We start from the raw sequence: 143,554 nt of genomic DNA, 5'->3' as shown, positions 1-143,554 counted from the left end.
TTATAGATACGTTGGAGACGTATCAGTCGTCGTCGCCTCCGTTCATTCGTTGCCGGGATGCCGCCGCGCCGTCGCGGCTCGTCCGGCTTCTGTGGCGTCCGAGCGCGTCCGAACGGTAGGTTCTACGCCGAGATGCGCGCGGTGGCTTCCGGCTCACCCTCGGCACGTACAACACCCCGGAGCTGGCGGCGCGCGCTTACGATGCGGCCGCATGGCGATTTCGGCGGCCACGGTGCGACATGAACTTCCCGGACGTCGAATCGCTAGGGGAGGCGGAGTTCCTCGCGCCGACGCCGTGCCTCGTCGATGACAAGGACCGTCGCCGCCACCGCCAGGTGCAGCGCCGGATCGCCATCGCCGAGCATGACGAGGAGTTGATGCGCCAGTGGAGGGCGCAGTTCCCTAACGACGTCGACAACACCGCCGCGTTCTTCGCTGACCTCCGGGCACAACGCAGGTCCAACAGGCACCACCGTCGGGTCGTCGCCGTGTTCAAGCTCGACAACCCGAATACAACTTGGGCCGACAACGACCCTCGGTGGGGCGACATTTGGACCGAGACAACCTCCGACGACGAGTAGATCGACTAGACTAGTTGTTTATCTATCTTAATTGTATTTTCAATAAAGTCGTTGTGGCAGACGCTGATGATGAGAAAAGTTTCCCGCCAGATTACATGGAATTAAAGTACAGAGCTCAACTGAAAATTAATTAAGATACATGGCCAGATTCGACTGTTCGAGTCATTCAGTCATACTCGTGCCTAGCCCTATAGTACTCGCCACTGTAGTCGTCGTAGTCGCCGTCATCATCGTCGCTGGCATCGGGGTCGCGGTAGTCAAACCTCGGCGGGAGAGCACGCGTGGGCTGGGACTGAGGGTAGCGCAGGCGGGGGCCACGGTGGGCCATGACGCCCTGGAGAGTCCGGCCGGCCTCGTTGAAGTTCGAAGGAGGCGGGCCGCCCTCCTCATGCCTGGCAAGCGCCCTCTCACGCCGATTGATGAAGAAGCTTTCCCAAGTCGGGCTGTAGTTGGGATGCCACTGGGGATTCCTCCGCTGCTCTGGCGTGAGCTCGAAGTAGTAGTGGTTCGTGATGGCCATCTCGCGCGCCACACCTAGAGGGACAGGAGGGACCGGTACGGCTCCGACGCTCAGCAACCAGCCGGTAGGGATGCGGTAGCCCGGCGGGCAGGGGTAGTTCGACGCGCAAAGCGCCTCCGCCTCCCGGAGGGTTAGAGATACGATGGAAGCCATGTGACCTGGTGATGAGGTTTGCAGATATGAGTCTAGATGTGATATGTAAATGGAGGCCAAGCCAACATATATATAGTGAAAAAATGGCGGGAGGACGGAGGCGGGAAGCAGTGGAAAGCGCGGGAAGAAAAATAGGCGGGAACGCAGTGGAAAGCGCGGGAAGAAAAATAGTCGGGAACGCAGTGGCGCCCAAAACTGTCGGTGGGATAAGGACGTGTGGGTAACCTTTAGTCCCGGCTGGTGGGTACAACCGGGACTAAAGATCCTTTTTTGTGTCATCTAACAAAACTGTCGGTGGGATAAGGACGTGTGGCTAACCTTTAGTCCCGGTTGGTGGGTACAACCGGGACTAAAGATGTCGACAGGATAAGAACGCATGGGTGGACGCACTGCTTGATGAGATAAAGCATGTAGCGCACGACGCCCTGTCGAAGGAACAAGACAAAGTAGAAGAGGTGTCGTGCCTATAAAAGGAGCATCGATACGCCTTGCCAAGCAGATCAACAAGCCAAGCAGAGTTTCATTCCCATGGATGAAGGGAAGGGTTGGGAAATCTCCCGTGGCGCAGCTTCTCGAAGATGTCGTTGGTGCACACGCCCTACGGCATCTTCAGAAACTGCGCCTTGGAATTTTTTCCTGCAAGCCCCTGAACGACTACATCTCCTCTAACAGTGTTGGGGAAAGGGTTGGGAAATCTCCCGTGGCGCAGTTTCTCGAAGATGTCGTTGGTGCACACGCCCTACGGCATCTTCAGAAACTGCGCCTTGGATTTATTTCCTGCAAGCCCCTAAACGACTACATCTCATCTAACAGTGTTGGGGAAAGGGTTGGGAAATCTCCCGTGGCGCATCTCCACTTTTAATATCTTACATACAAATAAATGATTCACAAAAATAAATGGGAAATTGATTGCCATGTTGAGATACTCATTTGTGCCATGAACATTCTTCAATTAACTTGATGATGGAGCATCTTCATCATTTAATCTTCTTCGGCCGTAACCATGGAGCATCTTCATCATTTAACTTGATGCTTGGATCAATGTTCACTCTGAAGGGTGGAATTTCATCAAACTGATTATAATCTTCTGACATGTCTATCTTGTCCTCCACTCCCACGATGTTTCTTTTTCCAGAAAGAACTATGTGGCGCTTTGGCTCATCGTTTGATGTATTTGTTTCCTTATGTTTCTTTTTTCTTGGTTTGGTAGACATATCCTTCACATAGAAAACCTGGGCCACATCCTTGGCTAGGACGAATGGTTCGTCTCTATACCCAAGATTGTTGAGATCAACTGTTGTCATTCCATACAACTTGTCTACCTGAACCCCGCCTCCTGTTTTGTTGACCCATTTGCACCTAAACAAAGGGACCTTAAAAGAAGGTCCATAGTCAAGTTCCCATATATCCTCTATGTAACCATAATATGTGTCATTTGGGCCTTCATTCATTATTGCATCAAATCGGACACCACTGTTTTGGTTGGTGCTCTTTTATCTTGGGCGATCATGTAAAATGTATTCCCATTTATCTCGTACCCTTGGAAAGTCACTACAGTCGAAGATGGTGTCTGGGCCAGCAAGTACAACTGATCTTCAATATCTTTGTTATTCAGGAGATGTTTTTGCCACCAACGTCCGAAAGTCGACATGTGTTCATGTCTAATCCAATCGTTCGACTGCCCCAGATTTTGGGAGCGTAGAAAGTTCTTGTGGTCACCGATATACGGAGCCACCAAGGTGGAACTTTGTAGAACTGTGTAGTGTGCTTGAGTCAAGGAAATCCCGTCCCTACATATCATTGATTTCCTTCCTAGCGTGCCTTTTCCACTTAGTCTCCCTTCATGCCGCGATTCAGGAACACCAATCGGCTTAAGGTCAGGAATAAAGTCAACACAGAATTCAATTACCTCCTATGTTCCATAGCCCTTGGAGATGCTTCCTTCTGGCCTAGCACGGTTATGAACATATTTCTTTAAGACTCCCATGAACCTCTCGAAGGGGAACATATTGTGTAGAAACACAGGACCGAGAATGGAAATCTCATCGACCAGGTGAACGAGGAGATGTGTCATAATATTGAAGAAGGATGGTGGGAACACCAGCTCAAAACTAACGAGACATTGGACCACATCATTCTGCAACCTCGGTAGAATTTCTGGATTTGTTACCTTCTGAGAAATTGCATTGAGGAATGCACATAGCTTCACAATGGGCAGTCGAACATTTTCCGGTAGAAGCCCCCTCAATGCAATCGGAAGCAACTGTGTCATTATCACGTGACAGTCATGAGACTTCAGGTTCTGGAATGTTTTCTTCTCCATATTTATTATTCCCTTTATATTGGAGGAGAAGCCAGACGGGACCTTGATACTGCTCAGACATTCAAAAAATATTTCCTTCTCTGCTTTTGTAAGAGCGTAGCTGGAGTAATGACGTCCTTTAACTCTCTCATGCAGTTTTTGGGGTCTTTCCTACGTTGCTGGTCCTCCTGTGCTTCTGGTGTATCTTTTGTCTTCCCGTACACGCCCAGAAAGCCTAGCAGGTTCACGCAAAGATTCTTCGTCACGTGCATCACATCGATTGAAGAGCGGACCTCTAAGACTTCCCAATAGGGTAGATCCCAAAATATAGATTTCTTCTTCCACATGGGCGCGTGTCCGGCATCGTCATTCGGAACAGACCGTCCGCCAGGACCCTTTCCAAATATTACATCTAGATCCTTGACCATACCAAATATATCAACACCATCACGATGGGGAGGCTTCCTCCGGTGATCAGCCTCACCGTTGTAATGCTTGCCTTTCTTTCTTACGGGATGGGTAAGCCTAAGAAATCGACGATGCCCCAGGTACACGACCTTCTTACATTTTTGCAAATAATCACCTTCGAGCTCATGTAAACAGTGCGTGCATGCATTGTATCCCTTGTTTGACTGTCCTGAAATGTTACCAAGAGCAGGCCAGTCATTGATGGTTACGAAAAGCAGTGCTCTTAGGTCAAATTTCTCCTGCTTGTGCTCGTCCCACACACGTACACTTGCTAGGGACCACACCTGTAGAAGTTCTTCAACTAATGGCTTCAGGTACACATCAATGTCGTTCCCGGGTTGCTTCGGGCCTTGTATGAGCACTGGCATCATAATGAACTTCCGCTTCATGCACAACCAAGGAGGAAGGTTATATATACAAAGAGTCACAGGCCAGGTGCTATGGCTGCAGCTCTGCTCTCCAAAAGGATTCATGCCATCTGTACTTAGACCAAACCGTAAGTTCCTTGCATCCTGTGCAAAGTTTGGGAACTCTCTATCGATTTTTCTCCATTGGGAGCCATCAGCAGGGTGCCTCAACATCACGTCTTTCTTACGGTCTTCTTTGTGCCATCGCAACAACCTAGCATGCTCTTTATTTCTGAACAAGCGTTTCAGCCGTGGTATTATAGGAGCATACCACATAACCTTCGCAGGAACCCTATTTCTGGGGCGCTCGCCCTCAACATCACCAGGGTCATCTCGTCTGATCTTATACCGCAATGCAGTGCACACCGGACATGCATCCAAATTCTCGTACTCACCGCGGTAGAGGATGCAGTCATTAATGCATGCATGTATCTTTTGCACATCTAATCCTAGAGGGCAGGCAATCTTCTTCGCTTCGTACGTACTGGCGGGCAATTCGTTACCCCTTGGAAGCTTCCTCTTAATTATTGTCAGCAACTTTCCAAATCCTGAGTCAGTGACACCGTTCTCTGCCTTCCATTGCAACAATTCCAGTGTGCTGCCTAGCTTTTTATGGCCATCTTCGCAAGTTGGGTATAACAATTTGTTGTGATCTTCTATCATCTTGTCGAAGGCCAACCTTTCCTTTTCAGTTTCACATTCTCTCCTTGCATCAGCAATGGCCCGGCCAAGATCATCATCAGCAGGCTCATCTGGTGCCTCTTGATCTTCTACTTCATTGTCTTCATTGCCTTCTGCAGTATCATCGTATTCAGGGAAATTGGGATAACCGTCATCATCCTCTTCCTCTTCTTCATTGTCTTCCATCATAACCCCTCTTTCTCCGTGCTTGGTCCAACAATAGTAACTGGGCATGAAACCGGATTGCAGAAGGTGGCTGTGAATGAGACTCGAGTGAGCGTAATTTACGGTATTCTTGCAGTCCACACATGGACAATACATGAAGCCACCATGTTTGTTTGCCTCCGCCACGGCCATAAAATTATCCAGGCCCGAAGTGAACTCGTCAAACCGTCGGTCAATGTACATCCATTGCCGATTCATCTGCATGATATAATTAAGCTGATCAAAACCATTACAGAACATCACGATGTATATATACACATGCATTTTATCAATTGCAGATGAAAAGGATAAAGTTGTTAACCTCGATGAAGAAGAAAAAAGCAAGTTAAGTGTGGCTTGATTTGTGTAAACTCAAGTGGCAAATCCTCTTAAGCATTTCATCGAACACCTCTTGTGCATGTGAAGAAGAGAGGAGAGCAATACACCCCTCTTGTGAAGAAAGTGAAAAAATGGCCAAGTGTGGCTCACACTTGGGCAGGGGCAAGGTTATATAGCCAGAGGCGGGGCCTTTGGACCCGGTTTGTATTACAAACCGGGACTAAAGGTTTGCCACGCCTGACACGGCCTGCCGCGCCCTACCGTGGACCCTTTAGTCCCGGTTTGTAATACAAACCGGGTCCAAAGGCCACTACAGGATAGGCGCCAGCTTGTGGGGTCGCCCTGGGCAAAATCGAACCGGGACCAATGCCCCCCATTGGTCCCGGTTTGGTTCAGCACTGGGACTAAAGCTTGGGACCAAAGGCCTCTTCTCCACTAGTGTAGGCACGGAGGTTTATGGATGTTCTTACTCGAAAGTACCAACAGGGCTGTAATCACCGGCTGGATTTTCTAGTTTGGGTGACTGAGAGTACCTGGGAGTGTTCTTTCTTGGCAGTGAACACACGAAACCTACGATGCCAACACTAGTTAGGTTTCCTCATTATCCAATGTTTTAACTATGTATTAGTTTGTGGAAACCATGTTCCAAACTATGTCTTAGTTTGTGTAAACCATGTTCCCAATTATGTATTAGTTTGTGGAATGTTCCTTCTCTCTATTGAAATAAAAATACAAAAAAAACAAAAATAGTATTTTAATGTTAAAAAAGTTTGGGGGCGGCCTTTGGGGGACGCGGCTGGGGAGTGACGCTCCCCAAACGCGGCACGAACAAAACACGCCCCCCCCCCCCCCCCCCAAAACACTCGATCCGGCACCGTTTGGGAGAAGATTTGGAGGACGCGGCTAGACATGCTCTAAACTTGCCGCCTTTTTGTTTGTAGATCATGGTGGACAACGGAGATGAGTTTTTTTCTACAAGAACATCATTGATACGTCCTCGAACGAGGAGTCTGGCCACGAACAATGAAGCACTTTGTGGACATGCTTGAGCGAACAAGGTCAGAAGATTTTCCATTAGACTATGACCGATCTATTATACAGTGACATAACGCGAATGTGCAGCAGTCAAGAAGTAGTAGTGCAAGCGGGGAAACAATTCCCTAGCCCGGAGAATAGAAAATCCAATCACTTAGCATGTTCTTCGATTATGATCCGGAGACGGCATGACTAGTAGCAAAAATGACTAGACATCTTGGTACAACTGCTATATTCACAAGAAAGGAAGACTTTCCCATGGCTGAATTAGCATACAGATACGAGTACGGGAAGCCTCTAATCAACTTGATATTCAGAATCACATCAGATTCTCCCAGATCTTTCATATCAAAGATATTTGAAAAGAAATACTTGACTTCATTTATTACTTTCATGTTCATACCAAATATTAGAATATCATCCACATACAAACATAGTATAACCCCTTCACCCCCACCTTGTCAGCCTCATTAACAGCAAATCCTACAGAAGTTAACGTTCTGTCAAACTTCTCATGCCATTGTTTAGGTTCTTGTTTCAGGCCATATAAAGATTTTAACAACTTGCACACCTTTCTTTCTTCACCTTTTACTACAAATTCATCAGGTTGATCCATATAGATTTCCCTTTCCAAGTCTCCATTAAGAAAAGATGTCCTTACGTCTATTTGATGAACGATGAGACTATAGGATGCAGCCATAGACAGTAGTACTCGAATTGTGGTAAGTCTAGTGACAGGTGAATAGGTGTCGAAGTAATCTTCACATTTTCTTTCTGTGTAGCCTTTCGCTACAAGTCGTGCCTTGTACTTCTCAAAAGTACCATCAGACCTTAGCTTCTTCTTGAACACCTATTTGCAGCACACATGCTTGCATCCATGGGGTCGTTCTGATAGCTCCCAAGTTCCTTTAAAAATAATTGAGTCCATCACATTATGGACAGTTTCTTTCCAGTCATCTGCATCTGGAGATGCATATGCCTCTTCAATGAACATGGGAGTATCATCCACAAGGTACACAATGAAATCAACACCAAAGAATTTTGCAATCCTCTGTCTCTTGCTCTGTATAGGAGCTTCATTGTCATCCTTCTCAATAACATTCTCATGTGATTGTTCAAAACACTCATTGGATGTACTAGATTCAGAAATTATCTCAGTAGAAATTCTAGCGATGCTATGCATATCTTTCATAGGAAACATATTCTAAAAAATGTTACATCACGAGATTACATAATAGTATCAACATGCATATCAGGTACCTCAGATTGAACTACTAAAAATCTATAGCCTACACTCCGCGGAGCATAACCTAGAAAGATACAATCCACTGTCTATGGTCCGATTGCACTTCTTAGTAATTGAAATATTGACTTTCGCCAAACATCCCCATGTGCACAAATAGGAAAGTGATGGTTTTCTCCCAACCCACTCCTCGTAAGGTGTTTTATGTTTATTCTTGTCAGGAACTTTATTCAGGACATGCCATGAAGTCAACAAAGCCCCCCTCCCCCCACCATGCCTTCGACAAACCAGCAGTGGCTAACATGGAATTCACCAAGTCAGTAAGTGTGCGGTTTTTCCTCTCGGCAACCCCATTTGATTGGAGGGAGTAGGGAGGCGTCCTCTCATGAATAATTCCATGTTCCTCACAGAATTTATCAAAGATTTTCGGAAAATATTCACCACCACGAGCCGACCTAAGACGCTTGATCTTTCTCTCTAGTTGATTTTCAAATTTGACCTTATAAATTTTAAAGTAGTCTAAAGCTTCATCTTTAGTTCACAACAAATAAATATAGTAAAATATAGTCGCATAATCAATCAATATCATGAAAGATCTCTTTCCACCTTTTGTCAACACACCATTCATCTCGCATAGATCAAAATGTATGAGTTCTAGAGGTGCCAAGTTTCTCTCCTTGGCCGCCTTGTGAAGCTTCCGAGGTTTCTTTGATTGCACACAACTATGGAACTTAGATCCTTTGGTAATGGTGAAATTCGGAATTAAACTCAAACTGGATAGCCGAGACATTAAACTAAAATTAATGTGAATCGAGAATGCCAAACACTGGTATCATCACTAACATTGCCAAAAATATGTTCACAGACTTATTACTGAAATGAAAGCGAAAAGTGGAACAAGCCTCCGCACTCATAGACTTTACCAATAAATTGTCCAAACTTGAAAACAACTACTTTATTTGACTCTAAGACAACCTTAAACCCATCTCTGCATTGAAGGGAGCCGCTAACGAGATTTTTGTTCATAGTAGGGACATGCTACACGTTCCTCAGCTGCACGATCTTCCCCGAAGTGAATTTCAGATCTACCTGTCAACACCACGAACAGAAGCATGCATGTGACCCATTCCCCATCAAGACGAAAGAATCTCGGGTGACCTGGTAAGAAGTGAACATGGATATGTCAACACACACATGAACATTATCACCAATATGAATCTACCAGCATGGAGATTGAAATACCGAAAGAACAGTAGAGAGATTACCGTACCCATCAGCATTGCTAGCGGTCACAATGTTAACATGCTTCGCCTTTTTCTTGCGGTCTGCCCGCTCTGGACAGTCCTTAGAAAAGTGGTCAGTCTCTCCACAGGTAAAGCAGTTCAGATCTGCTTTGTTTATCATCTTCTTCTTCTTGAAGGTTGTAGTCTTCATAGGCTTATTGAAGGAGGGCTTTGATACGTCCAAAACGTATCTACTTTCCCGAACACTTTTGCTATTGTTTTGCCTCTAATTTGTGTATTTTGGATGCAACTAACACGGACTAACGCTGTTTTCAGCAGAACTGTTCTGGTGTCTCATTTTTGTGCGAAATCCAACTTTCAGGAAAATCCTCGGAATTTATGCGAAAGGTCTTATTTTTCCAGAAGACTCACGGAGCCAGAAGGACAAGCCAGGTGGAGGCCCGAGGGCCCCACACCCTAGGGCGGCGCGGCCCAGGAGGGGGGCGCGCGGCCCTAGCGTGTGGCCCCCTCGGCCGGCCTCCGACGCCCTCCTGTGGACTACTTAAGGGGTTTCGATCTAAAAATCGCGACCAAGAAGTCAAAGTCGCCAGAAACCCTCCAGAACGCCGCCACATTGTGAAACTCCATCTCGGGAGCCAGAAGTCTCCGTTCTGGCACTCCGCCGGGACGGGGAATTGGAGGAGATCATCGCCATCATCACCATCGATGCCTCTTCATCAACCAGCCATGTTTCCCCCATCCATGTGTGAGTAATTCCCCCGCTGTAGGCCGAAGGGGATGGTAGGGATTGGATGAGATTGGTCATGTAATAGCATAAGATTTTTAGGGCATAGTGCCTAGTGTCCGTAATTGGTACTTTGATGATAGTGTTGCAACTTGTTATGCTTAATGCTTGTCACTAGGGCCCGAGTGCCATGATCTCAGATCTGAACATGTTATCGTTTCATCATGATATTCATTGTATTATGATCTTACCTACAAGTTGTATACACATGTCGCTGTCCGGAACTCGAGGCCCCGAAGTGACAGAAATTGGGACAACCGGAGGGGATGGTAGTGATGTGAGGATCACATGTGTTCACGGAGTGTTAATGCTTTGCTCCGGTACTCTATTAAAAGGAGTACCTTAATATCCAGTAGATTCCCTTGAGGCCCGGCTGCCACCGGCTGGTAGGACAAAAGATGTTGTGCAAGTTTCTCATTGCGAGCATGTACGACTATATATGGAACACATGCCTATTGATTACTTTGTACTTGGACACCGTTTTATTATTATCTGCAAATGCCCTGCTATGATTGTTACATGAGTTTCTCTCATCCATGCAACGCCCGTTATCCGTCCCCGTGCCTACAGTATTTTAATCCTGTTGTTTACTATAATCACTACTGCTGTCTCTGTTACTCTTCTGCTGTTATTTCACTACTGCTACTGCTATAAAACTGTTACTACTGATAAACTCTTGCGAGCAAGTCTGTTTCCAGGTGCAGCTGAATTGACAACTCCGCTGTTAAGGCTTTCAAGTATTCTTTGTCTCCCCTTGTGTCGAATCAATAAATTGGGATTTACTTCCCGCGAAGACTGTTGTGATCCCCTATACTTGTGGGTTATCAAGACTGTTTTCTGGCGCCGTTGCCGGGGAGCATAGCTTTATTTGGAAGTTCACTTGGATTGATATTGTTCGCTGCAAATTCTCCATCATGGGTAAAACTCGCGATCCTAAAGTCGCCATATTACCATCCACTACAAGAAAAGGTACAACTCTGAGTACCTCTGCTACTCTTGATTCACCATCTGTGATAAGTCAACTTGTTTCACCACCGCAAGCTTCACTTGCTGGTACTTCTGCTGAATCTGAAAACTCTCATAATATTGATAATGTTTCTGCTGTGCTTGATAATAGTGGTTCATTGGGATCCTTTCTAGATGCTACAATTGCTAGGTCTAGACAAATTGAAAATGCTGAAACTCCTAATGAAAATGCTACTACACCTGTTAATTCACATGAACTTGATTATTCTAGTGACGATCCTGATGAAGATTATGTGGAGCTTAATGATAATTTTATTAATAGATGCAATGCTACTGCTGATGCAAGAAAAATTAAAAAGTTTCTCGCATAATATACTGTTAGACATAAGCTATCTCCTGATCCTGAATTTGCCACATCTCCTATATGCATTAAGGATAAAGATTATGATTTTTCTCTTGATCTATCTCATATAGCTATTGTAGAGAAAGCACCCTTTTGTGGTACTGAAAAAGAAAGTGCTGTAGAACACCTGATTGAACTTTCTTCTATGAGTAGCTTGTTTTTTGATGATGTCAAGATGCGTACTTACTTTGTCGCTAAAATTTTTCCTTTCTTATTAAAGGATGATGCTAAAACTTGGTATAATAATTTGCCTCCTGGTTCTATTAAAAGTCCAACTGATCTGCGTGATGTTTTCTTTCGAAAGTACTTTCCTGCTAGTGCTCAACATATTGCTTTACAGAAAATTTATAGATTTGACCAGGGAGATGAAGAGAAATTGCCTGAGGCTTGGGCAAGATTTTGTTCTCTTATCAGAGCTCGACCTGGACATGATTTAGAAAAGAATGATCTACTTTATATATTTTATAGTGGACTAACCATTGAGTCTAGAGCATATTTGGATAGTTGTGCTGGTTGTGTTTTCAGGAAAAGAACCCCAGACGAAGCTGAAGAATTATTGGCTAAAATAAGCCGGAATCATGATGATTGGACTACACCTGAACCAACTCCAACGCCAATATTTAATAAGAGGGGTTTAATTGAATTGAATGATGAAGATATGAGGGAAGCTAAGAAGTCTCTCAAGGAGAAAGGTATTAAATCCGAAGATGTGAAGAATCTACCTCCCATAGAAGATATATGTGAGATAACTCCCCCTTCATCCATGATTGAGGTAAACTCCCTTCAACGCTTTACTAGGGAAGATATTCCGTATTCAAAACCTCCTGCTCAATGCTTAGATGAGTTTGATAATTATATTGTTAAGCAAGAAAATTTTAATATGAGAGTAGAGAATCATCTAATGGAAAATTGTCAAGCTATTAGCAATTTACATGATATTGTGGAGAGAACCTCCAATGATGTTAAGATGCTTGTTAAACATTTTCAAATGGTTCAAACTCAAATTGATCAACTCACTAAAGTGCAAAATGACTTGTTAAAAAATAATTCTAAAGAGAAACATGCTTATGAAGTAACAACGAGAGGTGGTGTCTCTACCCAGGATCCTCTATATCCTGAAGGGCATCCCAAAAGAATTGAACAAGATTCTCAACGCATTGAACCTAGTGCTCCTTCTAAGAAAAAGAAGAAGAAACATAAAAAGGTTGTAGAATCCTCTGAACCTGTTAATGATCCTAATAGTATTTCTATTTCTGATGCTGAAACTGAAAGTGGTGATGAACATGATAATGGTAATGATAATGACAAGAATGATGCTTCTGATAAAGAAGAAGTTGAAGATGAACCTGAAAAGCATGCTAAAAATAAAAAGTATACTAAAGAAGATTTTATTGCTAAGAAACATGGTAATGAAAGAGAACCTTGGGTGCAAAAGCAAATGCCTTTTCCTGCTAAGAAACTAAAATCAAAGGAAGAAGAACACTATAATAAATTTTGTGATTGGATGAAACCTTTATTCTTGCAAATCCCTTTGACTGATGCTATTAAATTGCCTCCTTATTCAAAGTATATGAAAGATATTATCACTAACAAAAGGAAAATCCCCAATGAGGAAATGTCCACTATGCTTGCTAATTACTCTTTCAATGGCAAAGTGCCAAAGAAGTTGGGCGACCCAGGTATACCTACTATTCCTTGTTCAATTAAGAATAATTATGTTAAAACTGCTCTATGTGACTTGGGAGCCGGTGTTAGTGTTATGCCTTTTTCTCTTTATAAGAGACTTTATTTAGATAAGTTGATACCTACTGATATATCTTTGCAAATGGCTGATAAATCTACTGCTATTCCTGTTGGTATATGTGAGGATGTTCCTGTTCAAGTTACTAATAACTGCTTGATATTAACTGATTTTGTTGTGTTGGAAATGCCTGAAGATGATAATATGTCTATTATTCTTGGGAGACCTTTTCTTAACACCGCAGGGGCTGTTATTGATTGCAATAAAGGCAAGGTTACTTTCAATGTTGATGATAAGGAGCATACCGTCTATTTCCCCAAGAGGATTGATAAAGTATGTGGAGTCAATACTATTTCTAATGTGAGAACTATCAAAATTGGAACTATTGATTGTCCTATATATGAGCCTAAAGAAGGTTATCAAAGTCTTATGATTGGATCCATATCAATACAATTCAAGGTAACATGATTGATTTGAGGTTTATTTTTTCATATGCTATGTAAAATTTATTTGGTGGCAAGACTTGATCAACCTTGTTAACAAATACCTTTTATATGCATAGAGGAGGTAAACAACATCTCTTTCTTCCTCCACTTGCTTTACTTGCTGTAGCACTTTTGATTTGCAAAGTTCCTTAGTTAATTAGAGATTTCAAAAAATTTCCTGGCCAATAATAATAAACTTAATACCCAGAAATGTGCATTTTTCAAAGTTTTCAAAAATTCACAAAAATTATACCGTTGGTCCTATTTTTCGAAAATGCACCCGGGAGCACCTGGGGATGATCAGTGGGGCACCCCAGGGTGGCACCCCACCGGCCGGCGCGGCCAGCAAGGGGGGCGCGCCACCCTGGCGTGTGGGTCCCCCTTTGCCCCACTTTGGCATCTCTTCCTCCCAGACTCTTCTCTCTCCCGAAAAAATCGACACCAGCTTTCTCTCACTCGCATTTTTGCTCAAGAGCTCAGGATTTTTCGATCTCTTTTCTCAGCCCAGATTTCTGTCTGAAATTTGGCACATTTGCTCTCCGGTATGTGACTCCTCCGATTATCCAAGTAGAATTTTCATTGGTTGAGTATATCTTGAATATTTTGCTGCTGTAGGTAACATGTTTAGTGAGCTTGCATGCTTGTTCTAAGTTGTATAAACTAGTTTTGATGCATGATTAGTACTCTAGCAAGTTCCTATAGTAGTTCCCCTTGATTATATGTCACCAAATCAAATTTTATAATGTTTGTTGAAAAATTTCAGAAAATGGAGTGGAATAGATATCAACTAAACCAACAAGAATTGGAGGTGCAACAAGTCATGAGAGTGAACCACGAAGAGGGAGTATACCCCTCTTACTACCCGTGCACAGATTCATGAGAAGTGCGGGAATATTGGAAGATGTTCAGAATCTAATTTCTCGTGCAGGGTTGAATGATTTTGTTGACGGAGAACCATGCCAATATGCAAAATTGACTATGTCTGTTGTGCAGGATTTTAAGTTCAATTGGTCGCAATCTAACCCTATGGTTCAGTACAAGATTTATAATAAAACTGTCAACTTGCCATTCAATGATTTTTGTACAGCAATTAGAGTACCGCAATGGGGATCATGTGAGAAGATAAAGGGATCGCCGCGAGAGCTCTTAAGCCTCTTCGAGATGATTTGTCATGGAAGGAGTTTCTCAGAGGATGGTGGTAAAATCACTAGTATTCAACTCCCAGCTATCCGCTACTTTGCTTATTTCATTACTAAATGCGTTCTTGCTAGAAAGAATGGTAGTAAACTATCTATCCAGGATTTAGCTTTTCTAGCTGCTGCACTGCAAGGTAGTAAGACTTATAATTTGGGGGCATTGATAGCTTATAGACTTGCTACTAACCGTAAGAAGGGCGGAATCTGTGGAGGTCTCATCGCTTCTCGTTTACTAGCTTTGCATGGTGTAGAACCTCACAATCTTGATATTCGACTTTCCGTAGAAAGACTTGACATAGTCTCCATGATTAAACATGAATTTGTTTCTGATTCATCTAACTGGAGTAACCTGTCTTACAAGATAACATTTTACAAGAAGTCTTGGAGAACAACTAAGAAAACTGAAAAACTAGTGAGATTGCCTGCGCCTGTTCTATTTAACCTTGATTCCAGGGAGGATTGGTCAGTCACAGAAGGTGCACTGAATGCACACATAAAGGGAGGAGGCCATCATGCAAGAGATAACACGGGGGAGGCCGAGGAACACCTCGACTCGTCATTCGATGCAGCAAGTTCCTCACATCAAAATTTTGGACATGTGGAGCCTCCACGCTTCTCTTCTGCACAGGGACCTCACTATGACTACGCCATGCGTGACCCACCGGTGCGGAACAGCGACCCTCGCTGGGGTTGAACTCCACTTAGGACAAAAGCCTAAGCTTGGGGGGAGGTATACCGGCATCACTCATTCTTTGCATATTATGGTTGCTGGATACTTGTATATACTTGTTTAGTTTGTTTGAGTGATTTTCTAATGAGAGGGAGATGATATTTGGGGAAGTGCTGCCTGAAAACAGATTCTGGACTGTTACCGAACAAATTCTCAAAAATAGCCAGAACGGTATTTTTTGAAGCCAATTTTTGTGCATGTTCCCCAGGTTGTTATATAACTTTCATTAGTTGAACACTTTTCGATTTGAGCAGTGGAAGAATTTCATAAAAATCTCGTACTGTACTGCTGTCAAGTTTGACGAATTTCTGCTGCTTTGTGTTTATGTGACTCTTCTAGTTTGCCATTTCTTGTTTTTGCTTTGTTTTTTTCCTAAAACCCAAAAAGACAAAAAATATTTCTGTTGTTTCTCTTCACCATTTGTTTGTTTTGGTTTCTTGCATTTATTTTGCTTTATTTGCTATCGTTGGTTTGCTATAAGAAAATCCAAAAAGATTTTACTTTGTTTGCTTGTTTCCTTTTGTTCTTGTTTCCAATTCGAAAACTCCAAAAATATTTGCTGTTCTTCTTTGGTTTGTAAAGTTCATCTTGAGTTCAATAGTCTTCGGTGGCTGGAGCGTGTTTTTCATTTCATATTATCCAAGCTACACAAGTGAAAGGCAATAATGACGATTTACGACAATTGGATTGTGGTGAGAGGCTGGTATGAACTCTATTTGTTTTCATTTTTGTACATATACTCATCCATGTGAGCATGCTTAGTTAGTTCATGTGAGTTATATGTCATTTAAGAAAGTCTAGTAGTTCATGATCTCTCATGTTTAGCTCCAATCTATTAATATGAGTAGCATGTCATGGATGTTTGCTTGCATTGTTTTATTCATAAGTAGGTATGATATTGTGGTATCCTCCTCTGAATAATTCATGTGAATTAACTTGGCACATGCTCACGCATGCATATGACTGAACAAAAGTCAATTAAGCCTCTATGATTTACATTGCTTCAGAGTTCTTGTATCACTTTTATGCCTCCGTTAATTTATTTTGCCGCAAGCATGATTATGTGATTCTTTGCTCTCTTGATTTGTCGCTCCCCAGTCTATTGCTAGCTTTCACTTGTACTGAGCGGGAACGCTGCTCGTGCTTCCAAACACCTGAAAACCAAGTTGTTCCAAAGTTTCCACCATAAATACCTATGCATGGCATTTCAAACCATTCCAAGTAAATTCTCATGCGCTACCTTTAAAACCTTCAAAATGCTTCTCAATTTGTGTTAATGTTTCATAGCTCATGAGGAAGTATGTGGTGTTTAACTTTCAACCTTGTCATTTACTCTTGACGGACTTTCATTATGGACTAGTGGCACATCCGCTTATCCGATAATTTTGCAAAAAGAGCTGGCAATGGGATTCCCAGTCCCAAATTAATTAACCTAAATAGACACTCCTCCATGGTATGTGATTGTTGGACGGCACCCGAAGGATTCGGTTTGCCATGGCTTGTGTAAGCAAAGGTTGGGGGGAGTGTCATCATAATAAAACTAAAATAAAAAGGCACTCCTTCAGGGTATGAGATTGTTGGCAGGCACCCGAGGATTCGGTTAGCCATGGTTTGTGAAAGAAAGGTTGGAAGGAGTGCCACATAAACACAAAAATAATTCATGGGAGCCGCTCTTGGAAGTCCGGTTGGCGAGGTAGTTGGTGTACCCATTACCATTCGTTGACAACAACAAACACCTCTCAAAATAATTTTACTCCTGTTTTAAAAATGAAAAGCTCTAGCGCATGTTAATCCCTGCTTCCCTCTGCGAAGGGTCAATCTTTTACTTTTATGTTGTGTCTCCATCCTTTCTTTGAGCACTATCTTGAGAGCACAACTGTCATTCTTAGTACAATATGCTTGTCTCAAAATATGATTGACTGTGGTATAACTTTGATGCTTTTATCTTTGACAATCACTATTTCTAGTCTTTCTATGAACTTCAGAGGTGCCTGAGCATTTATGTTTTGCTGATCAAATATGGGCAAGCGAGATACCACTCTATCATACTCTCTTATGAACATTGCAATCCTGCTTATATACATGATTCATGATGCTTATTATTAATTGTTGGTACCTTTCCATGATTGACATAGCTATTAGATGATCTTATTTGCATGTATCTTATTATGAACTGCCTAAGTGTTAGCCATAGCATGAGAATATTTACATCATATGAACAAATGTGTTTGTGAAAGTTCTTTTATCGCTCAGTTGTTAACTGAATTGCTTGAGGACAAGCAATAAGCTAGGCTTGGGGGGAGTTGATACGTCCAAAACGTATCTACTTTCCCGAACACTTTTGCTACTGTTTTGCCTCTAATTTGTGTATTTTGGATGCAACTAACACGGACTAACGCTGTTTTCAGCAGAACTGTTCTGGTGTCTCGTTTTTGTGCAGAAATCCAACTTTCAGGAAAATCCTCGGAATTTATGCGAAAGGTCTTATTTTTCCAGAAGACTCACGGAGCAAGAAGGACAAGCCAGGTGGAGGCCCGAGGGCCCCACACCCTAGGGCGGCGCGGCCCAGGAGGGGGGCGCGTGGCCCTAGCGTGTGGCCCCCTCGGCCGGCCTCCGACGCCCTCCTCTGGACTACTTAAGGGGTTTCGATCTAAAAATCGTGACCAAGAAGTCGAAGTCGCCAGAAACCCTCCAGAACGCCGCCACATCGCGAAACTCCATCTCGGGAGCCAGAAGTCTCCGTTCTGGCACTCCGCCGGGACGGGGAATTGGAGGAGATCATCGCCATCATCACCACCGACGCCTCTTCATCAACCAGCCATGTTTCCCCCATCCATGTGTGAGTAATTCCCCCGCTGTAGGCCGAAGGGGATGGTAGGGATTGGATGAGATTGGTCATGTAATAGCATAAGATTGTTAGGGCATACTGCCTAGTATCCGTAATTGGTACTTTGATGATATTGTTGCAACTTGTTATGCTTAATGCTTGTCACTAGGGCCCGAGTGCCATGATCTCAGATCTGAACATGTTATCGTTTCATCATGATATTCATTGTTTTATGATCTTACCTGCAAGTTGTATACACATGTCGCTGTCCGGAACCCGAGGCCCCGAAGTGACAGAAATTGGGACAACCGGAGGGGATGGTAGTGATGTGAGGATCACATGTGTTCATGGAGTGTTAATGCTTTGCTCCGGTACTCTATTAAAAGGAGTACCTTAATATCCAGTAGATTCCCTTGAGGCCCGGCTGCCACCGGCTGGTAGGACAAAAGATGTTGTGCAAGTTTCTCATTGCGAGCACGTACGACTATATATGGAACACATGCCTATTGATTACTTTGTACTTGGACACCGTTTTATTATTTTCTGCAAATGCCCTGCTATAATTGTTACATGAGTTTCTCTCATCCATGCAACGCCCGTTATCCGTCCCCGTGCCTACAGTATTTTAATCCTGCTGTTTACTATAATCACTACTGCTGTCTCTGTTACTCTGCTGCTTTTATTTCACTACTGCTACTGCTATAAAACTGTTACTACTGATAAACTCTTGCGAGCAAGTCTGTTTCCAGGTGCAGCTGAATTGACAACTCCGCTGTTAAGGCTTTCAAGTATTCTTTGTCTCCCCTTGTGTCGAATCAATAAATTGGGATTTACTTCCCGCGAAGACTGCTGCGATCCCCTATACTTGTGGGTTATCAGGCTTGTAATTCTCTTTGTTCTTGTTGTCGGTTTTCTTCTGCACCATGTTGGCGCTAGACCGACCCTCTCCTTTTTCAGTAGTATCCTTAGCCCAAGCTTTCTCCTAAAGATCAAGAGACTCTATCAGATTTTCAACTGATATCTCCTTTCTCTTGTGTTTGAGAGTTGTGGCAAAGTTCCTCCATGAAGGGGGCAACTTAGCGATAATGCATCCAGCCACAAACTTGTCAGGTACGGCACACTTAAGGAGTTCAAGCTCATTCGCAATGCACTGTATCTCATGAGCTTGTTCGACTACAAAACGGTTGTTCACCATCCTGATGTCATGGAAGCTCTACATGATGTACAGTTCACTACCTACATCGGTTGCACTGAATTTATCTTGCAGTGCATCCCGGAGCTTGTTATCGTCTGCTATGCGCATATATACATGACACAGACGATCAGCAAGAATACTCAGAACGCATCTGACGAAGAGAGTATTGTCTTCCTTGAAATTTTTCTGATCTTGGTAAGATATAGTTCCTTTAGGTAAGCCATTACTAACTTCGAACACTTTCAAACGAGTAAGACAGAGCGTGGCAATAATCTGCCACCTCTTAAGGTGCACACCGGTAAACTTATACGGCCTCAGTGCATCAGCAAAACTAGCCATTATTAACTCGGGAAATTGCCTATAATTTGGTTTTTGGATTGTTGAATAATTAGGCACAATTTTCATGATTAATTTTAGAATATTGAGCATAACGACAGTAAGTACAAACATGTGAAACTCGAACATACTAGATGAATCAACATGAACAATATCATGGGAAACGGTACAACATCCATCGCTAAACAGATCGACATATGTTGCACGTACCGCTCTGATGGAGGTGGTGGTGGTGGCGGTGTAGCAGTTGTCATTGCAGCAGTGGTGTTGATGACAACGTTGTTGACTCCCTAGTGGGCGATTTGCACAAAAATAACCCAAAAGTTAAAGAAAAGCACATACTGACCCTCCGGCGAAACTGTTTCACCCATCTAACCCTTTTGTGTGGCGCCCCTCCCATCGGAGCCACACATGGGAGTGTGGCGCCCCTCCTGCCGGCGCCACACTCCCAGCCGACGTGGCGCCGTCGACGCTGAGCTGGTGCGCCGATCCGACGTGGCAGCACGTGTGGCGCCCCTCCCATCGGCGCCACACATCCCAACTTATATCAGGTTTTCGGTCGAAAACATCCAGGGGCTCCGGAACGTCTGGGACTTAGCCGTTTTGGCGAGCCTCTACGTGTGGCGCTGATGCGTGTAGTTGACACGTCTGTTGGGAACCCCAAGAGGAAGGTGTGATGCGCACAGCGGCAAGTTTCCCTCAGTAAGAAACCAAGGTTTAATCGAACCAGTAGGAGTCAAGAAGCACGTTGAAGGTTGATGGCGGCGGGATGTAGTGCGGCGCAACACCAGAGATTACGGCGCCAACGTGGAACCTGCACAACACAACCAAAGTACTTTGCCCCAACGAAACAGCGAGGTTGTCAATCTCACTGGCTTGCTGTAACAAAGGATTAGATGTATAGTGTGGATGATGATTGTTTGCAGAAAACAGTAGAACAGTATTGCAGTAGATTGTATTTCAGTAAAGAGAATTGGACCGGGGTCCACAGTTCACTAGAGGTGTCTCTCCCATAAGATAAACAGCATGTTGGGTGAACAAATTACAGTTGGGCAATTGACAAATAAAGAGGGCATGACCATGCACATACATATTATGATGAGTATTGTGAGATTTAATTGGGCATTACGACAAAGTACATAGACCGCTATCCAGCATGCATCTATGCCTAAAAAGTCCACCTTCAGGTTATCATCCGAACCCCCTCCAGTATTAAGTTGCTAACAACAGACAATTGCATTAAGTATTGCGCGTAATGTAATCAGTAACTACATCCTCGAACATAGCACCAATGTTTTATCCCTAGTGGCAACAGCACATCCATAATCTTAGAGATTTCTGTCACTTCCCCAGATTCACGGAGACATGAACCCACTATCGAGCATAAATACTCCCTCTTGGAGTTACAAGCATCTACTTGGCCAGAGCATCTACTAGTAACGGAGAGCATGCAAGATCATAAACAACACATAGATATAAATTGATAATCAACATAACAAGTATTCTCTATTCATCGGATCCCAACAAACACAACATATAGAATTACAGATAGATGATCTTGATCATGTTCGGCAGCTCACAAGACCCGACAATTAAGCACAATGGGGAGAAGACAACCATCTAGCTACTGCTATGGACCCATAGTCCAGGGGTAGACTACTCACACATCACTCCGGAGGCGACCATGGCGGCGTAGAGTCCTCCGGGAGATGATTCCCCTCTCCGGCAGGGTGCCGGAGGCGATCTCCTGAATCCCCCGAGATGGGATTGGCGGCGGCGGCGTCTCTGGAAGGTTTTCCGTATCGTGGCTCTCGGTACTGGGGGTTTCGCGACGGAGGCTTTAAGTAGGCGGAAGGGCAGGTCAGGGGGCCACACGAGGGCCCCACACCATAGGTCGGCGCGGCCAAGGGCCAGGCCGCGCCGCCCTAGGGTGTGGCCACCTCGTGGCCCCACTTCGTCTCCTCTTCGGTCTTCTGGAAGCTTCGTGGCAAAATAGGACCCTGGGCGTTGATTTCGTCCAATTCCGAGAATATTTCGTTACTAGGATTTCTGAAACCAAAAATAGCAGAAAACAGCAACTGGCACTTCGGCATCTTGTTAATAGGTTAGTTCCAGAAAATGCACGAATATGACATAAAGTGTGCATAAAACATGTAGATATTATCAATAATGTGGCATGGAACACAAGAAATTATCGATACGTCGGAGACGTATCAGGCGCCGATGCCACGGGCGCCACAGTAGCATGTGTGGCGCCGATGCCACGGGCACCATACATCCACTTAAGTGTGGCGCCCGCGCCCGCCCCCAGCCCGACCCTCTCTTTCTCTTCTTTCTCTCCTCTCTTCCTCTCCTTCAACCGCAGCCGCCGGCCGCCTCTCCGCTGCCCCCACCAAATCCTCCACGGATGGATAGATCTGGCCGGCCAAATCCATCCCCATACAATCCTCAAGGTATTCCCCTTCGTTCCCCTTCGATTCATCCAAGATTTGCTCCGGTTTAATTCGATTTAGCCGTTTTGCCTAGATTGGAAATGTTGGTTGTGTTTGAACCATAGATTTGTATGCATGTGTTTGAACCATAGATTTGAACCATAGATTTGTTGGAACCATAGATTGTATGCATGTGTTTGAACCATAGATGTTAAATTTTGCTAGATTGTATGCATTGTATCCAAAGATGTTTGAAATGGCTATGTATGTGTTGAAATGGGTATGTAAGTGTTGAATGTGTATGTGTAGGAACCCTAGATATGTATGTATCCTAGATTCGTGGAGGAACCCTAGGCATAAAATTTCATGAATGTGTATGTGAAGGAATAACTCATATGGTGTTCTATCCCTAGATATGAATGTATATGTATGTATTTGATGTACTTGTGATGGCTTATTTGGATATATTCTCATGTATGTGTTGCTCATAATAAACATGTAGGATGGTGTGGCTCCTGGATCAAGAGTATGACAGGGATCACTGGGCTGTTCATATGACGGAGAGGACAACGGATCTTCACCCTTTGAAGATTCGTTACCATGGCACAGTGGACATACCGTATGACGAGAGGTACACGGAGTTCATCCAGCCTACCGGTCTTATGCCGTTCATATCCCTTGTAAGCCGTGGGGGGCCGAACATGAACCCCTCGGCACTGACCGCCCTTGTCGACCGGTGGAGGCCGGAGACTCACACCTTTCACTTGAGGGCCGGCGAGATGGCCCCTACTCTCCAGGATGTTTCCATGATCCTTGGACTACCTATTCAGGGCGAGCCATTGTGTATGAACATAGCTTCTGATGGGTGGCGCCAGTAGATGGAGGCGCTTATTGGCAGGGCTCCTCCGCTGCCAGCACAACCAAAGGAGAGAGCTCCCGCCGGCGCGTCTTTCTCTTGGATCAGGACTAACTTTGGAGTATGCCCGGAAGGGGCCGACGAGGAAACTCTGAGGACGTACACCAAAGTGTACTTATGGTACATGATTTCGAGAACTCTCTTTCCTGACAGTGGGGGGAAGCTGGCCCATTGGTGTTGGCTGAAGGCGCTTACGGTGTTGGAGCACCGGTGGAGTTGGGGAACAGCGGCACTTGCCTACCTCTACCGGCAGGTGATGATTTGTTCTATGTACTATTTTCCTATAGTAGTGTGCTAGACAAAGTACTAACCAAATGACTTATGTGCGCAGTTGGACGAAGCTTGTCGCAGGACTGGGAGCAGGACTGGGAGCGGCGGTATTGGTGGATGCATGCTACTACTTTCCGTATGGAGCTGGGACCGCCTATCAGTTGGGCGTCCCAGGGTACTCAACGAGAGGCCATGGCCTCATCACCATGAGAACCTTGATCGGGAGCCCACTTGGGCATACCTTTGGGACAATGTCTCGGAGATGAGTAGCGATCCAATGGTCATGTACAGGCAGTACACTGCGGAGTTGGACACTCTTACCGCTGAGCAGGTAACCGATCACTCTTTTGCAATCCTAGTTTTCATTGACTGTACTGGCATGTTCTAAATTCTGAAATATTTGTATGCTACAGGTGGAATGGGAGCCATATGGTACCTACTACCGTATTGGCGCGGGGATGCCTGACCTCAACCACAAGTGCACGGAGGAGGCGCGGTTCTGGCGTATGCGCTGCCCACTCATATGCATGTGGCTTGTTGAACACCACCAGCCGCAAAGAGTGATGAGACAGTTTGGGCTATATTAGGAGTGCCCACCAGTGTGGCAAGACACGGACAAGGCGCTTCATAGGTAAACTTCTGGAATCATGCGATGGAAGATTCTTGATAGAAGAGGTACAAACTAACTTCTTGATTATTGCAGGCTTGATAGGCAGCGGCAGAGGAAGATCACAAATTGGCCAGTCCATCATAGCGGCCACATCGCAGCGTTCCAACACTGTTTGGAAGCGGCACGGAATGCTGGCCCTGAGGAGATTGTGCCTCACGACCTGGCCGCTTTCAACAACTACCTCGAGTGGTTCCATGAGAACACGCGTATCGAGTTAGTGAAACATGCGTATGATGACAACATCTTGGACGACCCCATCGAGTTCGATGAGGTTGCGCAAAGCCAGCACGACACCTTTGCTCGCAGAGGGAGATCGACTTCTATTGCTTCGGAGCTGAACTTCGTGGTAATGGATTCTCTCACTAACTAGTACATCATCTAGATTGCCATGTGCTCGCTTCAATTGTGTATGCTATGTTTGTCACAGCGGGAGGAGATCCAAAAAACAGCTCACGAGTGCGAGATTATGTGGGAGCAGAGCGGGACAGATGAAAAGCCTGTCGGACCGTTGCAGCATTTCATTAAGGTATGATCACCAACTTTGAATGTACGCTATTATGTTGTGGTGGCTTTGTAACCATGAGTTCCATGACGCAGAACACTGCACGAAAGATGTGGCGGTTAGCCAGCTTGCTAGGTTGCCACGAAGGCGAAATCGCTACATCTTCCTCTTCAGAAGAGTGGGAGGTATGGACTATTTTGTTGCTGTCAAACATGTTCTTACTAATTGTTGACCACCAAAACCCACCGACAAGTAGCGACGGGCAACACGAAGAGCCGGGAGGCTCCCAGGACTGATGTGGGCCCTGGTCCCTCGGGCGACGGCCCGCAAAGCTCCGGCACGCACGTCCGATGCTGGTGCAAGGGCGTGCCACCTGACCTATACCTGGTCAGGAAGGTGATGGATTGCTTCGACTAGTTTCCTGCATGGCATACATGTAAACATTAAATACGAGCCTCGATCGGCTCTCAGGTTGCCCTGTGAATCGGCTCAAGGAGCCGATCCACCCATGATTCGTATGAGATCTACGATAACATGGTGGTCCTGCTTGATCAATATTAAGTTAAAACAATCTACGACGATCTAGGGTTTTCACCACATAACCGGAACGTCCTACACGTGATTGAGCCTGGCAGACACGAAAGATGATAATAAACCAGTCCTAGACAAGGCCTAAAAACCAACGTGGAGTTGATCCCCGGAACATCTTCTCTAGGACTAGCAAACTATACCTTACGTGCTACTGGATCCTTCAACCCGTTTGCAAGGCCTAACTATGCAGATATCAAACTAATCCTTGAAGAACAAGGAGCAATCGTAACGGATCGAATCTACTAAACAATGACTAAGCAGGGTGCCACCCTTGCACCTAAGATCGGTACAAGGGTGGCTAGATATCCAGGAGTAGCATGACTAATAAAATACATCGAGAAAGTACCGATGCTAACCCTAACATATCCATGATAACGGTGTTGCTCGCCATCAAAAAGGCTTCAGTACGAGCAACACATGAACAACAGATAAACAAGATTCTGCCTAGATCGCAAGATGCGATCTAGGCAAAGATAGCGCTACCGGAAGAAACCCTCGAAACAAGGGGTGGCGATGCGCCTAGATTGGTTTGTTGTGAACGTGTTCGTCCTCTTTCTCAATAACCCTAGATACATATTTATAGTCCGTAGACTTTCTAACGTGGGAATAATCCCAACCGTGTACGAGCTAAACTCTACCTTTTAATCCTAACCGACACGTATCCTACTATATTTACAGATACACGGGAAATTTAGCCCAAACTCTCTATACAAGGCCGATTCATGAATAATTTCTACGTATATTTGCTAAGCCCATCTCAATCACGGCCCACTTCTGATTTGGTTAAAATCTGGTGATAACACATGCCCCCCTGGTTTTGGTAATGATAATTCCAAAACCACTCTGTTTTTTCTTCGTCAGGTCATGTCGTGGCAGAGCAGAACCATCGCAGTATCCTTCATCATGATGCCTTGCCTTCTCAACTTCTCCGCGTGATCTGACAGTTTTTTTTTTTTTGGCACCACTTCCTCGGAAACTGCAGTGGCATTAAATCTCCACTATATCTCCTTTTATTTAACCGCGCCGAACAGTTCGCCTCTTCATCCCCTTGCTCTGTTCTAGCCATCGGCACCCAAAAAACCCCCATCTCCTGTAGCAATGTCTTCCTCTTCCTCCTCCTCCGCCTCGTCAGGTCTCTCTTTTCAGTCCGAAAACTGGGACGATGAAGAGTGGGACTTCACCGTCAAGGTGAATGACGACCTTCCCCTGGCTTCCGTCGGGTCGGACGATGACCTGTCCATGACCGACGGGGAGGCGGACCTCCGGTTCCTTGTCGACGGGGAACTGGAGGGAGAGAGCGAGGATGACCTCTACTCCTGGGCGAGCTTCACCTCCTACGATGAGGAGGAGGAAGAGGATGAAGAGGAGGAAGAGAAGGACGAGGAGGAGGATGACTCCTCCTCCGCCGGGTACCCGCCGGCAAAGCGCTTCCGCGCTTGGTCGGAAGACGACGACGATGATGAAGATGAGGAGGAAGAAGCCCCGGCCGAGGGCTGGGGCAGCAGCGACGAGGAGTTCTCCGGAAGCAGCGCCGACGGCAGCTACGATGCCGACGACGAGGCCAGCGACGGCCCTTAGAATAGGACTAGTAGTAATTCTTGAGCAATCGGCTCTTCTTTTGTTCTTCCCTCCTTGAGCAATCGGCTCTTCATTGTAAAAAACCCCTTTATAACGAAGAAGTGCTTCCAATTAATCTTGCCGACAGTCAAAGTCAGTCAACTCCAAAGAGCCGATGGCATCGCATCAGCCTTTACAATAAAACGCGAGCAAAGCCACATCAGTTGTCTCTTCAAACGGTAACCTGCAACCTCCGTCTGAGAGAATAAACTCAGATCCCCAAATCGCCGCTCGAACAGATCCAACTCCCGGCCACACGAATCTCAGATCTCACCCGCGCCAGACCAACTCCACAGCACATCCAATAGCGGAATCATCCAACGCCAACGCTATGGTCTCCGGCCTAAAGGTAATCCTTAACCGCTCCTCGCCATCCGAGTACATGTTAGGATTAACAGCAAACACCTGAATTAATGTCCTATTTCATTATTAATTTTAGGTTTCAGACATCCTGCTGCCGCATTCCTCTCTCCCAAATTCTCTGTGTCTTGGCCCTCGTTCTTCCGAGAGTCTCGCTCATCTAATTTCATGCGAGGCCAATAGAATTCCCTTCGTAAACCAGAATTTAGATCTGACTTCTTGGGCCGACTGCCTACGAGCCTGGCCTAATCCTCCTGAAGGTTGGGTGGCATGGTACAGTAGAGTATCCAAAACTCACCATGCCACATGGGAAACAATAGGGATAGCCGATGCCTTGTCATTGTCATTGTCTCCCCTTGAGAAACACGAAAACCTTCTGAAAACCATCGGCTACTTCTGGTCTGATGCACTGAATTGCTTCATGTTTGGCCATGGTCCCATGACACCAACTTTGCTGGACGTGGCCATGATCACAGGTCTAGATATTGCATCCCCAAGCCCCTCTGCTTTTATGCTGCCAAAGGTTCCTTTCACCCTCTCCTCCAAAACAGAGTGTACCAGCTGGGGTGCCTATCTTAGGCGTTACATGAAAACCAAAGGGCATGTGACAGAGAAAGAGCACACAGCCTTCCTGAACTTCTGGTTAGAACACTTCATATTCTGTGGCCCATCACTCGCCCCAACCAAGAATTACCTTTCCCTGGCCTATGAACTTGCCAAAGGCACCCAGCTTGGCATCGTCAAACTATTCCTTGGAGAGGTCTATCGATCTCTCCAACTGATGTCTGTCAAACTGTTTTCCCAAAAGACAGTTAAAACAGGAGGCCCCTGGTGGTTTATTCAGCTATGGGCTCAACTGTACTTCCGAAACCAGGTCCCAAACTCCCCACCTCTGGCCACTTGCACCTTCCCAGATGCTAATGGGAAGCAGATCCGATGCACCAGCTACGGCCAAGCTTTATATAGCCTTCCAGGCAGCAAGCTGATCCCTAAGGAAGCATCAGAGTGGTTCAGAATTTTCTTCCAAGGCCTGGACAGTCCCCTGTTCTTTCCTTACACTGAAGCTGAAAATTTTGAGAATCCAGTTTCCTTCAGGTTGGACAGTTTTGCCGATGACCCCAGCACTCGGCACTTGTACTCCATCATGATCCGTCCTTGCTTCCTCCCAGTTGGCATGAGTACCTCCAACAGGATCATCAAACCCGGTTATGAATCTTATCAACCGGTGGTAGTGGCCCGACAGTTTGGTCTTGGGCAAGTGGCTCCACACTTCTTCCTACACCACCTGATAGAAAGCAGAGCTGAGCTGCCTGATATCCTTACTGGCCAGAGGTGTTATTCCTTCTTTGATGCTCTAGCCATTCCAATCCCTCACAACCTTCGTTTCACCACCACTACCGATGGTTTTGAGACTTGGTGGTCAATGTGGAAGACCCACGCCTTCAGGAGAGCTCTAGGACCGTTGCTGAAGCAACTTGATGCTGAATACGACATTCCTGCAGAACAGGTACCACTACTCACAATTTTCTTGCAGTGGCTCACAATGACTATCTGTAAACCGGCTCTATTTCCCTGCAGCAACAAGATGGTCCAGAGCCTGTGCAGGCTGACGGCTCCTCCTTCAAATTCCTTCCACCAGCTCCAGTGGTACTCTTCTGCAAGGGTTCACCATCCCTGAAAAAGGTTATGATGCAAAACCAGCCGATTTCCCCGAAATCGGCTACCAAGAGCAAAGCATCCTCGGTGTCAGTTGCCCCCCGAGCCTCAATCCAGGCGAGGAAAGCAGTGAGAAAAATAGCTGCCAGGAAGACCTTGAAGCGCCAAACCCCCATTCCCGCTCAAGAAAGCTTGCACGTAAGCCGATCTATGCCTTGACTAATTTCATCTGTCCTTCTAGGCTTCTGCAACGTGCTTATATCTTTTTTACAGACCTCCACCGAGGAGAACTCCAGCGAGGAGACACAGTCCAGTCGAAGGGACTCGAGCTCAGGTAATTCTGGGAGAACCACCACACAGAGCCAGACAGACTTGCCGTCGTCGGCTTCTAAGAAAAGGTCAGCTCCCGAACCTGCTGCTTTCCAAGCTCCGATCAGAGCAGGGCTACGCACGAAGAGTCGATGCGTCAAAAGGGCTCGCAAAGAGCCGCAAGCTTCTTCACCATCCCATCACTACTCGGATCGGCTAATTACTCCTCTGGTTCATATTTCATACCATCCCATCACTACTCGGATCGGCTAACCATCTCCCTTGTAGACTGATGAGACCTCCAGCGGGAACGTCGAAGAAATACTGATGCCATCTGCCACGCTGGATCTAGCAACTTCAAAGAGTGCGGCTGACACGGTGGCCAACCTAGCCAAGCCCACGGAAGAGCCGATCATCACGGCATCGGCTGTCCCTCCTGTCTTAGGAGAGGTACACTCTATTCCCTTGGCTCTACCCTTTTTTGCTGCGTACTAACGCTGTTCTTGTCTGTCTGCCAGGGTTATGACATCTCGAGCTTGCTGACGTTCGACCCTGAATCCATCGAACCAGCTACTTCCAGGGCAGGTGAAGAGCCAAGACCTAGCACGACCCATGGTCAACTCCAGCGTCTCCAAGCTTTGCTCTCCTCCCCAGTTGAGACATTGGTTGAAAACTCCGATGAAGTAAAGGGGATTCTTGAAGACATTCAGCCCCATCTCCCGGTGACCCTGCAGGTGAAACTCTGGCCAGCTGTGACCCTGTCGGCCTTCAGGTCAAGGGTGCAGTTGGCTCGTCAGAGAATTGACCTTCGCCACGCCCAGCTACCGTTGAAAGCCGATATTGCAGCCAAGTGTCAACGGCTTAATGAGAAAAAGGCTATCTTGGACGCCAAAACTGACACCTCTGTCAGCAGTGCCGAACTCGAGACCCTGCGTAAGGACCTGGAGGACCTTGAAGAGAGGGTCAGGGTGACCAAGCAGCTCATCCAAGATAAGGAGGCTCTTATTGCCCGCTCTCGAGAGGAAGTAAAAGGCCTCACAGCTGAACTAAAGACTGATCTGGCTGAAATTCGTGCCCTGGACAGTCAGCTGGTGACGGGCAAAGACGAGGATGACAAGGCTGAGATCGCCGAGGTGGATCGTATACGCGCAGACGCCCTTCATGCCCTCAACGTATTCCTTCAGTAGAGCCTTTCCATGTAAACTGATAAATGCTTCATTGAACTTGTACCTCTAGAGCCGATGGCTATGCATCGGCTTTTTATTCTGAAGTCGATGTCTGTGCATCGGCTGTACCTGTATACTGTTGCCTCGCATATTTTCTCAAGTCGATGTCTGTGCATCGGCTGTGATTTGTATGTATTTTTTTTACTGGCCGATTTTTTGTGCATCGGCCCCCGGTTTTTCTCTGTTCATGGGTTATGTGCCCCCCGAGCCGAATCTTTCAAGTAATTGAAGATATCGGCTCTCCAGTCATCCTGCCCGTATGGCTTGATGAACCCGGCATCCAACGCTCCCTTGATTTCTTCTAGGATATCGGCCTTCATCTGACGTGCACGTTGCTGGAACGGCCGAAATCCTCTCTTGAGAGGGAGCCGATGCTCAATGATGCTCCTGTCTAACCCAGGCATCTCTGTGTAATCTCATGCAAAGCAATCTGGGTATTCTTTTAACAGAGCTATCATCTGGCTCCTGAGATGCGGATCTAGCTTTTTGCTGATAAAAGTTGGTCGTGGCTTATCCCCAGGACCAATGTCAACCTCTTCTAGCTCATCAGCCGATGTAAACCCATACCCTAGCTTTCTGTCGCCTGCGAGATCGATGTTAAACACAGGCAAAACGTATGGCGAGGATAGTATGGGACGATTGCTGGAATCGGCCCCCATTCTTATTGCATTGCTCAATGAAGGTTTACCTCTTGTTCGTGCTTTACTGTGACTACGTGACATGCTTGAGATGAGATCACCACTTTTTATTTTTTGGGGCCGATCACAGGGATCGGCCTTGCCACGTATGTCCATTGCCTTTGCTCTTGCTATACTGTCAGGCCGGTGGATAAGACCAGCCTCACCCCGTTTTTTGTCACGTCGATGAACTCGCAGCCGTCCAAACTGATTCCGGAGAGTGGCTCTTGGCCTCCCGCTTCCCAAATGTTCATGCCGGCCGTTGATATTTCGGCTGAATCATCTGCATGGACGACCTCCACTTCATCTCCATCCCACTGGATCAAGCATTGGTGCATCGTGGATGGAATGCAACAGTTAGCGTGGATCCAATCTCTCCCTAGCAGGGCAGCGTAGGTGCTTTTGCTGTCGACGATGAAGAATGACGTAGGGATGGTCTTTCGGCCTACAGTTAACTCCACGTTCAGAACGCCTTGTGTTTCTGATGCTTGGCCGTTGAAGTCGTTCAATGTGACGTTGGTTTTGATCAGGTCTGCGCTAGAGCGTCCCAAGCAGCGTAGCATGGAGTATGGCATTATGTTGACTGCCGCTCCCGTGTAGACCAGCATCTTATTGACAGGCTGCCCGTTGATATAACCTCTTAAGTACAGGGCTTTCAGATGCCTGTAGCTCCTTTCTCGTGGTTTCTCAAAGATCACTGGCCGTGAGCCACAGTCGAGCTGTGCTATAGGTGTCTCTTCTGTTCCTGGAGCGCAAAACTCCGATGGAAGAATGAACACCATGTTCGTGCCAGCCGATGTCTCATCATCGGCTCTCTTTTGTTTGGGGCGCCACTCTTTCTTCTGTGGACGACCTTCCTCGTCCAGAGTTTGCTGAATCTTCGCGGCCAGATCAGGCCGCGCCTTCCTCAACGCGTGTAGATATCGTCTCTCGGCTTCCTCTACGCTACGTTGTCGCTGAACCCTACGTTTTTGAGAATGACTGAGTCCATCAGGGCACCACCTTGGCCAGTGGTATCTATCTTCTTCTTCATCGTCATCTTCTAACTCCTCGAGATCTTCCACCCGAGAGGACTCAGCTTGCTTGTTCCGAGATGGGAGAGACCCTAGACGCTTGAACACTGACACGTCTCTTGTGTCCCTCTTTTTCTGTCTACACTCTGGGCAGTTGCCGATTGTAGGCAATCGGCTCATCCCTGAATCCCAGCAATGCTTGAAGAAAGGGCAATCCCAGTGTCTGTCCAAGTCGTCTTGCTCTCTTGGCTTTTCCTTGACGCGGCGCTCATATCTTTCGTCGTCTCGATCGTACCGACGATATTTCCTGTTATCCACGCTAGACCGACGATCTTTTTCGTCGTCGCTGTCGTATCGCCGACGCTGGTCGTACTGACGCTCATATTTGTTGAGGAGGTGCTCGGAGAGAGGTCGCTGGTATCGCACGTTCCTCACTTGCTCCTCTGTGATGTAGCGCTTGTCACTACGTTGGGGCCGGTCACGTGGAACGGCCTCCTCTTTTTCTTTGCCACGAGAGCGGCTGCTCTCGCCTTTGTCCTTACCAGGGTGGTACACAGGTCCTACCATGTTGATGCTGAACGAGAAACCTGGCTGGCACCTCCCAGGGTAAGTGCACTCTACCATGTTGACGGCAGGGAAGGGGTGCGTGTCAACTTTCATGGCGTACTGGCTGAAAATTAGACGGCCTTGTTCTATCGCCATTTGGATCTGCTGACGCCACACCCTGCAGTCGCTGGTGGTATGGGTGAACGTGTTATGCCACTTGCAGTATGGCCTTCCGTTCATCTCTTGCACCGTAGGGATTTTATGGCCTTCGGGTAACTTCAGCTGCTTCTCTTTGAGTAAGAGGTCGAAAATCTGCTCAGCTTTGCTTACGTCGAAGTCAAACCCTTTTGCAAGACCTTGTGGTTTAACCCATTTGCAGGACACGGGGTTTGCCCCCCGAGTCCATTCAGCCACGGCTACCTCCTGCTCTCCCGCAGAGTCTTCATCTTCCTGCGTCTCCACCAGAACTACCGCGCGCTTGAACTTGTCCTGCTACAACTCTGGGTGGCGCTGTTCATATAACGATAATTTCTGAACCATGTGCGCCAGTGAAGTGTACTCTGCTTGGGAAGCCATATCCTTGATCGGCGATGCGAGACCCACCACTGCCAGATCGACTGCCTCTTTTTCGTTCATGCGAGCCGAATAGCATCGGTTCCTGACGGCCCTGAAGCGCTGAATGTATTCAGATACCGTTTCTCCGCGCTTCTGTCGTACTTGTGCTAGATCGGCAATGCCAGCCTCGGAACTTTCTGAGTGATATTGCATGTGGAACTGTTCTTCCATTTGCTTCCAAGTCTGGATTGAATCAGGTGGCAGCGAGGTGTACCACCCGAAAGCTGATCCTGTGAGAGACTGCGCAAAAAACCTCACACGTAATGGGTCTGATGCTGAGATCATGCCCAACTGCGCCAAATATCGGCTCACATGCTCAACTGAACTAGAGCCTTCCGATCCACTAAACTTGGAGAATTCAGGGAGCCGATATTTGGGTGGTAGTGGGATCAAATCATACTCGTTGGGGTACGGCTTGGAGTAGCTGATTGCCCTCCTCTTCGGCACCATGCCGAACTGGTCCCTCAAGATTGCGCTGATCTGATCCACGGTGCTAGCTGCAGGAGTTGAGCTTTGATGCTTCGTTGGAGTGGCATACTTAGCTAGCCACGCCTGCTTCTCAGGATCTGGTCCAGAAATCCCTCCTGCTGCTCCAGAAACCCCTACTGTTGCAACCTGGTTCGTGCGCGCCCAGTTATTGCAGTCTGGCACATATGTGCACATGTATCCGTGCGGGATCTCCTTAGGCGGTTCATACAAGAACCGGTAATCACTAGGATCGCCACCGATCTTGTAGACGACGTATGCCGGTGAACTCGGCACTTCTGGTGCTGCTAGCGCGAACGGCAGCGATGGTCGGGTCTGGAACTGTTTCTCTCCTTGGTGAGTTCCTAGGGCAGGTCCTGACGGAGAGTACTGATGCTTCATGATTTCCTGGACCACGCGCAGCGCAACACGCTCTAAAGCGTTCACCAGGCTCTCAGAATGGCGGTGTAACGAGTGCGCTACCATGTGATTAACCTCCTGACGTAGAGACCTGGTGCGTTCTTCTGAAGGAGTAGACAGATCCACTCCATCGAGAGCGCCTTCGGCTGAGAACCCTTTCCACCTGATGCCGTGTGAGCTGGTCCTCTGGAAAGAGCCGATGAGGTCGGTTCCGAAGAGAGCTTTGATCTCGTCGTACTTCTTCTTGTACTCCTCAGGCAGCTCCTCGTACGTGACTGGATCTTCCGCCATCTCTGATGCGGATGTTGATGCAGTTGTTGTAGAAGAAGGTCCCACCGGGCGTGCCAGAATGTGTTGACCACCAAAACCCACCGACGAGTAGCGACGGGCAACACGAAGAGCCGGGAGGCTCCCAGGACTGCTGTGGGCCCTGGTCCCTCGGGCGACGGCCCGCAAAGCTCCGGCACGCACGTCCGATGCTGGTGCAAGGGCATGCCACCTGACCTATACCTGGTCAGGAAGGTGATGGATTGCTTCGACTAGTTTCCTGCATGGCATACACGTAAACATTAAATACGAGCCTCGATCGGCTCTCAGGTTGCCCTGTGAATCGGCTCAAGGAGCTGATCCACCCATGATTTGTATGAGATCTACGATAACATGGTGGTCCTGCTTGATCAATATTAAGTTAAAACAATCTACGACGATCTAGGGTTTTCACCACATAACCGGAACGTCCTACACGTGATTGAGCCTGGAAGACACGAAAGATGATAATAAACCAGTCCTAGACAAGGCCTAAAAACCAACGTGGAGTTGATCCCCGGAACATCTTCTCTAGGACTAGCAAACTATACCTTACGTGCTACTGGATCCTTCAACCCGTTTGCAAGGCCTAACTATGCAGATATCAAACTAATCCTTGAAGAACAAGGAGAAATCGTAACGGATCGAATCTACTAAACAATGACTAAGTAGGGTGACACCCTTGCACCTAAGATCGGTACAAGGGTGGCTAGATATCCAGGAGTAGCATGACTAATCAAATACATCGAGAAAGTACCGATGCTAACCCTAACATATCCATGATAACGGTGTTGCTCGCCATCAAAAAGGCTTCAGTACGAGCAACACATGAACAACAGATAAACAAGATTCTGCCTAGATCGCAAGATCTAGGCAGCATAGCGCTTACCCGGAAGAAACCCTCGAAACAAGGGGTGGCGATGCGCCTAGATTGGTTTGTTGTGAACGTGTTCGTCCTCTTTCTCAATAACCCTAGATACATATTTATAGTCCGTAGACTTTCTAACGTGGGAATAATCCCAACCGTGTACGAGCTAAACTCTACCTTTTAATCCTAACCGACACGTATCCTACTATATTTACAGATACACGGGCAATTTAGCCCAAACTCTCTATACAAGGCCGATTCATGAATAATTTCTACGTATATTTGCTAAGCCCATCTCAATCACGGCCCACTTCTGATTTGGTTAAAATCTGGTGATAACACTAATTTCAACTTTTGTAATCTCATGTGTTCATGTTTGTGAAGATTCCTGAGGACGAGCTAATTCTGAGTCAAAGCATACCTCCAAAGCATACCTCCAAGCAAGCCCCACGGTCAGCTTACTAGTTGAAGCCAAGGGGCAAGGCTCCAAACCGGTACACTCCGGAAGATTATGTCAACCGAGGAAAGAAGGTTGTCACTGAGGAGGATGAGGGGCCGCCGCGGAGATCATCTTTGTCGAGGATGAGGAACGACGAGCCGTTCTCTTCAGAGGAGGAGGAGCAGCAGGAGCAGCAGCAACAAGAGCCACGGCAGCGGACGAAGAGGATGGCCGTCCGGAAGCAGCCCGCGAGGACGGCACGTCGAGGACGACACTAGGATGTGCTACGTGTTGTTGTGAACTCTTCATAATTATCGAGTTGTGAACCCTATGTCATTTCGAACAATGTTTGTAATGGTACTTGTTGTTTGAATTTAATTGCTACGATGTAGACTACATCTTCTGAGATTGCTACTTGTTGTGTATGTTCTGAGATTGCTACTTGTTCTGAGATTGCTACTTGTTGTTGTTGTTTGAAAACTGTTGGAGTTTGGTAGGATTTTCCATGTTTTTAACACAAGTCAATGTGTGGCGCTCTTCACACTGGCGCCACACTGCACTGTGTGGCGCCCGTGGCATCGGCGCCACACATGCCAACTTATATCAACGGGGGGGTCGAAAACATCCAGGGGCTCCGGACGATAAGTCCTTAGCCGTTTTGGCGACCCTCTTTGTGTGGCGCCCGTGGCATCGGCGCCACACATGCTAGTGCGGCGCCAGTGGCATCGGCGCCACACATAGAGCCTCGCAAAACGGCTAAGTCCCAGACGAATTGTCTCACAGTATGTTTTGGGCAATTATAAGTGCTGCCACGTCGGATCGGCGCACCAGCTCAGCGTCGAGGGCGCCACGTCGGCTGGGAGTGTGGCGCCGGCAGGAGGGGAGCCACACTGGCATGTGTGGCGCCGATGGGAGGGGCGCTACACAAAAGGGTTAGATTGGTGAAATAGTTTCGCCGGAAGGTCAGTCTGTGCTTTTCTTTAACTTTTGGGTTATTTTTGTGCAAATCGCCTCCCTAGTGAGCTGCCACCAACTTGGGCTCAAGCTCACATGGCTACCTGGGTCTTGAGATTTATAAAAAAAATAAGAAATCTTATATGGATCACTATATATGGGCCCAATATTTCAACAGTCACCGCTTCTAGTTAATGGATTAGATGTGGAGGAGGCGATCTACAAACTTCTAGAACGCTAGGGTAAGTTCTATATGCAGGAGGGGGTTGTGTGAAAAATTCTCAGGCGGCTGCTTCGTGTGAGTGGGACCCACGTCCATTCAATGCAATTTCGATGACAAATCTGATTTCGAAGACTAAATCTAGTCCAATTGACAAGTACTCTACATGGCTAAAATCCTGTAGGGACTAAATCGAGCCACCCGCACATATACAAAGACTAGTAGTGTATTTATCTCTTTGCATACTTGCCCATTCTTGTTATCCTTGATTTGCCACAGACATCTCAGCCAAACGGGCTCCCGGTCCAACCCCTGCTCAATGTGATGCAGCTAGAGATCAGGCAGATGTACCAATATATATACCAATAATGCTGGGTTTACGGACAGTTTGGTTACAGACGATCTGTTACGGACATGCGTTTCTCCAGAGTTGAATACTTGGACCCACCACGATTGTCTGCCCAATCAGTTGATGCCACACCTGCGTCCGTAAGCTGATTCCGTAGACATTTTCTGTAAGTGTAGCATTACCGTATATATACGTTCTCCATACCTGATGTAATTAACTGGACGCGATTTTATCTCCAACAAACCCGATTCGTTCGTGATCCGTTATGATAGCGAACCAAATCTGGAACTATATTCAGCGCGTTTATCATTAGCAATGCAGCATACCTCGTGTCGTTGATGGAAAGCAACAGTTAACAATGGATGATGACGGGTTTTTTCCAAAGAAGGCGAAGACGAAGCGGGCCGAGCAACCGGAGGGCTCCTGCTGCGTCAGCGTCCTCGATGACGACACCCTCGCCGACATCTTCTCCCGGCTCCCGACGTCGGCGTCGGTCATGCGCGTCTCCGCCACGTGCAGATCGTGGCGCCGCGTCATCGCCGCCAGGCCGAGAGTCCTGTCCCGCCACACCCGGGCGCTGTGCGGCGTATTCAACAGCCACCGCTTCAACCGCGCCGCCGGCATCGAGCCGACCCACCTCGCCGACGAGATTCCGGAATCTGGCTTCGACGTCTCGGCCCTCCCTGGCGGCCCGTGGAGAGTCGTGGACTGCCGCGGCGGCCGTCTCCTCCTCCACTGCGAGCGCACTGTCTCCTCCAGCCGGAGGGCCCCGTTCGCCCACTCCCTGGCGGTGTACCACCTGGTAACTCGGAACTTGGCCACGCTCCCGCCACTCCCCAGGGCGCGCTGCTCCTTCATCGGCGCCGGCCTGTTTCTGGACGGCATCTCGGCGACGGCGATGCCGTTGTTCAAGGTTGGGTGCGTGACCAGGGACGTCGTGAGTGATAACAAGTGGTTGCTCAACATCCACGGCCGCTCCGGCGGCTGGGAGACCCTCCACGCCAGCGCTGCCCCCGGGACTAGCACCGACGGCATCGAACGGCTCTGCCTCCGAGCGAGCGAGTGCCTGTTCTCTGCACTCCTGACACGTTGCGGCGACGTCGTCGAGGAGGCGCTCATGTTCGACACCCGCACGGCCACCTTCTCCACGATCTCGCTGCGGAACCACCACCGCTATATGAAGTCCCCCGTGGGCACCAAGTTCATCAACGTCAGCGCCTTCGTCGACGTTGACGGTGGCGGCGACGATAAGGTCTGGCTGGCGTGTCTGCAAGACCTCGAGCTCCGGCTGTACAGCCACCCGAGGCAGCAGGCAAGTTGTTCCGCCGGTGCCGATGCCGTCGGGTGGACGCTGGAGAAGCATGCGCCGCTGCAGGAGCACGTGTGGGTGCTCATCGGGAGGATCTTCCGCAAGGACATCCTGCCGGTGACATTGCCGGTGCAGGCGAGGGACGGCTACGTGATCTTCCATACTACCTTTTCAGGTTGTTCGTTCACGTTCGCGGTGCAGCTGGAGACTATGCGAGTGCAGAGGCTCTACCTTGACAATTGGATTTTGCAAGAGAAGATCTGCTGCATCTTTCCCTATATACGTTTCTGAATCTGCAACGCTACTAGGTATCTTCCTCGGTACATCGTGAGATTTTTTCTACTGAGTTGCTGTTTCACAGCCAGGGCTTGTTCACAGATTCATCTTGCCAACCGTCAAATCATGATTCGTCCAAGTTTGTGCTCATTATAGGAAGGTTCACTTGTGGTGTCAATGGGTCTGAGCTAGCTGCCTAGCTAGTTTGTACATTTTACAATACTTAGGGCATCTCCAGCGGGCGCGACGCATTTCGGACGTCCAAACGGACGCGTCGTGTCCATTTGCATCGGGCCGAATGGTCGAAATCGTTCGGGCGTCCGTTTGCGTTGGAGGTGGCTCCAGCGGCACGACGCATAAATTTTTTTTGTTTCATTCATGAAGCCATAATTTACATGAAAAAAAAACATAAAAAAGCCAGAAAGGCGTGCTAAAAGTACGTGTTGTCTACTGCTCGTCGTCGCTGACGAGGTCAATCAACTACCACGTCGGCCATGGAAGCTCGTACGCCGGCGGTGGAGGAGGTACCGTCGCATGGGCAGGAGGCTGTGGCCAGGGATCCACGCTGGAGCAGCAAGCGGAGCGCGGACGTTGGAACGCGTCGGCGTGGTCGGAGGAGTCGCCGGCCTCCCCTGCGCGAGCGCTGACTCGCGGAGCTGGATTGCGAGCCCGCCCCACATAGCGAGCTCGTTGAGCTCGTCCTGCTCGCTGTTGGCTAGTGCCATGGCAATGGCCTCCTTCTCGGAAATGTCCGGCGGCTGGGTCTCCGGATCCAACGCCGGCCCGCCGGTGTCGTGGTCGTATTGTGCCATGGTCACGTCCTCGTGCTTGTCCTCGTCCGCGTCCTCCAGGTCGTTCTCTTCTTCTTCAGCGGCGATCTCGCGCTCGAAGTAGTCTACGTCGGCGAGGTAGGCAGCGCGGCGGTGCGCGTCGAACTCCCACGTCCCGAATGAAATCCAGTTGTAGGAGTTCAGCGCGTACGCCGGATCCTCCCGTAGATCCGGCGGCAAGATCGCTCGGCGGCGGCGCACCTCGTCCCGCCGCTCTCGGCCCTCGCGCGGCGTGGATGCTGTGGGATTTGGCAATGGTTTGGTCGGGGAAATGGGTGCCGGCAGCATCCCTTTAAGAGGCTCCGACGCCATCTCGCCTTCAATGGCCTGCCAGTGCAACGCCTACTAGCTGCGCACGCTCGCGGAAGCCGAGGCACGCCATTAACGCGGCCCTGCAAAGGCTGCAGCGCGCCGCCCGAAAGTAATACCGCGGAAGACGAAGCAGTTGTGCTGCTGCCAGACGGGCCCGTGCGAGGACCGAGCGGACACTATGCGCGTCCGCGCAGCGTCCGCAGAGACGCAAACCTGGTGCATATTTGGACCAGGTTTGCGTCTCCGCCGACAGCCCGGTCACTTTTCGTCGCCCCGCTTGAGGTGATGCCAGACGCATTTCCGATCACGGCGGACACAAACGGTCGCTCAGCGTCCATTTACATCGCGCGGCTGTAGAGCATCTCCGAAGACGGTCACAAACCAGCCATATCGGTTTGATTTCGTCAGTGCGCGGATGCTGCTTGGACCAAAACTGCGCCCAATGATGGCTCCAAATTTGGGATGGGTTTGGGAGCTGACGGACCATACTTTTATTTATTTAATTTATTTATGTGGTTTTTGTGCGAAATGGTAAAGAAATAGACAATAATGTCAAAAGAAAATGAAAAGAGGCAAAGTTCAGGTGGGCACCGTTGGGAGCAGGGGAGGACGCTCCATGTACAATGATCAGATCGGACCTCATATCTTGTCTGCGGCGGACAAAAAGTGAACAATAAATGGGCTCTTCCCTTGAGATGCTCTTAGGTTGGGCTACATTATGGGAAACTCTCATTTATAACTAGTTGCGCCCGTACCTTATTTTTTGTTGTGACACTTTTAAGTTTCCAAAAAATGCAAAATAAAATTCTAGACATACATTTTGTTGTGTCCTGTGCATCTGTGAAGTTTCATCCAAAAATATGTTAAAATGTGACCTGTGTAAAAAAGAGAAGACGTACGTAAATAGTGTCACGTACTATTTACACATCATTTGTTCTTTTTGTGTAGGCCACATTTTGACATATTTTTGGATGAAATTTCACAGATGCACAAGATACAATAGAATGTATGTCTAGAATTTTAGTTTGCATTTTTTGGAAACTTGAAAATGTCTGAACAAAAATGGGGTGCGGGCGCAACTAGTTGCGGAACTCTACATTGTGTAGGTGATCGTATGGGCAAATAGTTAATACAAACTTTTCAATGATTCTTTTCAAATTTGCTCTTGAATTTTGGCAATTTTATTGCGGTTTGTAGAGCTTAATGATTATGCAGATTGCCTTTTTTAGAGTATGAAATTTTACGTCACCAACTTTTCAAATCCATTTTTTCGTTTATGTCTAGCAACGATGTAGCAGGAAGGATTATCCAATGGGCTACTTAACAGTTTGGCGCACCCATGAGGCCTAAGGCTTGACCCACACGTTTCTCAAAACACCATTGGCCTGGGCTCTGGTGGAATGGCCAATTCGATTGTTCCTACCGAGCCGGATCACCAAGGCGGAAATTGACATATCAATGGTCAAGCTGAGGCGTCGAGGAGACAATGCGTTCCATGGAGAACATGTCATTCACCTCTTGCTCTCTCTCTCTCTCCCTCTCTCTCTCCCCCCCTCTAATCTCTCATCTCTCTCCCTCACCCTCTCTCTCATCCCCTATCTTCTTCTCTCACCTTATCCCTCTCCCCCATCCCCTTCGATATCCCTCCCTCCACCCATTTGCCTCTCCCCTCCATCTCCTCCTCCCTCTCCCTCTCCCTCTCCCCCCTCGATATCCTTCTCCCTCCCTCTCTCTCCGAACTTTGCAGCCCACACTAATGAGCATTGTTCGCCTCCCTTGTCACCATCGTCTCGAGCAAGCAACCCCTTCCATCTCCCTCATATGGAAATGTCATTGTATCCTCGCTCCGCAAAACGGCTTTCTCCCCTTTATGTTCGTCGGCAACAATGCATTCGACATCGCTGGCTCCTAGATCTCACTGATGACAGCTTAATCTTCTTGAACGGTGGTTGAAGTCTTCCACTCCTACAATCTTTACATGAATTCAATGATTGTGTTTTGATCGCAATGGGTTTGGTATAGGGGTTAGGTTTCGCATAAAATAAGGATTTGGATTTGGATTTTCATCCTTATTCAGTTGTATGTATCCTACAGACATCGGCTAGGGGGAGGAGTTGGTCTGAGTCCATCACACTTGGGTTCTAGTTTGGTATTTTTATCCTTAACCAATTTCTTTTTATGCTAAGATTATGATTTCCACGGTGATGATGCATACATTTGAGGAAGTCCAATGATGCTAAAATTGTATTTGTGTTTGGAATATTAGTTGTGTACTATGTTATATTTATTTCCAGATGATGTATGTGAATGATGTTTACGACTTCCATTATTGATGCCGCGGATTTAGGTGCATGTTTGATATCCATGTAGGAGCATTCGACGGTAAAGATTTAGGAACAACATACATATATAGACAAGCAATTGACTTGAACATCCCTTTAGTTCACGTGGTTTAGAGAACGTCCTTCTCGTGAACTCTAAAAAAAGAGGAGGGTGTCGAGCATTTGAGAAGATTAAGTTCCCACCGGTGAGATCTAGAAGCCAATGATATCGAATGCATTGATATCGACATTCATAAAGGAGACAAAACCAGTTTGTGGACTGAAGATACAATTGCCATATCCATATGCGGGAGATGGAAGGGATTTCGGTTTGGATTTTCATCCCAATTTAGTTGTTTGTATGCTATAGCTAGGTCCAACACTGGTTAGGGGTAAGAATTTATCTGTTTCCATCACACTTGGGTTCTGGTTGGGAATTTTCATCCTTATCCACTTGCTTCTATACTAAGATTATGATTTCTACAGTGATGATGCATATATTTGGGAAAGTCCAATGATCCTACAATTGGATTTGTGTTTGGAATTTTAGTCGTATGATGCTAGATTTATTTCATGATGACGTATGTGAATGATGTTTATGACTTGCATTATTGATGTTGGGGATTAGGTGCATGTTCGATGTTCATGTAGGAGAATCTAGATATGATGATATATTTATGCTAAGACTATTTTTTCAAATGATGTTTACGCTAGGTTGGGGGGGGGGGGGGGGGGAGTTGGTCTGATTCTGTCACATCGAGGTTCGATGTTTATGCTAAGATTGTGATTTTTTTCACGGTGATGATGCATACATTTGGGAAAGTCCAGTGATGCTACAATTGGATTTTCGTTTGGTATTTTAGTTGTATGATGCTAGATTTATTTCCGGATAATGTATGTTAGTGATGTTTACGACTTGTAATATTGACGTTACGGATTTAGGTGCATTATTGACGTCAGGGATTTATTTCTAAAGGTGAAGATAAAGAAAGATACATATATCAATAAGCAATTTGATGTCGAACATCCCTTGAATGTACTTTGTCTAGAGAACGTCCTTCACGTGAACTCTAGGCAAAAAAAAAAGGAGGGTGCCAAGCACATGTAGCACTAGGAGAGGGAGAAGCTGACATTCGAAGATCATCCGCTTCACTAACGACATAACCATTGCTGGTGTACTTGCAAATCTGTGACAATGACATGTATCCCTGAGACTCAAGTCGTCGATAACGAGCCTAATTTTCATGCCATTTAGGTTCGAGATATGTGCACGTCGTGTCTCAGTTTTGACATCGTTGATATTTTTCAAAAACTTGGTCAAAGCTTATATCGTTCGACTTTTAAAAAAAATTATGCGTCTTATTTATGTAACGGGGGTAGTAGTGTGAAGTGTAAACAATGTTTCTTCGTACCCAACTAGAAATGAAGCACATCTACTACTCATCTGATAGCCTCAAATGCTCTCTACTTTTCACAGTTCTCGTACATGCTGGTCTCCTTGTCTTTGGAACAAAATTGAAGGTTTGGTAGCTGGCGTGTCCTGTAGACACACTGACAGTACGTGGTAGTACTATAACAGTGTCAGCAAACAACGTGCCAACGAGGCTGAAGAACAGAGGTCGACAATGGCTGTCCACCTCCAGCAAGCACCGGCATGGTTCATCTCGCTGGCCTTCCTCGGCGCCCTCTGCGTCGCGGCGCTCACGTCCCGCCTCCTCGTCCACCTGACGGTGTGCCTGCGCCGGCCCAAGGACCTCCGCCGGAGCTACGGCACGTGGGCCGTCGTCACCGGCCCGACGTCCGGCATCGGCCGGTCCGTCGCCCTGGAGCTCGCACGCCGCGGCCTCAACCTGGTTCTCGTCGACCTCAGCGCCGCCAATCTACAGGAAGTCTCCGACACGATCAGGTCTCGGCACGCCGTGAAGACCGTGTCCGTGGTGTTCGACCTCTCGCTCGTCTCCACTCCACAAGGTATTGTAGTTCACAAGTGCATACGAATTCATGGTCTATGAACATGAACGCATAGCATACTGCATACACACTCGAATCTGTCACTCTCGCGGCGTCATGCAGGCGATGAGGCGATGCGGCGTCTCCGGAAAGCCGTGAAGGGGCTGGACGTGGGGGTTCTGGTGAACAACGCCGGCGTGGCGAAGCCGGGCGCGGTGTTCCTGCACGAGGCCGACGCGGAGGCGTGGGTTCGGATGATCCGGGTGAACCTGTGGGCGGTGACGGAGGTGACCGCCGCGGTGCTGCCGGGGATGGTGGAGCGGGGCCGGGGCGCCGTCGTGAACATGGGGTCGGCGTCGTCGGCCGTCCCTTCCTTCCCCCTCCACACCATGTACTCCGCCACCAAACGGTACGTGTCTGCCATCGACGCGATGGAGTGCACGATTGTGCAAATGAATCACCGATCGCTTAGTTTCCAAGAGCTGCTCATGAAGTAGGCGTGACTTGCAGGTACGTCGCTCAGTTCTCCAGAAGCCTCTACGTGGAGTACAAGAGCAAAGGGATAGATGTGCAATGCCATGTATGTAACGTAACCCTAACCAATTCTCGCTTTGCTGCTCTCTAAATTTTTCTGATTGCCGGCCCTCTGAACTTCAACATGTGCCTCCGAAAAATATTCCTTCTGAAGCTCATTCATGGCACCGCAGTAATGCCGCGCACTGTCGCTCTGCACATGCATATGCGTTGTTGCAAGTGGCGTGCAGTCGAGTTGCAGTGCTATCAGTGGTAGTGGTACTACTGTTGAAGGAGTAACTGCAAACCATTTAATCGGGATGCCGTATTGCCGTGCACTGTATTAGTACAATCCAAGCACATGCATTGCACATCAGTGGTACTGTTGAAGGAGACGCAAATGGCGTGCGGTGGTAACTGAAACCCCATTTCGTTTGATCCTGTTTGCAGGCGCCCTTCTTCGTGGCGACCACAATGCTGTCGGGCTTCTCGGGAATCTGGCGCCCATCGGCGTTCGTGCCCACCACCGACGCCTACGCGCGTAAGGCGGTGCGCTGGATCGGGCAGGGCGGCCCGCTCTGCGTGCCCAACCTCAGGCACCGCCTCCTGCGCTGCCTCCTCGCCGCCGTGCCGGACTCCCTCCACGACTGGGTCTGCCTGCGCGGGAACCTGCGGACAAGGAAGATGCTCCAAAGGGCACCAGTGTGCACCCTGCGTGGATGACATGAATCTAGCTGAGAAGAGATAAAATCGTCTCTGCTACCAAATCCAAGAGTTTACTTTTCCCTTCTACCTTTTCATCAACATGTAAGGCCTAATAGAATGTTCTTTTTTCCCCAAAAAACTTCTGTGCGATTGCTCAAGACAAAATGTCAAATTGGTTCATTTTGGCACAGATTGCTCAAGACAGCTCTGTTGCTTTCCAAAAGATAAATGCATAGCAAAATTCTTAGAAAAGAAAAGTTACCAAACACTACACCTGACTACTCGAATTAGGCTTTCGTCCCGCTTTATAAATAAAGCCACACACCACCAAACCGATACAAGGTAGAGGGGGAGACCTCTTACAAAGCAGATCAAAGATAAAAAACAGAGAATAGAGAGGAGACGTCACACCCTCCAAGGTACAACCGACACTACGAACTAAAGATGCACCCCGCCTCCTTGTGAAACCACCAGACAACGTCGTCTCGTACCCACCAAGTTATTTTCCGGGAAGGGCCGCCTGCCCTCCCGCTCCGGGCCGTGGAGCGCCGATCCTGCCCGCAGACAACAAGTACCAGGCACTAAGACCCCAATGTCACGTGTAAAAGATAGGAAGCCGCCAAGTCCACCCTTCGTCGGGATTGAAACACCGAGAGAAGATCTGAGCATGCCCGCCGATGACAACGAGAACCGCCCACGGGAACCCAAGCTCCACGACGACGCCCCCAAGGTGCCGCCGTCGCCGAGACCAAGAACGGTCAGAGGTTTTCACCCGGAGCTCAAGCACAGGGGAGCGACCACAACGGTGCCCCCAAGAGGACGCCGTCACCGTTGGCGCCAAAGCGCTGGGCTTTCGCCCAAAATCGACTCCCGCCGCACGAAGGACCAATGTGCAGCCCGCTGTCATCAAACAGAGCCTTCGAGACCAGATCTGGGAGCCGCCACTGCCGAAGCACCACCGACGCCAGGAATCCCCGCTGCCCACTCCACGCCATCCCCATGTCCCAGGAGATAAGCCACCACCACCGCAACGTCACCCGCCGTAGAGCCAATCGTGCAGGGCCGCTGCCCCGGCAACCACACCCAACCCATCAGCCGGCAGCCACCACCATACAGACCAGCGGCAGGGGCAAGGGGCGTGAGAGGTCGAACTGAAGATTGAGCGGACACCGATCTATCACGCGGTGGCTGCCAACCGAAGGCCCACCTGGCCCCGAAATGGTCGCGGCCAACGTACGCATAGAGGCCCGCCAGGCCCAGATCGGGCCCAGATCTCGCCCGCCTGGCCCAGATCTCGCCGGCGCTGCCCACCTGCCGCGCTCCGCCGCTAGCCGTGCCGCCAATGGTTGTCGCCGTCGTCCCCAGCCAGATCCTCGCGCCTCAGCCGCCGCCGTTGTACCGCAGGCCCCCGCTGCCAGAGATGGAGTCGAGTCCGCGCCGCCCGAGCCCAGCCGCCGCCGCCGCCGCAGCAACAGCAGCTGCACGCTGACACCACCACGAGGTCACCACGCCGCCGGAGGACCGACCGCGCCGCCGCAACCCTCGCCAAGTACGGGCCCTCGGCGGCCGTCGAGGTCCGTGTCGTTTCTCCGTGAGAGGGGGAAGGAGGGCCCTGCCGCCGCCAGCACCCAGGCTTTGCCCAGCGACGCCGTCCAGCAGCAGCGAGGAGGGGGAGGAGGAGAGGTAGGGAACGGAGAAGGAGGCAGCTAGGGTTCCCTCCCCGTCGCCCACGGGAGCGACGAGAGAGGGCACGGGGAAAAAGTTCGGCTGTTGTGATTCTCCGTCTTCATAGAAGGTTTTCAGTTTATACAAACTTTTACACCTGACTACTTACTAAATGGAAGGTCTCAGATTTCAGTATAGGAAGGAGTATCACACGAGCACTGCACGGAATTGCGTCTGACAACCGAATCTCATTGCTAACTTTCGTCTATCATACTAACAGATTGTGAAGCACCCTAACAAAATTAGAGATAAAAGATGGTCACAGACTGTACACGATATGCAGCCACTTCTATAGCCAGCATTTCGTCAGAAATGAGGGTCAAGAATTTGACCGCTGCTGCTGCTGAAGGTGCTCTTGAATGGATGAACGGAGGGCACGATTAGGGATGAGATCGCGATTTGGAAGGGCCAGGTTCGTCATTGGAGACCTCAGGTTCCCGTCATCAAGCCAGCTTTTTATGGCTTCCGCTTCGTAGGTGAATCCATCTGATGCCATCTGTGGATCATTCATGATCTCCTGAAATACACCAGTTAAACCATAATCTAGAGAGAAGAACTGTACACATGAAAAAATATACTTCTAGCTCTCTTTTTTAACTCATATCTTTGTGACTTCTATACAGTAGTGTCATCGTTGCCTAACATGATCTACCTCGTTTCAAATAACATTTCTCAGGATTTCAAGGTATTTTAAAATGCTTGCAAAAGTTATTTACCTTGAGTATTGGACAAATGAAGTGAGAGGGGGTGCAACTTTCCCTCGACGCTGATTGGACAAACCGCCATGAGGCCGTAGGGGGCTTTCTTGTCAGGGGCTCAATAACTGTCCAAACTTTGGTTAAGAGGTCAGGGCGTTTGTCCCTAGTCATTTCCACACAGCTAAGACCAAGGAGTGCCAGCTGCTTGGCTTGCGTGTAAGGCCAGTCCCCAGCAGACTTGTCAATGAGCAAGTGCAGGCTATCACTCTCGAATGCTTCTGAAACTCTCCTTGCAATGGCTAAGGCGGGCGTTCCAGTCAAGAGACGCAAGATAATAACACCCAGTGAGTAGACGTCAGAAAGTGGCGTTAGATCTCCGGTGGTGAGGAACTCCGGGTCCATATATGGATGTCTTGCTATTAGGTTCGGTGGACAGGCGCCAGGTTGGAGAAATAGGGCTGACATGCCAAAGTTACAGAGCTTGCTTCTGTAGTTGGCATCAATGAGGATGTTGCAAGGCCGGAGATCGCCGTGGACCAAAGCACTAGGGGTGTATGAATGAAGGAAAAGCAGTGAGCAGCAAACCTCGCCAATAATCTGAGTACGGATCTGCCACGGGAGAGGTGGGAAGCCATTCGAGCAGACAATGTGGTCTTCAAGGTTTCCCCTTGGTAACCATTCATACACAAGAGCTGAAGCCTCGGAGCATATTCCTATTAAGGTGACAATATTTGGATGCCTCCCTTGACGAAGAACAGAAACCTGTGATAATCTTACGTTAGTAACATAATAATCAGCTAAAATACCACTATCATGCTAGGTGCAAGTCAGGCTACCTCTTGTTGAAATAAGCCAGTTCTGCACATCTTGATAGCTACTGTGGTATTGTGTATAATGCCTTTATATACACATCCATATTCAGTGTCCCCAATTTTGCACAGATCCTTGAAATCCTCTGTTGCTTGTTGCAGATCCGCAAAGGAGAACTCCAAAATTATCTGAGCATTCTGATCCTGTAATTCACCCACCTGTCGTACTGCATAGTCCCGTTCATGTTTCAACTGGCTACATTCTGCAATACATCAGTGTACGTTAACACGCTGCACCTGCTGCTAGTTCATGATTTACAACTGTAGGTTATATATATTGCTGCTACCAATATACTATATGTTAATCACTGGCATGATGAAAAGAAGGAAGACAGAAGTTCTCGCAGTAGTTGATCTACCCATTTTTGCCTGCTCTATTTGAAGGTCAGATTTGCATTTTAACACAACAATATCCTCTTCTAGCGCACATATCTTCCTCCTTTGTTCATCCTACGTGTAATCATATAAACATCTTGTAAGCGGTACAAACTACAAATTATAAGGGCTACATATAAACATGGAGAGAATAGAGGGAAGTACGATACAGGCATGATAAGTAAATTATTGGTTGTTTCTCAATTTAGGTTCTCTCCCATTACTTGAAGAAAAACTATGTCCCTTGGTCAATTATTAGGAAAATAAAAAAGGACAATAATAACTTTTATATCCAAAATTGATAATGCAGTTCACGAGAATAATAACTTTTGTATCCGAAATTGATAATGCAGTCCACGAGAATGATAACTTTTGTATCCAAAACTGATAATGCAGTCCACAAGAATAAACTTAATAGTTAATAGCCACTAGCCAGTAAGCAGGCGAATTTTATGTACTCTGTCAGCAAGTATTGCCACATCATCAGTGATAGTGCCAAAACCAGCTCAGGAGTCTACTGTATTTTGCATTGTACATTGTATCTTGTATATAAATATGTGTATTGTATGTTTCATAAAAAAACTCAAAATCATGAATAGTGGCATCTTATTAAATTTCCATATGATGGGCAGGAGAGACGATTAGCTCATGACAGAACACTTAAACCACTTCACATATTTTTTTCATAATGCTCTGCTATTTTAGCCTGGCATGAATTTAAAGAAAGGAATAAAGGGCAGCGACAGTAGTCGTAGTAGATACACATAGGAGTATAGTTGCTTTTGCAACTACTAAACTAACTATGAAATAGGAGTACAATATTCGGGATAATGAGTATGTTTAAGTAATCATACAAGGGACAATAACATCTAAAAAGTAAAAAAAAATACTAAAATTATAAACATGTCACCTACAGCAGGAAAACTGGATAAGATGGCAAAGTCAAAACAAAGACAGCAACCTTCAATGCATGAACATGCTCTAAAAATGATTGAACAGAAGGGTGTGTGCGCAGTTTCCATGGTTTAGAGCTTTTCTGGTAGCAAATGATGTCCCCGTTTTCAAGCTGCAGAAAGAACGAGAAGAAATTAAGGACTTGGAGAATCTGGGAAATAAAGGTATGCGTACCAAAAACAGACCTGGTTGTCTCTAAAGGTACGATCAACATCAATGACCTCACAAAATACAACTGGTTCAAATTTGATTTCCTGCATGTTTCATGTTAAAGTGAGAAACCAGTACACTTAATGTAGAGGCAATACGTTTGAGATTAGGAGCAGCAAGGTTGCTGGTAGATAAGCTGACCTCGTATAGTTCTATTTCCTCGTCTGGACAAAAAACAGCTAGATTTCTTAGTTTGTGGAGAATCTCTGCAGGTTTCGATGTACCTTTCACATACAGCGTTCCAATATATCTGGGTGTTCATTTAGAGAAAAAAAATATAACTGAAAGTTATCTATTGGCAAACAAGAACCAGAAAAGGAGATTTATAAGCAAACTAACCGCAGCTGTTTTTGTTCTGGATCATAGAGCTTTAAGAACACCAATATATCTTCCATGCATAGATTCCGTGGGGTACAAGAATTTAGCACCTACAAGGAGCCAATACTAAGGCAACTTCAATAAATGATACTCCCTCTGCTCCAATGAAAATGTTTTTTTTTAAGTCAAGCTAAGTAAAGTTTGACCAAACTTCTAGAAAAATCTACCAGCAACTATAATATTATATAGATATCATATGAAAAAATATTTTATGATGCATCTAACGATATTGAATTTGTATTGTACGTGTTAATGATTTTTCTAAACTTGGTCAAAGTTTGCATAGTTTGACATTTAGAAAAATATATAAGCCTTATTCATTGGAACAGAGGTAGTATAGAGAAAAACATTATATGTAACAAAAATGGGCCTCTTATAAACAGTTAAGTCCACAGAAGAAATGGTAGAGATAGCAAAAGCAAAGATTGTTCAAGTTAAGGCTTCAGATTTAACCTCCAAAAACAGCTTCACATCACCAGAAACTTTTGACGTTAAGCTTCCCACCTACATGAGTGATTGTCTATACTTCAGATTGTGTGAAGAAAAAAGACTGTCTAAATTGCTTGGTCTTGTGTCTACAGATGGAAACGATATCAAAAGACAACATTGTTCATTCCGGAAAAACAAAACATGAATATCCATCAAATAAATCCTATGACAACCAGTTCTACACAGAACTGGTAACACTGGTTATAATCCATTCATCTAAGGTGTTATCTGACCATTAAGTTGTTCCTGGCTTTATGGAGAGAAGCTTAGTCCCTCTGGGTATTTTTTTGCACCACCCAAGCTCTCATACAACTAGTTTGCATGTACAATGAAATGGCTGACTTAAAACAAAAATATATTAACATAATATTCATACTTTGTAATGGCAAGAATAAAATAAAGCATAGACACTGACACGGCATGACATTGACCAAATATTATGTCAGCGTAAGAATTCTGAGCCGTAATTAAGAAAAAAAAAACAGATGTCCATTAAATATAACAAGTGGGATAGATAAAATTACCAGGAATGTGTGTATTTTATTTTATATCACGTAGAAAGTAATGACATCCAACATAAATATCAATCTAAATAAAGTTAACAGGAATGTGTATCTATTTTAGAAGTTGTACTTTATAGCAATCTTATTTCTATCACCAGGTGGTTTACTCCAAAATGAATATTGACGTTGTTCGCCACATTCAGGGTATTTTATGTAAGATCTCTTACCGTGTGGTTCTGTGCGCACTAAAGCTCATGCATTGTGATTTCAGCACCAGTGGTAACGTGTTTAGTTTACTCCAAATGACATTTGTTATATATAGTAGGCCAACACCGGCATGTAGGGATCATTTACAATGTCAGTCCGCCATCAGGAGACCATATGTAATGTTTGCAAATACCTGAAGGACGAATATGCTCGGGGCCTCTCCTTCGACCAACCTTAATTCAATCACAATATCATAACCATTCAAGTCTAACATGGAAGATCATAAAATTTACCATCCCCAACATTTTAGTAATACTATGATATTAATCCTTTGTACGAATAAATAGGTAGTACCTTGCAGTCTAGGGGAAAACTTGGCCTTGTAAATAAGTGAGATGAAATTGGAGATGGAGCAAACCCATGGATGATACAAGTTTGATGTACGAAGGAATAGAGCAAATCAAAATCTTGAAGGAGAATATGAATTTTTTTTAGCATTTACATAATCAACTACGTCGGCCAGCTGCATTTTGGCATTGACAAGCATATCCACAAACACACCTAGCTGTTGGCCATATATGTTGGCTGTTAGGCGGTGTTGCAATACCTAGATGCATGATAGGAGAATGCACTTATTACTTAAAAGAACACATAAACTGTTTGTGTTCATATGCTTTGAGTTAATCTCACACAAGTCTGATTTTTTTGCATGGGGTCATTTGCATCCTAGGTTGAAGTTCCTTCGGTGGATGACGTGGAAACTAGTTACCATCTTTTTTTTGGTTGCTTTTCGATTGGTCGATTGTGCAGTAAAACAGGGATTTCGTTCCTCACAATCACATTTGAGGTGTTTTACTATTCTAAGTGGTTCAGTGTACACCAGACTTTACATATGGTGCACGAGGTCACAAGAAGATTAGTACATTAGTACAGGATTTCCAAATGATTAGGAATTTCTGATAACTTTATTTAGGTTGGTCTTTTTTCGTCGTGTAAAAAAATATTCTTGATAATTTTGTTTGGGGACTTGATGTGGTCTGCCACTACCATAATTTTGTTTGCTGATTTTAGTAGTGATGGTCTTAGTGGGGGTCTTGCCCTTTTTTGGCATGATCAAGTTTGTGTTGAAATCCAAGATATAAATGAGAGATATATCTAAAAACTCGCTCTAATCTACCTTGGCTTTTAGTTGGTGATTTTAATGAAGCCCTCTGGCAAGAAGAACATATGTCTGTTAATCCTACAGCAGTTAACCAAATGGAGGCTTTTAGAGAGGTACTTTTTGATTGTAACCTGTCTGATCTTGGATTTGCAGGCGTGCCTTATACAGATAATAATAAAAGGAGTGGAAAGGCCAACATGCGTGTACGGCTAGACCCGGCAGTGGCATGCTAGGCGTGGCGTGACCAGTATGCGGAGACAACGGTATAACACCTCACATCCCCGGTGTCGGATCACTGCCCGATCTCGGTGGAGCTACAGCAAGAGTCTCGGGTGCCACGGCGAGTGCCGAGAAGGCAATACGAGATTATGTGGGAGCATGAGTCGGAACTGGGAGAGAAGATTGCTACAGCATGGGGAGAGGCAGGCCAGAAAAATAATTTGGCGGATATTATGTCAAGTCTAGACCAAGTTATGTCAATGCTGCAAGGTTGGAGTAAAAGCAAGTTTGGAAATGTCCTTCGTGAGCTTGATAAAGCACGCAAGAATTTGGAACACCTCCGCCTAAATAATGCAGAGCAATGAGAACTGCGTCAAGCAACAGATCATATGCAAGAGCTACTGTATAAAGAAGAAATGCTCTGGCTGCAGCGTTCACGCATCAATTGGCTCAAAGAAGGGGACCGGAATACAAGATTTTTTCACCAAAAGGCAGTTTGGCGGGCTCAAAAAACAAAATAAAAAAGCTCAAGGATAGTGAATGAGTGTGGAAGGATGTTCCTTCGGACATGGAGAGAATGGCGTCCTCGTACTTCCAGGAGCTATTCACTCGCGACCCATCCCTCCAGGCTGAGCAGCTATTGGCCTTGACACAACAAAATGTTACGGTGGCCATGAATGATGAGTTATGCAAAGATTTTACTGACGATGAGATTAGTGATGCCCTGTTTCAGATCGGACCCCTCAAAGCACCAGGTGTGGATGGCTTCTCTGCTAGATTCTATCAGCGTAATTGGTGCACCATTAAGGAGGAGGTAATCAACGCAGTAAAGGTTTTCTTTGTTACAGGACATATGCCAGACAGGGTTAATGATACAGCTGTTGTACTTATACCAAAGACTTATCAGCCTGGTGAGGTTGTCTCTATTAATCAGAGCGCATTCGCACCAGGGAGACTAATCACTGATAATGCCTTGGTGGCCTTTGAATGCCTCCATTTCATTGAACAGAACACAAGTCAGGACAAAATCTTCTGTGCTTATAAATTGGACCTATCTAAAGCCTATGACAGTGTGGATTGGGAAAATCTAAAGAAAGTGATGCAAAGGTTGGGTTTCTCTCATCGATGGGTGGACTGGATAATGTCATGTGTCACATCGGTGAAATACCAAGTAAAATTTAATGGTACCCTCCTGGATTCATTTTCGCCTACTCGGGGCCTCCGACAAGGTGATCCTCTCTCTCCCTTTCTGTTTCTCTTTGTTTTTTTTTTCGAGAATTGTTGCTGATGGGTTGTCTACCTTTCTGCAAATGGAAGTCAGTTTGAACAATATTGATCCGGTCAAGATATGCCGCTGTGCCCCTGGGATTTCTCACTTGCTCTTCGCAGATGACCGCTTGTTATTTTTCAAAGCACAAGCGGAGCAAGCGGCCAGGATTAAAGATATTCTTGACATCTATGCTTCGATCATGATATACGTAAACTCAGACATCCATTTCAAATGCATATCCCATTTTTGCGCAGCAGGATTATGAAAACCCACGAGAAGCAAGTGGACGAATTGTATGTGCCAATTGCCATTTAGCTAGCAAGCCCGTGGATCGAGTACAGGACAACTCATAAACTCTGGGAAATGCTCCATTATGTTTGGTAATTCCTGCCCCATCCCAATACGCTAGGAGATTAAGGGGGTGCTACAAGTTTCACAAGAAACGTTTGAAACTAAATACCTTGGCCTGCCAACTCCCGAGGGACGAATGTCTAGTGGAAAATTTCAGAGCTTACAGGCGAAATTGGCGAAATGCCTAGTGGAATGGGATGATTCTCACAAATCCCAAGCTGCCAAAGTACTTATTAAGGCGGTGGCCCGGTCCATACCGGTTTATGTTATGAGTGTGTTTAAATTACCCTTTGGCCTGTGTGATGAACTAACCAAAATGATCCGAAGATTCTGGTGGGGCGCCGAGAACGGTAAGCGGAGAACACACTGGGTTGCATGGGACATAATGCTCAGAACAAAGGACTATGGGGGAGTGGGCTTTCGTGATATGCGATTATTCAACCAGGCTCTTCTCGCTCGCCAGGCCTGGAGGTTGATTCAGTATCCCAATACCCTCTGCTCCCAACTGCTAAAGGCTAAGTATTACCCAAATGGATCGCTACTAGATACAGTCTTTACTGGGAATGGATCGTCAACTTGGCACGCCATTGAATATGGCCTGGAGCTTCTTAAGAAGGGTGCTATATGGCGTGTGGGAAATGGTGCAAACATCAGAGCATGGCGGGATCCTTGGATACCAAGAGAATCGGGCCATCTGCCGCGTTCACCTCAAGGCCGATGTAGATACAGATGGGTGTCAGATTTTCTACTCCCTGATGGTTCATGGAATATACCTAGGCAGCAGATGCACTTCATGCAGGAAAATGTCGATGAAATAATCAAGATCCGACCATCGAAACATAATGAAAACGACTTTATTGCTTGGCACCCAGAGAAGCAAGGCCTCTTTACTGTCCGTAGCACCTACCGCATGGCCCTACACGACAGTATGCAGCGGCAAGACCGGGGCGCCACCAGCATGAGGTCAGATGGAGCCCGACCAAGCTGGAATATCATTTGGAAATGTCAGGTTCCAGCCAAGATGAAGATCCTTGCCTGGAAGATCTGCAGGAATGCTATCTCTACTCAAGTTAATGTGGCAAAGCGTGGGATCGCTACCACCAAACTATGCCCGATCTGCGGGTTGGAAGATGAGGATTCTTTCCATGTCTTTACCCGGTGCCCTCATGCCCAGAGTCTATGGCAAGCGATGGCGGAGGTGTGGCCGTTACCGCTGGATAATCTGCTGATAAACACTGGCACTGAATGGCTTTTGCATCTGCTGGTATCCATTGCTGATGAGCAGCGAGCGCCAGTGCTGATGACCCTGTGGCGGATGAGATGACAATAAACCATGCCCGTCTATCGAGGGATCGCGCCGCTTCCTGGTAAGCTATATGAACTCTTTGCTAATGATTAAGCAGTTCCCTCATGCAGATATTGTAAAAGGGAAGATGGTGATTGACCATACCCAAGGGTTTAAGCCTCGGAGGAAGAAAGGAGACGTGGGGTACAAGTGCACAAGAAGAAATGGTGACCACCAGACCCAGGAGAAGCCAAGCTCAATGTCAATGGGGCTTTCACGCCAGAGGGGGCAGGGACTGGCATGGTACTGCAAGACCATCATGGCCAAGTTATCTTCAGTGCCTGCCAGGCCCTCACAACTTGCCGCGATGCAACAGAGGCAGAGCTGAAGGCAATTGAGGAAGAGCTTCGCCTAGCTATCCACTGGACAAGACTGAACTTCATACTCGAGACGGACTGCGCCGAAGCTAGCGAACTAATCAAGAAAACTACCCCAAATACGTCTGTCTACGCCTTTGAGATTAGTGCTATCCGTGAGTTACTCCGGGAAAGAGACATTAAGATAGCTAAAGTTAGTCGTGAGGTTAACGTGGTGAGCCACGAACTAGCTAAGCTAAGTCGAGTTACTAGTAGAACTGAATTTTGGCTCAGTGATGTCCCTCAGGAAGTCACTGAAGCTGTTGCTTTCGATTGGAATTTGATTCCAAGTTAATGAAAGTTCTTTCCCCCGCAAAAAAAAAAAAAAACACTGGACGACACTGGTACCAACCAAGCTGAATAGACTTGGACAGGCTACTAATACCCCCTGCTTTCTTTTGCTGCTGAATAGTATCTTACTCTGGCCAAGAACCAATCACAACATGCGTATTCTAAAAGCCTTCAGTAAATAAGATGATCACGGACTCATGGTGTCTACTTACAGATTTTTTGTTTTCTAGAGCAGACAATGGCCTGCTAGGGCGACATGTTCCATTTTGCCGTCGAAAACACAACCAGATACGCTGAAATTGAACAGCTATGCCAAATACGTCCACAAGATTCGCCTGTGAAGAAATTTAAGAAAAAAGTATTCAGTGTTCATTATGAGCCTTGAGAATGGATTAGCTAAAGCAATAAAAGGGTCCATATAGTTTTGTATGTTCACAAAACATATATCGCACGACAACATAACATTAGAAATATATCATGAAATCTTACACGGTATGAAGGTATAATCTCAAGAAAAATAAGCAAATCATCTAGAGTGGTTGTGTTTTGAAGTTCAGAACTAGAACCTTATTCAATGGACAGAAATATGGCAATAGATAGATTTCATAGTGAAGAGCTAAAGGCTAAACAGTAAGAAGAAGCAAAAGAATGGATATCAATGCAAAGATTATAGGAACATGGGAAAATATATTGTATGCCAGTAAGTATGCAAAATGTTGGATCTGGCACATGATTTTGCATGGCAATGAAAACATGTCACAGCTCACTAGTGGTAAATGCTACCTCAAATAGATACAGTAAAAAGAGAGCCAAGAATCCTTGATAGATGGTGCAGCATGGTGGCAATATATGCAACCATAATTCCCTATTATCCATTAAACACAATAATCCTAAATATAAGTAAATATGTTTCTCAGAAAGCTGCCGATTAGCATTTCAAGTCTGCCACCATCTACGGTAAAGTTGAGATTCAGGAAACTTGTTTGCAAGTTGCACTACATCACAGCAATGAGTATAAAGATGGAGAAACCAAAGGATCAAAATAAAACAGATTATAGAAGGCCAGGAAAACGAATATTGGTGGTACATATTTCAGAAAGAATTCAAGAAGTAAAAAAATGCCTTCTTTGTTTCAACTTTTAAGTAAATATCAACATGGGTCATTTGTTTCAGAACTCGTCCTCCATACTTCCGTTTCAGGTTTCATAAATCCTGTTCTACTGGATCCCATAACAGAACCATGACATCAATGCAAACAATACTGTATGTCTATGTTGCATGTATCATCACCAAATGGCATGCCCTTTTACCATCTTTTTGTCAAGGTTCGCAAACACTACATTTTTGATTTTTCAAATGGCCGACTTGGCAACTTGCATTGACAAATAAAATTTCACATGATCATGGACTTGCATTGCGAAGAGAGGAAGAAAAATGGGCCGTTGAGTGGGCAGTCTGGAAAGCTTGCAGATGTGGCCCATTGAGAGGACTGGGTTGAGTTGAGTGCGTGAGTCGCATCGTTGGCTATATGTGGCCGCTGACGTGTGGAGGGTTTTAAACCTCGATCTGCTGCTGTAACAATGTTTCTATCCCTTTTGCTTAATGGAATAGCGGGCAGAGCTCCTATGTGTTCTCAAGAAAAAGGAAGAAAAATGCAGCTTTTCACGCAAAAGTACAACACAAAACAAGAACCAGAGCTGTTGGAACACGAAAATAAAGTGGTAACACTGTTGGATATGTCTAGTTTAGCTTAAATTGCATCTTCTCACCATAATATATTTATACGATAATGCAAAAAAGGAACTTTATGTGCGCCTTAAATCAGATATTGTCACCCTTGATGCCTAACCTGCTTAGATTTGGGGCCTCGTTCTCATAGCCCAAAAAATGCTAAGGCCCTGGCCTGAAGGGCTTAACTCCTTGTTCGGCACGGGATTACCGATTTGGAGACTAAAAAACTAGCAAGTAAGTCTTGTAAAACCTAAAAATACCAAAGCTAGGAACCCAAATTGGATTTTAAGGGCTCTGAATAACAAGGATTTTCCAGGTTGAAGAACTCAGGGTGACGATACCTGGAAACGGCTTACGGGCAGGGTATCCAGGACGTTGAAAGACCGAACTTTGTTGAAATCGACGAGATCAAAATAATGGCCATCGTTCCCGACATACGAGCGCAAATCTCCCTCTGTCGCCACCTGGAGGAAACGCAAGGATTAAAATCCACGGTATCACATGATTCCTTTCGTGTTAAATCAAGCAGAAAATTAAATAGGAACTCCAGAAAAGCAGAGGATCCAAGACCTTGATGACGATAGACCGAGTCGGCATCCCAGCGATGGGCGACGGCAGGAGGGAGACGGGGAATAGTGAGGGGAGGGACCGAATTTCGCTCACTGCGGATTCTCGGACGGCTCGGTTTCTGGAAGATCCTGGAAGTCGAAGTTGGGCGAGGGTTTCGGAGGGTTTGTCAAAGGCGGCCGAAGGCGACAGTCCACCATCAGTTTCTATGTGAGGTGCCAGATAGGATACGGATTTCGATTCCCTCAAATTTGGAGTACAGACCGTCTGTATTTTATTTTATCAGAAGAAAGTTGCTGCATCGAAAAGATATAGAAGGTTTCTTTACTATGCTATTTTCAACAAAGATCTAACACCAATATACCGAAGCCATATACAGCTGCAAACTTGACAATTGGGGAGATCATGGGACCCATCTTGTGCCCTAGACTCACAATAACGCCCGAACGGTCTCAACCATCAGGGAAAACACACGTTCAGTCGAACGGACCCTTAGCGCATCCCATGCACACACTTCATAGGCCACCACCTCCATCGTACCTTCGACTTATCTTCATAGAAGATATCCATCATGCAACGTCTGTTGACGAGACCCCGTTGCGCCACATCGTTGAGACATGTCATCTTCAACACGGAAGAAGCCATGCCACTCCACATCTAGACCCCTCTAGCCAACATCTCCTCCAAAACGACACCTCCGGGAGGGAAAGAGGCACCACATGGGTGTCGCCATCGTTCGATCCGAGAGACCTAGATCTAGGGTTTCTCCCATAGCACATGACCCTTCCTACGAGGTGTCCCAACGCCCCCCACGTCTTTAAGTCCTCTCTCTGGTGAGCTCCAAGACAGTGCATCCAAGGAGATAGACACCGCCACACGCCATCATTGTCTAGTCTGGCAAGCAAAACCTGAGGTTTCCCCCGGAGTTCGACGGAACCGCCACCATGATGATGCCCTCGAAGAAGGTTAGCGACATCCGTAGACATCAATGCATCATCCACAACGGCATATCCGAGCATTGGATTTCTCCAAGACGGTAGTTCCGTGACCTAGGAGATCTTGAGGTACATGATCGTCGGAGGGGGCCCACCACTACAGAAGGAATGACCTCGCCATAACTAGAGGCACCATTGGTGGCCGCGACGTGATCCTAGCATGCCTACTAGGATCCACCGCACATGCGCTGATGTGTCGACTCTAGGTCTGCGCCAGCATGAGCTAATACTCCTCCCACCCCACCACACACACATTAAGCAACATACAAAATATATCGGATGATGACAAAAGGGAGTAAATATCCCCCCCCCCCCCCCGCACCCCACCACACACACATTAAGCAACATACAAAATAAATCTAAAAGCTACCTTGTCATCGCTAACAATACAGGAGTAGATGTCAGTTGCAATAGTAGTAAAAGATAGTAAGATAACTACTGTATAAGAAAATATATACTTTTACAACCAATAAAACTACTAACAAACTGAAGCAATAGTAGAAGAAAAATGCTTCTTGTTGACGGTTCACTTGACATCTCTCGAAAAACATGTTCGCACAAAAAAAATTAAGCATATGTATGAAAAAACTGATAAATTCAAATATGCAAATGCTATGAGACATAATGTCATCACACTCCAAATCTGCGCCAGCATGAGCTAATACTCCTCCCAAATGTGGTCGTCCATGACACACTGCGAAGTGAGTACACAGTATAGAGAATTGACTTAAGTACGCAGACGTGAGATTTTGGGGACCATAATATGTCCCTTCTTACGGTCAATCTACATCCACCAACCTAATGTATGTGGATGCCGACTATTCCCTATTCATCGCAAAGAACATCATATGAGATGGGTGTGGAGGTGCATTTGGAGGTGATCTGACATCCCTCCAATATTCTTTGACAACACCCTCATTTATTCTCGGTTTTTTTGTTCTATCTCCATATGACAAGAGATTAACTTGTCAATAACTATGTGTTGTAGACTTAGGGTTTCGTAAGACGTAGAGGATAAGTAGATCTCGAAGGTTCAGCCGAACAAAGGTGCTCAATTCAATATTACGATGGTTAGGGTTACAATGATTCGATCTTTCTTCATCCCTTTGGCTTCCCCTTTATATAGGAGGCGAAGCCGAGGCTTTTCCATGTCGTATAAGTTACAAACTGCCGAGCCGCATTGAGATTTCCCTATATTGATACAAGTTTCATATTACAACTCTATTTTCCTAACCCGAAAGCCTTCAACCTTCTGAGCCTCCAAAGTTTCGAGTCCATGTGCTTCATGTTTCCCCGTAGACCTAGGGTACTTATTCGGCATGCCTGGTAAACATACCTATGTCACCATATGTGACTCTCTCTTCACAAGTCATCATGATAGGGCATTTATAGTGAATTTTAAGTTAGCGTTGTCCATTAGCCGAAGGGGCCATAGATAGGGCCCACAGGCCATGAGGGCGCACATCGACTTGGCCAACACGCAGGGAGCCGCAAGAGGCTTGTGCTCCTCATCCAGAGTATCCAAGTGTGGTGCTCTTTCTCTTCTATAAAAAATATTGATCCTAATTTGTAAAATACTACACACAAGGGTATTGTGACTTCCGAAATTAAATAGAAATTTGAATGGAATTCATAAATAATTGGTAAATAATAATAGAATATTATAGTGTGATATATACTTGAAAATTAGTAGAGAAGTTTACATCGCACCAGACATGTGTTAGGGTGCATCACGAGACTTTCTAGATTATGTGATATCTTTCCCAAGTTAGTCGTAATAGAGTTGCAAATAGATGGGCGTTGATGTTTGGTTTTATAATTAGTATAATAACATAACATGTGGGAATTTTATCGAAAAATGTCTTTGGCTCTTAGTGCTCGTGCTGTTTAAAAAATAATAGAAAATCATACATATTTATTTTTAAAAATATATAAAAATAAATCTGAACATAGTAAATGACGTAACCTACAAGCCTGTAAAAATTTAATATGATTTTTTTATATTTTAGGCTACATAAAAAAGAAAAATCTGTTGAGATTTAGAGATTTAAAATATACATATCCAGATCCACAGTTTATCATTTTTGTGTAGGCTAAAATATTGAAATTTTGCACGTTTATGAAATAATTCATTGGATACAGCATGATTTTCTATTGGGAGTTGCTTAGAACTCAATTAAAGAACATGAGTGGCTTGGACTATGGACGACTGGATTCAGCAACCCGTGGGCTGGAGCCGTTTTGTCCCCTGCCGGTCTATCAAGCCCATGCACTTCAGCCCGATAGATGTCCGTGAACCCTAAACCCACCAATCGGTCCATCGTGACCGTTCATCACCGATCTGACGGCTCCATAACGAAACCTGCATTATATAAATTCCCAGTCCGACTGGTGTGCCACGCCTCCACAGAACCCTAGCCCGTGAGCAGCCGCAGCGCCCACCCCACTTCCCCCATCTCCTCCTCCCCACAGCTGCACCGGCGGCGGCTACAGGATGGCGGAACCGGCGGCTTCCACCGCCTTGACGGTGAAGGACGTCAGCCCCCACGACTTCGTCAAGGCCTACTCCGCCCACCTCAAGCGCTCCGGCAAGGTACCTCGTTTCCCTCGGATCCTGCACCGAAGATCCAGTTCTAGGGTAGATCATGGAGTAGCCCCTTATCCTTCGTGGCCTCGTGCGTACAGCAGATGACACTTAGTATGTGCGCCCCCTTCAAATTCAGTCCATGAATACAGTATAAGAAGTAGCGACGACGATTTATGGCTTGATTTACCAATGTTGTGTTGTTTTCTGTTATGTTGGGTTGAAGTACGCAGTATAGCCCCTAAATTAAAAGTAGCGTCCTAAGAGGACCGTATTGTCTTGATCTGGCTGAGTTCATTTCACCTGCAGCTTTGTCACTTTTGCATCACTCTTCGTTTCTTACGTAGACGGACTATTTGGATTTGTACATCATGCTCGAAGATTAGTAGTGCTAGGCCGGCAATTGTGGGTTGCCCCAAATCACGTTCTGTGATGTGAATCTGAAGTTCTCCTGATTATATAAATAAATTTCGAGCATCAGCCGAAACATTTGTAATTTTAGAACCCTGAACAGTTAAATGCTATTTGGTAGTTTGTATTGAATATCAGTTTCCCTTGTTACGCTATGCCAGCATTGATCAATTACAATACTAATTCTTACATGATTGGTCTTCTGCGATAGATATGCTCTTCCTTGAGACGTTGGTATAGCTCTGAATCTAGTTTTTTGCATGTCAAGTTTTAGCTGTCATAGCTCTGAATCTGTTTTTTTTCCTTTGCATACATTTGTAGGTTAGTTCAGTTGCTAGGTTTCTTCAGGACGTATGTTCCAACTTTTGTTGCAAGAAACCACTACCATATTAACTGACATTTGCAAGCTACACACTTGTTCTTTCATGAATTTGTTGTGTGTGTTGACTAACTACCTTTATTGCACCTTCGTGCTTGTGTTTAAAATTAGTTTTCTCTTATTGTTTAGATGGAGCTCCCTGAGTGGGTTGACATCGTGAAGACTGCGAGGTTCAAGGAACTACCTCCTTATGACCCTGACTGGTACTACATCAGGGCTGGTGAGTAATCTTAACTTTATCAGTTTGGTTGCTCTATTCCTTTAATTCTTTACTACATCTCTTATTTGTTTGGTGCTTCATTCCTATTCTGCAGCCTCAATTGCAAGGAAGATCTACCTCAGGCAGGGTATCGGGGTTGGTGGCTTCCAGAAAATCTATGGTGGAAGGCAGAGGAATGGCTCACGCCCTCCTCACTTCTGCAAGAGCAGTGGTGCCCTCTCCCGCAACATCCTGCAGCAGCTCAAAAACATGGGCATCATCGACCTTGACCCCAAGGGGTGAGTCTCTCAAGTCATCTGTGTGCTTACTTTGCTTCCTAGTGTAGTTTGTGCTTACTGTAAGGCATTCTGATTATGTTTTCTGTTGTCATTGCAGTGGAAGGCTCATCACCTCGCAGGGAAGGCGTGATCTGGACCAAGTGGCTGGACGGGTTGTTGCTGTTGTTGCGGAGTAGTTTCATCTCTACAATTCCCCTGCCTGTCATGTTTGCTGGTTGAGTTGGCCAGAGTTTGTTTGCAGTTTTGAATTAGGACTTGGCCTGGCATGTTTATGAGATCTTAAAGTTGTATGCATCTAGTTATGGTATTACTATATTTCCTGAACGTCTAATGTGCAACCATTACTGTTCTAAATCAAGTGACTCTTATGATTATAGCTGTTTCTCTTGCGTTTAAGTATTTTGTGTTGATGCAGCAGAACGCAGCAGCCTATTAGATTCTGCCAAGTGGTTCTTGTGGTTAAAGGCTTATAGCTGATGTCCATATGGTGCATAGTTTTGAATATTAGTATATTTTTGTTTGCTTCTAGCAGCAAAGCGATCTGATTTGTACATTTTGCTTTTAGCAGATTATTTTTCTTATGGCGATTTGCTTTGTGCTGTAACCGAATCCTTCCAGCTAGTTAGATTTGGCTGTGCTTGATTTTGATGAAAGAAAATTTGCAGAAGTGGATATACGCAATGCAGTACCCGTTGTGTTAATTTGTACCCCTCTTTAATCCCTTTGGTTGTTCCTTTAGAGTGTCTCCCGAGATGTACCTTTCCAATTTTGGATGCATATTAGGTTTGGTCGAAGTCAAACTTTTATTAAGTTGGTCTAACTATATATGAAATTAGATTAACTTTTATAATATCAAAATTATATATATGAAAAGATATTTCATGATGATTTTAATAACAATGAGATAATGATGTAGATGTTGCTATAATTTTCTATAAATTTAATGAAACTTTACAAAGTTTGACTTTTAGCAAACATAATATATCCAAATTTGGGAGAGGGAGTAGAGCTGTGCGTATAAACCTGCTCCCTCCCTTGGAGGGAAAATAAATTCACAGGTTATACTGGAAAATTGGCTGACGAGAACGTAATCAAATTCTATACAAACTTGTCCAGGTAAGTGGTGCAAGACATATATCCTGTTTTATGGAATTTTAGTAATTTTTTGGCACTTGGGGGAGAAAAAGAAATTGCCTCCAACCGATTCTTACAGCCATTTTGGTGCCAATTTTTTGGACGTGCCTTCGGCTGCGCCACCGCCAAGCTCTGCCACCAGCCGGCGTTTTCCCACCAAATTGGGCACAAGCGAGCTGCCCTTATCGCTGCCATGGGATGCCGCCGCCTAAAGAGCTGCATCGACGTTCGGCTACGACAGTCCGACCGCTATGCCGTGGAAAATTTGTGCGACAACCTACGGTTATGGCTCGACACCTTCGACCGCCGAAGTTGGGCGAGCGTGAGTATGACGGTGCTGTGTGGGGGTATGGCTGAATCTGAGTTGAACTTTTTCGACTTGCAGAGTCGATAGAAGGTGAAGTTCCTCGCTCTCGAAGTGCATATAGTAACCCACCAAGAGGAGTGGGAACACCAACGCACAATACTGCACCTTCACGCCCACGAGTTCGACGAGGTAGCCATGGCTAGGTTTCGCCAGATGCATCCGAAGCTCGTCCAGGTCTGGATCGAGTTCTATGTTGCGTGGGATGCACATGCGAAGAAGAAGAAGAAGACATCAACAACATAGGCTAGACCCTCAAAGGTCATGGTGGAGTCGTCGAACTCCGATGTGTCAATTGGGTTGAGCTCTTCTCCTCCGGTGACAATAAAGACTGGGAGTAGTGTGCCGTATATAGTTAGTAGTATGTGGGAGTCAAGTTATATGTAGTTAGTCCATCCAAATTAATTTGAAAGTATCAAACTATGCAACATTGTATGTGTCGAATTTAATTTGATGCCTATCATCTTAAAACTTTCCGGTGCCTATTATACATAATTTAGCTACTGGAACTGTGTTGGTGCCCTAAAGCTCAAAATCAGGTGCCTAAAACTATCTTCGAGTGTCAATTATGTACCATTTATTAGTGATGCTCTTGTTTTTAACCGGCATTAGCAAGATAAATCAACTAGAGTGGGCAAAGAAGAATTACCATATCAAAGATTGGTAACCAACCAAACAGAAACCTAGATTTTGGCCAGGACAATTTATTTTGGTATGGCCGATCTACTAGTAATCATCAACACTAGTACAAATAATCTGAAAAATAATAAAAATTACAAAAAGGGTTTTGGACCATCTAGCGACGTCTACATATACTAACTTGAGACGAAGGCGCGTCGCTGTCCTCGCCCCTCTATCAACAGGACGGGCAAAAGTTGTCACAAAGAGACGCGATGTTGCCGTGCTAAGTGAAAGTGCATGGAGCCCCCATGTGTGGTTTTGGTAATTAATGACAATCCCTATGGACTAATGTTTGCATTGAGTTATATTTGTAGGAGTTGTCCATAGGCAATTCTTGAACCATATGTTGGCTTCAAGGTTGCAATAAGAAGAAATTGATGAAGGATATCAAGTGTCAAGTATGTCTTGAAGATGAAGATGAAGTGAGCCCTCAAGCTACTTCAAGACATCAACATGATGAAGAATGAAGAAATGAAGTGCAAGTTCAAGATGAGCCATCTCGAAGAGATCCTTTGCTTGAGTCTTGCCATCCATATGGTGATCATGGATATGTGAAGATGCGCCGAAGAAGAAGCTCTCCCATGGTGGATTATGGGGGAGCAATCCACATGGTGGTCATGGTTATGTGAAGATGCGCCGAAGAAGAAGCTCTCCCATGGTGGATTATGGGGGAGCAATCCACAAGACTTCGTCAAGCAAGCACAAGCAAGAAAGGCGTTCCATCTTGTTGAGGTCAAGATCGTCGTCATCGAGCTCAAGTGGAATGCGCAAGTATAAGGTTTGCTCTTGATAGGGTTTGTTTCTCACCGGTCTCATGGTGTAGTTGGAGACCGGTTTATAGTTTAGTTGCCGTACTATCAAGAGGGCTCTCGAGTGAGTAACTTGATCGTATCGTTCGGAGAGAGCTCAAACCTTTGCATCCTTGCATCATCTTTCTTGGTTGTTATTTGGACCTTATCCATGTGATGTTTTAGAGCTTGTGCTTATTCTCATGACAAGCTCTAGTTCATCGAAAACGGATTTCGCATAGATCACTTGTTGCGTTTTCGAGTTTGGTTCATCATCTTTCTTGGTTTTATTTGGATCTTATCCATGTGATGTTTTAGAGCTTGTGCTTATTCTCATGACAAGCTCTAGTTCATTGAGAATGGTTTTTCCATGGGCAACTTGTTGCATTTTCAAGATTGGAGGTTTTACCGGTATGTCTTTTTGAGATAGGTCAAACCTTTCTTCATTTGTTTCTATCCTCCTTTGCTGGACTATGATGTTTCTATGCATATTGTTGTAGAGCTCGTTGTTGTGATTTCAACGAGCCCAAGATCATCGAAATCGGAGTCCGGATGCAAAAGTTATGCCCGTTTTAGTTTTGGTGTTTCTGCAGTTTTCTTAGGCCGGATATTTTGGAAATATCCGGGCCGGATTATCCGGGCCGGATATTTCGGAAATATCCGGCCCCCCCGAAATCGTCTAAGGACCGGAAGAAAAGCAGCTCTGGATAGGGGCCGGATTTTTGGCCGGATTTTGTCCAGGTTTTGTCCCGGAGGCCGGATTATCCGGCCCCCGGATAATCCGGCCCCAACTTGGGCCGGAATATCCGGCCCTGTTTTTGCCCAAACGGCTCGATTTTCTTGGGGGTATAAATACCCCCCTTCTTCCTCCTTGGGCTGTGCTTCTCTCACTCTCTCTCCCCTCCATTGTTGAACTAGAGAAGCTTGCTCCATCTCTCAATCCCTCCATGATTCTTGCCCCCATTTGAGGGAAAAGAGAGAGGAGATCTAGATCTACATTTCTACCAATCAAATCCATCTCTTTGTGAGTGGAACTCTCTAGATCTTGATCTTGGTGTTCTTTGTGAATTCCTTTGTTCTTCCTCTCTTATTCCCCCAATAGCTTTTGTAGCTTTGTTGGAATTTGAGAGAGAAGGACTTGAGCATCTTTGTGGTGTTCTTGCCATTGCATTTGGTGCATCGGTTTGAGTTCTCCACGGTGATTCGTGGTGGTGAAAGCAAGAAGGTTGTTACTCTTGGGTTCTTGGAACCCTAGACGGACTCTAGGCCTTTGTGGCGGTTTGTTGGGAGCCTCCAATTAAGTTGTGGATGTGTGCCCCAATCTTTGTGTAAGGCCCGGTTTCCGCCTCGAAGGAAATCCCTTAGTGGAACCGTGACCTAGGCCTTTGTGGCGAGGGTCACCGGAGATTTAGGTGAGGCGCCTTCGTGGCGTTCGGTGTGTGGTGTGAGTACCGCATCTTGGGGTGAGGCCTTTGTGGCGTTGGTGTGCATCGAGCAACCACACCTCAAGGTGAGCCTCTTGTGGCGTTCGGGAGCACTAAGCAACCGCACCTCTCCACCGGAGATTAGCACTCGCAAGAGTGTGAACTCCGGGATAAATCATCGTCTCCCGCGTGCCTCGGTTATCTCTATACCCGAGCTCTTTACTTATGCACTTTACCTTGTGATAGCCATCGTGCTTGAAGTTATATATATCTTGCTATCACATACTTGCTTGTATTGCTTAGCATAAGTTGTTGGTGCACATAGGTGAACTCTTGCTTAGAATAAGTTGTTGGTGCACATAGGTGAACCATAGTATATAGGCTTTGGGCTTGACAAAGTAAACGCTAGTTTTATTCCGCATTTGTTAAGCCCATCTCGTAAAAGTTTTAAATCGCCTATTCACCCCCCTCTAGGCGACATCCGTGTCCTTTCAATTGGTATCGAGCAAGGTCTCTCATTCTTAGGCTTCACCGCCTTGAGAGTAAAGATGTCGGTTAGGGGATTAGATCACAATAACTTGTTTATATTTGATGGCACAAATTATGATCTATGGAAAATTTATGTGCTTAATATTTTGCGGGGTATTTCCCGAACATGGAGCGATTTCTTGACATGGGTTTTTCTTCTCCTAAGGATCCCCAAAATTTATCTTATGAGGAGAAGAAAAACTCTTGTCTCGATGCTCTTGCTTCTCATGTGTTTTCCATTGTTGTGAGCAATGTAGTTACTTCTTCAATCATGCCTTTTGGGAGCGCTCATGAATTATGGACAAAGCTTCGAGATAAATATGATGTGTCCAATATCATTGAGGATGATTGTATTGCTTCCACTTCCGGCCGTGATGAGTTCTCATCTTCATCCACTTCACCAAAGTGTTTCAAGACACAAGGTAATGATATGGTGAGTGGTGATGGAAATTGCAATGTTGGTATTGAGCTTACTATTGATGATCCTTCATCTATATCTCATTGCAATGGTTCATCTTTGGACTTAAACACATCTAGCACTAGAAATGATTTACATGCTTGTGTTGATAGTCCTTGCATATCATGTGTAAGTTGCTTGAAAAAATCTAATGATGATATGCTTGCATTGTCTTGTGGCCATGATAAAAATGATTCTATTTCCTCTAGTTGTTGTGTGTCTAACAATGTAGAGGAAACCAAAGATTCTATTGGTCAAGACAAGATCTTGAAAGGAGCCTCAAGTAACTCCTCATCTTTATTTCACGGTCCTCATATATGCCTTATGGCCAAGGGTTCCACGGTACCTCCTACCATGGAACCTAATATGTCTCGTGGTGATAAGAATGAGGATGAATATGAAGAAGAGGATTGGGTTGTCTCTCTACGCGATAAAGGTGAGAGTGTATTCAAGGTTCTTTACAAAGATAAAATTGCTAGCTCTCACTTCTTTGAAATCTTGACTACCGCTATTGAGAGCCAAAAACTTATTTGGATGCATGAGAACACCATTGATAAAAAGGGTGCTCTTGAACGAGAGTATGCCGATGATGTAGCATCTTTAAAGAATGATCTTGAAGAAGAACAAGAGACCGTAGCCTCTCTTGAGGAGCAACTTCAAACCCTTGAGGTGTCTCAAAATGAAATATTTGCTAAACTCACTAAAGAAAGAGACCATGCTAAAGCTAAATTAAAATTGCTTAAAAATGAAAAGTTCAAAGTTGGTGTTGGCCATGATAAACTTGTTAAGGATCTAGATGATCTAGACAAGGCCCACAAGGCCTTGGAGAGCGAACACTCTATCCTCACCAAGTCATATGAGCAACTACAAGCTTCATATTTAAAAGAGCATGCTATGTTACCTTCTCTTCTTAATATGTCTTGTGATGATGCTTGTGCTACTAACTCTACTTCTTGTGAAGCATCTATCTTGAAGGAGAATGTTGAGCTAAGGGCTCAACTTGAATTGCTAACTAGCAATTATGGGAAATTGGAAGAAAATCATGGAAAGCTTTCTAGCTCCCATGAGGATCTTCTAGCCTCCCATGATAGGCTAAAGTTAGCTCATGAGACTATCATATCGAAGGCAACACCTTGTGAGCCTCATGTGGATACTAGCACTACTACCCAAAATGCTATATTGCCATGTGCTAGTCCTAGTAATTCATCCACTCATAGTATTGCTAAATCTTGTGATGAATTATCTTCCTTGCCTTGTTGCTCTAACAATGAAGGTTCTACTTCCTCTAGTACTTGTGTTGTTACTAACCATGTAGAGGAAATCAAAGAGCTCAAGGCCCAAGTCACTTCTTTGAAGACCGACTTGGTAAAGAGTCATGAAGGGAAATGCAAACTTGACACGATGTTAAGTGTGCAACAATCCCCCAATGACAAGAGTGGACTTGGATTCAAATCCAACAACAAGAACAAGTCCAAGAACAACAACAACAAGAAGGGCCAAGTACAAGTCAAAGACCCGGCCAAGATTGTTTGCTTCAAGTGCAAAATTGAAGGGCACCATGTTAGATCTTGCCCTTTGAAGAAGAAGCAAAAAGGGAAGCGGCCTCAAGCTCAAACTCATATTCAACCTCAAGTTGAAGAAATTCCACTTCCCAAGAAGAATCAAGCCAATGCTCCCATTGTGGAGAAATCTAGTGAGAAGAAGGAGAAGAAAAGAACTTGCTACATATGCCGTGAGAAGGGCCACATCTCCTCTTTTTGCACTATTGGTACCTCATCCAACTCTATCTCCATTGATGATGTTTATTCTCTTTGTAAGGATGAGGGTGGCAATGTGTTTGCCAAATATGTTGGTGCTCAAAGTGGTGTCAAGAAAAGAACCATTTGGGTTGCCAAGCCTATTGTGACTAACCTCTTAGGACCCAACTTAGTTGGGGACCAACAATCCAAAACTTGATCAATAGGTGCTTTTTGGAGGGCATTGGAGACTTGGCTACATCATGAAGAATTAAGGGATCTTCATCATTTATATTATATCAAGCCAAGTCTTTTGATTATCTTGCTACAATCATATATCCAATGTTCCTCCTTGCGGTAACATGTTCTCAACTCATTTATATTGAAAGTTACTCGCCCCTTTGCATGTGTTAGTTTTGTTCCTAACATGTGTTTGTATATGTTGTGCTTCCTAATAGTTTTGCTTGAGAAATCAAGTCTATGAATGTTGGGTTGCACACCATGTATTTGTGTTTGTGTTGGAGCCTCTTTGCATCTTGGTGTATCTTATATGGCTCTTATGAGCGATTAATGGACAATCCCATTTTGGGGGAGTGATATTCCTTTGGGAATTTCATGATCCTAAACAATGTGTGTACATGAGGAATGTCACTTAGAATTGATATTGCAAGATTATCTAGTCGCTATGTGGTATGTCATCTTCATGAGAAATTCAAATTCTAATGTCCATTAATATCTCTACTTGGATCTTTTTGCCTCTTGTGAAAATAAATTCCTTATCACATTATGGGGAGTAATAAGCTTTGTGCATATTACAAGCCTAGAAAATGTGAACATTTGAGGTTGTGTCACATAGAATTGATACCGTAAATTATCTCTCTCCTATGTGGCATGTTTGCTCAAACAAGCTCCAATTTGCTTAAATGGCTTCATTGCTAATATCTTTGTGGATCTTATTTGTGAAAGTTTTTCTTGGCATGGTTTTTCACAACGTGTCCCTCAATACATTTTTGGAAAACCATGTGCTTCAAGTCATACTATTAATTGCTTTGCATGTTGGTATGAATACTATTAATTGCTTCGCATGTTGGTATGAATACTATTAATTGCCTTGCATGTTGGTATGACTAAATGAAGCTATCAAGAAACTATCTTTGCATGATGGTTAACTCTTATCTTTTACCATATGCTTTGTTCATTGTAAATATGATCTTATGTATACTTACAAACTACCACCGGGAAATATTTCCTAATACCTCTTATCCTAGGACAATTGGCAATCTATTATTGGGTAGAAATTTATTGATCATATTTACATTGGCTCTTGTGTTTAAATTGTCTTATTTATTGCCATGAATGTGTTGTGCTTTGACTCCCATGTGTCTTCCTTGCATCTTATGGATCTAATTTGTCTATTCAAACTTTCTTAGCATTTTAGTAGATATAGGTAGCGTGATGATCCTAGTTTTGTGCATTTAGTATTCATATGCAAAATCCTAGATAATGCACTAATCTTGGGGGAGCTCTCCTATATTTGTTAGAATGCTTAACATCTCTTGATCATTATCAAAATTTGGTTTTGGGAGACATAAATTTTCTTTTTGGTACTTTGTGCCATCATAAAAAGTATCGAGGGTTTGGTTTATTTGTTGGAACCTTGCTCTCTTGGGAGTTGGTTATCTCATTCCTTTGTGCTTAGGTTTAATTAGCTTCTTATAATGAGATAAGTCTTTGGAGTCAATCTTGTGTTGATTTGATTCTTTGATATAATTTGGACAACCATTGTCTCTTGGTTTATTTGGTGTTTTGTCCAAATTGTATCTTCCTTTGGTTCTTGAAAGTATTGTGCATGCATATTTAATATATGTATATCTTATGGCATGTGTCACTTTCTTTGATCCAATATATAGGGTAAACTCCATCAAATCCTAATTTGACTAAGATGTGCATGAAATTCAATTTCATATCTATATGCACATAGAATTGTGGAGTTTGTCCTATATGTTGTAGTGTGTCTAACTACTTCGGACCCAATTAGTTTGGGGACCATTTTGTACTTACCTTTGTGTTAGGTACAATGGATATGCATTGAATGCTTGTCTCACTCTTGGAAAGAAGTGGTGACTCAATGGTAACGTGAGGCAAGCTAGGATGATTAACGAACACATATCTACTACATCCACACCAATGCTATCTTGGTAACAAGTATCTTCTCATGCATACTTTTCTTGTATCCAACCTTATGGTTGCATCTTGGCATGAATCTCTTGATTTGCAAATGTTGTGCTTCTTGCAAAAGTCTTAATGAAACCTCTTTATTGTGAATGTGAGTAATTTGAGATGAGTGCATTTGTTGGGAAGTATTTTAAATCATGCTCATGATTCATCCATCCCAACTATGCCTATCTAGCAATTTTGTTGCATATCAATTCCTCAAGGCTCTCACATGTGCAATATAGATGAAAGTGCAAATTTAGTTACTTCTTTTGGTATCCCCGTTTGTGATACTTGTTGCCTTTCTCAAATGCATCCCAACTATCTTCTATCCCTTGTTGATATTTGTGATGTATTTTAGTTGTTTGTGGTTGAAGTTCATGAATGTACAATAAGATAAAATTGAGCCTTTGGCCATGCTATTAAGCAAAAATTCTTATTGGTATATTGCATGACTTCGTCTTGAATATCATACTATTTTTCTTGCGTATCTATTTTGTGTGTGCATGTTTCTTTGTGGATAAATATCTTTGTGATATTGCCCACTTAGAGAAACTTATACACATAAGAGATGATACATATCCTTTTGATATCTTTTTTATTTATTGCATGTTGATTGGTCATGCCAAGCAATATAATTCATTGAAGACTATGATGATGCTTTTTGCTCATCCTTGTAATAGTCTTATAATATGCTTTATCATGCCTTTCACATATCCTCTTGGTTGAGCCTTTTTTATTATGGTGCCTCTTACTTGTTGCTCAACTATTTGTTTGTTGCAAGTGTTAAGCTTATTGTTCTATCTATGATCTATTGCAAATGTTTGTGTTTTAAATGGTAATAAGGAAGTGAGGATTCCATGTTATGCATATTGTATTCAAATACAACATTTTAATTTATGCATGTACCTTGGGGAGCTTCCTCATTTGATTTAGAGCACTATCTTGTGGCGATCATTAGAGTTTGATTCACTTGGTATCTTTTTTTTTGAATGATATTATGGGAGTGATGATTCCATGTTTGTGCACTTTATACTCTAATGGAAATTGTCTAGTTTTGTGCACAAACCTTGGGGAGCTTCCTCATATTATTTAGAGCAATCTTCTTGATCTTATCATAATATCTATCTTTCTTTTTGATATCTTCTTTGTGGTTCATTTGGTTGCTTGCTTCATTTGTTGAAGCGTCTTGACTTTGTTATCTTTTTGCAATTGTTGATCCTATCTATGGTGTGATTCCTTCCGAATATTCGTAATTGGATATGTGCATTTGATTCCACTCAAATTATGAGAAATGCACACGCTATGGAGGAACTCTCACTATATTGGCCTTCTAAATTTTTCACCCATTTCGGCAATTGGTGCCAATGGGGGAGAAGTTTGGAGGGTTTAAGGGAATTTGGTTATGTCTTTGCTTTGTGCTTAAGCATGTGCTTTTATTGCATTGCATCTTGTTGCTTTGCATAGTTGAATATTTAGAGGAAACTCCACTAGGCTTTGAATGCCAATATATGCAATGAAAGTCAAGATCATTCACACATGCATATATTATGGGGGAGTTTGCTCTATATATTCAACTTATTTGTTACTTCAATTCCTTATATAAACCCTCTCAAAGAGATTGTCATCAATTACCAAAATGGGGGAGATTGAAAGTGCATGGAGCCCCCATGTGTGGTTTTGGTAATTAATGACAATCCCTATGGACTAATGTTTGCATTGAGTTATATTTGTAGGAGTTGTCCATAGGCAATTCTTGAACCATATGTTGGCTTCAAGGTTGCAATAAGAAGAAATTGATGAAGGATATCAAGTGTCAAGTATGTCTTGAAGATGAAGATGAAGTGAGCCCTCAAGCTACTTCAAGACATCAACATGATGAAGAATGAAGAAATGAAGTGCAAGTTCAAGATGAGCCATCTCGAAGAGATCCTTTGCTTGAGTCTTGCCATCCATATGGTGATCATGGATATGTGAAGATGCGCCGAAGAAGAAGCTCTCCCATGGTGGATTATGGGGGAGCAATCCACATGGTGGTCATGGTTATGTGAAGATGCGCCGAAGAAGAAGCTCTCCCATGGTGGATTATGGGGGAGCAATCCACAAGACTTCGTCAAGCAAGCACAAGCAAGAAAGGCGTTCCATCTTGTTGAGGTCAAGATCGTCGTCATCGAGCTCAAGTGGAATGCGCAAGTATAAGGTTTGCTCTTGATAGGGTTTGTTTCTCACCGGTCTCATGGTGTAGTTGGAGACCGGTTTATAGTTTAGTTGCCGTACTATCAAGAGGGCTCTCGAGTGAGTAACTTGATCGTATCGTTCGGAGAGAGCTCAAACCTTTGCATCCTTGCATCATCTTTCTTGGTTGTTATTTGGACCTTATCCATGTGATGTTTTAGAGCTTGTGCTTATTCTCATGACAAGCTCTAGTTCATCGAAAACGGAGTTTCGCATAGATCACTTGTTGCGTTTTCGAGTTTGGTTCATCATCTTTCTTGGTTTTATTTGGATCTTATCCATGTGATGTTTTAGAGCTTGTGCTTATTCTCATGACAAGCTCTAGTTCATTGAGAATGGTTTTTCCATGGGCAACTTGTTGCATTTTCAAGATTGGAGGTTTTACCGGTATGTCTTTTTGAGATAGGTCAAACCTTTCTTCATTTGTTTCTATCCTCCTTTGCTGGACTATGATGTTTCTATGCATATTGTTGTAGAGCTCGTTGTTGTGATTTCAACGAGCCCAAGATCATCGAAATCGGAGTCCGGATGCAAAAGTTATGCCCGTTTTAGTTTTGGTGTTAGCGGTTTTCTTAGGCCGGATATTTTGGAAATATCCGGGCCGGATTATCCGGGCCGGATATTTCGGAAATATCCGGCCCCCCCGAAATCGTCTAAGGACCGGAAGAAAAGCAGCTCTGGATAGGGGCCGGATTTTTGGCCGGATTTTGTCCAGGTTTTGTCCACGAGGCCGGATTATCCGGCCCCGGATAATCCGGCCCCAACTTGGGCCGGAATATCCGCCCTGTTTTGCCCAAACGGCTCGATTTTCTTGGGGGTATAAATACCCCCTTCTTCCTCCTTGGGCTGTGCTTCTCTCACTCTCTCTCCCCTCCATTGTTGAACTAGAGAAGCTTGCTCCATCTCTCAATCCCTCCATGATTCTTGCCCCCATTTGAGGGAAAAGAGAGAGGAGATCTAGATCTACATTTCTACCAATCAAATCCATCTCTTTGTGAGTGGAACTCTCTAGATCTTGATCTTGGTGTTCTTTGTGAATTCCTTTGTTCTTCCTCTCTTATTCCCCCAATAGCTTTTGTAGCTTTGTTGGAATTTGAGAGAGAAGGACTTGAGCATCTTTGTGGTGTTCTTGCCATTGCATTTGGTGCATCGGTTTGAGTTCTCCACGGTGATTCGTGGTGGTGAAAGCAAGAAGGTTGTTACTCTTGGGTTCTTGGAACCCTAGACGGACTCTAGGCCTTTGTGGCGGTTTGTTGGGAGCCTCCAATTAAGTTGTGGATGTGTGCCCCAATCTTTGTGTAAGGCCCGGTTTCCGCCTCGAAGGAAATCCCTTAGTGGAACCGTGACCTAGGCCTTTGTGGCGAGGGTCACCGGAGATTTAGGTGAGGCGCCTTCGTGGCGTTCGGTGTGTGGTGTGAGTACCGCATCTTGGGGTGAGGCCTTTGTGGCGTTGGTGTGCATCGAGCAACCACACCTCAAGGTGAGCCTCTTGTGGCGTTCGGGAGCACTAAGCAACCGCACCTCTCCACCGGAGATTAGCACTCGCAAGAGTGTGAACTCCGGGATAAATCATCGTCTCCCGCGTGCCTCGGTTATCTCTATACCCGAGCTCTTTACTTATGCACTTTACCTTGTGATAGCCATCGTGCTTGAAGTTATATATATCTTGCTATCACATACTTGCTTGTATTGCTTAGCATAAGTTGTTGGTGCACATAGGTGAACTCTTGCTTAGAATAAGTTGTTGGTGCACATAGGTGAACCATAGTATATAGGCTTTGGGCTTGACAAAGTAAACGCTAGTTTTATTCCGCATTTGTTAAGCCCATCTCGTAAAAGTTTTAAATCGCCTATTCACCCCCCCCCCTCTAGGCGACATCCGTGTCCTTTCACTAAGGCCCAAAGAATCAACCCACCACAACAGCAACCACCAGTGCCAATAATAACAACCATAGATCGAAAGAGACTAACCTAAAACTACACCAATAAAAAAACCAATTGAATCCTACAAGATCGGTTCAGATTCCAAACACTACTCCACAACACCACAACAGTAACTACTCAAAGAAAACCTTTAACTTACCTAGGTTGTTCACCATTTTCCACGACTAGCTTGATCATGGGAAACTGGAAATCTGGGATAACCTAACAGCAACTCCAATAGTACAGCTAGTTGTTTGCTACCACCTCCATACTAAGGTTTAAAGCTTAAAAAAATTCAAATGAGGTAAAGTTTGACTAAATTTTTAGAAAAATCTATAAATAAATATAATATTTTGTAGATATATGAAAATATATTTTATTATCTATTTAATGATATTGTTTTTTTACTTTTCATGTTAATAATTGTTGATAAAAACTTGGTTAAATTTGACATAGTTTGACTTTCTGAAAAAATTATAAGCCTTAAGCTTTGGGATGGAGGTAGTATAAGTAAGATTTCATGTTATTTATTGCCAACATGTAGCCAACAAGTACAATAATTAGCTATAAGAATGTACTTTCAAATAGATGACCCACCTTAGGCTGGCCATAGTGGTAGTATCATATAGTAGTATCATGCATATGATACTTTTGCATGATACTAGATCCATAATGCATAGTATCATAGATTAGTATCATAATTTTGCTATATTAATTGATTTGTAGAATCCCAATATAAATTTGTGTACAAGATTTATTTGATACTAACTTTTCTCGTGATGTGCGCTATGATACAGTATCTACCTATGATACTCTAATCTTCTCTCTCATCCATAATTACCTGCCACATCAGCATTTTTGGTGGGGCTAGGATGCATGATACTAGCTATGATACTAGCACTATGGCCAGCCTTATCTGCATACAAATTACCTAGAAGCACGTACAACTAGCTCTTGCATGATAGCCTACTTACATTCTCTCTCTTCTTCTCTCCTATAAGTGAACATAAATATATTATTTTAATCTTTATAGCCGGATAAATAGAACTTATTATACTTGTTGTAAAAGAGATGACTAGATTCATTCGTCGACATGCCGCTACCGCGATGATGAATATACGGGTTGATTCACACGCGCACAGTACGACCCACACGGTGGAGCTGCGGTGTCGCGCCTCCGTCGGCAATACGTGTCCTTCTGGAGCCCTGGAGCGAGACGTGTCAGCGACCCTAACTTCTTCTCCTTGTTATTTTTCAGATGGTCAGGTCGGCTGATGGCCCTCTTTCTTCTTCTCGCACTTCGCAGTGATCACATGAAGGCATACTTCTTCCTCCGCAGTCTAATCGTTGGCTGATAACATGAAGATATGCTTCTTTTCCTCCGAGCCCCGTCGTCTGATATGCTAAGGTAATCCCTCGTCTGGCGAAACTATCATCCCCGTTCCTACTTCGCACACATATGTGTAGTTTTTATTTTGATCATCGGTGGCGATGAATTGGTATAAAGATTTCAGTAGATTACGCGAATGAAGATCGCGGTTGTGCGGAAACGAAATGGCGCAAACCTCAGGGCCAGGGCAGGGGCCTCTCCAACGAGGAAGACAGCGACCGGGGTATCTTTCGGTCTTCTCTCTCGTCGTCGGCGGAAGATTCAACACCCCACATAAATCTGGGCCGCCGGTGCCGTTCAGCGGTACAACCGACGGCTCCGATGTGGCGAATCTCTTCCCGGGGCCACACGCGGAAGCGTCCGGACTCCGGAGACCCCTCTGCCCGATTCTCTCCGCTATGTCCTCCTCCTCTGCGGTTCCTTGCTTGTCTTGAGTTGACAGTGAGGAAGAAAGGGAAATTAACAAACAAAAGCCGGGGAGTCCGGAGACGTCAAGTATTCAGCTTCCTGCGTCGGCGGGCGGCGGCGGCGGCTCCGGCTAGAGAGGAGGAGACGGCAAGGCCGGCTGGGGCCTAGGGTGGAGGTTCCCGCCCTGATTCTTGGCGTAGGTGGGCAAGGCTTCAGATTTCCAACCTTTTTGGTATCGATTTTGCTGTTTCTTTCCAGGCAAAAGTGGCACTCGTTTCTTCCATGGCTCTATTAGTACCTGCGGAAATCCCGTGCGAATCCATCTTTACCAATTTCGTTTCAGCCAACCTGTTTCGCTGTATATCTTTGTTTCTGTTACCGCACTATGCTTTTGTTATTTTTATTTTATCTCTATCCAGTTTTACCATTTTCTTCCGCTTACCTTTACAACTTAGAACTTATAACCCAGTTCTTTTTGTTAATCTTCAGAGTTGAGACCAAGCAAAAACAAAAAAAAAAAAAACGTTAAGCAAATGGTCCTTTCCAATTCCATCCCTTTCGTTTGTATCATTTCGCATTTTGCAAAATAATAGTAATGTGTGAGATGAATATTTCTGCTTTTCTATGAAATAATTTAGTGCCTTGTCTTCATTTATTTAGTCTGCTGACTCTTCATAATGCATTATTGAGACTGATTAGAGAGTGGGAAAGCTATGTGAGACAACCTTGATTAGTACTATCATGGTGAACCAAGGCAGTTTAACATGTGTCTCGTTTCTATGTTATTTTCGATTGATATTGCTAAATGCCAAGTGAAAATGTATAAACAGGAGCATGGTGCTGTTCGTAGTAACGGATAATTCTTGCCTATCTGAAGTCATGAATGCTGATATTTTGTAAGCCTGATGTTTGCATTCATAAATAAGTATTTTTTTTTTTTGCTACAACGCCGTGGTCTGTCAAACCACGGCACATCCCCGCTCTGCCAGGTTGAAGACGAAGACATCGACCACCTCCTAGTCCGGTGCCCCTTCGCGCAGGCGGTATGGTTCAACTTGCTGCGACCGCTCGGGCTCCACCGCCTAATGCCGGGGAGGGATGATCGCCTCGCGGCGTGGTGGCCAAATGCTGGCAAGAGGGTTCCTGCTATGTGCGATTTTAACTCCTTATGCCTGCTCATCATCCGCTCCCTGTGGCTGGAACGGAACGCGCGCATCTTTGAGGGCATGGCCTGCCTTGCTTCAATCTTGAGCGAGCGCATCCAGAGCGAGTGGCGTGAGTGGACCAACTGTAGAGGTAGGGGTAGAAGCCCGGGAGAGTGATCGCCTATCTGACTGTGTCGTGTGGTGGTGGGTTTGGGGCCTTAAACCCCTCCTTGTATTTCATGGTGCCTTGCACCCCCCTTCTTCTATCTTAATATAAAGACTCGCAGATCTCCCGCGAGTTCTCAAAAAAAAAAGTATTTTTGCTTACTAAAAACATTTATTTCTTAGCGTAGCCAAATAACCTATGAGTCTACGCATACTTAACTTTCGTGGTATTGTGTCCATTATTATTGGTAGACACACATTGCTAACATGTTTGTGGCTGTGCTGATTTATTCTCTGCTGATTGCAGATTATCCTTTGAGAGCTTACTCAACAATCAGCATTCTCAAGGCTAAATGATTGGCCATGTTGCTCTAAACATGCATGGTTAAAAGGATGTAGTTTCTTGTCGCGATGCCTTCAGTGAATGGTTATAATTCAATTGGGTCATCAGTGTCCGGAATGGACTGGTTGAAGGAGCAATTTAATATAATCATGTTCAGTTTTTACAGTGAATCTCCTAATCCATCAGATTTCTGGATACCCATTGCTGCATACTTCTCTGTTGGTATAGTCAGCCTTTTGGTGTTTTTGTACCTTTTATCGATGTGGAGGCGAAAGATCAGTGTAAGCTGGATGAAAGTGATTGCCAGATCAAAAAGTAAGAATTTTGAGAGAAATCAAAAGGCTCCTACTGCGGAACATATATGGTCTGCAGAATCATTGCTTCGTGCAAAAGGACTGAAGTGCTGTGTATGCTTAGAATCTATTTCACCTGCTCAGCCCCTTGGGCCAGTGACAACATCAGAGAATACCGTTCACCGCTGTGATGTTTGCGGCGCTGCTGCACACACCATCTGCTCTTCAAATTCTCAGAGGGACTGCAAATGTGTCTCATTGTTTGGGTCAAAACATGTGGTCCATCAATGGACTGTGCTATGGACAGATATAGCTGACCAGTCCGAAGAAGCTCAATACTGTAGCCATTGTGAGGAGCCATGCAATGGATCTTTCCTTGGAGGTCCTATATACTGCTGCATGTGGTGCCAACGGCTGGTGCATGTTGATTGCCACTCGAGCATGTCTACTGAGGCAGGTGATATTTGCGATCTTGGTCCATTCAGACGCCTTATTCTTTCCCCGTTATTTGTCATGACAAAGAATAAACCTGGTGGAATTCTAAGCTCTATAACTCATGGCGCGAATGAATTTGCATCCACCGTACGTGGACACCTTAGGAACCGAACCAGAAGACAGAAGCGTCATAACAGATTACCTTCTGACTCTACGGCTGGTGAGAGTAATGATGATTCTTCAAGTGATACAACAGCGTATTCTAATCAGAGGGCTATGGATGCCAAAGCAAATGTTGGAAGTGTTCAGAGGTATGCTGATAATGAATTGTACAGCAGTGAGAGTGACTGTAAAGAAGTCGTATCTGAACCAGCAAGACTATATAACGATGATGCAGGAGGAGCCAAACTCACGTATGAGTTGACTGACCTGCCTGCTGATGCCAGACCTCTTCTAGTATTCATCAACAAGAGAAGTGGAGCTCAACGCGGAGATTCTCTCAAACACCGGCTACATTTCCTTTTGAACCCTGTGCAGGTCATGATACATCCACACAATAACTGTGCTTATTATGGCCTAGTCATTGGATTTTATTTACATTTTCATCGACCTGATGTTTTACCTATATCTGTGTTGTTTTTAGTGTGGAGTACAGTAACTGCTCTCATATTGGGCACTTACTATCCTTTGAATCACCCATATGCTTGGTTTTTTGAAGAAACCTATATGCTGTTGAATCACTTTATATCACACAAGTACTCAGTTGGAATTGATACCTTCCATGTTTATCTTATGTTTAGTGTGCCGTGTAAACTATTTACTCTTGCGGTGCTAGTATCCACCTTGTGAATCCAATGCGCGTTAGCATCGACCTGATGTTTTATCTAATGCTTTGTAAAATCATGGTTGGGCTTCACGTAATGTGGCATATCACGCCTGTGATATTCTGTACACACTGAGAGTAAAACTTGGACATCATGATCCTTATGGCTGGCAAACATTGACATAAAGCGGCACATCAATTCCCTCCCTCTTATATGTAGGATCTGGTAGAATTCAGATGCCAGCAAGTAGTAGAAATGCCTCCCTCTGATAAGACCAGGTAAAAGAACTCATATGCCAGCAATGAGACAAAGCTGGGTTCTTCTCTGGTAGCTAGCATCTCACGTCATGTATTGGCAATTAGTTTACCGGCTGTGAATATTTACACTTAACAATTGAGCATGACTCCATTTTGTTTATGTTTGATTCCATATATTGATTACAGACACCTTAGCAAATCTTGTTCAGATGGTTGTCATTTCCTTTGCGGCTAATGTGATGTATTATCATATTCAGGTGTTTGAGTTGAGTTCATCACAAGGGCCAGAGGCAGGATTGTTATTGTTCCGAAAGGTACCACATTTCAGGATCCTTGTGTGTGGAGGTGATGGTACTGTTGGTTGGGTTCTTGACGCAATAGACAGACAGAATTATGAATCACCTCCGCCTGTTGCGATACTTCCAGCTGGCACTGGCAATGATCTTTCAAGAGTTTTGTCATGGGGAGGTGGTCTTGGCTCTGTCGAGAAGCAAGGCGGTCTTTGCACAGTTTTACATGACATAGAGCATGCGGCAGTCACCATTCTAGACAGATGGAAAGTTACAGTAGAAGATAAGCAAGCCAAGAATGTGCTTCCGGTGAAGTATATGAACAATTATCTAGGTAGGTGAGAAGATTTAAGTTTGTCGGGGAAGTTGATCCAAGAAACTTACTTTTCCATGGTGACAGGTATCGGTTGTGATGCAAAGGTTGCACTTGACATTCATAATCTCCGCGAGGAAAATCCTGAAAAGTTCTACAGTCAGGTAGTTCCTCTACTTAATTATAGCAGTCTCATAGAGGAGAACAGCTGAGCATGATTAACATTTCCCCCTCTTGGTGCTTAGACTTATCGGTGTATTACCTAAATAAACTGATCACATCGCTCCTTCAGTTCTATTTGGCAAGGTCATGCATGTGACATTTTTCTTCTTCTTTGTTGTGTTTCAGTTCCTCAACAAGGTGCTATATGCAAGGGAAGGTGCGAAGAGCATGATTGACAGGACATTTGTAGACTTGCCTTGGCAAGTTCGGTTAGAGGTTGATGGAGCCGAGATTGATATACCAGAGGTTCGATAAGAAGAATCTTTGTGACTATTCTATCGTGCACACATGACGCTAGCCTCACTAGCTATCACACAAATGTCTGACTGTTCCAGGATTCAGAAGGTGTTCTCGTTGCGAACATTCCAAGCTATATGGGAGGGGTTGATTTGTGGCAAAATGAGGACGAGGATAATGCCGACAACTTTGATCCACAATCAATCCATGACAAGGTGCTCGAAGTAGTTAGCATCAGCGGAACTTGGCATCTGGGGACACTTCAGGTAAGCAAGAAGTATATGATGACCTTTTTTTTAATCAATAAGCATAGTGCTGGAATGTAAACAATGGACCCGAATTCAGGTTGGACTTTCTCGTGCACGGAGGATCGCCCAGGGCCAAACAATCAAGCTGCAGTTCTCTGCTCCTTTTCCAGTTCAAGTGGATGGGGAACCTTGGGTTCAGCACGCCTGCACGCTGAAAATATCGCACCATGGACAGGTCTGGTTCTTTCTTTCTTACTTACTCTGATGCGGTCTGCAGCTTCTTACTCTGGCTCTTCATGTTGTTCAGGCTTTCATGTTAAAGCGCACAATCGAGGCGTCGCTCGGTCATGCCGCCGCGATCGTGACGGACGTGATTGAGCATGCTGAAACCAGCCAGCTGATCACCGCGTCCCAGAAGAGAGCCCTGATCCAAGAAATGGCACTACGGCTCGCGTAAATCCTTGCCAGTTCGCTAAGTATTGCTTTGGGATGTTCTCCACTTAGCACTGCAAGGAAGACCTTTCTGCTGGCAGAACCTGAACCTGTGACTGAAGAGCAGAAGGACCTTCTCCTCAAGGATGTGATGATGTCAAGAAATGTGGTTGTTGCGCTGGTATATGATGTGTGTTTGTGTGAAGTCGTGGAGTGTAAAAGCTGAACACTCATAAACTCCCTGCCATGTGAATATGTGATTTACAAAATCAAAAGTTCTCCTTAGCGCCTTTGAGATGTTGGTTCTTTGTCTGATATTTGCGCCAGTGACTGTGTTCGCGTTACCGTGACCTGTGGTGTCTAGGGAATTCGGAGAAAACACATCATTTGCCACGGTTCAGGTTTGTTTTATGGAGCCCACTGTACTATGCGGTTGTTAGCCACAGGCCCATAGCATGAGTTCATGGGCTTCAGAGTTACCCATTGTGACCTTCAGCCCACACATCACATGGGAAATGAGAAATCAGCCGCAGGCGCACAGCGTCTGTTTTTAGTCCCACCCCGGCAGCAGAGAGGAAGTGACGAGCTTCGGAAAGCTATAAGAGAGGTGGTGGGTGCGCGGTGAGAAAGCATGATCCTTCAGGCAGCAAAGGGATGTGATGAGCGGTAACGGCTCGCAAATTTCACTGCGAGAGGGGTGTCCGCCCCAACTAAGCCTGTTACGACAATGGGGCACCCCAGTGATTTACCATCTGATCCTGAATTTTTATTTTATCCTTTTTTTTTTGAATTTGGTTTTTCTTTTGATTTTGCTTTCTTGCTTTTGCCTTTTGCTGTTTTTGCGTACTTTCATTTTTTCTCTTAGGCGAACTTTTTTTACTTTTGCATAGTTGACTTCTGAATTGACGTAAATGTCGGGGAATTGCAAAGTTGTGCTCTCAGTGCGTCAGTTGATCTGATGGGCAAATTTAGCTTACGGTGTTGAGATTGATCTGATGGGCAAATTTAGCTTACGGTGTTGAGATGACTGCCGTGTGATACATCAAATTTTAAGTTGGGGTAAGATACGTGCAAAGCTTGCAACTTTCGCTTACTACAATATTTCATTAAAATCAAATCTGTTTAAGCGTGGATTTGATGACCATCTCGTGTGGTTGTCCAAGGTGAAGTTGAGGCATACTCCCTCCCTCTCTTCGGGTTTTATTGTCTCATTCCCGTTGATTTTAGATAGTTTGGGTTGTTTTTGGATAGTTCGGGTTTAAGGCGTACCTCCGTAAGTTCTCTTCCAATTCATGTGGTTTCCGTATTTAGTACGACTCATATTTTTTCATTTCTTTTCTAGCACATGTGGTTCCTCCCCAACTATTGGTCTATGCAATAATTGATGCAAGAGGTAATTAAGTAATGTTAAAATTATGTAGTCAAATGCATGTATTTGTATAAGTTTTCAATTATTATTTTTACATATTTTAATCTATATTGCCAAAAAACCAAGTTAAATGACTAAATAGTCTCTGGCATCACCCATTTCCTAGTGTAAAAGATCAGCCACTGCCTAACAGAACCAAAACACCGACAAAGCCACAGGGCTCACCGAAAAGTGTCTTTGGCTCATGGGCACCAGTGCTCCTGCTGTTTAATTTTTTTCGAAAATCATCCATATTCGTTTCAAAAAAATCTGAAAATAAATCTAGATATAACAAATGACGTAACCTACAAACGTGTAAAATTTTAATATGAAATTCTTTATATTGTAGACTACACAAAAAAGACAAAATCTGTTGAAATTTGGAGATTTGAAATATGCATACCCAGATCCACACGTTTTTTATTTTTGTGTAGCCCAGAATTTTTTGTATTTGAAACTGAAATTTTTCACGTTTATGGGACAGTTCATTATCTACACCATGGATTTTTTTTCTAAATTTTTTGAAACACGTAAATGTGTTTTTTATTTTTTCTAAAGTAGCAGGAGCACTGGTGCCCAGGAGCACCAAATCTCTGTCCCTCACCAGGGCTCACATTCTTATTTCTTCCTTCTCTCTCTTAGCTACAGTAGTTTTGAGAGTCCCATCTTGCTCCCGAGCTCTCATCTGGCTCAACTCCGACGGTGTCGTCGCTTGGAGAAGGAATGAATAGGATGCTCGGTTTGTACAGAGTACCTGTAGGTGCTTTGGCTTGTTGCCAACGTTCAAGCCAGTAGTTTGGAGTGGAGTGTTAGATCTAGATGGCCATATCTAGTGTGTATTTGGGGTTTATCTCCATTGTTCTGTTGCTCTAGAGGTTGGACTTGGGAAAGATGGGGATGGCCAATCTCCTCAATAAGGTCATGGCTTGTTGCCATCTCCTAATGTGGTGTCCATGTGTTGGGATCCTTCTATCGGCCGACCACGGTGGCGAGGGGATGAAGCGGGAAGGTCCATTGGCATGTGCATCTAGAGAGGATGGAGGGGAGTTTTGTAGCTGTATGGTGGAGTTCATACGTAGTAGGCGGGATTTGCTTCTCCAACTTTGGCCAGGTGAGGCAGCCGCTCGACGTCAAGCTTGGGAGTGTATCCTCGGTGGCTCATCTGATGTCGACTTTGATGGCCGAAAGGCGGCCACTCCTGCCCTAGACGCCAGCATCAAGCGAGACTGATCTGATCTTATTCTGTCGGCACATGGTGATGTTCAATCTCCTGGCCTTTGTGCCTTTCCGGAGGCCCTTCGACTCCGACGCGGTGTGCTCCCGCCGCAGCACCCGAGTGACCATGCCCCGAAGGAGCTAGGAGAAGGCTTGTTGTAATCACCTTCATTCCAGTGGCCCAATATGTAATTTGTACTCCATCGGTCCTGAAATGAATGCAGCTCCGAGGTCCTTCGGGACCCTTCTCCTGTTAGAAGCACAACACCAAGCTAAAATCAAACAAATTTACAATATACAGAAACATCCAGTCCTAGGGCTAACGAACTGCCGGTCGTGTAATTGTAGACGATTACTCGTCATTGGGAAACAGGACGATTGAAATTTTTTGACAAAAAAACTCGGTTGAATAGTTGATGGCTATAGACGTCATTCAGAAACATTGCAAAATGATTGCCTCGTACACGTGCGGCCACGGCACCTCCCAGCCTACTGCCAGGCTGCCACCGCACAGACCGGTCGTATTTTGCATTTCCCGCTTTGCCCCTCAAAGCTTCTAGAAGAACACCGCCCCACACGGTGCCACGCAGTGTAATTCGGAGCACAACCACGGGTGTGTACGTAACTTCGCGTACCAGCCATCACGAGCCGTGCTGGCCCTATAATGGGGAAAAGGGCACGAGGCCAATTCGCGATTTGCCCCCAATCCGTGATTCCCCTCACTCTCAGGTCAAGATTCAGCCCCGCCGCTGCCCCGAATCCCCGAATTGGTCGCGGATCCGAGCTGCTCGTACCGCCGGCTTCCTATCGGTACCATTTTCCGCTCCCCCCGTTATCATAATTTGTCTCTAGGGTTAGGGTTTGTGTTCGTGTTATGATGGCTGCGATTTGATTCGGAATTGCCTCGATTCGGAGCGGACGGTCTCGCCAGTTAGGATTATACTCGGTGTTCTAGTTTCTTATGACGTTATTCTAGTCGCCGTTGCAATTGCCTGGTGTTGGACGACTACCGAGGAGGAGAAGGGGAAAGACATGGTGGAAGATGGTCGTATTTTGAACTGGTCCTTATGCCAGTGTATTATATAATTTATACTGGGGAAAAAAAATTCGACGTAGTTTTATTAAACTGTACCTTGTAGACGGGGATCAAAGGTAGAACCTGAGCAGCAGATACAGATACAAAAGGACAAAATATCTGGATCTTCGATTTGTAGCCATGTTTGGACCTCTTTGACTGCCACGTCATGTAGCTGATGTGATTATTAACCAGCGCAAGTGCAACGATTCTGCATTTGAATCATGAAAAATAGCATGTGAAATGTGTGTGAGAATTCAGCGGTGGACCTGTGTAGTACTTGCCCTTTGGTGGATCCACTCCTTAGCAATATTTTTTAATTTTAGCCAAATGTTCACTATATGATGATGTTCACCTATGAGCTATGCAAGTTAAAAATATAGTACCATTCAATATTAGGGAGACAAGTTATCAGTATATCATATTGTCATGATGATGCTATCTTTAAACTCTGTTATGTTTTTCTTTTGGGCAACATTGTCCTATCTTAGATATGCATATGATTTTCTTTTTTCTCTTTTGGCAGGTTAGTATGGTGTTTACGCACGACAAGGATGCTGACTACTTTAACCCTCTTTCCTATGGTAACCTGAGGGGACTAGAGGACTCTAACCAGTCTGCTTCATTTACTGAAATGAATTCAGGAGATGCTTCCTCCGATTCAAATTTTACAGGTAAGCTTAACTTCACTTGTAAGGAAGAAAAGTGCCTAAATTATTATCTGGTTTCTCACTTCTGTCTGTTTTTAAGGTCTTGGAAAGGAGAACATATTTAACAACTCTGACGAATTCAACTTCGGAAATGCTGATCTTAAGGATGGTTCTCCGGTCTATGCTGAGGATTTCAGTTTTTCTTGGCTCTCAGACAGCCATTATCAATATTCCGCACTGGATCATGGCAAGCGATCTGTTTCTGATATCAATACATGCCAAATTGCTTGCAAACGCCCAAGGCAAACAGAGGAAAACACCTGGTTAAATTCCTACGAAGAACATCCCTTCAACATAGCTGCTGAGACATCTGCTTCAGGTTTTATACTTTGCTTACCTATTACTGTAATATATCCCATCAATAATATGAATTGTTCTAGGAGATTCCTATGGGTAATTATGATTGTTGGTTTCCAGCTTTAGCTGATGGATATGTTGAGACTAGGGAGCAGGAACACATCCATGCGCGTAGTGCTACCACAGTTTGTGGTACTAGTTCATCCATTCATTATCCCAAGGGAGGACAGCCCATTGGAGAGGAAAGCTTATATGGACCTGATTGGATTACTTATTTCCCTGATTATTTCGAAGATTGTGGGCCAGCCGTTGGATATAACCATGTTGATGACATTGAAGCGCCTTTACATGAATATGTTCCTAGAAAAGGGGTGATGATTGGACCTGACCACCAGGCTGATGTTCCAGAGTGGAGGCCCCGAGTTCTTATGCATGTTCATGGTGGTTCTAGTTCTTGTTCTGATGTAGTACAAACTTCTGTTTCCACATCGGAATCTGCTCCTTTGGACGAAGATAGTGAAAGTGATAAGTGGATTAAGCATACTGTCATTCCAATGGCGTCCTGTTCAAATCCTGCTGGTCTGGTTGGAGACTGCAAAACAGATTGTGAGTGTAGTGACGAGGGTTCTATACGGTGTGTAAGACAGCATGTTATGGACGCAAGAGAAAGCCTCAGAAGAAGCTTGGGACAGGACCAGTTCCAAGAGTTAGGTCTTTGCGAAATGGGAGAGGATATTGATCAGAGGTGGACATATGAGGAGGAGCAGCTGTTCCAAAGGGTTGTTTTCTCTAATCCGGTTTCCTTGGGAAAGAACTTCTGGGATTACCTTCCACATGCATTACCTAGCAAGACTAGCAAGGAGCTTGTCAGCTACTATTTTAACGTCTTCATGCTACGGAAGAGAGCACTGCAGAACAGGTCAGACATGTTGCATGTGGACAGTGATGATGATGAGTTTGCTCCCGAACCTGTGGAAACTGAGCAGGAAAGCGAAGATTCTGCAGTTGAGTCACCTGTACACGTACATAGCATGTCCAATTTTGAGTACACAGAAGATGTTCATGAAGAATCTGAAGGAGAGCAGTTCCATGAATCTTCCTTCCCCGACAATATGATAGACAATGACCAAACACACCTGGAAACAAATCCAGAGAATATTGTGGTAGATGTAGACATCCGGGATGAGTCATGCACATCATTTGAGAGCCAACATAATGGAGCTCATGATTCTAACAGTATTCTGTGTGCTGACTGCTGAGTTCCACATGATGCTACCAAATGATTCCCTCACCAGCTCTTGGGACCTAGCTGCATGTGTGTAGCTGATGGTGGAAGCAGAACAAATGCCCCTGGAAGACATCATGAAGAAGAATTTGGAATGAAGATTTCTCTAGAGATAAGACAAGTGTATATTGGGTGTGAAATGCATGTCAAGCAAATTGCTAAAAGAATCATGGCACACAGTACAGTGAGTCGCCATGGGATTTGCTTAAGTTCAAATCGGTGATAGTCTTGATGCATGAGTTTTCAATCGTGAGGAGACTATTTGGCTTTAATTGAGACCAGTTCATGGTTGGAATTCCATGTTGAGATCAGTTGTCACCTCGAATGGCCGTCTCTGCAAGTTAGTGACCAATACTACTTCAGGTGATGATGGTATCAGCCGCAAGGAGCTGTACATTATTAATTCAGGCCGGTATTCTGCAATACAGCATCTGAGGGTAGCTGGACCCCCCCTCATTATTTTCAACTTATTGTTGTATGTAACATGTGTTGATTTGTGTAAGTGGAGATACCTTCCGGTTTTTGCCGAGCATCTTATTCTGATACCAGACTCATTGGTTGACGAGTTACCCTTGTTGTAGTGTGAGGCTCTATGTGGCATTTACAGTAGAATGAATAATTCTCATTTGGTTGTACCTCAGTCGAATTATACGCAATAAAATGAGGTAAAATGAGGCTGTAAACGAATATGGTGTTGTGAGATGCAGTATTATAAGATAAAAGTTAATATATTTCGTAGATGAGATAAAGTTAATACTTTAAGTTGGTTTGCCAATTGTAGCAGTATACTTCTTGGAACTTGTATCTCAGAGAATACTCTGCTGTCTGATCATTTTTCTCATGTGCCCATTGCTTGCATATTATTAATGCCAAGATCCATTTTTCTTGTTCATATAGATGGGCTTTTTTTTTTTGACTTGCATATAGATGTGCTAAGAGTCTGTCCAGTCATGGCCCCTAAAACGTGCCAGATCGCGTTTGGGGACCCGTTGGAGTGGTGCCCTGCTTGGGGCGCGTCTCTCCCTAGTCGCTCACCTCCTCCCATTTAGAGGGCCCAAAATAATAGAGATGCACAAAAATAAAAAATAAATATTCAAATTTAATTATATTTTACAAAGTTCGAATAGAAACGGTTAGGATCAACCAAACCTTAGCCTATTGGCCGCCTGACGGTGCGTTCGATGGATCCGCTTAGTCATCGCCTCCCCTTCCCTCGCTCTGCCTCTCCCTCCGGAGTGTGATGAGAGCACGCCGTTTCGCCGCGTCCTTGCGGAGCTACTACCGCTCCTCCCCGAAGAAGATGCGGCCTGCCTCCTCAACCGGTGCCCGCTGGATGGAGAGGTCGACGGCGCGGCACAACCGCTCATCGTTGCCCTCCTCGCGGGCACGAGCGTCGTCCTGCACCGACTCGAAGGACTTGACGATCGCCCGCTGCGCGCCGTTTGCTCCTATGGGTCTAGCCCGTCGTCGGACTAGTCGATGTTGCCCTCGGCCGCCGCTTCCGCAACCTAGGCCGCAAAATCCGTAGCTGCTGCTCCAGCTCCTCCCGCCACTGCCGATGTTGGAGCTCCTGCCTCGGCAGCCGCTCCTGCAACTCCTCCGCACGCCGCCTCTCGTCCATCTCATCACGACACTGGCGCTGCTCCAGCTCCCCCACCCTTTGTGCCTGGAGGCGGAGATGCGACTCTTCCGCCGCCGTGACGTTTGCCGCTCGTGTTTGCCACTCGAGCTCGACAAACTCGTAGCCGACAAACACAGCTATGCGGCCAATTGGGCCGCCTCCTCCCACTCTTCGTTGTCCGCCAGCTCCGGGTCTACGTCGTACTCCGCCGATGGTGGTGGTGTGGTGGAGATGGTGGAGGTGGAGACAGTGGTGGAGGCAGCTGGCCACCGCCGGTGCGGCTCAGCATTGCGTAGGTGGTATGCAGGTGACGAGGCATGGTTGGCGGTAAAGAAAGGGATGATGACGGCCGCGCCGGGCAAAAAAATGCCCTTTGGGACGTGCGACTGAGGCCGGTTATATGTCCGGGGCCCCAAAAAAGGCTTGGGGATGAATGTCCTGTGGTGTGAGGTTTGGCATTGATAGTTTGTTGTAGAAATCATGATCTGACATCTCTCTTCTCATCACATTACTAACTATAAAACTAAAAGAAAAACTTCTTCCTATTCATTCTTTTCTACCCATCATGATGACAGGCTACTGAAATGCATATATTTGCTGAGCCGAATGGAATTCCTGCTATGATAGTGTGCGCAGGTAAGGTGAAAAAAAAAAAAACTTAATCCCTTTGCTGAAGAGTAAGCCCCAAGCTTTTAAAAATGTTAGCCGCGGTTACATTGGCGAGGAAGCAGCAGATCAGGAACGCAGAAAAGGATTCGGCGGGTTACATTCCAAACGCAGAACCGAGAAGATTGCACTCGGCAGATTCGAAAAGCAGAAGGAAGATTGCGGTCGGCGTTTCTTCCCGCCGCACGCGGTTAACATAGCAGAGCCGAACACGCGGTTAGCGATTGCGCGTCCCGTTCATCTGTATATATAGTGCACGGCGGAGCCTCCGGACTCCGGTCATCTTTCAGTAGCGAAGAAAGAACTCAAAGGAGCGAAATTCCGCAGCAGATCAAAACGCGCAGGAGCGATTCCAATCCAACTCCCCGAACCGAAGCAATCTAGATCTCGAAAGCGCCGCGGCCATGGAGCTGACGATCGAGGAGGCGTACCCGTTCAGGGACCGGCGCAAGATGTGGGTTGTCGCGGTCGGCCTTCTGCTCTTCATCGCCTCCGGCTCCTCTGGCCTGGGCATCGCCGCGTTCCACCGCCCTCCGCCGTACCCTCCCGTCCGGCACCTTCCCTGGCAGCTGGCCATGTTCATCCTGTGGGCCGTCTACGTGGGGCTCGCCGCGGTGATCCACTGCTACATCCACATCTTCCTGCCGCTCACGCCGGTGACCGTCGAGAAGTCCTTCCGCCACATCGGCCTCTACTTCAACATGGTTCTCCTTGGCGTCCTGGCGATTCTGAGTCTGACCGTCATCAACCACGTCGGATACACCATAGCCTGCATCTGCATCAACGCCGTCTTCCTGGCTGGGCTCCTTGTCTTCTGGCGGTGGATTGCCCGCAAGTACCGTCAAGTTGACCTGCCGTGATAGTACATATACTCTGTTTAGTTCTTTTTCCCTGTCGCTCTCGCAGCAACTCGATCAGTAGTTACGTAATCTGTTTGGACAATTTTCATGGAAATGGCCAGACGCAAGTCCTACTTCTTCCAGTGATATATGAAATCTCGTCTTTTTTTTTTTGTTCTGTTATGTTTGTTTCTGGTGTATTTTGGACTTGTGAAACCTGTGACCTATGTCGATTTTGTTTCGTTCAACATAGTCGAACATGACAAAATTTAGAAGCCGATCTTTTCTATACTCCCCTCATAGACAACATGATTTTGCATCGCTCTTCTCATCATATTACCAAATAAAAAACCTTCATCCCATTCATGATTACAGCCTACTGAAGCAGAGGTACAATTTCCCAGTGACATGAGACTATGATGCAATAAAAAAAGCTCAAGGTGCTTGCTGAGGAGTAAGATCCAAGCTTGGGTGCTGCTATTTATAAAAAAGGGAGCCTAGCTGCTGCGGATCAGTGGGATGTGATCTTGCTCGCTAACCAATTAACCTTGCCGTCGATCACACTACTGAAATCACTCATAGTGCAGGGGTAGTACTATTAACTATCCTCAACACTGTTAATAATGCAGTGAGCAATTAACTGAAATAACCCAGGAGGTCACTAATTTTGTAAGATACCAACCTGTGGTTGCCAAGCTGCATGGTCAAGGGCTCCCAGATGCAGGGTTCTTTATGTGTCATTCGTAAGCCCCTCTCTCTTGGTTCCCAGCTGCACAAATACAGTCTCAAAGTGTCACAAAGTGAGTAATGTGGTCTCTTGAACATACATCGGCTGCAGATCTGGACCTTTGCAAGGAATAGACTTTGGCCATGCTGCAACATTCATTGGAGTGATACCATTGCTTCAGCTCAAGCGAGGACATATGGTCTTTTGGTGAGCACAGACCTGTCGGAACCACTTACACTAGCAGGACTCTTATTCACACTTCCAAGTCTAGCATGTATAGTTTTCTCATTTCCATTTTTTTCACACTCAAGTTTATGCGGAGTTGGACCAAATGATGTACTCCTTTGTGAAACTTTGAGCTGCCAATTACACTCTTTAGGGGACCTCATTCACTGCTGGAGCATGATACCGTGGTGGCAAGTAAAAGGCACTGGCACACATACAGAAGTAGCACTTAGATGAGATGGTGATAGGGAATCAACTGATATATTTGTACTATTTTTGCTGCATACATCTATCAGGTAGAACTCAAAAGGTCTGAAGAACTAATGTTATTTGGTTTTGTTAGGGTTCCAATCTATGGTAGATGCATCCTAGCACCTAAATTCCAAAATAAGAATATCCCAAAATCCAACAGAGAAATAAAAAGAACTAGCAGTTCATAAAAGCATTTTTTTCGAGCATCACTGCCATAGCTGTGCTATACCACACTTTATCACCCACACATAAGTTTGGCTTGCCTGAGTTTAGCATTATTATCATGTGGTAAGGTGGCCAATCAAGCAATGATATGCAGCTAATGTCCTAGCTCATTCAATCCGAATTGTGCATCTAAGGATGTGAGTGGCTCACTGGACTGATGTACTACTGACTTCAGCTATGTTTAGCCAAGTAAAAGGGGGATTTTAACACTCCCGGTCCAGTGTGACATGGTTTGCAGATACTGTGATTGGGTTCATGCAATGAATGGGACACGGTCACCTTCAGTACTCGTCAGTGTGTTCACACTTTATACCCACGTCCTGTGTTTGTGTGCTCCCTAAAGCTAACCAGTTCAACATAGATGGCCAATAAAGGGACATCCACAACACCATGCTCATGGAGATCATGATTGATTAGCTACTGACTTTAGGCAGGAAGACAGAAACTACTGTGCCCAAGGCTTTGCTAAAACAGTACATAGGGAGAGAGAGCAATGTGGTTAGTGATAAAGGCTTTTGCTTGTCCTGTGTTCTGGTTGGCAGGTGAGCAACTGTAATGTATTTTCTTTAGCACCAATCTCTGCCCTGATGATCTTGTTGTTGGTTGCCTGTTGGTTGTTTCACTGTGCTAATCAATCATTTCACTCCCTGGTTTGTTGCATCAGTCTGTTGAGTAAACTTTTTTGTTCTAGTTGGCTGCTGGATCATATGCTACTGACCCTTGTGTCAGGTGTGTGCCCCAGTCCCTGATAGAGAAATGAAGATGGTTCAACTTCAAGTGCTCATGTTGTTTCTCTGTTGCCTAATGTAACCAACCACCACTATCATGAGTGACAGTGCTTCTGCACTGAGGAGCATGCATCATTCTACTTGTCCAGTGAACTGCCACTACCAGTCCATCAACTAAATTGTAGTTCAGTTAAAAACAGATTGCTTAGCATTCGCTCAAAACAGTTGGACTAGATACAGATGAAGCGGATAAACAAATAGAAAGATTACTGAACTCAAGTGAGCTAGGCGATGCTAAACTAATGATAACTGAAAGCAATTTATTGAATGAACTCAGATTCTTCGTGTGCTTATTTACACTCTGCAAAAAGAAGCCAAAAACGAGCCTACAGAAAAGAATAAAACTATAGAATTGGTTGAAAGTTTGTTGAACCCGAGAAGATAGCAGCTGTTGTTTATTTCCCCAAGATCAACCATAACCTGAAACTCCAAAGAATGAATCGAATCTGAATCTGTACATACCCAGTGAGATCAAAATTTGGTTGGTCCGGCAGTGATTTAATCCTCGGCTCCTGGAGCTGGCAGATTGAGATCAAGAAACCTGGCCGCGATCAAGGACTGCTCCGTGTCGGCAATGACAGCGTCGGCGTGGTTGCGGTCGTAGAGCTCACCGGCGATCGAGTGAGATCGCTTGTGCCCTCCGAGCGCCTGCCCCGAGCCGAACACCTTGAAGCAGATCGGGCACTCGAACTTGATCGCCTTCTTTGCCTTCACGGCAGCCACCGCTCCATAAGCGTCGTCGGCATCCGGCGTCGAGGGCGTGCTGAACGAGGCCGTAGTCTCGACGCTGGGCTCCGGCTGATCGAGCAAGACCTTGGTAGTGCAGCAGTTGCTGTTGATGCGCTTGTGGCTGGCGCGGTGGCCGCCGAGCGCTTGGTAGGACTGGAACGCCCTGCCGCACCCGGGGCACTCATACCGCCCGCGCTTCTCGCCGCCGGTGTAGGCAGAAGAGGCGGCCTTCCTCTTCTTGCCATGCTTTGCGATCTCGGCGTCGGCGTACTGGGCCGAGTTGTCGTCGGAGCCGGCGGAGTCGTGGTAGAAGCCATTCCGAGCCTTCTTCGTGCTGCCCTTTTCCTCTTTGCGCCACAGGCCGCCGGTGTCGCGCGATAGCATGATGAGGCACAGCGCAACGTCCTCCGGCTCCTTGTCGAACACTTCGCGTGGCGGCGGGAGCGCCGGCACGCGCATCGAGCGCCGTCTCCGCCTGGGCGCCGGCCCCGCCATCACTACCGCCGCCTCAGTGCGGATCAGCATGTCCTCCGCCTCCGGCCCCTCCACTCTGACGTCCTCGTCGTCAGAATAACCCCCATTGGCCGGTGCATGGCTGCGCACGTGGCCGAACACCGGTCGGCATGGCGAGAGCTCCTGGTCATATTCGTCATCGTCGACGTCGTCGGCACCTGGGGACCTTGAGAGCCGGCGCGTCTTCTTGGGGTTCTCCCTCAGCCCATACCCGGCGCCACCCGCTCCCACGATAGAGGGACGAGCGGCGCCGCCCTGTATCCAGCGCCGCTCGTCGTCCTCGTCAGAATCGGTGGTTTCTTCGTCTGCCGCCGCCGCCGCCGCCACCTCGGCGAGCGCGTGGGAGCGCATGTGGCCGCCGAGCGATCGGCCGCAGGGGAAGCCCTTCCCGCACACCTTACAGCTGTGCCGTGTGGAGCTAGTAGTGAGCACGACCACATCGTCCATGGCGGATCGATCGACCAAGAAACGAATCAGCGAGCTCCTGATTTGAACATGGGTGAAGGAAGAAGCGATCGATCGATCGATCACGGATCGCCAAGAGTAGTATGTGTATGTATGAATGTCTAGTGTGTGAAGTGGGTGGATGAAGAAGCGGTCAAGCTTAGCTGGGAGAGGGGAAGGGAAGATCCATGGCCCAATGAGCTTGAAGCAAGGGGAGCTAAAGTAGTAAGCAGTAGATGGGAGGAGAGGAGAGGAGAGGAGAGGAGGAGGTTATGCGATGGATGGGTGGTGCGGTTGGGGAGGAGAAATCGGAATGCATGCAATGCAAGCAAGCAAAGTTAGCAAACTGACAGGAGAGAGAAACCAAATCGATCGTCCCTTCCTTAATACTGGGTCACTGACACGCTTGGGACGGGAAACCAGGTACGGCCCGGCCCATTTTCTCCCCTTCCTTAAATTTGGGAAATTCTTCCTCCACAAACGCAAGAAATGAATTTCGGAGTCATTAAGCAGCAAACATAAATTCAAGGCGATTTGCCATCGGACGTAACGTCAATTGTACTTAAGCAATGCACCTACCTTGAATCATTGATGATGTCCCCTTTTAAGGTTCCAAAAGGTGTTGTTAAAAGATACTCCCTCCCTCCGTTTTAATGAATAAAATTTCTAATTTAAAAGGTCAAGCCAAGTAAAATTTAACTAAACTTTGAAAAAACCTATCAAAAAATATGCATACGAAAATATAGTTCATGATGTATCTAATGATACTAATTTTAATGTTAAGGATTTTTTTATTAAAAATTGGCCAAACTTTATATGATTTGAATTTTAAAAAATAATATAAACTTATTCATTGAAACAAAGGTAGTATGATTTCTTTAGAGCTAGATTATTGTGGCAAGAAAGTAAAAGGGTTATAAAGCATCACTTGGTACGTTGGTCCGAGCATGTGCTAGCCAAGAGGCCACCATGGATTAGGAGTAACTAATATATACATATTAAGAACATTAGACTTTTTGTCAATTAATATCATATATATTTATAGTAACAAATAGTAAATGGTAGAGATACATGGGGCAGACTTCAGCGATTACAAAAGAAAATCTAAAAGAAACAAACAATTGTTTAAAGTCTTCAAACTCTTTTTTATTCAATAACATAATTTTGTACTTTTCTGAAGGCAACCGAAAATAGATAGTAAACATCGAATTGTAAATACCAAGGAAGGTGATGAGGACATCCCTACCATACTACTACCTCTGTCATTACCAAATAAAGATGAAGCTGCTGTGAAGCTGAAGTCCAATGAAGTTCGGATTGGACCTATTATAAGGGCTCGTGCGAAGCTACTTAAACAACATGTGAACTTGTTCCTAAACGATACTTTGATTGATGATAATTTTATACTGCCTAAGTCCTGTTACTTGTGTATCATCAGGTATGAAGAGGAGACGAGCATCACACGAGGAGGAGAGGAGCAGCTGAACATGAAGAAGGACGTGAAGGTGGACATGGAGCTGGACATGAAGATACCCCATGGGCGCGCGAGGGAGGAGCGGGAGGCATGCGCGAGAAGGGAAGACAAAGTCCAGGCCGACCCAGCACCCGGTCAGACCGGCCGGCGCGCCCGATCTCTGGCCCGGTCCGATCGGGCGGCACGCCGGACGAACCCCGGCGCCAACCGGGCGGCCCGCTGACGCCAACCGGACGGGGTACTGAGCCGAAGTTCCCGCACCCGGTCACCACCCGGTCCCTAGCCCGGTCCAAACCGGACCGGACGGTCCTGGCCCGGTTGACCGGCCCTAGACCGGCCGTGTCCGAGTCTGTCTCGACCAGATCTATTCTGGGTCGGTTATTTTCGTACTTTTTCGACCTGAGGTCGTCCCGGACGCCTATATAAGTGCCCAGGATGCCCCCAAAGTTGCTTTAGACCACGTTTAAGATAAACCCTAGTTCTTAGTTATTTGCTCTGCAAAACTATTGAATCCCCTACATCATATTGCTTGATATTGGTGTAGATCTGAAAGTCTTGTGTAATCTGCTGTTCCATTGGGAATTAGAAGGTTGGAACTTACCGCTTCGTGGTCGGCGGCTACGTGTGAAAGTGTGTGGAGTTGTGAATATCTTGCAGGGTTGAGAGTTGTTGCATTGGCGACAGGGACCAATCGAGAGATCTCGTTGTGTCATACAAGTTATCATCCACTTCATCATCCGTGATTCTCCGCTGTGTTCATCTCGTGATCATCATCACCACCGTTGCTTACTGAGAAGATCGGGCCACCCCTTATCATCTTGGTATCAGATTTGAGCGTTTCCTCGGTAAGCCATCCACAATCCACCCCATAGTTGAGTTGTGAGTGTTTCCTATCCAGAAAAAAGCTATAAAAAAGTTAAGGTTAGGGTTTTCCATAGCCTTAGATTGCACTAATTTCGAGTTTTAGTTGCTTTTCGTAGTTGTTTTTGCGTATCTTTTTCTTCCATCTAGTATTGTTAGGGTTTGAGTCTCCACTATCATCTAGTTTCAATTTTTGTTGCTCCGAGTCCACATAGCTTCCACTATGCTTGTTCCAAACCATAGACACAACCTTTCGATATACGTGACTAGGACCTTCCCCAGAAGAGACTAGTTTTACCACTCGAAAGGCTGCTCATTAGGGTTTTGGTGCTTTGCAATTTCTGTTGGCCGTGTTATCAAGGAGTTGAGTCATAAAATAAAAATAAAAGCAAAAGGAGCTACATAGTTGCGTGTTATACAAAAAGAAAAATCCAAAACGAGAAAGTCAAGTGCTAGTTGAATCAAGTGAAGGCCTAAGTTTTCTTTACTGCACCCGTAGTTGAGCAATCTTGTGCATGTTTCGTTGAGCTTTGCTAACGTCTCTCTAGTGCATTGCAACCTTTCCTACATATATTTGCATTGCCACATTTATCGCCTTGTGTGAGTATCATTGGTTGTCTACGGTCAGCGCTAGAGCTTGTTATTGGTGCAAATAGGTAGCCCACCTAGAGCCCCACATATATCATGCTTTGCCGTGTGATTTGTTCTTATACCCTTGATATTCGCTTCGCTACATCTGTGCACTAGTTTTCACGACAAGTGGTAAGCAATACTAATTCACTTTGGAGATGTAAGATTTCCTTGTCTTATCAGTTTTGAGTGAGTTGTGAGAGTACCACCACATATATTTGTTTTAGTGCACTAACCTACTAACCATGTCTGCTAGTGATGCAACAATTGTTAACCAGGAGAACAAGAACTCTACGGATTTGATGACGTGGAGGGAGTATGAGGCTCTTCGTAATGAGATGCGACGTGAATTCCGCACTCAGGATGATGATCTTAGGGGGGCGGTCCAAGAGATCTCCCGAAAGCTGGACGCTACTAATGCGACCGTCACTACAATGCGAGATCAAATGACGGATATCCAGTACAGTCTTCAGGATTTGCGATTAGCTGTTGGCAATCTTACTCAACAACAGCAACAAGAAGATGAAGATGAAGCACCTAATGCTATCCAGCACCTATTTGCTGAACTCCGACGTCCAGGTTGTGGGTTTGAGGAAGAAGGTGGATTGGGTAAACCCAAGTTCTCCATACCCAAGTTTGAAGGAGGTGCTGATGTTGAAGAATACCTCACTTGGGAGCTGAAAATTGAGAAGTTATGGCGCTTACATAATTACACTGAAGATAGAAATATCAAGCTTACTTCTTCCGAATTTGATGGCTATCCATTGCGTTGGTGGGATGGACTTATTCGTGCTCGCGAAGAAGATAGAAAGCTGCATATTACCACATGCCGTGCAATGAAGGCGGCAATGAATGATCATTTTGTGCCCACTAATTATTTGCGACATATATTTGACAAGTTGACCCTATTAAGACAAGGTGTGAAGACTATTGATGAATATTACATGGAGATGGAGATGCTCATGCAGCGTGGCCGTGTCCGTGAGTCCCTTGAGATGACAATGACTCATTTTCTCAATGGTTTGAAGTATGATATCAAAGGCATTGTTCGTCATTACAGTTACACCACTATGAATGAGTTGCTACATCATGCAAGAGAAGCTGAATCACAGTTGTATGACGAAGCTAAGGTTAAAGGCCGTACTACGGGAGCTGGGCGCTTCACGCCTCGGGCGCCCCCATCAACGGCGCTGACGCCATCTACGCGCTCCGCACCTTATTCTAATCCGCCTAGCAAACCGGTCTCCAATGTGTCCAACACAAAGAAGTCCGAATCTGCTGCAAGTACAAGTGGTTCTAGCATGTCTACTGCGCGCAACCACGATATGAATTGCCATGCATGTGGTGGAAAGGGTCACTTTAGGAGGGATTGTCCTAACTGCAAGGTCATGATTGTTAATGAGGACAATGAGTATGAGACTGGAGATGATGTTGATCCAAATGTTCCAGAAGATGACGATTATGACTGTGATGGTGTAGATGCTTATCCGTCTGAAGCTCGCACTATAGTTGTGTCTCAGCGTGCTCTTAATGTGTTGCCTAGTGCATCTACTCAGCGCTGCAATTTGTTCCAAACAAAGGCTTTAGTTGGTCCTGACAAGGCTTGCAAGGTCATTATTGATGGCGGGAGTTGCCGCAATTTAGCAAGCAAGGAGTTGTGTACCAAGCTGAAGTTGAAGTATCTACCGCACCCGCATCCATACTATATTCAGTGGTTGAGCGACAATGGTGAGATGAAGGTAAACCACATGGTGCGTGTTGAATTTGCGATTGGACCGTATAAGGATTCCATTGATTTTGATGTGGTTCCTATGATGATGTGTCACCTACTATTGGGTCGGCCTTGGCGCTATGACCATTCTGTGCAATACAATGGCCGTGCCAATACATATCACTTGGAGTTCAAGGGCAAGAAAATCAACTTGCAGCCTATGTCACCACAGCAAATTGTCAATGAATCTCGTCAGAAAGTTGAAGTAAACTTGGAGGATGCTTCTTTAGATAGGCGAGAGAATTGTAATGTCGTGAGTGATATAACAAAAAGTGAGAGGGTGAATTCCTTAGTATCATTAGCCACCAAAGAAGACATGAGAGAATTTAGTGAGGATCCTACATCCATGCCTCTTTTGCTCTTGTACAGGGTACGGTTTTGGTTTCTAACGACATGACCCCTCTTCCTCTTGGTGTTTGTAATGTTTTGCAGGAATTTGGCGATGTGTTTCCGGAGGAGGTACCCGTAGGACTACCACCATTGCGAGGTATTGAGCATCAAATCGACTTGATCCCCGGAGTTTCGCTGCCCAATCGGGCACCATATAGAACGAACCCCGAAGAAACGAAGGAGATACAGAAGAAAGTACAAGCGCTACTCGACAAAGGTTATATCCGTATAAGCCTTAGTCCTTGTGATGTTCCTGTTATTTTAGTTCCTAAGAAAGATGGTACATGGCGTATGTGCGTAGATTGTAGAGCGATAAACAACATTACTATTCGATATCGTCATCCTATTCCCCGATTAGAGGATATGCTAGATGAATTGAGTGGTGCTGCTGTTTTCTCTAAAATTGATTTGCGTAGTGGTTATCATCAAATTAGGATGAAAGAAGGGGATGAGTGGAAAACAGCCTTTAAAACAAAATTTTGTTTATATGAGTGGTTAGTAATGCCTTTTGGGTTAACTAATGCACCTAGCACTTTCATGAGACTGATGAACCATGTTTTGCGTGAATTTATTGGCAAGTTTGTGGTTGTGTATTTTTGATGACATATTAATCTACAGCCGCAATGAATCTGATCATACTATACATATTCGACATGTTTTGCAAGTGTTGCGTGATAATAAACTCTATGGTAATCTTGAGAAGTGCACATTTTGCAAAGATAAGGTCATATTTCTGGGTTATGTTGTCTCTAAGCATGGAGTAGAAGTAGATGTGTCTAAAATTGAAGCTATTCAAAATTGGCCTACTCCCATGAATGTGAGTCAAGTAAGAAGTTTTCATGGTCTAGCTGGGTTTTATAGAAGATTTGTGTCCAACTTTAGTACTATCGTTGCACCTTTGAATGACTTGACTAAAAAGGGTGTTGTCTTTGATTGGGGCGCATCCCAAGATCATGCTTTTGATGAACTTAAGAGATTGTTAACTTCTGCACTGTTGCTTGCACTTCCTGATTTCAATAAGCAATTTGAGATTGAATGTGATGCTAGTGGTATTGGAATTGGTGGTGTGTTGATGCAAGAGGGTCGCCCAATTGCATATTTTTCTGAGAAACTGTCTGGTGCTAAGTTGAACTATCCTATATATGATAAAGAACTGCATGCTTTAATTAGAGTTCTTGAGGTTTGGCAACATTACTTGTGGCCAAAAGAATTTATCATACATTCTGGTCATGAAGCTTTAAAATACCTGAAAGCTCAGTCTACTTTGCATAAGCGTCTTGCCAAGTGGGTTGAGTTCATTGAGTCTTTTCCATTCATTATTAAGCATAAGAAGGGAAAAGATAATATTGTTGCTGATGCTCTATCTAGAAAGAATATGCTATTAACTCAACTTGATGTTAAAATTCCTGGATTAGAAGTACTATGTGATTTGTATGCTACTGATCATGATTTTTCTGAACCATATCGATTGTGTGCTATTGGTAAAGCATGGGAAAAAAATCACATACATGATGGGTTCTTGTTTAGAGATAACAAACTATGTGTTCCAGAATCGTCTGTGCGTTTGCTCTTATTGCAGGAATCACATGCTGGAGGTTTGATGGGTCACTTTGGGCGTGAGAAGACGCTACTCATGCTCGTTGACCACTTTTATTGGCCAAAGATGAGGCGGGATGTGGACAGGTATGTGAAGAGGCGCATTACTTGCAACAAGTTCAAGTCCAAGCTGAAGCCTCACGGTTTGTATACTCCTTTACCGGCACCTACTACACCTTGGGAGGATATTAGTATGGATTTTGTGTTGGGTTTGCCGCGTACTAAGAGAGGCCATGATTCTATATTTGTGGTAGTGGACAGATTTTCTAAGATGTCACATTTTATTGCCTGCCACAAGAGCGACGATGCGTCGCATATTGCTAACCTATTTTTCAGGGAGATTGTACGACTAGATGGAGTCCCGAAGACTATTGTTTCTGATCGTGATGTGAAGTTCATGAGCTACTTCTGGAAGACACTTTGGTGAAAGCTAGGGACAAAGCTACTTTTTAGTACTACTTGTCATCCCCAAACTGATGGTCAAACTAAGGTGGTGAATCGAACCTTGTCACAACTGTTGAGATCCATGATCAAGAAGAACCTGAACGAGTGGGAAGAGTGTTTGCCGCATGTGAAGTTTGGTTACAACAGGGCGGTACATTCTACCACAGAGTTGTGTCCTTTTGAGGTGGTGTATGGTTTCAAACCCATTACTCCACTTGACTTGTTGCCTTTGCCCATACATGAGAGAGTTAATATGGAGGCATCCAAGAGGGCAGATTTTGTACGACAGATACATGTGAAGACTAAAGAGTTGATAGAAAAGAAAGGCAAGAGCAATGCTGCAAGGATGAACAAGAAGCGCAAGGAGATGTTGTTCAAGCCTGGTGATATGGTCTGGGTACATTTTCGCAAGGATAGGTTCCCGAAGCTGGGGAAGTCCAAGTTGCTTCCTCGTGGTGCTAGTCCTTACAAAGTGCTTGCCAAGATCAACGATAATGCATACTCGATATATCTTCCACTTGATGAGTTTGGTGTCAGTAATTCTTTCAATGTTGCTGATTTGACACCATATGACGGAGAAGACCTTGGAGCATCGGGGTCGACGCCTTTTGAAGGGGGGGAGATGATGAGGACATCCCTACCGCACTACTACCTCTGTCATTACCAAATAAAGATGAAGTTGATGTGAAGCTCAAGTCCAATGAAGTTCGGATTGGACCTATTACAAGAGCTCGTGCGAAGCTACTTAAACAACAGGTGAACTTGTTCCTAAACGATACTTTGATTGATGAGAATTTTATACTGCCTAAGTCTTGTTGCTTGTGTATCATCAGGTATGAAGAGGAGACAAGCATCACACGAGGAGGAGAGGAGCAGCTGGACATGAAGAAGGACGTGAAGCTAGACATGGAGCTGGACATGAAGATACCCCATGGACGCGCGAGGGGGGAGCGGGAGGCATGCACGAGAAGGGAAGACAAAGTCCAGGCCGGCCCAGCACCGGTCAGACCGGCCGCCACGCCGGCGCGCCCGGTCTCTGGCCCGGTCCGATCGGGCGGCACGCCGAACGAACCCCGGCGCCAATCGGGCGGGGTACTGAGCCGAAGTTCCCGCACCCGGTCACTACCCGATCCCTGGCCCGGTCCAAACCGGACCGGCCGGTCCCTAGCTCGGTTGACCGGCCCCCAGACCGGCCGTGTCCGAGTCTGTCTCGACCAGATCTATTCTGGGTCGGTTATTTTCGTACTTTTTTGACCTGAGGTCGTCCCGGACGCCTATATAAGTGCCCAGGACGGCCCCAAAGTTGATTTAGACCATGTTTAAGATAAACCCTAGTTCTTAGTTGTTTGCTCTGCAAAGCTATTGAATCCCCTACATCATATTGCTTGATATTGGTGTAGATCTGAAAGTCTTGTGTAATCTGCTGTTCCATTGGGAATTAGAAGGTTGCAACTTACCGCTTCGTGGTCGGTGGCTACGTGCGCAAGTGTGTGGAGTTGCGAATATCTTGCAGGGTTGAGAGCTGTTGCATTGGCAACAGGGACCAATCGAGAGATCTCGTTGAGTCATACAAGTTATCATTCACTTCATCATCCGTGATTCTCCGTTGTGTTCATCCCGTGATCATCATCACCACCGTTTCTTACTGAGAAGATCGGGCCACCCCTTATCAGAAGGTTATCCCATACATCAGTAAGAGTACCAACACCATTAGGTCAATGAAAACAACCAAATAGCCTAGTCAACATTGGTAAACACACCACTTCTAATGTTATGAGCCAAGTGTACGAATCACAAACAACCGGGACACATATTTCAAGCATAATTCTCCATGTGGCAATCATGAGAAAAGATTCAAAGTCGATATGCCAAAGCTAGATGAAATCTGTACCTAGAGAATTGTAATATTCCAACACCAACATTGATGTTGGGAGATCTCGTTGTAGAATGAAGAGTGACGTGAGCATACCCTATCGGGTACCCACAGTTACCATACCTGGTGCAATCCAACCGGAGGCCCACGAGGCCCAAAATTTTATGGAACCAAAGCCTAGGAAACCTGGCGTGCGGGACAAGGAGAAGTGCCAATTAAGGAATCTTAGACTCCTTCTATTATGTAACTGACCCGAAAGGTGCACCCGAGACCTAGCCTCGTTTATAAAGGGCTAGGAGGGTCCATCGGGGATGACAATCATAATCACCACGCAATTTGAAACCCTAGCTACACACACCGCAAAGCGATTTGCATCGCCACCCTTGTAATCTCTCTATCAATCAAGAACAGACATGCATCACGTAGGGTTTTCTCTCTGGGGGCATGAAGCTGGGTAAATCGTGTCCCCTGTGTTGTTTGTACATCGACGAAACCACCAGCACGCTCTCTTCCCTAAAACCAAGTCCTTCATCCATAGGCATTGTCATGGTAACCCACGTCAATTGGCGCCGTCTGTGGGAAATATGTGTGCTGGAGTTATGGCTTTCATGGCTCCAAACTCTACGATCTACGACTCAAAGGTTCTAGAGGAATCGATCTGCTTATGATCTTTCACATTCATGCCACACTCGCGACCCAACGCTCAGCCTTGAGCTCCTTCCATGATAGAATTGATTGGGCACTTGGAGACCTGTGTTTCCTCGGCAGCTCGGTGGCACCTTCTAACAAGGGAGCTCCTCGGCAATGCCCACCATGAGGGGCTTAGGGTTGACGGAATCCTGCAGGCTAGCACGAGACATCGGATACCAAACAAAAAGGGAGACAGATTTACCCACGTTCGGGGCCCTCGATGAGGTAAAACTCTTACTTCCTGCTTGTCTGATCTTGATTTATCAAATATATTGGGTTAAAATGGCTTAGCCAATAGGATGCTATGGCCGACTCGCCGAGAGGCAAAGATTCTAGGATTTTTTGCTCTAAGTTGCGGTGGTTCTATGTATTGTTGTTATGGGGTTCGGCAGGCCCTCTCCTGGCCTTTATATAGCATGCTAGGACCCGAGAGTCATGTCCGAACTCGACTAGGTTACATTGAGATATAATATAATCTTTCCTTCGTCGATGCCTTCTTGCCTTGTCCATCAAGAATTCGTCTCCTGGTAGGTCTCCTTCATTGCAACTGACGTATGGGCCCACCTTGGTCTTGGACAATCTTAATGGGACCCTAGTTGGGCCAAGGGAGGTAGACTAATGTCGGGTATCTGAAGGGTAATGCCCACATAAGTAGCCTTCGAGTGACTGGCCGAAGCAAAGCTTCGGGCAGGGACTATAGTTGCCTTCATCCGAATATCTTTATCAGTCGAAGAAAATTGAATCTTCTTGTTTGCTATGAGGTCGCAATTGCTTGATATCGGGTGCGCGTCCAGCTCTCCCGATGGGAGTAGTACCTGAGTCTAGGTACGGATGTTTGCAACCGTGTGTGACTCAAGTTGCACTACTCGAAGATTTTGTTGTCGATGTTTTCTGAGCTTCCTTCATCACCCGATACTTTTAGTGTATCGGGTCTTCTAAGACTTCAGGTGAGTTCATGCAATTTGGTTGTACGTAAGGATAGAAGTAACGAGCCCAGCCTTACTCGATAAATCGATGTTGGTTAATTGTTGATAGAAAAACAAAGTTGCCCTACATAGAATTAAGTCCCCGAGCTCGATCCTGGATTTGTTGGAACCTTTGGGTCCATTTTTCTTTGGATATATTTGATTATTGATGCTTTTCTTGTTTTTATCGGGCGCACGTCCATCGCTCCCGATGGAATTAGCCCCCCCCCCCCGGGTGTATGGACGGATGCTTGCAACCATTCGTAGACTTAAGTTGAGTAACTGAAAGTTGTAGATTCCTCAGATGTTAATTTTATTCGAATGCTCCATCAAAGGGATTCGATAACTTTGATGATGTCATCAATGACATTGTAACTGCAGCAGCGAGTTTGATGGGATGTGGCCTAATGGGCCCATCCCCTGTCTAAGCGGTCTGTTTTGGAAATGACCGAACATTACGCTCCAATCGAGGCATCTCCTCGATTTCCGCATGTAGTGGAGGTAATAGTCCTTTGGCTTGCTTATTTTGACACGTGTTGATCCAGATCTGCGCCCAATTTTACGGCACGAATCCATCAGCCCGAATCCTGAGTAAAATTTTCCTTTATAAAGGGAACCCAGAGATTTTACTCCTCTCTCCCCTGCCATTTTCATCCTTCGTTCTCGCATCTTGCTGCTATTGCGCCCTTATCACCGTTGCGCCCAAACCACCAAAGTCCTTAAGAAACCTTGCTAAGATAGTGAAGAAAAAGGGTGCCGCCGCCGCAGCTAGTGCCGCCACGAGTGCCACTGGCCCAAGGCCGCCATGGCCGCATCGAAAAGATCTGCTCCAAACGCCGCCACCGCCATTGTCAGGGATGCTCCAGGCGATTGGACTGCATCCACAATGACAAAACGCGACGAGAAGAAGGCGCGGAGCTTCCGATTGATCTCCGACAGAGAGGAAGACATTCGCCTGCCAGGTTCAGATTCTCGTCCCAATCCTCCTGCCGGTTTTACTGTAATGTTTGATGCTTTCTTATTCCACGGGTTGTCCTTACCCGCACATGAGCTCCTCCGGTGTCTTTTACTTTCATACTAGATTAGGATTTTTCTATTTTAAAAGTGAATAAACATATTTATTTTAAATGGGAATGACCCAGAAACAAATTTCGAAAGGGGGAAGGACCCCGGTTGTTTTTAGAAAGTTGTAGGGGTTATGTTGTAAAGGGCATGGAGCAGGGGCTGCGGGTTGATAAAGAAAGAGCTGCAGGGGGCTCGGTGCAAAACTGATTAGATCTAGATCTAGGAAAGTTTCTCACTGAAACGAAGTTGAGCCACCGAGACTGACGAAGGGGCCCACGACGCCAGCGTGGCAAAGCTTGTCTGCGTGCACGCAAGGTGTTTGATGCCGTGCGCGGAACGGGGAACGGCGGTGACCACAGCAGGGCGTCGCGCGTGCGGGCGACTGGCAGCGTCCCAAGAAGCGGAAGGAGGCGCATACGGTGCATCTCGTTGGTGCAGATCAGGAGGAGGCGGTGGCTAGTGGAGGGGGTCACCGGAGAGCTGCGGGCGGCGAGGATCTGTGAAGGATGGCGATGGGTCAACATCGGTGAAACAAACAATAGAGGGATGAGGCGTGGGAAGGGGTCAGGGAGATGCTCATCGTTACCATGAACGTGATGGTGTGCTCGAAAACGGAGGAGGGGGTCGGAGACAGCCGGAATCGAAGGAATTCTCGCCGGACTCGGAGAAGAAACGGGGACGCCGACATCGATTGGAGGGGTCCTCGGCTCAGTTGAGGGCATCAGGAGAACAAGGACGAAGCAGCAATTCTCCTGGTGCGTCGGCGTGGTGCGGGGTTGCCGGAGACGATGGGGCGCCGTGGAGGAGCTCACGGTGGTGCTCACAGAGAAAGAGAAAAGGAGCAGCAGATGGTGTGGCGGCGTGAGGAGGGAGGATGAGAGGGGGGCTAGGGTTTTAGGAGAGCCTCAGATGCGGAATAAAAGAGGAGGGGAGGGAGCATGTGGTGGTTGAGAGAGGAGGAGGAGCGCACGACATGGGGGACCATGGAGCTCACGCTCCTTGCGTGACGAGGAAGACGACAACAAAGGGGATGCCCTTTTCATCGAAGGGGTATGCAGGCCAGGCTGGGCCAAGAAAAAGAGGAGAGGCAGGCCGCCAGGGAGAGAGAAAGAAGAGAGAGGGCCGGGGGAAAGGAGAGAGGCCCAGGGAGAGAGGGAAGGGGTTTAGGGGTTTTCTTTTATTTATTTATTTGAAAACGGGTTTGAAACAAGATTCAAAATCAACTTTGATTTCAAACAGAGATGAGAGGGAGAGAAAACAAAATAGTAAAAATAATAATTTTATTTTGTTTTAGGGTTTGGTAAGAAGAAAAGAGATGACAAGGGGTTTGTCGAGGGTACTCCTCGGCAATGCCCTCTGTTTGGGGCTTACGGTTGATGGAATCCTGTAGGCTGACACGAGACATCGGTTATCAGACAAGCGGGGAAAGCGATTTACCCAGGTTCGGGGCCCTCGATGTGGTAAAACCCTTACGTCCTGCCTGTCTGATCTTGATTATGAAAATATCGGGTTACAATGGGGTGCCGAAGGTTTCGTCTGTGATCTCGTCGAGAGACTAAGTACTACGGGGGCTCAGCTCTGGACTTATGGTGCCTAGAATAGCTAAGATTGCGTGTGTCCCTCGGCAGCCCCTCTCCTGGCTCTTATATAGGGAGCCCGGTCTTAAGAGATCTGTCCGGTTACGACTAGGTTACAAAGGACCCTAGCTCTAAACTTTCCTTGTATTCTTCGTTTCTCGTCTTGTTCTTCAAGGAACCTTCTTTGGCACCGACGTAGTAGACCATCCTCCCATTGGGTGCCTTCATGGGCCTCCAGTTGGGCCATACAGGATAGGGAAATATAAGTTACCCGAAGGGTAATGCCCACGTCAGTAGCCCCCGAGTGTCTAGCCGAACATATTTTGGGTAGAGACTAAAGCATGCCTCCACCGAATGTTCTTCTCTCTTGATGATTCCTTTCCCCCTTGAAGCAACATCTTCTCCTTCTATCGGGTGCGCATCCAGCACTCCCGATGGGAGTAGCCCCCGAGTCTAGGTACGGATATTTGCAATCCGTGCGTAGACTCAAGTTGTGCCACTCGAACATCTTCTTCTGCCGAAGCTTTCTGCAGGTCTTCATAGGTCATCCGATACATTTGCATTGGAGCTTCAATTTTTCAAGTAAGGTTTTAACGCGTAAAGGATATTGAGTAGCGTGCCCAGCTTTGCTGGTTAATTGCCGATGGTAAAACAACGCTACTCTACACAGAATCAAGTCCCCGGGCATGATCCTGGAGTACAAAAAAGTTTGTTGGGTGCGCAATCGGCGCTCCCGATGGGAGTAGCCCCCGAGTATGGGCACAGGTGATTGCAACCGTGTGCAGACTCGAGCCAAACGACTCAATATTTCTTCGAGTCTAATTTTATCGGGTGCGCATCCAACGCTCCCGATGGGAGTAGCCCCCGAGTCTAGGTGCGGATGTTTGCAACCATGCATAGACTCAAGTTGATCCACTCAATGATTTTAATATTTTTCCTCGGATGCTTTAACCAGAGTCGACACCTTTCATGACATCACTGATGACGTCACCACTGCTGCGGTTTGATTGACAAGACGTGACCTGACGGGCCCACCCTACTCCTGCGCGGGCAGTTTTTAAGAAATGACCAGTGCTTGTGCATTGACCGAGGCGCCTCCTCGATTTCTGCACATTGTGGGAATAATGGGCCGCTGGTTCCGTTTTCTTTAGATCGACATGTGTATGACTAGATCTCTTTCCATCTCCCACGATGGCTTTGGATTTATTGCCACGATTTCCCATCAGCTCATGCTACAAATAAGGGGCCTCCCCATTGTTTTTTTACTTTTCACGCTTCCACACTGCTCATCTGATGGAATCGAATCCTTCGCCTGCCGAACCGACACCGCCCTTAAGGACGACCGTGGTGAAGCTTCCGGTGTCGAAGGTCATTCCTCCTGGCAACGTCCCCGTTCCATCAGCTTCCCGTGACCATGTAAATAAATTATGTAACTTGACTTTATTCTTTTACGGTGGATCTCTATACTCGGCTGAGATTCTTTGACCTTTCCCTTGTAGCCGTTTATGCCACGGTTGACGCTGTGGAAGATTTTGCTGATCAATTCACTCGCTTGGAGTCCTAAAATGTTCAGGTTTGGAAGACCATCAAGATTTCGGCTGACCAGGTGCTGGAGGCTAACAAGCTCACAGCCGATGCACAAAATGAAAACAACTTGCTGAAAGATGAGTTAAAGAAGCTGAAGCAGAAGATGAAGGATGAGCATGATGCCAGACGCGAGGCTGCTGCTGCCGATAAAAAGGAAGGCGCCCTCCGCGAGTCTATCATGAACTTGCTTAGTAAGTTCCTTCGCAATTAAGTACGAGATATTTCTGCGATACTGTCCTCCAGATTGTTTATTGGCCATCTTTCAGGTGCTGCCAACGTGCCTATCAATCGAGCACGCAAGCTTCGAGAGGCCTCGATGTCTGACGCGCTCTCGCTCGCCACTGATGCCAATATCCAAGTTCTTGGACTGCTGCAAAAAACCAAGGGAGCACTGTCGAGGTTGTTCTCGATGATATTCCCGAAGATAAAGCAAGACAAGACTCTTGGCGAGATGGCAGACGCTTTCTTCATCGACCCTTCTGAACCTATAGAGGTACTCAAGCGGCGCTCCCGTTTATTTGGAGCAGTCCTTACTTTTCAACTTCTGATGAGTCATGGGCTAGGCTCCGAACTAGAAAAGTTATCCAAGGCTTTTCCTGTAGATGATAACAATTGCCTAGTCAATCTTGACCCCTTCAAGCAATCGGCAGTGAAATGCGCCAATCAGCTTCTTAAGCTAGTCGATGAAGAGAAGACCAAAGTCGTGCCTAAAGCTGCTCCTGGCTCATCATCAGCTCTCCCCTGATTAGACTCTTGCTCTATTGTTGTAATGAAGTCTTGATATGATCTGTTTTATACCGGCTCTGTTGCCAGTGTCAGGGCTCTTTTGAATGTAATATATGTGCAGTGCTCCCGATGGGAGTTTCTATCAATGCTTTTCTGAACTCAGAGTTGTGCTGCAGATTCTTCCAACTTCTTCTCGTGCCGATCCTTCTTTGAGTTCTTCAACTAACAATGAATCTGATCTTGTTCGCCGTTTGCGTGATCAAATAACCCGGCTAAACAAAGACATAGTCAACCTTCATGCGATGGCGGCATTGGTAAAGAGAAAAAGCGAGATTGCTACGGCAATTGAACAACATGCTCTTGACCGTCTCCATATTGCTACTGAAAGCTTGAGCTGTAAGTGTCCGTCCATCTTTCGATTTTTATCGAAGCTTGAATACTCCACGACTGATTTTTGCTTTTAAACAGTCGTGGCTTCTGATGAATCATAAGAAAACAAAAGGATCCACGAAAAGATCGAGGCGATGACTAATGTTGTTCATCCGAAGCATGAATTGTGGTCCCATCGACCGAAGGCTGTTGCCCGTGGCCAAATTTGAGCATCGAGCAGAGAAGGTGCATTATTATTTTAACAAGTACCATGCTCATCTCTCGATGGTATGGAGAACCTTGTTTCCTTTAGACCAAGCACCCGAGACTTTATCTGCTTTGTTTTCCCGTTTCAAGACTCAAGAAAGGATTCGACTGTTGGTGCGGAAGGAACTCCTGGCCGGCGCCGAACTTGCTCTTGCTTCAGTTTTAGCATGTCACCCGACCTTAGATTTGGAGGCCATAACAAATACCTGTAGGATATTAGATCAATATTATGACATTGCTAGAAATACCGCATATGTTATCATCTCTCGGATGGAAACATGCATTGAGAGAGATCTGAAGGCCCGAAAAGACCAAGGAAACCTGCCATACAGTTATGCACGCATGTATATGTAATGACCTTGTTCTTTCAAGGGGTAATCCCGTATGTAACTTAATGTGTGTTTTATACATCATGTACTTTTGGTGAATTTGCTAATTCAATTAATAATTTTTTGTCGAGGGCGGCTGAGTGATCAAGTCAGCCTGCTCACCTGACGACTCCGTTGTAATTGCAAGTTTATTGCAGAGTCGATATGTAAGTTCTGTAAGAGCGACACCCGTCGATTAAACGAGGGATTTAGGCGCTTGGCTTCGTTACACGGTGCACCGATTTGAGTCTTGTTTGTAATAATATGTCCATCGACGGCAGCACTCGCGTATTTTCTCGAGGCTTGGATGGGTTGTTTGTGTATTAGTAACTAGCGCTCCCGGTGGGAGTATTAGTTAGAATACTTGAAGAACGTATTTTTGGCCAAAGCTCCCGATGGGAGTAAGAGCCAATGACGGAGGATTCGAACACTTGTTCGGGTAATAATGCCTGGAACAATAAGGGTGGAAACCCAACCAGAAATTTTATTCATAATATAAGACAAGCTGAGGTGCTACCAAATGACAAGTAAAGGATAGCTGTATCCTATGTGTAGAATCGTCACAAATGTGCAACATTCCAGGGATTTTCAACGTCTACACCCGAAGCTGGATTCTTGAGACGGTAAGCTCCCCCTGGTATCACTTTAGTGATGATGAACGGCCCTTCCCATGGAGATTCGAGCTTTAAGGGTCTTTCTTGTTTTATTCGCAGTACCATGTCTCCAACACTGAAGCTTCGACTGCGTACTCGTCGACCGTGGTAATTTCTTAACGCCTGCTGATACACCGTTGTTCTTATCAAGGCGATGTCCCGAGCTTCGTCAAGGAGGTCAACAGCATCTTGCAGCGCATTGTTGGAAGTTTCTTCCGTGTATGCAGTCACCCGAGGGGCTTCAAATCGAACATCGGCTGACAAAACTGCTTCGGCTCCGTATACCAAAAAGAATGGAGTATACTGAGTCGATCTGTTGGGTGTAGTAAGCAAACTCCAGAGTACAGATGGAAATTCTTTGACCCAAGCTCCAGCTGCACCCGTGAGGCGCTTTTTGAGGCCATCTCCTATTAGGTCGTTGATCCTTTCGACTTGACCATTGGTTTGGGGATGTGCCACTGAGGCAAATTTTAGTCTGATACCACCATCGTCGCAAAATTTCCAGAACTTTTTGGAGTCGAAGTTAGTTCCATTGTCGATGCAGTGAGGCATGCCAAAACGACAAGTTATTCCTTTGAAGAACTGGACAACGATTTCGGCTTTTTGGTTTCTGACAGGTACAACCTCGATCCATTTGGTAAACTTATCGACTGCGACCCAGTAGATACGTGTGACCTCCAGGTGATGATCTTGGCAGCGGTCTAACTTGTTCAAGTCCCCATTGCGCGAAGGGCCAAGCCAAAGATATGGTCATTAGATCTGTTGCAGGAGCGTGCGGTTTTGGTGCAAAACGCTGACAAGGGTCGCACTTCGGTACCAGGTCTCGAGCATCCGATGTTGCCGTTGGCCAATAGAATCCTGCTCTGAAAGCTTTCTCCACAAGGGCCCTGCTGCTTGCGTGGTGGCCACAAGTACCTTCATGTATCTCGCATAGTAGAGCCTTTCCATCGTCGATGGCAATGCATCTTTGAAAGATACCAGAGATACTACGCTTGTAGAGTTCTCCATTCACCACAGTGAAGGCTTTAGATCGTCTCATGATTCGCCTGGCTTCCACCGGATCCTCTGGTAATCGCTGCTCTATTAAGTATGCTAAAAAGGCTTGGTCCACAGGGGCTCGAGAAGGAAGACCTGCTCTGTGGATTGTGGTGGGGATTCTTCGACATCTTGCTGCAGTCTTGCTTCTGAATCGTCAGCCGATGATTTCGGAGGTGCCGATACTTTCTCCTTGATCGATCGCTGAGCAATAACTTCGTAAAATACTCCGTCTGGAATGGGGGAACATATGGACCCAATGTTTGCCAGAGCATCTGCTTCCTCGTTGCTAGCTCTACCGATGTGTTTGAGTTCGCACCCTTCAAATTTGGCTTCCATATTCTGGTACAATTGACGGTAAGCAATCATATTATCGATGACTGCGTCGCATAAGTTCATCGACTGCTGCACCACCAGGTTCGAATCTCCGTAAATTTCTAGGCGGGTTGCTCCACATGCCTTTGCCATCTTCATTCCGTGCAACTGTGCTTCATATTCTGCTTCATTATTTGTCGGTAGAGAGAAATTCATGCGTAGGATATACTTCGTATTATCTCCTTGTGGTGATATCAGTACCACTCCTGCACCTGCACATGTACTCCGCTTCGATCCATCAAAGTACATTGTCCACGAGCCGGACATGTCGGGTGCTGCCGGAGTTTGCGACTGAATCCAGTCTGCCACGAAATCTGGGAGAACTTGAGACTTGATTGCCGTTCGATTGACGTAAGTTATGTCGTGTGGTGCTATCTCGATAGCCCATTGAGACACTCGGCCCGTAGCTTCTGGGTTGGTAAGTATATTCTTCAATGGTGCTTCGCTTACCACAATAATCGGGTGCTCCGTGAAGTAATGGCGCAGCTTACGAGCTGTTCTCCATACCGCATATGCTAACTTTTGGTGATGATGATATCTCTGTTTCGCTGGCGTGAGTACTTCGCTTAGGTAGTGACAAAGTATTAACTTATCAATGCCTACGGGTTGTAGACTAGGGTTTAGTTAGAAGTAGAGGGCAAGTAGATCTCGAAGGTTTCAGCCGAAAAGTACTCAACGATACGAAAACTAGGGTTTGTGAGACAATGATTCGATGCTTTCTTTGCCCCTCGACTCCCCCTTATATAGGAGGTGGAGCCGAGGGATTCGTAATGTACAAGTTACAGAGTCCGGGAGGGTTTCCAACTCATCCCGCAAGATTACAAATATTATCTCCTAATACAACTCTAGCTTTCCTTAATAGCAATTTGGGCTTCCGATTCTTCTTATTCTTCGAGTCGTGGGCCTTCAGTAAACCCCGGGTACTATCTTCGGTAGGCCCATTGGGGATGCCTATGTCAGTAGCCCCCGAGATTTTGCTTGAATCGTAGAGTCAGGGAAAATCTCCACTGTTATATTTACTCGATAGCTTTGAACTTCACCATATTTCTTTGCGTACGAATTTCTATATTGTACAGGGATAATGGTAGTTGAGGCTAGTTCATCTGACGGATCAGGTACTAGTTAACTGCTCTAGTGGCAATCCGCAAAAACCTACTTCAAGATCACGTCCCTGGACATGATCTCGGGATACTGGTGTAAACTTCGACAGGTGCCGCTTAAGGTCTTACCATTCTGTCGAGTCCCAGTCATATTTATCGGATACCTAACGCGTCCGTTAGGATTTTTCTTCGTATCTGTTGATATGGATAAAAGTAGCAAACCGACGTCAGAGACGGCGCCACGCCACACAGAACGGATCTGGGGTCTTACCTTCGCAAAGTTTTGCGGCATTCAGAAATTGTTCGCAACTTTGGCGTTCTGAGAATATATTGTCGAGTGCTTATTCGGCTGTTGGAATAGCACATTTTATTGAGTCAACGGATGACTTATATTGCTCTCCCGATGGGAGTATATGTAGAGTTATTTATAACTCGAAATATACTCTCTTATTCTTCTTTCTTCTTTCCCCTTTTTATAATTTCATCGGGTACCTGATGCGTGTGGTTGACACGTCCGTTGGGAACCCCAAGAGGAAGGTGTGATGCGCACAGCGGCAAGTTTCCCTCAGTAAGAAACCAAGGTTTAATCGAACCAGTAAGAGTCAAGAAGCACGTTGAAGGTTGATGGCGGCGGGATGTAGTGCGGCGCAACACCAGAGATTCCGGCGCCAACGTGGAACCTGCACAACACAACCAAAGTACTTTGCCCCAACGAAACAGTGAGGTTGTCAATCTCACCGGCTTGCTGTAACAAAGGATTAACCGTATTGTGTGGAAGATGATTGTTTGCAGAAAACAGTAGAACAAGTATTGCAGTAGATTGTATTTCAGTATAAAGAATTGGACCGGGGTCCACAGTTCACTAGAGGTGTCTCTCCCATAAGATAAACAGCATGTTGGGTGAACAAATTACAGTTGGGCAATTGACAAATAAAGAGGGCATGACCATGCACATACATATTATGATGAGTATAGTGAGATTTAATTGGGCATTACGACAAAGTACATAGACCGCCATCCAGCATGCATCTATGCCTAAAAAGTCCACCTTCAGGTTATCATCCGAACCCCCTCCAGTATTAAGTTGCTAACAACAGACAATTGCATTAAGTATTGCGCGTAATGTAACTAGTAACTACATCCTTGAACATAGCACTAATGTTTTATCCCTAGTGGCAACAACACATCCACAACCTTAGAACTTTCTCATCCTTGTCCCGAGATATCAATGGAGGCATGAACCCACTATCGAGCATAAATACTCCCTCTTGGAGTTACAAGCATCTACTTGGCCAGAGCATCTACTAGTAACGGAGAGCATGCAAGATCATAAACAACACATAGACATAACTTTGATAATCAACATAACAAGTATTCTCTATTCATCGGATCCCAACAAACGCAACATATAGAATTACAGATAGATGATCTTGATCATGTTAGGCAGCTCACAAGATCCGACAATGAAGCACAATGGGGAGAAGACAACCATCTAGCTACTGCTATGGACCCATAGTCCAGGGGTAGACTACTCACTCATCACTCCGGAGGCGACCATGGCGGCGTAGAGTCCTCCGGGAGATGATTCCCCTCTCCGGCAGGGTGCCGGAGGCGATCTCCTGGATCCCCCGAGATGGGATCGGCGGCGGCGGCGTCTCTGGAAGGTTTTCCGTATCGTGGCTCTCGGTACTGGGGGTTTCGCGACGGAGGCTTTAAGTAGGCGGAAGGGCAAGTCAAGAGGCGGCACGAGGGCCCCACACCACAGGGCCGCGCGGCCAAGGGGGGGCCGCGCCGCCCTAGGGTGTGGCCCCCTCGTGGCCCCTCTTCGTCTCCTCTTCGGACTTCTGGAAGCTTCGTGGCAAAATAGGACCCTGGGCGTTGATTTCGTCCAATTCCGAGAATATTTCGTTACTAGGATTTCTGAAACCAAAAACAGCAGAAAACGACAAGAATCGGCACTTCGGCATCTTGTTAATAGGTTAGTTCCATAAAATGCACGAATATGACATAAAGTGTGCATAAAACATGTAGATAACATCAATAATGTGGCATGGAACATAAGAAATTATCGATACGTCGGAGACGTATCAGCATCCCCAAGCTTAGTTCTGCTCGTCCCGAGCAGGTAAAACGATAACACAGATAATTTCTGGAGTGACATGCCATTATAACCTTGATCATACTATTTGTAAAGCATATGTAGTGAATGCAGCGATCAAAACAATGTATATGTCATGAGTAAACAAGTGAATCATAAAGCAAAGACTTTTCATGAATAGCACTTCAAGACAAGCATCAATAAGTCTCGCATAAGAGTTAACTCATAAAGCAATAATTCAAAGTAAAGACATTGAAGCAACACAAAGGAAGATTAAGTTTCAGCGGTTGCTTTCAACTTGTAACATGTATATCTCATGGATATTTTCAACATAGAGTAATATAATAAGTGCAATAAGCAAATATGTAGGAATCAATGCACAGTTCACACAAGTGTTTGCTTCTTGAGGTGGAGAGAAATAGGTGAACTGACTCAACATTGAAAGTAAAAGAATGTTCCTCCATAGAGGAAAAGCATCGATTGCTATATTTGTGCTAGAGCTTTGATTTTGAAAACATGAAACAATTTTGTCAACGGTAGTAATAAAGCATATGTATCATGTAAATTATATCTTACAAGTTGCAAGCCTCATGCATAGTGTACTAATAGTGCCCGCACCTTGTCCTAATTAGCTTGGACTACCGGATCATCACAATGCACATGTTTTAACCAAGTGTCACAAAGGGGTACCTCTATGCCGCCTGTACAAAGGTCTAAGGAGAAAGCTCGCATTGGATTTCTCGCTATTGATTATTCTCAACTTAGACATCCATACCGGGACAACATAGACAACAGATAATGGACTCCTCTTTTATGCATAAGCATGTAACAACAATTAATAATTTTCTCATATGAGATTGAGGATATTTGTCCAAAACTGAAACTTCCACCATGGATCATGGCTTTAGTTAGCGGCCCAATGTTCTTCTCTAACAATATGCATGCTTAACCATAAGGTGGTAGATCTCTCTTACTTCAGACAAGATGAACATGCATAGCAACTCACATGAAATTCAACAAAGAGTAGTTGATGGCGTCCCCAGTGAACATGGTTATCGCACAACAAGCAACTTAATAAGAGATAAAGTGCATAATTACATATTCAATACCACAATAGTTTTTAAGCTATTTGTCCCATGAGCTATATATTGCAAAGGTGAAGAATGGAAATTTAAAGGTAGCACTCAAGCAATTTACTTTGGAATGGCGGAGAAATACCATGTAGTAGGTAGGTATGGTGGACACAAATGGCATAGTGGTTGGCTCAAGTATTTTGGATGCATGAGAAGTATTCCCTCTCGATACAAGGTTTAGGCTAGCAAGGCTTATTTGAAACAAACACAAGGATGAACCGGTGCAGCAAAACTCACATAAAAGACATATTGAAAACATTATAAGACTCTACACCGTCTTCCTTGTTGTTCAAACTCAATACTAGAAATTATCTAGACCTTAGAGAAACCAAATATGCAAACCAAATTTTAGCATGCTCTATGTATTTCTTCATTAATGGGTGCAAAGCATATGATGCAAGAGCTTAAACATGAGCACAACAATTGCCAAGTATCACATTACCCAAGACATTTATAGCAATTACTACATGTATCATTTTCCAATTCCAACCATATAACAATTTAACGAAGGAGAAACTTCGCCATGAATACTATGAGTAGAAACTAAGGACATACTTGTCCATATGCTACAGCGGAGCGTGTCTCTCTCCCATAAAGTGAATGCTAGGATCCATTTTATTCAAACAAAACAAAAAACAAAAACAAACCGACGCTCCAAGAAAAGCACATAAGATGTGATGGAATAAAAATATAGTTTCAGGGGAGGAACCTGATAATGTTGTCGATGAAGAAGGGGATGCCTTGGGCATCCCCAAGATTAGACGCTTGAGTCTTCTTAGAATATGCAGGGGTGAACCACCGGGGTATCCCCAAGCTTAGAGCTTTCACTCTCCTTGATCATGTTGCATCATACTCCTCTCTTGATCCTTGAAAACTTCCTCCACACCAAACTTAGAACAACTCATTAGAGGGTTAGCGACAATAAAAATTGACATATTCAGAGGTGACACAATCATTCTTAACACTTCTGGACATTGCATAAAGCTACTGGACATTAATGGATCAAAGAAATTCATCCAACATAGCAAAAGAGGCAATGCGAAATAAAAGGCAGAATCTGTCAAAACAGAACAGTTCGTATTGACGAATTTTATTAGGCCACCAGACTTGCTCAAATGAAAATGCTCAAATTGAATAAAAGTTGCGTACATATCTGAGGATCATGCACGTAAATTGGCTTAATTTTCTGAGCCACCTACAGGGAGGTAGACCCAGATTCGTGACAGCAAAGAAATCTGGAACTGCGCAGTAATCCAAATCTAGTATGAACTTTTCTATCAACGACTTTACTTGGCACAATAAAACACTAAACTAAGATAAGGAGAGGTTGCTACAGTAGTAAACAACTTCCAAGACACAAAATAAAAACAAAGTACTGTAGGTAAAAACATGGGTTGTCTCCCATAAGCGCTTTTCTTTAACGCCTTTCAGCTAGGCGCAGAAAGTGTGTATCAAGTATTATCAAGAGACGAAGTGTCAACATCATAATTTGTTCTCATAATAGAATCAAAAGGTAACTTCATTCTCTTTCTAGGGAAGTGTTCCATACCTTTCTTGAGAGGAAATTGATATTTTATATTACCTTCCTTCATATCAATGATAGCACCAACAGTTCGAAGAAAAGGTCTTCCCAATATAATGGGACAAGATGCATTGCATTCAATATCCAAGACAACAAAATCAACGGGGACAAGGTTATTGTTAACGGTAATGCGAACATTATCAACTTTCCCCAAAGGTTTCTTTGTAGAATGATCAGCAAGATTAACATCCAAATAACAATTTTTCAGCGGTGGCAAGTCAAGCATATTATAAATTTTCTTAGGCATAACAGAAATACTTGCACCAAGATCACATAAAGCATTACAATCAAAATCTTTAACCTTCATCTTAATGATGGCCTCCCAACCATCCTCTAGCTTTCTAGGAATAGAGGCTTCGCGCTCTAGTTTCTCTTCTCTAGCTTTTATGAGAGCATTTGTAATATGTTGCGTGAAAGCCAAATTTATAGCACTAGCATTAGGACTTTTAGCAAGTTTTTGCAAGAACTTTATAACTTCAGAGATGTGGCAATCATCAAAATTCAAACCATTATAATCTAAAGCAATGGGATCATCATCCCCAATGTTGGAAAAAATTTCAGCAGTTTTATTACAGGCAGTTTCAGCAGTTTTAGCAGTTTCAGGCAGTTTCTCGCGCTTTGCATTAGAAGTGGAAACATTGCTAACACCAGTTCTTTTATTATTATTAGTAGGAGGTGCAGCAACATGTGTAGTATTAGCATTACTAGTGGTGGTAATAGTCCAAACTTTAGCTACATTCTTCTCTTTAGCTAGTTTTTCATTTTCTTCTCTATCCCACCTAGCACGCAGTTCAGCCATTAATCTTATATTCTCATTAATTCTAACTTGGATGGCATTTGCTGTAGTAACAATTTTATTTTCTATATCCCTACTAGGCATAACTTTCGATTTCAAGAGATCAACATCAGAGGCAAGACTATCGACTTTAGAAGCAAGTATATCAATTTTCCCAAGCTTTTCTTCAACAGATTTGTTAAAAGCAGTTTGTGTACTAATAAATTCTTTAAGCATGGCTTCAAGTCCAGGGGGTGAACTCCTATTATTGTTGTAAGAATTCCCATAAGAATTACCATAGCCGTTGCCATTATTATAAGGATATGGCCTATAGTTGTTACTAGAATTGTTCCGGTAAGCATTGTTGTTGAAATTATTATTTTTAATGAAGTTTACATCAACATGTTCTTCTTGTGCAACCAATGAAGCTAACGGAACATTATTAGGATCAATATTAGTCCTATCATTCACAAGCATAGACATAATAGCATCAATCTTATCACTCAAGGAAGAGGTTTCTTCGACAGAATTTACCTTCTTACCTTGTGGAGCTCTTTCCGTGTGCCATTCAGAGTAGTTGATCATCATATTATCAAGAAGCTTTGTTGCTTCACCAAGAGTGATGGACATAAAGGTACCTCCAGCAGCTGAATCCAATAAATTCCGCGAAGAAAAATTTAGTCCTGCATAGAAGGTTTGGATGATCATCCAAGTAGTCAGTCCATGGGTTGGGCAATTTTTAACCAGAGATTTCATTCTTTCCCAAGCTTGAGCAACATGTTCAGTATCTAATTGTTTAAAATTCATTATGCTACTCCTCAAAGATATAATTTTAGCAGGGGGATAATATCTACCAATAAAAGCATCCTTGCATTTAGTCCATGAATCAATACTATTCTTAGGCAGAGATAGCAACCAATCTTTAGCTCTTCCTCTTAATGCGAAAGGGAACAATTTTAATTTTATAATGTCACCATCTACATCTTTATATTTTTGCATTTCACAAAGTTCAACAAAATTATTAAGATGGGCAGCAGCATCATCAGAACTAACACCAGAAAATTGCTCTCGCATAACAAGATTCAGTAAAGCAGGTTTAATTTCAAAGAATTCTGCTGTAGTAGCAGGTGGAGCAATAGGTGTGCATAAGAAATCATTATTATTTGTGGTTGTGAAGTCACACAACTTAGTATTTTCAGGGTTGGCCATTTTAGCAACAGTAAATAAAGCAAACTAGATAAAGTAAATGCAAGTAACTAATTTTTTTGTGTTTTTGATATAGCAAACAAGATAGCAAATAAAGTAAAACTAGCAACTAATTTTTTTGTATTTTGATTTAGTGCAGCAAACAAAGTAGTAAATAAAACTAAGCAAGACAAAAACAAAGTAAAGAGATTGAGAAGTGGAGACTCCCCTTGCAGCGTGTCTTGATCTCCCCGGCAACGGCGCCAGAAATTTGCTTGATGCGTGTGGTTGACACGTCCGTTGGGAACCCCAAGAGGAAGGTGTGATGCGCACAGCGGCAAGTTTCCCTCAGTAAGAAACCAAGGTTTAATCGAACCAGTAAGAGTCAAGAAGCACGTTGAAGGTTGATGGCGGCGGGATGTAGTGCGGCGCAACACCAGAGATTCCGGCGCCAACGTGGAACCTGCACAACACAACCAAAGTACTTTGCCCCAACGAAACAGTGAGGTTGTCAATCTCACCGGCTTGCTGTAACAAAGGATTAACCGTATTGTGTGGAAGATGATTGTTTGCAGAAAACAGTAGAACAAGTATTGCAGTAGATTGTATTTCAGTATAAAGAATTGGACCGGGGTCCACAGTTCACTAGAGGTGTCTCTCCCATAAGATAAACAGCATGTTGGGTGAACAAATTACAGTTGGGCAATTGACAAATAAAGAGGGCATGACCATGCACATACATATTATGATGAGTATAGTGAGATTTAATTGGGCATTACGACAAAGTACATAGACCGCCATCCAGCATGCATCTATGCCTAAAAAGTCCACCTTCAGGTTATCATCCGAACCCCCTCCAGTATTAAGTTGCTAACAACAGACAATTGCATTAAGTATTGCGCGTAATGTAACTAGTAACTACATCCTTGAACATAGCACTAATGTTTTATCCCTAGTGGCAACAAGACATCCACAACCTTAGAACTTTACATCCTTTGTCCCAGAGATATCAATGGAGGCATGAACCCACTATCGAGCATAAATACTCCCTCTTGGAGTTACAAGCATCTACTTGGCCAGAGCATCTACTAGTAACGGAGAGCATGCAAGATCATAAACAACACATAGACATAACTTTGATAATCAACATAACAAGTATTCTCTATTCATCGGATCCCAACAAACGCAACATATAGAATTACAGATAGATGATCTTGATCATGTTAGGCAGCTCACAAGATCCGACAATGAAGCACAATGGGGAGAAGACAACCATCTAGCTACTGCTATGGACCCATAGTCCAGGGGTAGACTACTCACTCATCACTCCGGAGGCGACCATGGCGGCGTAGAGTCCTCCGGGAGATGATTCCCCTCTCCGGCAGGGTGCCGGAGGCGATCTCCTGGATCCCCCGAGATGGGATCGGCGGCGGCGGCGTCTCTGGAAGGTTTTCCGTATCGTGGCTCTCGGTACTGGGGGTTTCGCGATGGAGGCTTTAAGTAGGCGGAAGGGCAAGTCAAGAGGCGGCACGAGGGCCCCACACCACAGGGCCGCGCGGCCAAGGGGGGGCCGCGCCGCCCTAGGGTGTGGCCCCCTCGTGGCCCCTCTTCGTCTCCTCTTCGGACTTCTGGAAGCTTCGTGGCAAAATAGGACCCTGGGCGTTGATTTCGTCCAATTCCGAGAATATTTCGTTACTAGGATTTCTGAAACCAAAAACAGCAGAAAACAGCAACTGGCACTTCGGCATCTTGTTAATAGGTTAGTTCCAGAAAATGCACGAATATGACATAAAGTGTGCATAAAACATGTAGATAACATCAATAATGTGGCATGGAACATAAGAAATTATCGATACGTCGGAGACGTATCAGTACCCGAACAGCGTTTCCGATGGGAGTAGCCCCCGAGGCTACAGCCAAGGACTTGTGCTTGGGTGTAGGCTCCATGCCTTATGTCGCTATATTTTCTTTCTCTCTCGAAACTTTCAAATCTCTCGGGTGCGCGAACAGCGCTCCCGATGGGAGTAGCCCCCGAGGCTATGAACAAATGCTTGAGTTTGGTCATAGGCTCTCGCCATTTCTATTTTGCCATAATCGAATTTTCTCTTTTTTCCAAAGTATCCCCCGAGCATTTGGTCAAAAACTTGTATTTGATCAAAGGCTCTCGAAATAATCAATATTCTTCTACTGTTGTCCTTTTCACGAAGTTGCATAGTCGAATTTTTTCTGCCTCCAAATGACATCAATGCTGATGATAGCCACGACCAATTTTCTCTCTCTATCTTGCGGGCCCAGAAACTTCATGTGGCACCCCGGATTTTTAAATATCCGAAATACCCGTTATGCATTCACTCATGATCCCATGATCAGTGTAACATGAGCACATAACCGAATTGATAAACAGAGTTATATCATCCATTACAGAGTACCGAATAATAATAAGTCTTACAAACGGTCACATGACCAAGTCTTACATAAATTGCCACTTCGGGCTGAATTCAAACACACTTGCAGCGGATACAAATCAACGGCGTCGGGCCCAAGTCATTGCCTTAAAACCCTACAGGCAGCTGACCGGGAAACGTCCTAAGTCGCATAGTCGTCCTGATAACCTCCATCATCTTCAAAGTCCTCCTCATAGTCTGGCCAAGTAAATAGCCAGGGACAAAGCTGTGAGTACATTGGAATTGTACTCGCAAGACCATTAAGCAAGTTCTAACAATACTAAACTAATGATTTATGGAGAGAAAGAAGTCAAGGTTCTTTATGTGGATAAGAAAATTGGGAAGAGAAGAAGTTTTTCTTTGGTGGAGAAAGCATCCCAACTCCACGGTCGGAGGGGACACTTAGGAGTTTAACTAAGACATTTCCATAGAAGGAAAATATCTTCAAGAGGGACTACACATAAAACACTAGGGAGGGTAAACCCATGTTGTTTCCTTCCCGACCATCACTTATGGTCACCACAAGATTTCCAGTACCATCCCGGTACTCCCAAAAACAACATCCTTTCCTTCCTTTGCTCAAAACTCTTTTGAAAACCAAAACACATTAGGCTAAGCAACGGCCATTCCAACCGTCCATGACCGCGGATGCGGCTATTCGAATAGATTTGACTCTGAAGAGTTTGCACACTTTCCCCACATCTATCCGGATATCTATCGTGTGGGCATCATCCCCGCATAACGACATATGCCACGACGGATACCCGAACATAACCTTTCGCCCATTCGACTTAACACGAGGTCCTACCCTATGGAGTATGTACCTCCCCGGCACCGTGGCAGCTCACCTCCTCTTGAGTGTGGCTCCACCGCCAAGCCAGGAGACCCATAGTGTCTTCCGGACGGGTCAGCCCCGAAGGCCTCCCGTTATACTATTGTCCCAATCATGACAACCCGGACTCGGGGGTAACCGTACCCTTGTATAGTTGTGCGGTGCCTCATGCTAAGAAGAACAAACGTCAAGTTAAGCCCCGTTCCCACGTTGGGGTAGCTATGGTTGCGTGGATTAATTGTCACGGGTGAATACTTAGACCCAAAGTTTTATTTTAGAAACACAACCACTTCCTCATCTTTGTCAAATCTTTTACTTTCTCAAACTCACACTTGGGTAAGGTAAATCTACCCAAAGTTTTATTAAAAACTTTTACAACAAGGTAAAACCTTGAGGGTTTCCCATCCTAAAGTTTTATGTCTGAAACTAAGATATCCAATAGCATGATGCTAGCCATCATACCATCGAGGGTATAAAAAGAGGCATACATACTTGAAGTAAGCATGTATGGAGAAAATGTCAAGATCAACAAGTTCATGATAACAAACCCTTCTTCATTAAGAGGGTGGTGTCAAAGGTGGAAATTCTTGGGGACTCACATGCTTGGGGGTGAGCATGTAAGTATCAAGGTGAACCTTTCATACTTGAAGACAAGTATGTAAGAGAGGGGAACTAAATAAACCCAAGGTACTCGCGGGAACAAGATACTCAAGGAACAAGAGATCAGAACAAGGAGATAATAACAAAGGATCAAAGAAAATGGCTTGCCTTGGCTGGCTAGTCCCTGGTCCTCTTCAAGTCCTTCTCCAAAATCTTCTCCTTCAACTTCTCCCACGTTCGTATCTAGCGTCGTGAAAATAAACGGCAACATACAATCAATCATATAGTTCAAGAACCAAGACTTTATGTGATGCAAAGTAAATAGGGCTTTCTATTTTCGTGCCCTCAGGTCCTTAGTTGTACTCAGTTTTCCCCAGCTCCTTAGTTTTTCCTCAGTTTTCCCCAAGCCCTTGTTTGAAACCCGCAGAAGCAGCTCAGACGGCAGGATTCCCGTTTAGTTGACCGTTCTGTCACGTGTGGGGCCGCGTCCTGTGGGGCCGCGTCGTGTGGGCCCGCATCGCGTGGGGCTGGTAGAAAGGGACCGCGTGGGACAGGACGAGAAGCGTTTGGTTGCACGTGAGCAGGAGCTGGGTTCTGTCTCTCTCGGCCCCAAATTGGCATTATTAAGTGCACCTTTTTCCCCTCTTTCTCTCTGTCCTTTTCACCAAATTAGTATAAAATCTAGAGAAGCTTGCATTTCTGACTTTCTTCAATTATTTGTGCCTTTTGGCCCTCGTTGTTTGCCCAATATGGCAGCAAATCTAGTACTCCCTCTGGTCCATATGTATGTAGTTAAATCTAGAAGCAAATCTCCAGGATAATGTACGATAAATTCACAGTCAAAGTAAATCAAGAAAACTAAGTACGGCCAACAAAATATAGTAGACTAGGGATAGATAATCCCTAGATAATATGGATAGATAATAAGCTGCATACACAAAGAGCCAACATAATGTAACGAGGTTCTTCACAAGACCATCATACTAACATAACAACAAGGGATCCCTAGCTAACAACAAAGGGATCCCAACAACAAACTAGGAGGCAGCAGTAGCAGCACACGTCCAGGACTCCGCCTACCCCATCTGGCTCTGCCTCCACTTGTTGCTCTTGCTCCCCTTGGGAGCCTTGGGCTTGAGCGGAGGCATGCGCCCGGCGGAGATCTCCACCCGCTGCAAGCTGCGGAGGTGCATGCCGAGCGCCACGTGCTTGGCGCGGAAGGAGTGGACGTTCACCGTCGTGCCGACCTTGGGGAAGGTGGTGCTGATGTTCTCGGCATGCGTGACGAGGCAGTTGAAGTCCGTGGCGCCGAGTCTCCTGGTGCGAAGGGGCACTGTAGACCTCCTTGGCGAAGTAGGAGATGTGCGGCCGAACCGCAGCCTCCGCGGCACTGGCGAGTCTTGACGTCCTCCTCCTCCTCGTCGCATTTGCCGGCGTCGCTGCCAGACATCTGATCCATATCAAACAGAAACTAGTGAATGAGTTGCAACGATGACTAACGTACATGATAACAAAGTTAAGAAAAACAGAGTCAGCCTCAGTTAGAGTGGACATGATTATATATCTACAGGGAAGGTGTAAGCGAACTAAAGCTCATGCACAACAGATTTGTACACAGCAATGGTTCGCTGAACCCTCCCTGTAAAAATTTGTGCCCAACCATTCATCATAGGCAAAGAAACAGATTCTAGATCTGAACTAGATCTGAACTTGAACACATTCGAGATTATTTGCAAAATTAAACGGTTGATATCTTTTGATTAGTGCATAAAATAACTGATTGAGATCCCATGATTACTTGCATAAATTAACTGATTGAGATCCAATATTACTTGCATAAATTAACCGAACAGCCGAACCCCAAATCTTAAAATAAATCAAGAAGTGATCAAAACAAAATGGAATAAAATCGGCGCAAATATTAGCCCAATACTCATCCATCTACAGATCCATCTACACCAGCAAAAATAGGGTTCAAAAAGGAATGGGGAACAAAAAAGGAAGCAAACCGTAGTTACCTCGTTCCATGGGTCCTCCAGGGAGGTGTCGTAGGGGTTCGGGGGCGGGACGTACGGCACGGGGTCGTAGGGGTCCCATCCCGCCGGGATCTGACTGCCACCGGTGGCAGCAGCCTTCGATGCACCGGCGACGGCGGCGGCGGCGACGTCCGTAGAGGGGACGGCGCCGAAGATGGAGGCGTCGCGCTTCGAGCCTACCTCGACGATGGGATTGGCATTCTCCTTGTCCATCTCTCTGGCGGAGGAAGAGGAAGAGGGAGAGGGTTTTTTGCTTTGGAAAAGATGATGGGACGTGAGAGAGTTGGCGATGCGTGAGCGAGTGAGAGTGACAGAGAGAGTGCGAGGAGGCGTCTATAAAGGCGAGGGGTGGTTAATGCGACCCGCGTCCTACGCGTGCACAGGTGCACGTCTGCACGTCTTGGACTTCTGCAACGCGACACGCGTCCACGATTGCACGTCTAGACTTCTCCACCGCGACCCGCGTCTACGCGTCAACAATTGCACGTGTCCTCGAGTCTAACCCTGGAAATTTAGATATACTCAGGTATACCCTCGAGTCTTATACTAGCATTTTTTGTGTGCTCAATTTCCCCCTCGAGTGCTAATACTGGCTAGTGCAATATACTCAGTTTTACCCTCAAGTGGCTGGTCAACAGAGAGTCAACAAATGGGATTAACTAGTTAAATAAGTCATTTAATGTGCAAAAAAATCCGAAAAAGAGTGGCACTTACTCATGGAGTCTTTACCACAAATTGCCACTTCTCAAATCATAGATAAATCGTAGATAAATCAAGTTTTACCACAAATTGCCACTTCTCAAATCACCTAGTAGCTATGAAGGTGCATGGTTTTCCACAATAAGCCCTTCCCAAAACAGCTTCCCCCAAATCATACTTTGTCTAAATGAGGCCACAATTCTCACACTGATGTATATTGGTATTGCAAATAGTTTGAGGTAGGCCAAGATGGGTTTCATTGTACAAAACATGCATTTTCCATTTTTTAAATCTCATATTTGAATCCCTTAGTCTATTTACTACTCAGGTGCCCTTGGTTTCTTGGTAGTACTCAGTTTTGCCCTCTCTCTTCACAAATTCTCACAGACGTGCAACATCGCCCTGATTGGTCTATCCCATGTCACGCGGATCGTGCCCGCCGACCGTTGATCGTATGATATAGGGAACGGGCAGGATAACCCCTCTCTCTCTCTCTGTTGGCGGTTAATTAGCTTCCACCCTCTAAGTATGCTGAAGGGCGGTTTTCTGTATTATTTTTCACGCGCTAAAAATTATAAACTCTTTTAGGCGTTATTTTTCACGCAAAAAATGATAAACCATCACCGATTTGTTGTTGCCATTACTTTTCACGCAAAAAAATGATAAACCATCACCGATTTGTTGTAGCCATTACTTTTCACGCAAAAAATCATAAACCATCAACAATTTGTTGTAGCCATTACTTTTCACGCAAAAAAAATGATAAACCATCACCGATTTGTTGTTGCCATTACTTTTCACGCAAAAAAAATGATAAACCATCACCGATTTGTTGTTGCCATTACTTTTCACGCAAAAAATCATAAACCATCAACAATTTGTTGTAGCCATTACTTTTCACGCAAAAAAAATGATAAACCATCACCGATTTGTTGTTGCCATTACTTTTCACGCAAAAAAATGATAAACCATCACCGATTTGTTGTTGCCATTACTTTTCACGCAAAAAATGATAAACCATCACCGATTTGTTGTTGCCATTACTTTTCACGCAAAAAATGATAAACCATCAACAATTTGTTGTAGCCATTACTTTTCACGCAAAAAATCATAAACCATCTATCTTTGTATAGAATGATAAACCTATCACGTACGATTTTTGAGGTCATTTAGAGAAGGCAGAAAAAACCTAATTTGTTACAAAAGTTTGGCATACATGATGGCATACCTATAACAACAAGGAATATCTAAAAGGGAAAGTTTCAGAAAATTTGAAATTTAGGGTGAAAATGATGCCATACATGATGCTGTTTTTCGAGGTTTTGACCTGAAAATCAATTGGGTATTATAAAGGGAAATAAAAAGTTCGAAAAATGTAAAAATGAAACAATCTATCTATCTATGTATAGAAGATCAGCTGTATGAAATTTGAGGTTATTTAGAGAAGGTAGAAATAATCACCTTGTTAGAAAAGCTGGTTTCAGCGAGACGAAACGGCATGCGCTTAAGCAAAGTGATTTTTTCGAACATCTCCAAATTACCCCAAATTTTCCATACATGATGCCATACGTGTAACAACAAGGAACCCTATCTAAAAAGTGTCAAAAAAGTTTGCCCAACCGTATAGCTCTATCAAAAAGAACCTCACCATGGCGCTAGTATAATTTTGGGATAGTTACAAACTTTCGTTACCTAACCTTCAACATGAAACTTGTTTCAAATTCATTTTGGCCTACAAGAAACAAATCCCAACTTGATTCGAGCACCACAGCCTCCAAACGATGCTGATGCCGATATCGGCATGGTCAGAATGGCTATGATCGCCGCCACTGCTAGGTCAACGTCGGGATGCACCCTCAATCCCATCCCCTCATTCGATCACTGACACACCAGAGATACCGCCGAGGCCAATGCCGAACGTACATGCTGATGCCAATGCCGAACATGCATGCACGCCGCTGTGGGCACAGCCACGCCGACCGGCTATGCTGGACGCCACAGACCGCCGCGAGGTCTTTCCCTTCGCCACCACACTCTCCTAGCACCCACCTATACACGCCAGAAAGGAGAGACACTAGTTTTCTCTACATTGCTCGCGTTCGTGTCCGACACGGTCAGTCAAAGTTTTGAGGTGGTCGTCGATGTCGTCGACCATTTCTTCTCTTCTTTGCATGGTTAAATGCGTCTAGTTCATATCTATCTAATGCGTCTGGTCTCGCCTCATGCAGTTCTTTGTGGAGGTCGATCTCATCTCGGCACCCCGCATGCCACCTCCTCCGTGCCATCGCTGTAGAGCTCCGTTTAAAAATGTAATCCTACCCGTGTATTGCCCCTTGTATCAGCGTCATGGCCCCACTTGTCATTTGATATAGCGAAGCCCCACTCGTTCGCGTTTTCGTCAGGGATACAGCGATGCTTACGGTCAAACAAAGATGGATGGTCTGACGTGTCTTTGCAGGCTCTACGTGGCCCCACTAGTCAGAAGATAACGGTCAACCGTCGGGCAACCGGCCGTTACATCACGTGTGATGGTTTCAGACAAACGCTTGGGTAAAACTGAGGAAAAACTAAGGAGCTGGGGAAAACTGAGCACAACTAAGGACCCGAGGGCACGAAAATAGAAATCCCAAGTAAATATGCAGGGGTACTTGTTTTGTAAAGTGAACCAAGAATGGATTAAGTTTTTCAAGAAAAAGGAAAATGGTTGAGAAACAAATTAAAAACGAATTAAGAAGGGTTAACATTTTATGTGACACACTAATTTTACAAACGGACACAAAAATATTCAAACAGGGCCTAATAGTATTTTTCCTGGATGAACAACAACAATACAAGAATAACACAAGTGGAATTAATCAAAAATATTAAATCTACGATTTTATATCTAAAATGGAGTGTGCAGAATACAAGCAACATGTTTATTCTACCATAATTCGCAGAAAAATCCTAAAAATAAGGGACTGGTGGCATGTGAAAGGTCTGGAAAATATATTTCTAACGCAACTGGTTTCATTACTTTTGGACTTATAAAACTCGAGTTATTAGCAAAACGGTGCACAGGTGTTAAACAGGAAATTTAAACGGAATTCAAAACGGAATTAGGGCGGGAAGGGAACTGGGCCGCGCTGTGAGAGAGATGGGCCGGCCCAGGGGAAATGCCACGCGGGCAGGGAAGAAAAAGGAAGAAAATAAAAGGGAAAAAAGAGGGGCCCGTGGTGGGCCAAGGCCATGCATGGCCATGCTAGGTGCATGGCCCATGCAGCCGACTGATGGGGATCCGATGGCCCATGGCCATCGTTTCTGTCATGCAACGCGAGGCACGACCAGGGCGGCCGGCCGTGGCAGAGAAGATCGGGGAGGAGGCGTCGGGACTCACCGGCGAGCGGCGGTTCATCGACGGTGGCAGCAGGACGAGGTGGAGGCATCGCGACTTCGTCCAGGGGCGGCTCGACGGCGTCTCCTACGGCTCCGGCGGCTCCTCCTTCTTCACGGCCTCCGGCAGCAGGTCTTGCGGCGGCGTGCTCCGGTCGTCCTGGCACGGCGAGGAAGGAGTTAGGGTGGTGTAGAGGATGGCAGGGTGGGGCTGGGTGGAAGGAGAGAGGGCGGCAGAGGGCGGAGCTCTTGCAGCACCTCTTCTTTTTCGGTGGTGACCACTGGACGGTGGCGGAGCTTTGGCGAGGCGCATCCCCGAGCAGCGCCCTGGGTGCCCTCAGGGGTTTCTGTGGGAGTGGGGAGGTGAGTGAGGAGTGGTGTGAGGGAGGGAGTGGTGGAGCGGGGCCTTTATATAGGCGGAGGAGGGCTGGGGGCGGGCGACAGGCGGTGGCGTCGGCCAACCAGTGAGGGGGACAGCGGCAGCGAGCGGGAGGGAGTCGAGGGGGCGTGCGTGGTCTCGAGACATCAGGGAGGGATACGAGGAGGCGAGGGAGGGAAACAAGGCGTCGGGCGTCGATCGAGGGAAGACCACGGGGTCGTCGCACGCACGATCCCGAGAGGGATCTCCTCTCTGTCGCCTGGGCTGGGGAGTTTTGGGGTGGGCTGGTGAGGGGAGTGGCCTTGGGCCAGAAGGGAGAGAGGGATGGGTAAAAAGGGCCCAAGGGAGGAGGGGGGTGCGGCCAGGAAGGTGTCCAGAGAGAGGGGTGGTGTTGGTGGTGCCATGCACCAAGGCCCGGCCACCCAATGTGAATGATGAAGAGAGAAAAAAGGGAAAGATGGGGGTAGTGTACCCCTAGGGTTGGCAAAAACCCGAGATGGAGGAGAAAAAGTGCAAAAGAGAGGGGTGTCTCATGCCCCGGCCATAGGAGAGAAAAGAGAGGGAGAAAAAGGAAGAGTGGGAAGGAGAGGGGGAAGTGTTCCCTCTTCCTAGGGTTTGCTCGAAAAATGGGAGAGGAAGATTTGCAAAAGTGAGTGGAGAGAAAAGAGATGGCAGGCAAGTGCATGCGCACCTTTGTGTCCAGCCTTTGGTGTAAGGAAAAATGGAGGGAAGAGAAATCAAGAAGTTTGAAAGAGAGGGGAAATGATGGTGTCTCACAAGTGGTGTTAAACAAAGAGTGGTACATACTCTCTTTTATTTGGAAAAAAAGGGTGGTGGTGCTAAGGGTTTTTAGTGAAAGTTACTCTAATAGCACACCAAACTACTACCAACACAAGCAAGAATTCTATCCAATGCACTCACAAGGTAGTAAGATTAAAAGTTTTTGTTGGCTCAAGAATTTTAAAACTTGAAATTATGCAAGGTTTGTAAAGTGGGATGTGACAGACCTTCCCCCCTTAAAAGAATCTCGTCCCGAGATTCCGAGACTAAGAGCTGAAGAGGTAAGGGAACTCGCTCCTGAGATAATCCTCTCGTTCCCAGGTTGCTTCCTCCTCGGAGTGGTTACTCCACTGGACCTTGAAAAACTTGATCTTCCTTCTGCGGGTTAATCTCACTGTCTCTTCAAGGATTCGGAGTGGTTTCTCACGGTAGGTTAAGTCTTGGTTTAAGTGGATGGATCGATGGTCGATGTTCTTGAATACTTCAGGCTTGTCAGGCACTTGGAGGCATTTCCGGAGTTGCGAGACGTGGAAGACATCATGAAAATCTGACAACTCTGGGGGTAGCTCTAGTTGATAAGATACTTCTCCGCGACGGCCGAGAACCTTGAAGGGGCCAATATACCTTGGCGCTAACTTTCCTTTGACATGGAACCGTTGCATTCCTTTGAGAGGTGTGACACGGAGATAAGCAAAGTCTCCTGTGTCGAAAATCACATCTCGGCGCTTGGGGTCGGCGTAGCTTTTCTGACGGGATTGCGCAGCTTTAAGCTGGTCTCTAATGAGTTGGACTTGTTCTTCAGCTTCCCGAAGTATGTCTGGACCAAACACTAGGCTTTCTCCAGTCTCAGACCAGTTGAGAGGGGTGCGGCATTTACGCCCATAGAGTGCTTCAAAAGGGGCCATCCGGAGGCTGGCTTGATAGCTGTTGTTATACGAGAACTCAGCGAAGGGTAGGCAGTCCTCCCACTTGGTTCCATAAGCTAGAACACAAGCGCGGAGCATATCTTCCAGAATCTGGTTCACACGTTCAGTTTGCCCTCCGGTCTGTGGGTGGTAAGCTGTGCTGAACGAGAGTTTGGTCCCTAGAGCTTCATGCAGATTCTTCCAGAACCTAGAGGTGAATTGTGTGCCGCGATCGGACACAATCTTTTTGGGAACTCCATGGAGACTGACGATCCGAGAGATATAGAGATCTGCCAGGTGTCGTCCGTTGAATGAGGTCCGGACAGGAAGGAAATGAGCGACCTTGGTCAGGCGATCCACAATGACCCAAATGGAATCGTGTCCGCGGTTTGACCGTGGAAGTCCGGTAATAAAGTCCATTCCTACTTCATCCCACTTCCAAACAGGAACTTGCAGAGGTTGGAGAAGTCCAGCTGGGCGTTGGTGTTCAGCCTTAACTCGCTGACAAACGTCGCATCTAGCAATGAAGAAGGCAATATCACGCTTCATCCCGTGCCACCAGAAAGTCTCCTTGAGATCTTGATACATCTTTGTTCCGCCAGGGTGAATGGAGTAGGGAGTGTTATGAGCTTCCTCCATAATCAGGTGCTTCAAGTCAGGAATAGTCGGTACGCAAAGGCGTCCATTATACCACAAGACTCCTTCATTATCAATGGAAAACCCAGCCACCTCTTCTTTTTTCCATACGGCGTTTGATACCTTCAATACTCTCATGACCCTTTTGTGACTCCTTGATCTGATCCCTTAGGGTGGGTTTAAGTTCCAAAGCGGCTAAAAATCCATGGCTAACCAGTTCCAATCCAAACTCTTCAAACTCCTGATATAGCAAAGGTTGCTCCACCTTCAAGCGGGCGTTCAACGAACAAGGTTCTCGACTAAGAGCGTCGGCGACCACATTTGCTTTTCCAGGGTGATAATGGATGCTAAGATCATAGTCCTTTATTAATTCAATCCATCTTCTCTGTCGCATATTCAACTCCCTTTGGGAAAAGATATACTTCAGACTCTTGTGATCGGTGTAGATGTCACAGATTTCCGATAAGATAGTGGCGCCAAGTTTTGAGAGCATGAACTACGGCGGCTAGCTCCAGGTCATGAATAGGATAATTTTCTTCGTGTGGCTTCAGTTGACGAGAGAGATAGGCGATAACTTTCCCTTCTTGCATCAAAACACTACCCAGGCCAAGCTTGGATGCATCGCAGTAGATTACGAAGTCTTTGGTGACATCTGGCATGGTTAAGATAGGGGCGGACACAAGGCGCTTCTTGAGTTCTAGGAAACTTTCCTCACACTTGTCCGTCCATACAAACTTCCTTCCTTTCTTGAGTAGCTGAGTCATAGGTTTAGCGATACTTGAAAATCCTTCTACAAACTTGCGGTAGTATCCGGCTAACCCGAGGAAGGACCTTACTTCAGTAGGGTTGGTTGGTGGCTTTTGGTCCATGATGGACTTGATGAGAGAGGGGTCGACAGAGACTCCTCCGGCAGACAATACATGGCCAAGAAATCCAACTTCTTTGAGCCAAAACTGGCACTTACTGAACTTGGCATAGAGTTCATGTTCTCTCAGGGTACCCAGAACAAGATGCAGATGTTCCTCATGCTCTTCTTCAGATTTAGAGTAAACAAGGATATCATCAATGAATACCACAACAAACTTGTCGAGGTAATCCATGAAGACCTTGTTCATGAGGTTCATGAAGTAGGCGGGGGCATTGGTTAGTACGAAGGACATCACGGTGTACTCAAACATCCCATAACGGGTGGTGAAGGCTGTCTTGGGGATATCTGATTCTCGCACCTTTAACTGATGATAACCAGTACGGAGATCAATCTTGGAGAAGACTCGGGCTCCGTTCATTTGGTCGAACAAATCCTCGATCTTGGGAAGAGGGTACTTGTTCTTGATGGTCACGTCATTGAGCTTCCGGTAATCCACACAAAGGCGAATGGTACCGTCTCGTTTGTCCACAAAAATGACAGGTGATCCCCACAGTGAGGCACTAGGTCGAATCAGACCTTTGCTCAACATATCATCCAACTGCCTCTTTAATTCAATCAGCTCTTGGGGGTTCATACGATAAGGCCTCTGTGCTATAGGTGCTGTTCCAGGCATCAATTCAATGATGAACTCGATATCCCTATCAGGGGGCATACCGGGCAACTCTTCTGGGAAAACATCCGGATACTCACAAACGATAGGGACAAGATCAATGGTTGGTCCGGAGACACTCTTTTTACAGAAGGCTCGAGATGAGGGTATGGTGGCAGTGTATTTTACTTGAATTCCTTCGTCATTGGTTAATGTGATGGATTTTTGGGCACAATCAATGTGTCCTTGATACTTGGTCATCCAATCCATTCCCAGGATTACTTCTAACCCTTGGGCTCCTAAGACAATGAGTTCAGCTTGGAAAGGGACGCCTAGGATTTCTACCGGAACTTGTTTGCAGGATAAACGGGTTTTAGCGGTGGATCCAGGTATTTGAACAAGCATGAGTCTTTCCATGAGGGTGGGTGTCATTTTACTTTTCTTAACAAAGGGTTCGGTAAAAAAGGAACGCGATGCGCCGGAATCAAAAAGGACTCTTGCGGGAGTGGAGTGGACTAGGAACATACCCATAACGATGTCTGGAGATTCTTCAGCTTCTTCAGCATTAACATGGTTGAGGTGTCCTCTTGCAGTATTAGCCTGCTTCTTGGGTGGGGGCTTCCTCCTGGTTGCAGCTCGGGCTTGGCCTTGATTAGGTCTTGGCGCATTGGGGCGCTGAGCAGGATTCATCTTAGAGGGGCATTCACGGGAGAAATGACCAGGCTGTCCACAGGCGAAACATCCATCTCCCGGAGTGCGGTTGTTGGGGTTGCTGCGGGGGTTGTTGTTGAAGTTCCCACCTCCGGTACATGGCTGCATGACTTGGCGAGCGGGGTTGCTGTTGTTGGAGCGATATGCAGGGGCTGGCGCTCGCTAAGGTTGAGGCGCCGGCCTTGGTGGGGGCTGACTGCGGAATCTGGCGGTGTGTTGCGGTCAAAACCCACCGGCGAGCAGCGACGGGCAACACAGTAGAGCCAGGAACAACTTAGGGCTGCGGCTGGCCCTGGTACCTCCGAGCGATGGCCCGCAAAGCCTCTGGTACACACGTCCGATGCTGATGCAAGGGCGTGCCACCTGACCTATACCTGGTCAGGAAGGTGATGGAGATGCCTCGCTTAGTTTCCTGCATGGCATACACGTAAACATTAAATACGAGCCTCGATCGGCTCTCAGGTTATCCTGTGAATCGGCTCAAAGAGCCGATCCACCCATGATTCGTATGAGGTGCACGAATATATGGTGGTCCTGCTTGATCAAGATAAAGCTAAAACGATCTACGACGATTTAGGGTTTTCACCGCATAATCGGATCATCCTACTCACGATTGGGCCTCGCGGCCACGCACGGTGATCGTAAGCCGATCCTAGACAAGGCCTAAAAACCAACACGAGGTTGATCCCCGGAACATCCTGTCTAGGACTAGCAAACGACACCCTACGTGCCGCTGGATCCTCCAACCCTTTGTAAGGCCTAACTATTGCAGATATTAAACTAATCCTTGAGGAACAAGGAGCAACCGTAACGGATCGGATCTACTAAATAAAGATCAAGCGGGGTGCCGCCCCTACACCTAAGATAGGTGTAAGGGCGGCTAGATATGCAAGGGTTGCACTACGATAGCATATGATACAAAGAACAATGCTAACCCTAACATATCTAAGATAACTACGTTGCTCGCCATCAAAAAGGCTTCAGTACGAGCAACGCATGAACAACGAGAATAAGCTTGTGCTGCCTAGATCGCAAGATACGATCTAGGCAGCATGATGCTTACCGGTAGAAACCCTCGAGACGAAGGAGTTGGCGATGCGCCGAGATTGATTTGTGGTTGAACGTTGGTTGTTGTTTATTTCATAAACCCTAGATACATATTTATAGTCCAGGGGACTTTCTAACGTGGGAATAATCCCAACCGTGCACGAGGCAAACTCTAACTAATCGACACGTAATCTACTATGTTACAGATACAAGGGCAAACTAGCCCAAACTTTGCATAACAGGCCGATTCACGTAATTCTTCCATGTATATTCTTTTAAATCCATCTTGATCGCGGCCCACCTCTGACTCGGTCAAATTCTGGTGATAACACATGCCCCCCTGGTTTTGGAATTGATAATTCCAAAATCACTCTGCTTTTCCTTCGTTGGGTCATGTCGTGGCAGAACCGTCGCAGTATCCTTCATCATGATGCCTTGCCTTCTTAACTTCTCCGCGTGACCTGGCAGTTTTTTTTTTCTTTTAGGCACCACTTCCTCGGAAACTGCTGTGGCATTGAATTTCCACTATATCCCCTTTTATTTAACCGCTCCGCACAGCTTACTTCCGCATCCCCTTCGCATTAGCACTCCCAAAAGCCCTCCTGCGCCACCATGTCTTCTTCCTCCCCTGCTCCATCAGATCTTTCCAGCTAGTCCTCCTCTTCCCGCGAGCCGACGCCGGAGCCGAACCAGGAGGAGGTCCACGCGGCGAACATCCGCCGCGCTATCGAAGCCGGGGAGGAGTCCAGCCACGACTTCTCCGTCTGGTCTGAGGACGACAAGTCCTTGACCGACGGGGAAAGCGACCTCCGCTTCCTCGCCGACGGGGAAACGGAGGAGGAGAGCGATGACGATCGCTTCTCCTGCGACTTCACCTCTCCCGAGGAGGAGGAGGAGGAGAAGGAAGAGGAGGAGGAGGAGGAGGACGACACCTCCTCCGACGAGCCGCCGGCCAAACGGTTCTGCCTCTGGCCGGGGAACCTCAGCGACTTCGACAGCGACGACGACGACGCTGACGAGGAGGACGAGGACAATGAGGGCCCGGTCGGCGGCCACTGGAGCAGCGACGACGAACCCGCCAGGAGTAGCGCCGACAGCGGCGACGACGGCGACGACGAGGGCAGCGACGGCCCGTAGATAGGACCTTTAGTATAGGACCAGTAGTAGTAGATGGGGCAATGTATCCCCTAGTACTTCCTTTTGAGAGCAATCAGCTCTTTATGTAAGAAATCTTGCTTATCAATGAAGAACTTCTCCCAATTTGATTTTGCCGATTTCCTTTGAGCTTAATTTAGCCGATTCCCTCTCATACTGATCTTGCCGATTTGTCCCCTTAGCCAATGCGTAATGAGCCGATAGCAACGCATCGGTCCTTTAAAATTCACCCTTCAATTCTTCAACTGATGATTTTAAGATCTGGTGGATAATGTAGAGTCTTCAGAAAAGCCTTTGAATTCTTCCAACCAGATCTAATGGTCTTCTTCAAACACTCATTATTTTGTGAAGAAGGTTGCGACGAAAGATCAGCCGATGGTACCCCAATCGGCTCCTAAACAGAGCATCTACCAGGCCTGCTGCCCCCCGAGCCTTACTCGAGGCGAGAATGTCAGTGAGGATGCACCCAAGCCGATCACCTTTATTCCTTCGAAAGCCGATATACTTCTTCTGTCAACACTGCTGAACTAGCACCAAGGGCTGAAAATCCTCGACAAGAAGGTTCAGGAACCCAAATCGGCTCAAGGCAGCTGAGGAAGCTCTCATTGTTTTACTCCCTCGAAGAAGCAGAAGGCCCCACAGCTGAACTGGACTTGGCGGAGAAACTTGGTGAAGATCTGGTAGACCTTGTATAATTGCACTAGAGTCGATGGCTGCGCATCGGCTTCGTTTCTTAGTTCTAAAGTCGATGTCCTTGCATCGGCTGTATGTCATAAAAAAAATTTTACTGGCCGATTTTTCTATCGGCCCCCAATATTTCACTGCAATATTTCACTGCACACATGTTCACTTGCACATGTTCACATGTTCGTCTGGTTCAGGTGCCCCCCGAGCCGAATCTGTCAGGTAACTGCAGATATCGGCTCTGTAGTTTAGCCAAAGCATTGTATTTGCACGTCGGCTCTGGTAGGCCCAATGTTGATTCTTCTTAACCTACTAGCCGACGTAAAAACCGCTGCCAAGTAGATTGATGCTGAACACAAGCAGAACATGTGGTGAGGATAATTTTGGCCGATTGCTGGAATCGGCCTCCACATTGATCAAAGCGCTTCAATGAAGGTTTTGTAATGTTCCTTCATAGATCTTTGGGGGCCGATCCCAAGGATCGGCCTCGCCATACTTGCTCATTGGTTTGCTCTTGCTACACGGTCAGGCCAGTGGATAAGACCAGCCTAACCCTGCCCTTCGTCATGTCGATGCGCTCGCAGTCGTCCAAATTGATACCTGAGAGGGGCTCTTGGCCTGCTGCTTCCCATGCGTTCATGCCAGCCGTTGAAATTTCGGCTGAGTCATCGGCCTGGATGACCTCTACCTCATCTCCATCCCACTGTATTATGCATTGGTGCATCGTGGAGGGAATGCAACAGTTGGCGTGGATCCAATCTCTTCCTAGCAGAACAGCATAGGTGCTCTTGCTATCGACGACGAAGAACGTCGTAGGGATGGTTTTCCTTCCTACGGTCAGATCCACGTTCAGAACACCTTGTGCGTCAGACGCTTGGCCGTTAAAATCGCACAATGTTACATTGGTCTTGATTAGATCCGAGCTAGAGCGTCCCAACCGACGTAGCATAGAGTATGGCATAATGTTGACTGCCGCTCCGGTGTCCACCAGCATCTTATTGACAGGCCTCCCATCGATATAACCTCGCAAGTACAGGGCCTTCAGATGTCTGTAGCTTCTTTCTCGTGGCTTCTCAAAGATAACCGGCCGTGGGCCGCAGTCAAGTTGTGCCACAGGTGCCTCATCTAATCCTGGAGCATTGAACTCGGAAGGAAGGATGAACACCATGTTTGTGCCAGCCGATGTCTCATCATCGGCTTTCCTTTGCTTGGGGCGCCACTCCATTTTCCGTGGACGACCCTCTTCATCCAGGGTTCGCTGAATTTTCGCGGCCAGATCAGGCCGCGCCTTTCTTAGCGTGTGCAGGTATAACCTTTCGGCTTCCTCCAAGCCGCGCAATCGCTGAACCCTGCGCTTTTGGGAACGGCTGAGTCCATCAGGGCACCACCTTGGCCGGTGGTACCTGTCTTCTTCTTCTTCTCCCTCGTCTTCTGAATCCTCGAGATCTTCCAACCGAGGGGTCTCAGCGCGTTTGCTTTGTGGTGGGAGAGGCCCTAGACGTTTGAATACGGACACGTTGGCTGCTTCCTTCTTCTTCTGGTTGCATTCTGGGCAATTGCCGATTGTGGGCAATCGGCTCATTCCTGAATCCCAGCAGTGTCTGAAAGAAGGGGCAGTC

General features: G+C 45.6%; 6 protein-coding genes and 1 non-coding gene across 11 annotated transcripts; 5 read left to right on the top strand and 2 right to left on the bottom strand.

Annotated features, from left to right (window-relative positions):
• Nucleotides 1-43,821: 43,821 nt before the first annotated feature.
• Nucleotides 43,822-45,661, top strand: LOC127332515 (very-long-chain 3-oxoacyl-CoA reductase 1). Its single transcript, XM_051358818.2, has 4 exons — nucleotides 43,822-44,280; nucleotides 44,383-44,668; nucleotides 44,770-44,839; nucleotides 45,223-45,661. Exons 1-4 carry the CDS (start codon nucleotides 43,935-43,937, stop codon nucleotides 45,493-45,495), a joined length of 975 nt encoding a protein of 324 aa, XP_051214778.1. The 5' UTR covers nucleotides 43,822-43,934; the 3' UTR covers nucleotides 45,496-45,661.
• A 1,584-nt stretch (nucleotides 45,662-47,245) lies between these two features.
• LOC127332514 (U-box domain-containing protein 57) lies at nucleotides 47,246-59,409 on the bottom strand. Of its 2 annotated transcripts, XM_051358816.2 has the most exons (12): nucleotides 59,181-59,409; nucleotides 58,952-59,074; nucleotides 57,092-57,214; nucleotides 51,140-51,190; nucleotides 50,648-50,736; nucleotides 50,450-50,558; nucleotides 50,284-50,352; nucleotides 50,106-50,210; nucleotides 49,129-49,219; nucleotides 48,737-48,972; nucleotides 47,919-48,662; nucleotides 47,246-47,719 (listed from the first exon to the last, which is right to left on the bottom strand). In XM_051358816.2, exons 1-12 carry the CDS (start codon nucleotides 59,205-59,207, stop codon nucleotides 47,522-47,524), a joined length of 1,965 nt encoding a protein of 654 aa, XP_051214776.1. In that variant the 5' UTR covers nucleotides 59,208-59,409; the 3' UTR covers nucleotides 47,246-47,521. The 2 variants fall into 2 exon arrangements, with proteins under 2 accessions (XP_051214776.1, XP_051214777.1); XM_051358817.2 differs by lacking the exon at nucleotides 51,140-51,190.
• Nucleotides 59,410-62,571: 3,162 nt separating this feature from the next.
• LOC127332516 (small ribosomal subunit protein eS19) lies at nucleotides 62,572-64,418 on the top strand. Its single transcript, XM_051358819.2, has 4 exons — nucleotides 62,572-62,765; nucleotides 63,676-63,766; nucleotides 63,861-64,044; nucleotides 64,142-64,418. The coding sequence occupies exons 1-4, from the start codon at nucleotides 62,667-62,669 to the stop codon at nucleotides 64,218-64,220; spliced, it is 453 nt and encodes a 150-aa protein (XP_051214779.1). The 5' UTR covers nucleotides 62,572-62,666; the 3' UTR covers nucleotides 64,221-64,418.
• Nucleotides 64,419-78,810: 14,392 nt separating this feature from the next.
• Nucleotides 78,811-84,820, top strand: LOC127332517 (diacylglycerol kinase 1). 4 transcript variants are annotated; one of them, XM_051358821.2, is made up of 8 exons: nucleotides 78,811-78,936; nucleotides 80,944-82,244; nucleotides 83,046-83,412; nucleotides 83,479-83,555; nucleotides 83,740-83,859; nucleotides 83,949-84,116; nucleotides 84,196-84,333; nucleotides 84,406-84,820. In XM_051358821.2, the coding sequence occupies exons 2-8, from the start codon at nucleotides 81,048-81,050 to the stop codon at nucleotides 84,553-84,555; spliced, it is 2,217 nt and encodes a 738-aa protein (XP_051214781.1). In that variant the 5' UTR covers nucleotides 78,811-78,936; nucleotides 80,944-81,047; the 3' UTR covers nucleotides 84,556-84,820. The 4 variants fall into 4 exon arrangements, with proteins under 4 accessions (XP_051214781.1, XP_051214782.1, XP_051214780.1 ...); XM_051358822.2 differs by lacking the exon at nucleotides 78,811-78,936 and adding an exon at nucleotides 79,262-79,522; XM_051358820.2 differs by lacking the exon at nucleotides 78,811-78,936 and adding an exon at nucleotides 79,262-79,526.
• A 361-nt stretch (nucleotides 84,821-85,181) lies between these two features.
• Nucleotides 85,182-85,290, top strand: LOC127337285 (small nucleolar RNA Z279/snoR105/snoR108). The gene has a single exon (XR_007873700.1). It is a non-coding gene; the product is annotated as a small nucleolar RNA Z279/snoR105/snoR108 (small nucleolar RNA).
• Nucleotides 85,291-87,807: 2,517 nt separating this feature from the next.
• On the top strand, nucleotides 87,808-91,207 carry LOC127332518 (uncharacterized). Its single transcript, XM_051358824.2, has 4 exons — nucleotides 87,808-87,963; nucleotides 88,755-88,902; nucleotides 88,979-89,257; nucleotides 89,356-91,207. The coding sequence occupies exons 2-4, from the start codon at nucleotides 88,761-88,763 to the stop codon at nucleotides 90,492-90,494; spliced, it is 1,560 nt and encodes a 519-aa protein (XP_051214784.1). The 5' UTR covers nucleotides 87,808-87,963; nucleotides 88,755-88,760; the 3' UTR covers nucleotides 90,495-91,207.
• Nucleotides 91,208-96,106: 4,899 nt separating this feature from the next.
• LOC127332519 (zinc finger protein ZAT4-like) lies at nucleotides 96,107-97,872 on the bottom strand. The gene has a single exon (XM_051358825.2). The coding sequence runs from the start codon at nucleotides 97,550-97,552 to the stop codon at nucleotides 96,362-96,364; it is 1,191 nt and encodes a 396-aa protein (XP_051214785.1). The 5' UTR covers nucleotides 97,553-97,872; the 3' UTR covers nucleotides 96,107-96,361.
• Between the last annotated feature and the right edge of the window lie 45,682 nt (nucleotides 97,873-143,554).

Source organism: Lolium perenne, chromosome 4 (assembly GCF_019359855.2).
Source record: "Lolium perenne isolate Kyuss_39 chromosome 4, Kyuss_2.0, whole genome shotgun sequence".
Taxonomy (NCBI): Eukaryota; Viridiplantae; Streptophyta; class Magnoliopsida; order Poales; family Poaceae; genus Lolium; species Lolium perenne.
This window is presented reverse-complemented; position numbering and strand designations above follow the sequence as displayed.

What these genes read in the sequence shown, in the direction of transcription:
- LOC127332514 (XM_051358816.2), bottom strand. Translation starts at nt 59,207, where the DNA reads ATGCCGACTCGGTCTATCGTCATCAAG. An exon ending in ATGTGAAGCTGTTTTTGGAG is followed by an intron (nt 50,737 to 51,139) that starts GTTAAATCTGAA and finishes GGCTCCTTGTAG; the next exon opens with GTGCTAAATTCTTGTACCCC. An exon ending in AGGAAATAGAACTATACGAG is followed by an intron (nt 50,353 to 50,449) that starts GTCAGCTTATCT and finishes TGAAACATGCAG; the next exon opens with GAAATCAAATTTGAACCAGT.
- LOC127332516 (XM_051358819.2), top strand. Translation starts at nt 62,667, where the DNA reads ATGGCGGAACCGGCGGCTTCCACCGCCTTGACGGTGAAGGACGTCAGC. An exon ending in CTGGTACTACATCAGGGCTG is followed by an intron (nt 63,767 to 63,860) that starts GTGAGTAATCTT and finishes CCTATTCTGCAG; the next exon opens with CCTCAATTGCAAGGAAGATC. An exon ending in ATCGACCTTGACCCCAAGGG is followed by an intron (nt 64,045 to 64,141) that starts GTGAGTCTCTCA and finishes TTGTCATTGCAG; the next exon opens with TGGAAGGCTCATCACCTCGC.
- LOC127332517 (XM_051358821.2), top strand. Translation starts at nt 81,048, where the DNA reads ATGCCTTCAGTGAATGGTTATAATTCAATTGGGTCATCAGTGTCCGGA. An exon ending in TCCTTTTGAACCCTGTGCAG is followed by an intron (nt 82,245 to 83,045) that starts GTCATGATACAT and finishes TATCATATTCAG; the next exon opens with GTGTTTGAGTTGAGTTCATC. An exon ending in GGCATCTGGGGACACTTCAG is followed by an intron (nt 84,117 to 84,195) that starts GTAAGCAAGAAG and finishes ACCCGAATTCAG; the next exon opens with GTTGGACTTTCTCGTGCACG.
- LOC127332518 (XM_051358824.2), top strand. Translation starts at nt 88,761, where the DNA reads ATGGTGTTTACGCACGACAAGGATGCTGACTACTTTAACCCTCTTTCC. An exon ending in CTCCGATTCAAATTTTACAG is followed by an intron (nt 88,903 to 88,978) that starts GTAAGCTTAACT and finishes TCTGTTTTTAAG; the next exon opens with GTCTTGGAAAGGAGAACATA. An exon ending in TGCTGAGACATCTGCTTCAG is followed by an intron (nt 89,258 to 89,355) that starts GTTTTATACTTT and finishes GTTGGTTTCCAG; the next exon opens with CTTTAGCTGATGGATATGTT.
- LOC127332519 (XM_051358825.2), bottom strand. Translation starts at nt 97,552, where the DNA reads ATGGACGATGTGGTCGTGCTCACTACTAGCTCCACACGGCACAGCTGT.
- LOC127332515 (XM_051358818.2), top strand. Translation starts at nt 43,935, where the DNA reads ATGGCTGTCCACCTCCAGCAAGCACCGGCATGGTTCATCTCGCTGGCC. An exon ending in GCTCGTCTCCACTCCACAAG is followed by an intron (nt 44,281 to 44,382) that starts GTATTGTAGTTC and finishes GGCGTCATGCAG; the next exon opens with GCGATGAGGCGATGCGGCGT. An exon ending in GGATAGATGTGCAATGCCAT is followed by an intron (nt 44,840 to 45,222) that starts GTATGTAACGTA and finishes TCCTGTTTGCAG; the next exon opens with GCGCCCTTCTTCGTGGCGAC.